We start from the raw sequence: 144,179 nt of genomic DNA on the forward strand, positions 1-144,179 counted from the left end.
TCTGTGGAAGTCAAATTGAAAACCACTGCTACCATCCGCAACAACCAGTTTCAGTTTGAAGTTATGCACTGTATAAAGGTCATTTTTCCACAACTTCTTTCTGAGGCCTTCTATTTGTTAATAGCTAAAGGTATGAAAACCTCTGGCAACTGCATGGACTTTGCCTGCATTTTTTGATGTAAGACTAGCTCAGAGAAAGGGGAAGATTAATTATAACACTAGGTAAGAATTATAGAACCTAATGGGCATCTCTTCACTAGATTCAACAAATAAATACACTTTCATTCACTTGGACACACATGTAGAATTAGTATAGAATTAAAGGGTTTGGCTTACGGTGGGACAGATAATATCTTTTGTGTCTGCCAAAACTTCAGGTACACAGTGAGCTGTCAAAGTAACTTACCCTACTCTGTGGGAGAATTTCAAAACTGGAGTCTTAATAGAGGAAGTGTCATTATTTTTAATTAAAATATATGGTGTTCAGATGACAGATACTATGAAATAACTGTTTAAATATTCACCCCTCCAAGTAAAGGGATCTCAAGTTAGAAGTAATTGTGAGAATACCTTCTGTCAAGGTAGAGATTATTCAATGTCAGTGACAAATCACTTCCTACTATTTATATCTTTCTTTTACCCTCTAAATTCCAGTGGTGCACAATGAAAATATCTATTGATGAAGAAGTTCTAAAATGGAAATGAAAAACTATGAAAAAAAAGCAGAAGTAATTTTTCTCATCTTAACTGCAATGGTAAAATACAGTCCTTTTCTTTTAGAAGATTCGATCACTGAGGCATAAGTGGTATAAGGCTCAGGAATAAGAAGAAGATGAGTAATTCTCAAGACTATAATTGACTCCACCTGGAGCATCTGAATCTCTGTTATAAAAGTTAACAATCTTCTGTCACGATGCCAGCTCTGATCCCGGTCATGGAGACACCATTTGCTCTGATACTGAAAGAGATTGATCGCTTTTTACTCCCTGGCTGTGGGAACCCAGCAGAGAGTCTTTAAAGCCACTGATTGCTGTTTATTTGGGATCAGCATCCCCCGGGTTCAGCCGCTGCCATCCCTTGTGTCAGTGCACACCGTGTGATGGGTGGCAGCTCTACATCTGCACCACAAACTGGTCAGGGGTGAGCAGAAGGACAGGGGAGAGAGACAGGTGAGACAACAGTGTCCCCTGGTCCTCCTCTGAGACTGGGTGGAGAAGGGGGATGAACTGATCCAGTATGTTACGGCAGCAAAAGCAGAGCCCAGTGCTGCGACTTTAGAAGCTCCAATTTGAGTCAGGACAACAGAAAATCAGAGCATCTTTGAAAAAGTTGTGGTAAATAATCTTCCAGGCTTAGTGAGATCCAGCCCCTTTCCTCAGAGCGAAGATTCATAGCTGGAAACAGAAGGTAAATCTCTTTTTCAGAGAAAACCCTCTCCCTGATGCTACCAGGCAGCACTTCTCCACCACTTGATGAATGCCTCCTGCCAGCTGCGAGTGTCCTCAGCTCTTACCAGTCTGAATAGATTACTGTAGCATCAATAAATAAATATAACAGCAAAAAACCACAAGTTGTTATATTTCCAGAACTGCATAAAAGCAGTTTAACTTCCATTCACTCAACATCCCGCTGTTAGGTTGATTCTTGCATTTTTCAGCTTAAGCATTTTATCTCTACTTTTTCCACTATATTACTTTCACATCTTGCCTCCAGACTGCTTTGTTATCATCTGATTTCTCTCTGTTGTTCAAAAGACATATTCTGTGAGTGCAATATGAGTTTACTTAAAATGAGCAATAGCAGTTACCATGAAATCTTTACATCACATTGGTGGTTTTGGGATTCTTAAAGAAGTTTCCCATAAAGACTTCCCATAATCAATAAGTAAATTTCATGTTCTTAGCCTGGGTATTATATTTGTTCTAATTTTGAAGTGATGTTTGTTTTAATAAATAAAACATAAAACACACACATATAAAATGCAAACTTCCTTGAAACTTTTCCTTAATTTCTGTTTTACTATGATGAACAGCTTCTGCAAGGAGTCAAATGGCAAGGCTGGAAATGCTGCACTGCCCTTGGCAAACTGAGCAGAAATCATCTGCTTATGCAGCTTGAAGGAAGGAAATGTGCCTCAAGCTGGCTACTAGCTTTGTGATACAACCCAGCAAAATCTTTTGGCATTTGATCAACCTTAAATGCATATTTATGAACTTGAGAAATAAGCCTGAGCATTCCAAGAGAAGGGAATTCAAAAGTCATGCAATGGAAACTTGTATTCTTTCCTACCTACATCTCCCTTTGCTGTTGAAGTCACATTCATATAACTCACAGAAATTTTTCTGTTCACCTGCAAGTCTCTCTTGTGTGCTGTTCCTAAACTATAAGAATGATAAAGAGTCTTTCATACTTTAAAAATAGCGCATTCTTTATTTAGCTACTGCATTACGAATTTCTTGCGAAACTGTGTATTCCAGTCCTAATCTTTTTAACACATCTTGAAAAACAAAATTAGGATGCAACAAATGATAACAGCCTGAATTATGCTGGGTATGTTGTGAGGCTACATGCACAGTTTAGCAAACATCACGCCCCAAACTGCCAGTGAGAGAAGCTGGGTCATGAGTTACACCAGAGAAGTGACTGTGCAAATGTCGGCCCATTGGCCAGCACCACATAAACCACGGCTCTGAAACCTCATATGATGTAGACGTGATGAGAATTTCAATGCCTTGAGTTCTTCAGTGTGTGTATGTAATGCAGGATGTACACAGAGGGTGGTTACATTGTATGTACAAGGTAAAAAAGTATTATTCATGTTTATGGAACTACATGTCTCCAGACATAACATCAAGTAAGGCAGGTAGAATAAAATTGTTTACGTGAGTGAAACTGAAATGGAACTGAGGAGAGAAGAGGCTAATTCCTTGATCTCTTTGTTTGTCACTTTTATTGTCATTGACTGTCTTAGATCACCATTTATAAATTGAAAAAAAAAAGAAATGATAGCTTCATTTACATCTTTAGATTCTGTATTCTTACTGGCACATACTTGAAATATTATGAATTATCTCTTCCTGTAGGTTAAGACAAACCAGTATGAACTCATCCTTCTGCATTTCTTTTCTCTTGGTCTTTTTCTAGACCAACATTCAACAATCTCTGTACAGCACCTAGCACAATGTGATTCTGAGGAGTGACTACAGCTCTATGTACCATAGTGATAACAACAATAAATAAATTTTAAAAACTCCTTTTTTTTACAATTTTCCAGCGGCCTGCTAATTGCCACCAATTTCAGCTAGATTATACAGTCTTTCATCTTACTTTTGACAGGGAAATTTTGGTATATAGAAGACCTCCAGTTTTTCTTGAGGGTTCAGAGAAAAAGATTTTAGGTCATTCAGTTCCTCTCTTCAGTCCCTATTTTCTCTTTTCATTCTCAAAATAGCCAATACATGAACTACAATCAATATAATTACATGTCATTTTAATTCTTGAAATAAATTATTTTGACCAACCTGAAAGTAGAGGGCCCAGTTATTCACTGTTTACCTTCCTTGCATGCCATTTTTTTTTCTGTCTAGTAAAACTGGTCCTAGGGTACTATAAAAAGTTTGGCAATGTGATTTTATGTGTTGAATTCTCAACAGAATAGGGAAATGGAAAATGATAGCATTAGCTACATCTCATTTGCACTTGTAAGGAGTGATTCTGAGATTTAGAACTGCTATGCTTATAAAAATGATTTTCTAGTCCCCTAGTCCCCTGTCTTTTAGTGTGACAGTAAGTGCCAGAAGTCTTAGAACCCAATTATGCAATTATTTTGCCATGCAATTCACCCACATTATCATTACTGAAACAACAACGCACTTGCTATTTCTATGAAAGTGTCCTTTTATACTAGTAGCAATGCAACGAAAAAGACTTTTATAGAGCAGAAGACAACATCCCAGCTTTTGAAAGTCTGTTCTGGGGCCTTTGTGATTTCTGTCAGGAGCACCATTGGTGCAGAAGGGAGCATTCCCTCCAGGTCTGTCTGTCACCTCCCTGTTCCCTGCAGCCGCAGGGGCTGGTTCCCTGACCCTGAGGTCAGGTGAAAGTTGGCAGCTCATAGGTCTCCTCCTATGAGACTTTCCTGGGAGAGACATTTTGTAATCCAAGGACTAGTTTTAGATTCACATACTAGTTCATAACGTATAACTCTTAAAGTACCTAAAATAGTGAGTAGATAGTTCACTCTGACAAAACGTGCTACATAGACTTATAAGGAAGAAAAAATACATCAAGAAAGCATCATTCAGCAGTTTCTATCACAGACTTTCAGGTCCAAGTATTTAATAAATAATAAGCTCACAAACATGTATCAGCATTTTCAGTGGTACCAGACAGGCAGCATTTTGGTCCCATGTTTGAACATATTCTGTTTCCTGTGGAAGACAGAGACAAATTCCCTGAGCTTTTGGTTACAAATTACATAAATTCATTGCAAGGAGCCAAGATGTATGATCCTCTTATGTAGTAAAAACATCTTTTTTTCACCTTCTACAATATTTAACCAAACGGTTGTACAGAGGAATGGTTAAGCCTGCATAAACTCACTGATCTGTGAATCAATTTTAAACCACCAGTTATGTCATCAAATTTTAACAGTAGATGTGTCCTGAAACAAAACTCCAGGCAACTGTCAGAGGAAGATTTAAGTTTATCCCATTATTTCATATCAAAGAAAAGGGATTCTCAACTTTTGAATCTGTAGTCTTGATTTAGTAGGTATCTCATATGTAACTGAAGATCTGCAGCGACTTGAAGAAAACAAGGACCTATTCCTTAGATCCAAATACAGTGACAGAAGAAAAAACACAGCCTTTTGGTACACTTTGTTCATGGTTTTATGGATTGATGATACACAAGCAGTTGAAATAATATTCCAGTTGCTTGGTGATATTATGTAACACAATAGGGAAGCATCAATTTCAGACTGTTGAAGCAAATTTAATACTAGAAAACACAGAAACAAAGCTCCTTAGTAGTATGTTTGTCATTGAACTTCATGGCTCTGAATTTACCCCAGGGAATTCAGTCTTTATTCACAAAGCACAGTAAGAGGTGTCATAGAAAACAATTTTCTGTAATTTTTGGTTGAAAGAGCAAAGCATATAAGAATGAGGTACTGAAGTTTTATCTTATGAAGAACACAAAAAAACTTTCACAGTAATAAAGTGACATATTTTTGCAAGTCAGGTAAACTTTCTTGCAGTGTGTTGAATGAAGGCAGCCAAAAAATTCTCATGTTCCAGGAGGAAAAAAAAAACAAAAGCCCAAAAAAACGAGTCTTCATCGAGCAGATGTAAAAAATGCTATGAAAACAGCATAGCAACCATTTCTCTAAGAATGAAAAAAAAAAACCTAAAAGAGGAACAAAGGTAACGATTTATTCTCACAGCTGTTCTGTTTCCTATGGCTGCAACAACTAGTTCTTCAAATACATTTATTACATTGTCTTTAAGGAGACTGTACAAGTCACAGCCTCAACAAATTACAATGACTGTTAATCAACTGTAAATAATTAAAACAGGCAGTCAATGTAGTGAAATCAAATTTAACTGCTTTAGGCTGCTCATCTGTCCATGTTATTCAAGACAGTTTGGTATAATAGGATGGAGACCTTAAGAAAGGAGCAGTTCAGGCCAGAAGGGAGTATTTTTAAATGTGGACATGCCTGTGGACAGCACTGTGCATCTCTGTTTCTACTTAGGCTAAGTGCATCACCAGCCTGTAAGAGAATTGGTCTGTGCTGTACAAATTTAGCTCTGTTGTGTCAAAACATTTTCCAGCAGCCATAGATTGAAAGTTGTAACTCACTGGTATCATGTGAGGTTCATTTTTCCTCCCAGGGCAAAATATGGCTTGTGCCACATGGCAGAGTTTTTCAAATACACATGGTGAAGGATCTTCTTAAGCGATGCAAAAATTAAGAATGTAGGTAGAAGCTTGTAGCTTTTATGGTGACTTTAAGCTGCAGACTCATATCGAGTGCCTGGGATTGAGCACCATCCCTGGCTTTACCCTCTTCTTCTGTCTTCATTTTTCTTCATGCTAAAAACTCTGTGAAATAAGTTTTGACATGAAATTTTTTATAGTGCTTGGCACAAGTGAAATCAGTGCCAACTGGATACTCCAAGGTTTACTCTACACCTGTAGCCAGGAGTAGGAAGTAAATTTAGCCACCTCATCTCCTGGGTGTTTGTATCTGTAGGACAAAAACTACTGTGTTAGTTCATGTTCCTTCTCTGTTCTTATGCTACGATTTCAGCCTGACCATTGAAATTTGCAAAAAAAAGCCAACAAACCATTAAATCTGAGGTGACAATGGCATCCCTGAGTGCCCATGACAGGACAAAGGCCAAATGTGAGACTTGCTCCTCGTGAGCCAGAACAGAAACAAAAGGAGGGAGGAAATAAAGAGGACCCCCACCTTGTCCTGGAGCTCCCTCCCCAAGAACAGCCTTGCAGGTGGTCCAACCAAGATTCCTGACAAAGAGAGAACACCAGGTTAAATGCATTCTTACAAGGATTATGTTTTCTTCTTAGGACAACCAGCAAATACCTTACAGGGATGTCAGTTCATACTGTTGTGTGTCCCAGCTGACAAGAGAAAAATGCATCCTAGTTTGGAAATGGTTTGCTGTTCAGCAAGAAGCAGTAAAAGATATCGGATGAACTAAATGCCAGCTGCTTTTCAACAAAAGGCACCTTAGTAACCAGGTTTCTTGATTTTAAAGGGATGCCTGGTGACAAAAGTCCTCTGAAGAAATAAACCTTTTAAATGCATGCAGAAAACAGGAAGGATTCATTCCCAGAAAATATTATAACTAATAGAACACAAGGTCTGTATAGAAGTTAGATGAAACTTTATATATTCTCTTTTGTTATAGTTTTTTCTTGTGTTTGTGTGTGTGTTTGCACTTTTATTTGCTTGTTTGTTTGTTTTATTTTTATTGTTTTAAGTACCTGTTTTCAGTAAAGGAACACTTCCTTCCTGCCTGCTTCTGGCGACCCGTGCCAGGTTTTGGGCTCCTCAGGACAAGAAAGTCCCGTAGAGGCCACCAAGGGATCACGTGATTGGAGGACATGGTCTTCTGGAGGAGATGGGGACAACTGCTTTATTCAGTATGGGGAAATGGAAGGTAAAGTGGACATCTTTTTGGTGTCGACAGCTACTTACAGGAAGAACACATGGTGGGAATTGCACTGTTGGACAACAGAAGACAAAGGACATGAATAACAACTGGAGAAGCTCTGATCAGAGACCAGGAAAAGAGATTTTCACAATGAGAGTGACCAACTACTTTGATCAGGGGCGATAGACACTGTGACACCTCCATCCTTGATTTTCAAAACATGGATGATCTGACCCTGAGCAGCTAGATCTGACTTTCAAGTGTAATCTAACTGGAAAGATGATCCTGCAGCAGTTGGAGCACATAGCTTGTAGATCTCCCTTCTGACTCTGATTCTGTTTGCAGGGGACGAATGAACTTCAGATATTTACATCTGTGGTTGTCAGTTGCTGTCTCCGAAAACAGCCAATGGCACATGCCCCAGGAAGAGTACAGAACAAGGTAGGATGTAGTTCTATCTGTCCTAAATTATCTTCCACCTGACAATAATTGATTCAAGGACACAGAGCCAAAGGTGGTATCTTTGCAGCTAATAATCCTTCCTGGATTTTCCATGCATTGATCTGTCAGGCCATGTTAATTTTTAGCTTTCTAACAATCCTGAGGCAAGCTCAAGTGTTTCATACTTGAAAGATTAAGGTACCAGACTGGACACGAACTGCATTTCCATATCTTTCATTGAGTTGCATTGGAAAGTCATTCAGTTGCTGTTTTACTTTTGTTCTTGACCTTCTCGTTGAATTCAACTGCAAGCTACTAAGAAAAAGGGTTGCTTCTTTTTCAATGTTTTTGCATGTCTCTTAGTGTGATTAAAGAAGCACAAACAAGTAAATGGTGACACTGGGTAAGACTATGTCCAAGGCCACTGCATTGGTAAACAAGGTGAAGCAAACCACTGTAATTTCTTGTGACAGTGATTTGTACATTGTTTCTTTGGACCTTTTACTGAGTTTCATTTATTCTCTATCACTGTATTCCACAATAGTTAAAAAAACAAACCAAACCAAACCAAACCAAAAAACCAAACCAAACCAAACCAAATAAAAAAAATTAAAAAAAAAAATCCAAAGCAACAAACAAAACAATAAAAAACCCCACAAACTAAACCAACCAACGAACCAACCTCCCACATATGCACAAGCCACAAACAAACAACCAAACAAACTGCAAATGATCAGACAGAATGGCCTAATGTATCTCATAAAACCCTTTATCATTTCTGATGGAGAGAACACTTTGATTGAACTCATAGGTTTGGACCCAGTATACTGTACAAAAACAAACATCCCTGGCATTTTAATTAACTCATAATTCTAGAGCTAATGCAAAAAAAAAATATCCACAGTGTTGAAAAATATATCATATTCTAGTTATTGTAAGGGACAAGTGATTTTTAATTAACTGACCAGAATCTATGCATCTTTCTTCTTAACTGTGTCTTTCTTTTTGGTAATTCAGTCATTTATGTAAATGTAAGATATTTTTACACTTGAAAAACAAGATAAACTGACCCATAGAATGTGGTCTAAACAACTAGTTTGCAGAACTGTGGCTCTTCTAGTTTTATTGCAGTAAACTTTCATCTTTGGGTCTTTTTGGTTTGCAAAATTATAAAATACATAAACCGATAACTCTCTGAATCCATGACCTACTGCACTTTAGCGTTAAACTTTCAGACCTTTTGACTTCTTTATCAGAATTTTTTGGCAAACAGAAAGGATAAACAAATCAGAACAGCTCATCTGTGTCAATCACTGGATCTTCACTGTCTCCTTGTGTAATACACTGGTGTGAACCACCATGATTGGGTCAGTTGTCTCTTTGGAGAGAGAAAAGAGAGAAAAAAAATGCAAATGATAAGTTTGGTTTTATATCACAGTTTGTAAAGCTGTAGAAAAGGAATAAGTTATGTTCAAGACTCATAGTCTAAAAAATTCCTATGAATTTCTCTGTAAATATGACAAACTGAAATACTTCAAGAAAGGTGAGCTGACCAAGGCTCCTTAATTACTGAAGTCCAAAAGAGGAAAACCCTTAAGCACAGGCATATTATGTATTATTTAACAATGGCATTGAGTGAGGCATCTAAGTCGATTCTTACAAGACAGAGCTCTTAGCAAGTCTTCTGAGCAGACAACAGGATCTTTCAAACAGTAAAACTCCTAAAAAAATTCAAATTAGCATTATTAAAGTTGATTGATTTTTAGTTTTCATTTTCATAAGGAAAAAAGAAGAATAAATGGAGAAAGAAGAACTTACAACCTTTTATTTATATGTTTGCATCCTGTCTTCTCACTCATTTATATGTGGAAAGGCTGCCACAATTGGAAAATTCAGTTTGAAAAAGGCAATTCCTGAAGTCCTCCCAGGATACTGTCAGATGATGACTTACCCACCACCTGCCTGTTCTCCTTTTCATTAATCAAACTGCAGATGAAATCACAGCCAGAGACATGACACTGCAAATAAGTTTGCTGTCATTAGAAGAAACTTACTTAAAAAAAAATATTTCAATGAATAAAATAAATATCAGCAGTTTACGTTTAGATAATCCAGTCAGAATCATTCCACAAGAACTGTATATCTTAGCTGAATGAAATCAACTTTTAAAAACACACTTGGTTTAAATTCAGAATTTCTATCTTGCTTTAATATATAATTACTGTAGTGGAAGTAGTGAGATTACAATGGAAACCAGTTTTATTGCTCTGGAACTGCTTCTGACTTCATATTTACTTGTGTCTTGTTCACCCTACTCAGGTTCACATGGAAATGTAACCACATACACGCTTCTGTCAGGGTTTCTGAAGAGTATTTTTGAACCACATCTTTCTTTATGAGCTTATTTTCACTGTCACACCATATGTGCTCAAGTATGCTCCATCTGAACTTTTGTGTGATACACCAAGGAACAGTCACAGAACTGCATCTGTTTCCTACCCCTCACACTTTGCAGATGATGTGTTTTCTAACTCTGCAAAACATTTAGTCACCCACAGCAAAGTCACATATGATTGAGTTTAGCCAACCCCCGACAATGTTATAGGACAAAAAAATGTTAGCAAAAGTGCTACATTATGATCACCTGATTAATATTTTAGAGATATTTCTGTCCATGTTTTAAACAGGTCAGGTAGAACATAATTTATGTTATGAGAAGGGAGATATCATAAATCACAACTCTATAGCAGAAGTACATCGATGCTTCTCATGTGGACCTCTAAAACTGAATTGATCCTCCAGAATGGTGTGAGAGCCAGTTCGATAGATAGAGCAATATTTGCCTGAATATCACCATCAAGACCTTAGAGAACTGAAGCCGAGACCGAAAGAACAGATTGACAATGACTTGGAGAGAGGCCTGAGGAGAAGCATTGTGTTGTACTGTTTCTCCGATATGGGGGGGCTCCTGCTAACAATGGCTGTTGTGTGGACTTTGCCTGCTTCTCCAACCAAACCAGCCCCTGCCTCCTGAAAGCTATTGTTATTAGGGTCTCTTTGACCCAGAAACAATAGCCGCCGTCCAGAAGAATGAGTTCTTACTTGCAGCCTCAGTTACACTTGTCCCTCACCTGCTCCCTCAAACAATGGCCAACGGAAAGGAGCATGCCCAGAAGCTCGCCAAGGGTCCTGAGGTCACTCAATGGACCAGAGAAAGACCCCTGAATGCTGGACATGTAAGCGTTGGCAAAAGAAAGCGTGAATCTTTTGAGCCTGCGCAGTATGAGCCTGGGTTGCGAAGTCTAGGTGGAGACTGGCCTAAAACAATGGGAGCAATGCGGGGTGAAAAAGCATAGAAGGTGACTCCAGAATGAACACTGTGGAGGGTCTGCCTCCCAGAGGATCCCGAACCATGACAGAGGACCAGCAGGACTCCATGGGACCAGAGACCAAAGGGATGCCTTTGGAACTTGACAGGTGATAAACGCAACTTCATTTCTCATCTTTATCTTTACTTTTCCCTGTTTCTTTTCTCTTTTCTTTTTCTTACTCTCTCTCTCTATTGCATGCCACTTTATGAGCAAATTAATAAAGTAACACTGCTTGATTGAATTATAACCCCTTGGCATTTTGGTCACCTTAATTTTGCACTCTGAGATCAAGGTAAAAGAACCATCATGAGTCCATCGCCACACAGACAGTGACAGATGGGGACACAGTTTATGCAGAAAAAGACAGAAAGTGAAAGAACCGGGGTGGACATACATAGTCTGTTGCTCTGAGCAGTTGCGTTGGAATCCATCACTGATCAAACCTACTGATTCCCTCTTTTACAACTCTATATTTAAATTAACACTAGGGTTTCGTTTGGTTTGGTTTGGTTTGGTTTACAGTATGCCTGGGAAAACCCTTACATATTTTACACCTGGTTTCGATCATTGTTTTTACAGATGTCATCTCACTTATTCCAGAAGAGAGAGCTTCTCTCAGGGGAGATAAGATTAGAATTATATAGATATGACATGAGCCAAAATTAACTTGATATTCAGAAAAAGTTGTTGTCAAACCTGTCAAGAGGTACAATAAGCATAGTCTCATTTTAGCAATAGACTTGTGCAAAATGTGTTATATTTTGATAACAGGAAGGTAGGATAATCCATCATGTCTTAGAGTCCTGAACTAGGTAGATGACTTTTCCCTCCACCCCACTGCTTGTTCTCATTTGCTCAAGTCTCAAGTGACTCCCAAAAGTGCCACTTTTGTGGAGCTACCCCTGGATCACGAGAAAAACAATTTGTAGAAGAGATTCCATTGCACTTCATTGGAGAGATAATGCACTCGCAGGTAGTAACAAATTAAAGGATGAACAAGCATTTCAGACACATGTGTTGGGTGATGTTTTCACTATTGATATGGATTCTGAAAAGGTGTTTTATTTATTCACAGACAGTGTGTGTGGAACAAGTGAAATGCTGTTTGCACTACCACAGTTACTGCAAAGGCTACACTGCACCTTCTCTTTCTCTCTCTTCCCACAAATCCATGTACAGATCGCTGCCTTTCCTTTCCCAGTTTAGGAGACAAACAAAGCCAGGTTCCATAAATCAGATTAAGCAAAATAGATAAATGAACAGTGGTCTACCGAGCCACTGTGGACTGAAAGACTCTGGGTAAAATCCAGAGGAGACACAAAATATAAGAATTTTGTGACAAACATAAGTGTGGGAAAAGCACAGGGGCAAATAGCTTAGTTTTCCTATCACTTCTTCACATTTTTCCTTCATTCATTCCTTCCTGCTCATGGTACTGGAACAAAACCAGCAGAATGTCAGTGTCATGTTAATGACATTTTCACCACCATTTTGAAAGGAAATTATTCAGAATATTTAAGAATGTATATTTGAATTTCAGCTACAGCTGAAAAATATTTCTCTTTCTAAAGCACTGCAGAAGACTGTAATGGTGTTAATAGAAATTAATTTAGTGTTTTCTCAAAAAGTTAAGGTTATGGACACTTGGGAAAACCCTAATAATTTTTATTCTTATCTTTTTCTTCTAGGGTTATTTTTTTTTGTGTGCAAACTTCTGCCCCTTTTATGTTATTTTCTGCAAATATCCTATTTTTTCCAACCGAACGCTTGCAGAACTTTGCAATAGATTCAGATTTATTTACATTATTCCAGACACTTAATGCACCAAGTAAAGGCTTCGGGTTTTCTGCTTCTCAGTGTAAGACCCATAACATCTGTGGCATTTAATCTAAAATAATAATAATAATAATAATAATAATAATAATAATAATAATAAGGTCGTTCTGAGGTTAAAAAGGCAAAGGTGATATCAGACAACTCGCAGCCCTGTTATTTCTAGGGTACCATAAGGAAGAACTTGCTTGAGCTCGTTTTAAAACTAGCTGTAGCTACCCCTGAGTGTTTATCTTTGCTATGTAAGGTAGCTAAGCTACCTAAATAGAAAAAATCAGGAGGGGGTAGGTTGAAAATTTGAAGGATAGACTATATTTTCTCAAAATTATTCCATTCAAACATGAGGAGTTGTAACTTTTGCTATAAACTAAACAGAGACATTGTGTCATTATCTCCAAGAAACCGTAATTTATGTTCTTTTTGCTATTAACTGTGAAGTTACCATGACGTTTGTATATTCTTTGAGAACCCTGCCAGTGTTTACAGAGTCAGCTAATTTTCACTGGGGCTCTTTAACAGATTGAAGAGAAATCAGTACAGGGTAGTTCATAATAGTCTTGAAGGCAATATCTAGCTTGTGTATCTCTTGCCTATGGACATTCACAGAGTCAGCAGTAGGGGAGAGCCCTGGGTCTTTATATTTTTACTTTCTAATAGAAAGAGAGGATACATAGAAAGCTACTTCAAATAATATTGTGGATATACACTTGTATATGTGTGCATATACATATTCACCTTATAGGTCAATATCAGTATATATCTGTGCATTTTTACATGCATACATACAAATTTGATTAATTGAAATATAATTTCAGAATGCTAAGCTCTTTAAAACCTATTGGCATTTTTCCTCTAATATTTCTGAGCATTACAGAAGATCTGGCATGTTTGTAAGACCAGAGCAGCATACAGAAATTACTACATAGTGAAGTTTAGGTTAAGAAAAACAGAGTCTATCAGAGGTTTCAGGTTGAAGAGTTCATTCAGAAGTTACAGGAACTGTGAAATTATCCACACTTGCTTCAGTGAACTTCAGATAAGGTCTGAACACTTCAGTCTACAATGAAGACTGATGGATCTGCAACGCGGGTTAGAGGAGGTGAGGACAGGAGGCTACACAGCTGTTAACTTCTCGGAGAGCCCTTTGAATGTGCACAATATGTTAACACCCTTGTACATCCTTGTGAAATACTACGGTAAATTTAAGATGAAAAAAACACAACACCTTTCTGCAGATTTCCCAAACCACCCAACAGAAAATTTCACCATGATCCTCTTACAGAATTCTGAAAAGCTGCTAAAAGGAAATCAGATAGAAAAGGTGCTAAATATTTCAGGATTATAGAGTAACATTTATAAAACTCAAGTACATTCATCAAGTAGACGAGTTGTCCCACAACTTCTAAATGCCATACACTTTTTTTCATTAGAGAATTCAAACATTTAGTAGAAAAACATGAGACTACAACACAGAAAATGCAAAATTATGGCTATGTATTATTAAATTAAGATTATTTATCTGAAGAACGTTTGCAGTTGAGGTAAACTGCAGAACTGGTGCACTCCAAAGTCAGCCCTTTCGTTCTGATCATCTTCTCTGTAACAGAAGATTTCCTAGTGTCCCCTGATAATAGATTTCCCTGTGTAAAACCCAGAAATTGGCGTATGTGAGGCAGATAGCTGGTACTCAGAGCAACATGCAGCCCACTGTATATGCAGACACAAGGTCTACAAGGTGAACTAAACCCTTCTCCCATGGCATAGACACAGTAAGTAATGCTCGTATCTTCTATAAGTCTTTCCAAAGATGACAAAATCCAGGATCTAAAGAAATTCAATGTCATTTTCTTGAGAGACTAGGTCAATAATTGTTTATGCAAAGTGTGTCCTAAAACAATTGAAGTGATTGCTATCATAAATGGGAAATAATATGAAACATACCTTTTTCAATAATCTCAAGTTAGTCTAAAGTAGAAACTCAGCCCTTCAAGTCTGGGAAAGGAGGGAGACACTGTCACCTTTCTTATTAAACTTTTCCATTGATATTACACTGAAAAGTTTCAGTTAAACCTGAATAAATGTAATTAGTATTGTATTTTTCATGTTTTCAGTGAAAAAAAAAAGAGATATATTTCTGCATATCATTTATGATTTTAAGTCAGAAAATTTATCATAAAGTACATCTAAGGCTCTTATTGTGATGAACATATTTTTAAAAACTAGTTATATTAGTACATTAATTGTCTGGGGCAGAAAAATAACTGGCTATACCAGTAATTTTTTTAGGTCATTCACTGGCACAGCTTTGACTTCTGCTAACCATCAGGTTCCTCCATAATTCCTGGGCATGATATGACAGCAAGGAATCTCCAAGGTTCATTAATAATTGACAGCTTGCATTCATCCGCATTGTTTTGGATACAAAAGGAGCTCATAATGATCAGCCGTGGTCTGTTGTGTGTGAATTCATGTCAAAGTGGAAAGAAGTTTCCAAGTGTATTGAATTTTCTAATTTGGACACTGCCTTTCATTTCTAGCTTCATGTTCAAGACTGCATGTTAGGAGTAACATCTGTATATCTTTATGTCTATTTTACCCAAAATCCTTACTGTTTTCTCTTTTAAACACCAGCATTTTCCAAAAAGTACTTTAGCAGCATGAGCTGGAAGACTCAGTTACACCACTAAGGACGTTACTTTTTGTTTTCTGTATAAAATGTGTTATGTTAGTCGCATTTTATATATTAAAACATGACTAGAACTGAGGTGTTAGCAGAAGTGATCTGAAACACTTCTTGGTTGACAGGCAGACAGGTGAAGCTGTCTGTGGCATTGCTGACAAAGATCTAGATATACTGGATGAGTTTGTCCTTGAGAGGAAACCGTGGTTTGGGTCACCAAAACAGAGATGTCTAATGTTGTTTGAGTTAGTGTAACTTGCTTGGCCTCTACTTGCACTCACCAAGAAGGCTGTAGCAAGCCAGATGAGCTCCTACGAAAACATGCAGCCATTCAGGTCTAAGGCTGTAGGGAGTGCCAGAGCCTTTCACTGGCTCGGGGTGGCAGTAAAGGTAATAGCTGTGTGAAGTGTGATCAGGTGAATGATCTGTTCAGCCTGGTGGTAGAGTTCAGGGATTCTGAAAAGGGGATCGACTGGTGGGATCACACTCTGGCCTCCCTGAAATGGAAACAGGGAAGGCCATCAGAAAAAAGCCCAAGATCAAGGAGGTCCTGTATCTTCTTCCTGCCAGACTGAAGAGAGGGAAAGGAGTGAATGAAGGCATGTTCACACTTGAGGTGCCCCTTCTTGCCCACCTCACCTTTCCAGGTTCTCTGTACAACAGGTATGAGGTTCTGGATGTGAAAGGTCAGTCAATATATGAAGAGGATGAAGGTAGATCTGCACCAGAGATGTTGACGGGGTCAGAAAGGCATATCCTCCATGTTACAATCACCTCCACAAGGAAGAAAAGATGAGTTATAGTTGTTCTGAGAGGAACAGAGGATCCAATATGCTGCAAAGACCGCCCTCTTAGGAAAGTCTGCTGCCTCCCTGGGGCCTGGGTTAAGAACATCACTAGGAAACCTAGCCTGTTTTGATCCTTGGAGTACTACCCATTACTAGTCTTCCATGCAGGTGGTCATGAAGCTGCAACATGTAGTCCAAGGACAACCAAAAGAGACTTCAGGACCTTGGGATGGTTGATAGGAGAATTGGGAGCACAGGTCATTTTCTCCTCTCTCAGTTGTGGCCAGCAACACTAGAAGAAACAAATGGTCCAGTTCATCTGTGCCTGGTGCCACTGTCACAATGACATGCAGAAGGACCTGGACAAGCTCAAGAAGTGGGCCCATGTAAACCTCATGAGGTTCAACAAGGCCAAATGCAATGTACTGTGCCTGGTCAGGTTACCCAGAGAGGTGGTGGATGTCTCATACCTGGGCATTCAAGGTCAGGCTAGAGGGACCTCTGAGCAACCTGATCTAGTTGAAGATGTCCCTGCTCTTTTTTGCAGGGACGTTGGGCTAGATGAGATTTGAAAATCCCTTCTAACCCAAACTATTCTGTGATTCTGGTTCTCCAGAGATATGTGGGTCACCCATATGTACTCGTATGTGTCAAGTCTTGTGGATGTCACAAGGCTTTAGATGTCTGCTTTGGGACATCCAGGAAGAAAGTACTTCTTGGGCACAGAAACCTTGCTAGAGTGGTGGACCTTTGTTTTTCAGAGGCTGTCTATGGGTATGATACAAGAAGGGTATATTAAAGTTCCTCTTAAGGCCAAGTGTTTAAGGATGGGTTACACAGAAGTGACAAACTCAAAGACTCAGTGTTCTCTGTCATAAAGCATGTGAGCAGAATGAGGATGTGTAAGTGCTGCAGTGGGATGAAATCCTGCACTGATTATTCCTACTGTTATTTGCTAATATATGACAGGCATAAATGCAGTGGGAGAGAAGGGAGAATGCTTCACATATCCTTGGAAAAGTGCAACTGAATTAAAATGTAGGTTTCACTTCACATATGTATAATGTACTTTCCTCTTAAAACTGAAGCACAATACTCCTCTGTGTGTACTCTGAAGGTTCATATCATGTCCAGGGAAAAACATATTGTTCAGATGGCTGCTGAAATTAAAGGATAAAAAAATCCTAGCAGAACAATATTCCACCAGAAAATAAAATCTACTGAGAGACTGATACACACACTAATTGCAGTGCAAAACACCTTTATTAGCCAATAAATATTGCAAGAATTAAAAAGTGTAAGAAAAACATCTCAGGTAGCCACATGAGCAGGTAAATCATAAACCTGGATTTCAGGAAAAAGAAAGATTGCACTCACAAAAGTTTCCAAAAGCATGCACAAGAGCAGTGCTTTGTTAACACCTCTCATCTCTGGTATGATAGACTGTGCAAATATAATTCTAATCCTTATGGGGCTTATGTAGCAGACCTCATATATTACTGTTCTACTGCTCTATGAGTGCCATAGCTAGAAAAATTGTAGAGTGAACTGTTCTAATAAATGACATGAGAGAAGAAAAAAAGATCTTAAAGGAAATATTAAAGACTTCTGAAATTTTAACAATATCATTATAGAAATTATATGGAGACCTTACTGCAGTCTGTACTTACAGTGTTCTTACCAAAAAAAAAAAAAAAGAGACTTTTTACCAGTTCTGTAGTGACAGGACAAGGGTATGGTTTTAAACTAAAAGGAATTAGGTCTAGATTAGACATAAGGAAGAAGTTGTTTATGCTGAGCGTGATGAAACATCGGAACAGTCTGCTCAGAGAAGTTGTGGATGCCCCATCACTGGCAGTGCTCAAGGTCAGGTTGGATGAGGCTCTGAGCAACCTGATCTACTGAAAGATGTTCCTGCCCATGGCAGAGGAGTTGGAAAATTTTGCTTCAACCCAAATCTTTCTATGATTCTATGGCATTATTTCTATAGTTTTGGAAAGTTAAAAATTGTAAACTGCTATTCTCGAGCTGTTAAACATCTGTTTAGGGTCATAGTGAAATAGGGTGATTTTCAGAAGTGCCAGGTTTCCAAACAGGGTGAACATTTCTGAAAAAATCAGGGCACATTTAGAGTTCCATCTGATGGTTAAGGTTGCTAATTATGCTTAAAGCAATAGTGCTTAGCAACCTTCACTGTAACCTGCGTATATAGGCTTTACAAACATAAACAAGATGTTGGTTTTCACTCTCATATGTTGTTTCCTTCACTGTGAACTTACACACATTTTTTGTGATATTATGCAAAAATAATGACAGATTAAATCTGAAATGAAAGGCTTCTCCAATCTTCATAAGCTTGCAATACGCTAAAAAAAAAAAAACAAACCAAAACCAAACTCTAGAACCAAAACCAAACAAAAAAAAAAACAACAAACAAACAACAACAAAAAAAGAACGATTTCTGCACCCAGAAATTAAAAAATAGTTGAGAGTGGCCAGATTTTAGATCTGCCTTTTGGTTTATCTATGAAAATATTACCTAAAAGCCTCTGAAAAAGCTATGTATGTATGTGACAGAGTATTACCATTATTGTGTCCTGTAAAAGGGTTCAATGCATCAGATGTTTTAGGGAAAAAAAAGGACATAAGTGTTAATGTTTGGATAAGAACTGACTGAGGAGCTCATGGGTGGCAAACATACCTACAAATTGACAGAGCAACAAACTGATGTGGCTTGTTAAAATGTGGTCTTACAATTAAACAAACAAACAAACAAACAAAAGTTTTGAAAATATTTATATGTTTCTGGCATGACAAATAAAGAGTTTTAGGAAGGCATTGAATAAAATAATGACATGGATTTTTTTCTGTCAGGTAGGCATCAAGAAATGTTCGGGCTTCTCAGGAGGCAAAGGAGGCTACAGCCATAGCCTGACAGAGTAACCGTGTCTGCTCATAGTACCGGGCAATGGACCAGGTGGAGATGTGGCATGACAGGTCTCTGAAAGCTCCAACATTTGGATGTTTCAGGAAATAACAAAGATAGAAGCAGTGGAGAAAGAGAGAGGAAAGGGGAGAAATGGACAAAGTAATGGGTAAGGAAATCTTTACAGAGACAACCTTATTACATGTGAATAGTCTGTTTCTGCATTTCTTGTGAAAGAAATCTGAAAGACTTAAGCATCACAAGCAACACTTCAGAAAACAAACCTTAAAATACTCTGGGATATTACTTCTCATGTTATTTCTAAAGGAAAACTTGCATGGCAGCCTGGAAAACATGCTTCTTTTTCTTTTTGGTTTTAACGAAATTGCTATTTTTGTAAGATTCTCTCAAAATGAAAAGCAAGCAAGGGATTGATTCCCTGTGATCAAACTGAGCTTTGAAATAACAGCTTTCAAATAAAGATTAAAGGCTCTTTGAGGTAATTACTTGCAGTAAATTTCATAAAGTAGGGATTAATGTTTAGTTAAAAGACATAATGGGCAATAAAATATATTGAGGCAACAGACTAAGACTAACACTGTCTCCGTATTGACAAAGGCACACGCACAATGAAAGTAGTGGGAAAATAAATCAGGATTAGAACTGGTAAAGAACCAAAATATCAGAAAAGATATACCAATTTTCCACTCCTTTTGTCATTTTGTTCAACAGGTGATGTAATTAACTTGATTTAAAAAGTGCTGAGTACTAGAAGGAGAACTGTACTCACAGTAAAATGATGCTGTTTAATTTACAGTTGAAGTCAGGCCTTTCCAGACACTGAGGTTGTCTATACTTTTGGTTCCTCTGCCAGCTTGTCCTGCTCTTGTATCCTTCTCCCTTATCTTCAACTCTCACAGAGAAGTGTGATCATCTCTGACACATGCTGATACCTGCAGTTTGGTTTCAAATACCAGTTTCTTGTCCTAAGGAGATGCAGTAGAGGGGTTTGGTGTCACCAGAATATATTCTTTGGCCCACCAACACCAAAGGTTATTTGAAGCACACCTGCAGTCCAAGCACAGCACCAATACTTCAATAACAGTAAAATAAGTAAATGTAGCACTGTGGTGGGTTTAGGAATGGATTGCTACCTCTGTAAAGGGAAACCTAAAATATCAGTGACTTATGAATCAGAGTGAGCTCTTCATCCAATCAATTTCTATATCAAAATTTGCCTTCCACCTGCTGCTAGGAAAGGCATTCAATATGAGAAGTGACAGCGATGAAATCCACAGTGTTATTGATGTCAGATAGGAATATGGCAAAACCAAACTGTGGCCTCCTTATTTGTACCTCCAAGATCTTTCCTGAGAAGGAAGGCTCCTGGGCTTCTTATAGGTAAGATTTCATAGATATGTGATATCCTTGAATTTGTTTTCTGCAGAGAAACTCAAATAAACTTTGTGTGTCTCCCTGAGACATCTGGCTATCAGGCTGTACTTCACTGATTTGCTCTCCCTGTTTCACTTAGCAGCATAACCAGACCTTCTAATAAATTGCAATTAATGTTGGTAGTGACAGAATAAATCTCAAAAAAATCAGAATTTATATTGTTCTGGGTAGACTTGATGTTAATACAAAAGATGGAGGTTTTTCTTTGTGAGAGACCACACCTTTCAGTAGTTGTGTAAGTCATAAAAGAGCAAATTTCCTGGTACTGATGATATTCTGTAACATGGCATTCAAGAGTTGAGAGTAAACCTTAGGGAAAAATGTCTTTCATGTTACCCTCTGACACTTAGCTTAATAAATTTCAGTGTTCCATTCAGCTGCACTGTCTTTAAGAGAAAATGAAAAGCCTGAGGAGCAATACGGCTCTTGGGATTCATAAAGGAATTACAAGTTTCCTTTGCTATTCAGTCACTAACTCCTACCAACCCTAAAAAGAATAATCTGCGCATAATAACTAACTCCACAAAATTCTTCTGCCTCTCCCAGGGAATGATCTATAACAAATATATGTTTTACATATGTCTGTGTCCTGAATGGCAGCATTCACTGAGTAACTACTGCACTTCATTCTTATTGCACAGCCAGGAAGGTATCTATGAATACCCAACACCTTCAGCTGTGTTGACCAACCTTGATTGGACATACAGTTCTCACTCTTGTTCTATACCACAGATCCGTTTCAGCATAAGATTTAATGTGGTTTATATCTACTTTTCCAGACATATTTTTAAAAAGTGCTTCTAACCCTTTCTTCCTAGAAAAACCAGCAGATGCTTTTCCTCTGTCACTGCCGTGCAAAAGCTTTACAGAGGTATGAATACAAGGAGATAAAATTCATTGTTATTTCACTCCTAGCGGCAGTTTTGTTAAGGGCTTCACTAATTTTGACCCCAGGATGGCAGTGAGAATTATGACCCAGTGCCTTTTTGTTAATGCATACAATAAAGCAGTGGTACCATTGATGCTGCTGAGAAAGAAGCTCACAGCTCACACCAGCTGCCACCATCAACACTAAACCACTCCAGCTACCCAGCACAGACCCCAACACAGCCTCCTTTTTCTTGTTTTTTTTTTCTAGTTTTTATTATCCTCTCACTGCCTCCAAGTTCTTTGTCTTTTTGTTGTTATACCATTATTCTCTATTAACTGGTTTTCATGCTCAGTGGTCAAGAAACTGCCATTCTTTAAAGCTCATCCTAGTGTGTTTTCCCTCTTATTTATTTCACATTAATAATTACTGAGAAGTACCTATTTCTGTCTTGATAATCTATTTTTCAGATAAACATAGAAAATAAATTCTGCAGAGAAGGTTTGTGCTGCTTTGGAACAGATTTTTCTTGAGGTTATGAAGTGTTTTTGGGAGTAGAACAACCAGACTACGATTTTCTTTCTCATACATGCATGTGGCCACTTTGCCTCTTAGACTGAGCATTCAGAGAATAAAGAGGTCTCCTCTACCACCCATTTCTTCAACTAAGTATTTGGGTAGCAAACAGCATTTTCTCCAGTCCTCTGTACAGTCCCGCTGGTTTGACAAACTCTGAGGTGTTCCTGGTGATAACTGCTACCAGTCCTTGTCATGGAAATCCATCCCAAAGAGCTTTTGGACAGCACAGCCGGAGAGAGTACTTCTTCTCCATTGAGAATGTGTGACCAGGTCACACGTATCTCCATGCAAATGCACATGTGCACTTTGGCTGTTATAAATCAGTGTAGAAGAGATGATGTAAAAGAATGGGAAGCAAATATGAGCAAGAAACTTGGAAGACAGTGATGTGGTTACAGGAGAGGTTGAACTCTTCCACATATTCATGTTAAACCTCTAGATACCCTAAGTTTGCTTAACTGCTGTCGACAGAGATTTCCATGTTTTCAGATACCATTCTCTTTATTTCACTCCTCCAATATTCCTGCAATTCATTTTCTCTCTGACTTGCTTTGCTAATAATCCTTAGTGACTCTTTTGCCTCAGCAGAGGTTTTGTAAAAAGTCTTCAGCATAAATTTCACCCCTGAACAATGATAATAAGACTATGTTTTTCTAAGTTGCTTTTCTTTCTCATGTCTTTCACCAGAATGGCACTTCAGTTTCTCTGCTCAGCCACCATCAAACTTCATCTTATGCTGTATTGCCCACGAGACCTATGATAGTGGAGAGAAAAGTGATTCAAGTTATTAGAAGAAGAAAAAATACAACATTTCAATAAAAAGGAGTGATATAAAGGAGTGTAACTAGATCATCTCAGTTTCTTTTCTCCCTCAGTCTCCCACTATAACATATGTATGCAATTACTGCATCTGTTATCATGATGGCCTGGAATGTTGTACCAATGTCACTTATGTGATTTTGCAAACTTAATGGCTTTTAATAATACAGACTCAAAGGACACTATTAAAATTGAGCGTAAATGAGAACTCTTCTAAAAATTGCTAAATAATAGGCAAGGGATAACACAGAGAATTTATGTTAGTTCTGTTAGAAGTTAAGCAGACTGTTATGGTTTGAACACAAAAAAGTCCTGAGCTTTTTTCATCCTCAGGAGTTTCTAAACCAGAACTTTAAAAGATTGTAAATTAAAGAACTTCAACCAAGAAGTAATTTCTTCTTTCAAGTCCATCCACTTGATTGAGCCCACAAGAATAAACCATTTTTTCCACTGTATTAAAGATATGCAAATTTGTTTTCCTGAGTCAGAGACTTAATTTAGTTTATAATTTGAGGCAGAGCCTGCAAAGTTATGCATTTCAAAATTAACCACTAGAAAGGATAAGTAGGATAAATATTTTCCTTGCAGTGAATTTCGTACAAATACAACCTGTTACAATAAAACTTCAACAATAAATTTTGGGTTACACAGATAACTAGTTTTTATTACTTCCCAAGTTATTCTATTGTAACTTTTGCAGCACCATCCTCATTAGAACAGCATGACTTTATATGCTTCTTGGTATTTTGCAGCTGTGTTATATCAAATCTACCATCCTAGGGAAATACAAAAACATTTTTACTAAATGTCAAAAGAATAGGAGGGAATGGAACAGGAGATACATTTGTATGGACAAATTTTCATGTCTTTCAAGTAGAATGATTGATAAAAAGAATTTCACTAAAGCTTTGTGATAACACCTTGCATGAAGACATACATATCTTGCAGCCTTGGCACAATAAACCTGAAAAGACTTCTGGACCAAACTTTTGTTTCAACGATCCAATAGTTTTTTCCTGAATTAAGAACCTTTTTCTCAAGGATAAAGGAAACAAAGAGAAGGTTGTTGAGGCAGATGATAGCTGAGCTCAATACACTTACTTAATCTTTGTTGGCACTCATGTTATGGCAGAGAAATAAGGAGTAAGTAAATATTAACTGCGTTGTCTCAGATAGATTAGGGTGTCTGGGGTAGGTGTCAAGGCATTTACATTTTAAACTGGTCTGCTAAACAGACTGTCTGTTCTATTTTTCACCAATATAACATTTCTGAACTGCTTTTTCAATTTTGTTTTTCTTTTTAGTCTTTTCTGCATATGTACTTGCTATATTTATGTCTCTTAATTCCTATGAAAAACCATGTTTTCATAATGTGTGAAAGAGTTGCAAAATCTGTAGAACTGGCACGTGAGTACATGAATGCAGTGACACAATCAGAATATGCCTTGTATAAGAACTCTTATTGTCCTTAAGGATCTCCAGGACAGGGAGCATGCAAGGTTCCCATCGTTCCATATACTGGTATGGACTTATGTCACAGGGGAGTAATTTAGGGTTCTGCTTACTGCAGAACAATGTTTAGATTTCTTAAAGAGAAATGCAACTTACAAGAGTTTGGTGACAGGTTCACTCTTTTATTTACTTAATGGGGGAAATAAACCAAGCCGAATGCTGCTAATCTTCTCTCCAGGTGCATGTATCCATTCACAAAGCGAACTTTCAGGCATCTTCCCCACCTGATAACCATTCGCTCCAGAGTCTGTGTCCTGAAGATCCGAAGACCAACTTTCAGGTGAGGCCTGTATCTGTCGTGGTGCAAATTGTCAGGATTCCTCTTTCCCGGATGACTGTTTGCACCAGAGTCTTTATTTTAGAACTCCAGCAGCAAATTTCAGTTGAGATCTGATAACCATATGCAGAGCAGACTTTCAAGAGACAAAATTCTCAGAAAAAAAAAGTAATTAATGGAGTAGAATAGCAGAAGGACTAGCTCAAGCTGGGTACCTACACAGTGGTCTGCCAAGCAGAAGGAACTACTAACTTTTATATCTTTACAGACCATTCACACCATGGTTCAGTCCAATAGCAAAATTTCATCACCAGGTCCTTTTGCTCTGCATTGGACCACTTTTCTCTGATTTCACATGAGCCTTTGTTTTGTTCAGTTGTAGACATTGTTTTTCATTCATATCCTTGCAGATGCTGTTTTGTCTGGATAAATCCTTTTTTCTCAGTGAAGTGCAAAATAGGCCCCATTTTGCAGATGTCTGTAATGTCTCTGCATTACCCTTGGGTTGTTGTTTTCCCAGTCAGTTCCATCCTTCCCAGCAAAATGCAAGCTAGACTTTATCTTGCAAGTGTTTAGTGTAGTCTGTATTTGCCCTTGGTAAGTACAAGCAGGACATTACAGCTTAAAATTTTAGCAAATCTAGTCTACTCAGTAACATGAATCAAAGAGTATATTAAAAATCATACAACCTTATATCTCTAAATAATCCTCCACGTTTAGCGTGCATCTACTTAAGCTAAATGATTAATATTGAACTTGAATGGGGCTCATCCACTGACCTCTGAGTAGTAAAACCATTGCCATACAGCTCACTTGTTTAATAGGGAGAGCTCAAAGTGGGCTCACCGAGGCTGTTGTATTTATAAAATGAAGTGGCTGACTCATAGTCAAATTGCATAGAGTAGGAAAAGTCTGCATGAGACTGTCACGGTCCATTTGGTGATGAACTCGTGATGGCTCGTTTGGCTCGTTTACCTTGATCTCAAACCGCAAAATTAAGGCAACCAAAATGCCAAGGGGTTATAATTCAATCAAACAGTGTTACTTTATTATTCTGCCCATAAAGCGGCACATGATAGAGAAAGAGTATAGAAGAGGTGAAAGAAAAAAAAGAAAAAGAGAAAGAAAATAAGAAAGATGGAAATGAGGATTTGGTTACCATCAGACGAGTTCCAAAGGTGTCCCTCTGGTCTCTGGTCCTGTAGAGTCCTGCAGGTCTTGCGTCGTGATCCAGGATCCTCTGGCAGGAAGACCTTATCGATGTCCATTCAGAACTCATCTTTTACGCTTCTTCACCCCTCCTCGCTTCTATTGTTCCAGGCCAATCTCTGCCTTTGTTTCACAATCCCAAGTGGTGGACAGCAGGATGGCCATGAGCCAGCACTGTGCCCTTGTGGCCAGGAAGGCCAATGGTACCTGGGGTGGATTAGAAGGGGGGTGGTCAGTAGGTCAGAGAAGTTCTTGTGCGCCTCTACTCTGCCCTGGTGAGACCACACCTGGAGTATTGTGTCTAGTTCTGGCCCCTCAGTTCCAGAAGGACAGGGAACTGCTGGAGAGAGTCCAGTGCAGAGCAACAAAGATGCTGAAGGGCATGAAGCATCTCCCGTGTGAGGAAAGGCTGAGGGAGCTGGGGCTCTTGAGCTTGGAGGAGACTGAGGGGTGACCTTATTAATGTTTAAAAATATATAAAGGGTGAGTGTCACGAGGATGGAGCCAGGCTCTTCTCGGTGACAACCAAAGGTAGGACAAGGGGTAATGGGCTCAAACTGGAACACAAGAGGTTCCACTTAAATTTGAGAAGAAACTCTCAGTAAGGGTGACAGAACACTGGAACAGGCTGCCCAGGAAGGTTGTGGAGTCTCCTACTCTGGAGAAATTCAAAACCCGCCTGGACACATTCCTATGTAACCTCATCTGGGTGTTCCTTCTCCAGCAGGGGGATTGGAGTAGATGATCTTTTGACGTCCCTTCCAATCCCTAAGTTTCTGTGATTCTGTGTGATTCTGTGAAATCAGGGACTCATCTGACCCAGGTGGAGTACCTTGCACTTGGCCTTGTTGAGCTTGAGGAGGTTCATAGGGGGCTGTCAAGGTCCCTCTGGATAGTGTCCCTCCTCACTGTTTTATCAATGGCACCAGTCAGCTTGCTGTCATCTACAAACTTGTTGAGGGTACACCCAATCACACTGTCTATTAATGAAGATATTTAAGTGTTACCTCCAATATAATTTGATAATAACTGGTATCAATTGATAATAACAAAAAATCTCTGCAAGCAAAATGGTCTTCAAAAATCTCAGTGTGAAGTATCTAGACATACAATCAATCCATCTAAGTTTTATGACCTTCCATTGGGTCATTGTTGCTTCACCACACACCACAAAGAGCTGACATGATTCATTACAGATGTATATCCAGCAACAATTCCACTATCAGCCTTAACTACTACTAAGTCATAATTCCAGTTTTAAATTCCTAACCAGGGCAGTCAAACATTTGCTGAAATGACCCGAGATAATCTCTTCCTATTTTCTTTCCACAATGTGGGTTTTGAGACACTTCCATGGTATTGCATTTTTAAATTATTAACCTCATATAAAATTACAGTATTTATGAACCTTGTTCATGCACTAATATCCCGTATATACAATGTGATATAAATAAAAGAGAAAACATAATCTTTTTCATCTCACATACAGTACCAGACAGGGAATTTACAGGTGCAAAGACACAACGGATATAGAAAATGAAGATGGAGTATTCATGCTGTTTGAATTTGCGGATTTTGGGAGGCTAATGTACTAATGTTCTCTAATAACCTTGAAGAAAAGGAAAGTCTCCAAAAGGCAATGAAAACCAACACACAATAGTATGATGTCATGCTGGAACTTCCCCCTTGACATTGACTTCATGGGAAACATTCACACCATATTTAAAAATCTGCGACTATCCCTTTGGAAAACAGAACACTCCATAGTGTTTAACAGCAGACACACTGGACAAGATCAAGCTGTTTTTGTTTTTGTTCTTGTTGTTTTTGTTGTTCTTGTTGTTTTTTTGTAAGCATGACTAAAAAAAAGAAAAAGAAAAAATCAGTAGAGAAAACAAAATGAAAAACACTGATGGACATGATGGAGATACATGGATTCAGGAGGGTGTTAGAATGTCTCTGAGAAAACTATCTGGGTAGAGAAAGATGCTCAGACCTAGAGAGGAATGTGGTTCTCCAGACATTTTGTGTCTACAACATCCATCAAAACTCCTATTTTTTGCATGAACAAGGCCTTTGTTATAGCATGCTCAAGTGCTTGGGATGATGCAAGGAGATGCTAAAAGCACACAGTGAGTTTGCCATCTAGATGCTATGAGTCCTGTCACTGACAAAACTCCAGACCCAGGTTAGACTCACAAGGAGAGGATGTGACTTACTGTCTGTACTCTTCCAGAAGAGAGAGTGATGGGAAGACCTTGCAGGAGAGCTCCTTTGATTTCTGCACATCTATGAGTTTTCCTATAAGGAGGATATAGTCTCACAAAAATCGTTGCACGGTTAACATTACTGGATACCGAGCCATCTTCACCTTCAGTCAGAGTCTGAGCTCCCTGACATCAGTAACATATGTCCTCCAGTCGTTTCATCTGGACATAGGCCATTACTGATAGGAAGATATATAGGAGTGAGAAAAGATTTATTATTTTGAGAGGGATTCAGTGTTTTTACTGAGTAACTTCCATACTGTGAACAACTGCACTTAGTATAAAAATTCCACATAGCAGTATCCAGTTTTTTTCCACTGTTGTCACTCACCTGTTTTCCCTGTTTCCACACTTATCTCTCTCTGAGAGGTGGTGCTGACACCGTGTATTTTATTAGCATAATGTAGGGATACAGCTATGGCAGATTTTAGAAAGATCCATTCTAATGGCTCAAAAAGAATATTTATTTTCCATCCATAAAACTTGACTGAGAAATATTTGCCAGATTTTACTTAGGGTTTTGTTTTGTTTTGTTTTGTTTTTTAACAAAATGTCAGCATTTAAATCTGGATTCCACTTAGCTGCAATGCTTTCAGCTTCTTGCAAGGAAGTTTGGACACCACTCCTTCCCCAGGGAGTTAGCATATAGCAAGTGTTGAAACACATCCTTTTCAATGACTTGCACTTTAACATTTGAATATATTAATGAGAAACCACAGGTGGTGAGGATCTATTAAATTTACCATGCTATGTGGCTCACTTCACCAACTGATGCTCCTTTACCCATCAATACAGAACACTAAGAAAATATGTCTGATATTTGGTGAAAATTACCCTCCTAAGCTCGCATTTCTTCCTTCATCCCACTCTTTCTGAGCCATAAGCTTTGTTTAGAAAGCCTCGGACATATGCAGTTAAAAAAAAAGCAAAACAGAATGCAATGCTTAAGATGTCCCTTTCAGAGAGGACAGAGGTTCATCAATAAACATGAATTAATTTATAAAGGAACATTTGTTCCATATGGAGGAAGTCTGATATAATTTTGTCTCCCATTGAAAGATTTCTGTAAGGTTATTTGCAGTAGAAGTTAAAAAGAGTATCATCAGCAATGACAGAGTCAGATGTGCATTCTGTGCCACAGGAAATAAAGTAAATGTTTCTGAATCATCCAGTCAGGAGTAATATGTTTAAGAAGTTTGTGCATTGAGGCACAGATCACTCCTGGGGAAGCAGAAAATTCATCATCAATTTCAAGGGTTTAGGGGGCAGGTTGTTAAGGCTAAACTACAGAATGTACTGAATGAATACATATAACTATTTAAATTATGGGCAGGGCTTATGGTGCCAAAAAAGACATGTAAAGACACACTTTAAATGAAAATTTAAATATCAGACCCAGGTTTCACAAATCAAAAGAGTTTGTTTTTATAATTGCTGTTATATTAGACTTGACGAAACAGGTCCTGGAATGCTGGGAAGCTTCACTGAAACCAACAGATTTAAACTGAACAATAGGTTTCATGTTTTCATCATGTAAAAAGATGTGTATTTCCAGTGGTGGGCTGCATACATGCTGCTTTAAGAAATGTGTTACAAGCATTTCTCTAAGTAATGTAAGTGTGGAGCCTTCTAATGACCACTTGTCCAACTTCAGTAACAAAAGAAGATGAAAGCACTCCTTGACTTATTCAATAAACAGCAGCATCATTCTGTTTGGACTCTTCTCTGTGGTTTGCTAAATCGATTACTACTCTTGTTTGTGATAATTTTTAATAACATTTAGAGGTACTTATTTTTATATTTTGTGATAATGACTTAAATTACATCAACTTTAAGCAGAAAGCTTTTAAAGAAGGTAAATAAATACAAAATTGTTTGATCATGAAGTCATTACACAAATGAACCTAATGCCTTCAGCAAACTTCCAGGCAATATATGAACTAAATAATTTCACAAAATATTCTTAATCTGACAAAATTCTTAAAAAAAATTCTTCTATATTTTTGGTTAAACAACAAAAATATGTGGAGGAAAATACTACTGAAATAATGCCTAGCATGAAAGAGTATTCTGTTACACTTTATATACTTGGTACTTTTTTAGTTTTGCATTATTTACAAAACTAAAATTAGCTTTAACAGTTAGAATACTGATGAAGTAGTACTATGGGTTGGTCTATCTTCACTGTCAGTAAAAGAGCTGAAACCAGTAAACTTTTACAGTGAAGAAGAACAGTGGTTAGACGGCACACAGTGTGCCTTTGAATCTCAGGGTCTCTCCTCTAGGTCTGCCATTGCTCCCACTGAAATGTATTTTGAAATTATTTTGGCTGATTTGTAGAGATATGGAAAAAAACAGCAACAAATTCCTTAATTGTTAAGATGAGAATATAGTTACAAAGGGAATCAACATTTTTTACGCCTTAGCAGCAGTTGTGATCCTGTAAAGCCTGAATTCTGTTAACGTTATTGGCATTTACAAACTCATTGCTAAGCTTTCAAGGCTGCCCTGCTTTGAAGTGAAAAATATCAGGGCAAACACAAGCTGGAATTATTCACAACTACGATGTTTAGCTGCTGGTAATTTACTGCAAGGATGCAGGACATCTGTGTATTTGCATTTCAAAAGACTTTTTTTATTTTTTTAAATGAAAAAAGTCAGAGGTTGCCAGAAATACATGTGACAATGAGGTAAGGATGAGCTTCCAGCTCTTAAGGGAACCACATCATCTCAGAGTTTCTCTGAATTTTGTTTTTTGTCAGTACGAGTGAAGTAATGGTTACAATCAGCAACTTAATAGAAAAAAAATGTACTCCCAAACTTATAATTAAATAAAGTCTGTATTGCCCTTTTCATGGCGATTGTAGTGTGGTTTGTCAGGGTCTTAATAGCATAGGTAAGCAAGACTTGCTTATAAGAGTCTCACAGTCATTAATAAGTGAGATAACTGGGAGTGAGGTAGCTTTGCATGTTCTCCTAGAGAAATTAATGCCATGTTTCTTAGATATAGAGAAGTATATTTAAAATAAAACAACAGATATCAACAACAGGAAAGAAGTAATTCTGTTTTTCCTATTTCAGCCTCAGCGGATCATTACAAATGGTCTCAGTTGGAAGACTCATCCTTCTCCATTAAAATCCTATTTAGTGACCACATTTGCAAACACAGACATCTGAATTTAAAGCCTCTCTAAGGTGCGACATGGACCACAGTGTCTCAGCCTTCCAGGCAGTGACTGGGGAAGATTTCATGCCAACCATGGCTCAGTATATATTGAGACTGTCAAGACATGCAGTAGCAGACGCTCACTAAGCAACTGCTGACCACCAGTATTGACTTCTTATAGTCCCCAAGAGCAGAAAAGAGGTTCACTCAACTCTTCAGGTGCTGTCGAAAGGGCCACAGCAGCATCATATGAGGCTTTGCCTTCTGTCTGCTTGCTAGCTTGCTTCAGAATGAAAAGCTGTTATGAAAGTTAAACAAGGGAAAACTGAAGTTTTCCAGAGCTTGACTTTGAGTGCCTGTGAGATGACACACAGTACTGCATGAAGGTGCCACTGTGAGAGCCAAGTACATAGCAAATCGCCGTCTGCAGAGATGAGGAAAGAGGCTACGGTAGAGTGATGTTTACCGTGGAATTCAGCACACCATTTATAATATTCATGGCGACAGCTTTTTTTTCCTTGCACTTCTGCTGAGATCTTGGAAGAGGCTAATTTGCAGTTCCATGAATCTGAGTGTCATGCTTTCTTTCCTCCCCACAAGTGTATCTCCTGGTCAGCATATCACAAGTTAGAATAGAGGCCACACAGTCAGTGAGGTATTTGTCATAGACAAACCTTTCAATCTGCTCTTTCGTGTTCTTGCAGACAAAGTAGGCCAAATAAAAAAAATGAATTTGTAGTTAGGAATCATAATGCAAATTTACAGGCTCAAAAACACTGAAATACATTTACCGGCCTGTGGCTCCACAACAAAGAACTCATCCGACTACACGTATATATATATACAGTAGGCTTCTTATGTTAACAGTAAAAACATTATCTATATTTAAGGTTTTTTTAATTTTTAACAAGCTCCCAGATATATAATTTGATGTGTCTGAAACAGACTTGATTTTCAGGAGCTGCAGGTTGACCTGTTCTTCTGTGTTTTTCTACTTTTTTAAGGAATATTCAGCACAAGATACTTTTACAATTATCATTAAAAATTCTGATTTTTACTTGAAGAACCAACTTCATGGATATTCCATGAAGTAAATTAATATTCATGTGCTGTGACTTGAGGCAAACCTCCGGAGTTGAAGCCGGCTCAAGATCTAATTCTACTGTGTGCATTATTGTCATATATTAAAGGGATTTGATATAAATTATTTAATTTAAAAACTACAACAAAATGTATTAGACTTTCCTAGTTAAATTAAAGCTTTTCAAGACAACTTGATTAATCCTATACTACAATAATTAGTTTTAAATCAATCTGTCATCTTTGCATTTTTAGAACAAATTAAGTATGCTTAGTTTTTTACAGTTAGGGAAGAACAGAAGAGCAGAACATTTGCAGGAAACCTGCAAACCTTCTCTGTGTAAGTGGACTGCAGATACTTCACAGAAGTCTTTATATATCTTGTTCTTCCCTCTGGAGTTCTTGTTCAGTCTTTTCACCATAGTGAGGTGATGAGTCTTGTACAACTGCTGCATTCAGCTCCAGATTGTCCAGAGCTCAGTGGCCACGTGTGCCAAGGGAGACCTGTGGATGCCCACGTGCCCAAGAAGAGCTTGCAGGATCAGCGCTGGCGTTCATGGAGCGTTCAGGGTGAAAGCAGCTGAGCAAATGGGGGCACTGGCTTTGAGGATTGGAAAGTGGGTTGGGCTTCCTGCTCTGTTACAGGCTCCTGTAGGAGATAAGAATATGACTGAGGCATTCTGTGTCCCAGCTCCTCCTCTATATCATGAAGAAAAGATTATAGTTTAGTTTTACTCTGCCATGCAACTGAAGTTCTTTGTATCTCTATCAATGCAGGCAACACAAGGCACTTAGATGAACATAAAGTTCCAAAGTGTGAGGAGTCATTGGCTCTATGCTATTGAAATGAAAACATGAAAATAAGTTTAATAGAAATCCCAAACATGCCTGGTAGAGGTGATTTCTAGTTACTTTCTGTTTTATTTGAATATATTTTTAAATTTTGGAGGGGAAGGGTTCCCTGTGGGCTGTGAAGGTCCAGCCTGTGCTCCTGGTGATGTCTCACAAGGGTTATGAGAAGCCCCGCTTCTCACAGTGGCAAGACATTGCTGATTAGCGAGTTACTTGTCTCTCTTACAGGAGGAAGGTCCTGAACTAAAAGATTAAGGCAATAAGCACTAGAAAGTGATGCTGGTCAGTTAACTTCTAGTGATATATGTCATCTTCTGCCTTTCTTCTGCTGGATCATGCATTTAGACTGCATTTCATGGTGAACCTTTCTTCAGAAAGCCCTTATCCTTTGTAAAGGAACTGATGGAATCTCACCAGGAACTAGGACTCTTCCAAGGAAGACAAAGACCAACCAGTTCACCTGAAGCCCGCATTTGAGACAGCCATAATCTGGCCAACACAGGCAAGGACGTTGCAGGAACAGTTCATCTCATCCCAAAGAAGCCACCTTCACTTGCTCTTATGATTTGTCTTACACAGCCCATTAACTGTGCTGACCAGATTTCAACCAACTATATGAAACTAAAATGAACAGCTCACATTCAGACACCTACACTGCAGATACTTATGATTGACTGAGCTGAAAAGCACTCTTGTGGTGAGCCAGTTTGTCTGTGCTTTGCAGAGGTTTTGGTAAAAAAATAAGTTGTTTTACCTTGTGGGTTTTCAGTATTGTTTATATTTCTTATACCAGAGGGAGATAGAATTTTTTCTTAACAGTGGTAAAGATTAGAGCAGAGACTTGAACACGAGTGGTCAGCGGTTGAAAGGAGTCCCCTGACCACAGGAATCAGCCTGAGTTATTCTGAATTCATTATCTCTGAAAATTTTCTCGTGGAATGTTGGAAAAAAAAAAAAAAATCAGAAAGACTGTTATTTTTATTTTGATTTACACCCTTTTGTGAAAACTACATTTAGCTGAAAATGTCCTGACTGGCTTTGCTTTTTTTTATTAAATGATCCTCCATTTGCCACAAACACCACAATACTTGGGCAATTTATTTCTGTGTTTATTGCTGTAAAGTCCCTCATGAGTTAAATTCCTTTTTTCATTCCTATTCTACACACAGAGAATGAGGACTTTACACAAGCACCCTAGTTGTTGGACTGTCCTTCTGCTATAATTTCCTAAAGCAAACCAAATAGTTGCTGGCAGTGGAGATTTCTGCAAAGTGTGAAATAAAAAAAGAATTATTATTTTCTGTTTGTGTCATGACCTAATTTTGTTTTCAAATTATTTTTGAATGTTTTTATTATTATTTTATGTCATTTTCAAATAATTTTGTTCTATACAGTGCATTTGGTAGATAATATTCTGATAGAAATGAAAGATACACTAAAAATTTGTAATTAATCTAGTCCAATGAAGTTTCTCTCTTCTCCATTTCCTGGATTAGAAAAAAAGACTCATTTTATTATACTTCCATAACTGTTTGTAATTGAAGCACGGTAGTTTTGAATAAATAAAATGGTAGGGAGTAAGGTGGAGAGGGAGACAGAGCCGAGAGTCAGACAACACTGAATAGTGTAACCAATGGATTTAGCTTGTTTAAGCTGTAGGCCGTAAATTGAGATATCAGTGGAGAGTGATTTTTAAAACATTCTTGATGATTTAAACCCAATTTCAACAGCCCTCAGACTTCCCATTTGTAGTTTTTGTGCTGTTCCTGATGTAAGGGTTAATTTTCCCAAGGTTCCTATCATTTTCATTTGTCAAAAATGAGGAGTCAAGAGCATCCCAACAGTTAAGTTACTAAAGTCTTGTGTTCTGGGAAAGTGCTTGACTGCTGTCCTGAGACAGCACATATTTTACTGGATCAGAACCATGAACAATCTTTAAGATGACAACCTACTGAGTAGCTTTCAAGTAGAATCTGTAAGCTGGGCATAGTGCTTCCTTCAAATTCCATTTGGTTGATCTCCATAAAACTCAAGTTATAGTTCTAGCTCAGCTGTAGATTCCTAGACATGAGTTAGTCTGTATAATCTGGAAAGCAGATACATCATAGAAGTGCTTATATACGTTAGCTATGAACATCACGAGTAGATGAGAGTGGATAATAAAGTGCACTGCCTCCATACCTCACAAAAACTGGCGTGTCAGAGAATCACCTGACAGCTCATTACTTCCTTCCTTCCAGAAAGCATTGAGAAAACCTGCTTTTATTCAAGTGCCTAAGAGTTTGTCTTTAAGGAAGAGAAGAACTGACTTTATCTAAAAGTTGGAACTGATGGTATATTTTAATAGTTAATAGTGTGCAAAGCTGTGTACTCAACTAGAGCCCTTCCTCAGTCACCAGGAGCATTTGTGTTTATCCACGCCATAGTGCTGTGGATTTACTCAAAATTTTGGTATTACTATCACTGAATGAAATTTTGCCAGAGTTTATGGCTAGGCTGATTGCTATCCTTTTTTTTTTTTCTTTTCCATGATTCATCAGATAGAAACAACAACAACAAAAATAAAATAAAAGAGGTAGCATTTCTTGTAAATGCAGAAATTCCACAGTATGTGAGAATGTCAAGGGTTTTGATTGTGGGGTAACAATAAAACTGTGGCAGATGTATTGTTAACCCCCCTCTTCCCCTTGCTTCCCCCTTCAGCCCCTTCCTCTTCCCCCTTCCCACTCAGGACAGGCGATCAGGAGAGAAAGAAGGACAGAGAGAAGAAAGTTGGAAAAATTAAAGATGTTTTACTAATGCTACTAATAAGAATAGAGAAAATAATACAAAATATACAAAACCAATCTTGAAAGTCTCAGCAACTGCAGAGCCGGCACCCAAAATCCTGGGCTGGACTCTGCAGCCAACCGGAGCTGGATTCAGTCTGTCACTAGGCCTCAGTTTGCAGGGACGACTAGCAAGGTCCTCTCCTAATGTCTACCATAAGCAAAAGGGAAAGGGACGAGATCCTTGTGATCTCCCACTTTTATATGAAGTATAATATGAAGTATTCACGTGAATGGGATGTTATACTCTGTTGGTCAGTTTCTTGGTCACATGTTTCTCGTTGCCCCTCTTGCGAGATGCGAATCTGTCCTTATCAATAACCTTGCATTCCACTGCTATGTTTACCAAAACACATATCTGGTTCTCCAGGAAAATGCAGCTTTAGCTGACAGGCAAAATTCATTAAAAGAGAAACCTGGTTTTTAACAAAACCAGGACAGAGAAATAATAAAAAAAAATAAATAAATTATACCCCCATAAATAATATTGTCAAACCAGAAGCTGAATCACTTTTATCCAAGGACTTGCTGCCTAACTAGCCAGCACAACTTCTGTCAACAGACATGAATACAAAACATGTTTGACACAACAAATATATACAGGTTCACCACGTTCTCGAAGTGATTTTAGCTTCATTTGAGGGGTTAAACAAATTCATGCCTCAGCACCTGATGCATGGATTATGTGCAATGGGCGGCTGAGCTGGCAGATCAAGCCAGAGATAAGGCAGTCACTCTATACAGCATCTGGTTTGCCTTTCCTGCATTTTCTTCCCATATTAGAGGAGATAAGCTTCAGCCTTACAGCTTCAAAAATATTTGAGTTTTAACCATCTCAGCATTTCACTCAATTCCCTCTTATACAACCTGTCTTCATGAAACAGATGGTTTTTTGTTTATTTACTATGAGACACAGCAACATCTGTATCATAGCAATATTTGCCACAGTATTTGATTTCTATTCAGACAAAATCAGATAGGAAAAAAATCCCATCCTGGCAAAGTTCCAGCTGAGTTAAAGAAAGGTGCTACACTCTTCACTTAAAATTAGTTAATTTGCAGAACTAAAACATGAAGTCAAGAGTGTGAGTAAAGGTGTGAAATTCTTATAAAAATGAGTAACAAATTCTGTAAGTTCAGGATGGAACGTTATAGATATATGATCAAAAGAGGAATTTCTAGGTTAATCATTGCCGTATCTTCAAAAGGTGTTTACACTCTTGGTTTCTGTGTTTTGTTTAATTTTAATAATATTCTAAGCATCCAGGAGTCAGTTCCCAAAAATGCAGACCATGAAAGTCTGAATAGATGTCTTCCATGTCCAGTCCATCAAGAAGATACCTTTGTAACTGTGTTTGCTCCCTAGGTTGCACTTTTTATTCTTGCCTCCACTGTACACAGTAGAGTCCTGTAAGCTCTCCAGCTTTTGTAAATACAGGGTATATCTCGGTTTATGTACGTCTGTGGGATTATGACGATAATAAACTTTTTTTTCCCCTATGGTAATAAAGTTTCAAAAAGCAAGCAAAGACATTAAAATTCCCTGTAAACTTATGACAGATCTTCCTGCTAGTAATGCAATTGTTTAATGACAATATACACCTCTCAAATTTTGTTTTGACCTGTAAGTCTGACAATATTTTTTTTTTTTCATAGAGGAGCTTTCACCAATTGATGCATCCAGTCATTTCCAGCTAATTAAGCACAGGACAGGAGCAGATGTTGTTTACTGCAAGGCCAGAGTCACCTTGTAACCACCCCTTACCCCACCCCTATTCTACACTGAGTCAATGCCTGGGTATTGGAAATAAAGGAGGAAAAAAGCAAAACCAAAACAAAAAATGCCCCCCCAAAACCCAAACAAACAAAAAACCACAAAAACCAACCAAACAAAACAAAAACAAAAAAACAAAACCAACTGAACAAAACGAACCAAAGAAAACAACCAACCAACAAACAAACCAAATCAACCAAGCAACCAACCACCACACCAGTGGAGTAAAATATTTGAGCAAGAATTTTTGGTAAGAGCATCATGTGTGATCCCAGATATATGCTGAATGGTTCAACATACAGGGTGCACCAGACTACTGGTAAAAATTCCCCTTTATGAAATGAAGAAAGGATCTGCACTCCACTAAAGGCTGTGATGGGATCTTTTTAACTGGGCTTTGATGCTTTTTTATTCTTTACTTTTTTTCTTTAGCAGCATTTAACATTATGCTTGAGGGAAAAATATTTTCTTGGTTTCTTATTTTAAATCTGTGTTAGGCATATCCTCAAACTCCAAAATTTCAGTTTTCTCTGCCTTTTAAACTAGTCCTGTAACTCAGAAATACTGAAATAACTCAGCTTTTAAATTACACTGTTTTACTCTGAAACAGGTAATTTTAGATTATGACTGCAAAAACATTAGCTATTAAAGTTTGTTAGTTTAGGGAGGGTTTAATAAATTTCTAACCTAGCCTTTATAGTATCTTGGTGTTAATTCCGACACTTCCTCCCATGTACCCCCTGCAGATTATAATTCACACATAGATAAACATATAGTAACCCAAAAATCTAATCCCAGTTAAGAAATTATGAATTTTGAGACAGGATGATATGCACACATTTGTCTTGTAAATACTATGACAACAGACATGTGCCTCTTAAGCAAAGATGAGCATCATGTTAAATGGTCTATCGTTTATTGAATGGTGACTTAAACTTGGTAAGCAGACATGGAGGATGCCTGGTAAAATAAACATGCTTAAAATTGCAGCGTCCTAAAAATATCCTATGGCTGTTAGCCTAACAGGTGGACAATTCAAGAAGGTGTGAAACTGCCAGTGATGAAAAGAGGGTTTAGGCACTACCAATAAATCAAGTAGTAGCCCCCAAGAGCTGAAACAAATGTGTATTTCAGGGAGTGTGAATTCCCTGAACAAAGTATTTCTCCCTAAAGGCAGTTTCCAAAGCTTTTTCAAGGTGGAAGAACTGGGTGTCCCTGGACCCTGAGGTCCAACATCTGTCCAGCTCTGCAGAAGAGCTTAACTGCTTGCCTGGAGTTGGTGAAAAACTACAAAAACAGCAGCATCAAGCAGCTCTTTTGGAACCAGAGGAACACCTGCAGAGGATTTGTAGCTGCTCAGTGAACTGAATCACGAGCCAGGTGCAATTTGATTGGTGATTTGGCAGCAAAACTGGCTCTGCACTGTGAAGGGGATATTCTTTTCTGCCAAACTCTGGAAAGAGTTTAGACTTAGGAAATAAGCCTAAATAATGAAAAAAAGTTGGTGGTGTGGGTTTTAGCTTCTTTGTTTGTTTTTGGTTTTGTGAGGTTTTTTTGTTGTTTGTTTTGTTTTGGGGTTTTGATTGTTTTTTCTTTTTCTTTTTCTTTTTCCTTTTTTTTTTTTTTTTTTTTTTTTCCTTTTGCAGTGGGGTTTTGTTTTTTGCATTGTTTTCTTTCTGCTCCCACTGTTGACACTGAGATGCTGTGGCTGAGGCTGAGACATCTATCCTATCCGATAAGAAGCACACCCAGAACTGCCTATAAACTATAGGTAAGGCAACTAGGAGTAGTAATGCTTTAAATCCTGCAGTTCAGGAGTTCTTCTATCAGAGCTCTGTCCGTCCACTTTGCCCATCAGTGCCTCCTTTTCTGTGCACAAAAAAATGATTTCTTTTTTTTTTTGCTAGGAGCTCTGGAGAAGGAGGGATTCCTCTGAGTGTAGCTGTGGAGTCTGAGGTGATCTAGATGTACTGGGTCCAACCTCTTCTGCTTTTTCTTCTGTTGCTTTCATCTGTTGTCTGACTGAAGGAATACATGAGAGGAGAGCTCTATTTTTTACATTCATTTAAGAAAAGCAGTCGCAAGCTACATGTTTTTGAGGCAATAAATAAAGATTCTAAAAGTTTTGAAACTGTTTTTAAAAATGATAGGCATGGAGAAACATCCTTATCTTTTGACTTTTAAACCAAATTAAGTGGTATCTTCCCTGTTCTTCTGTAAGACCTACCCCAGTCCCACACAACAGAAGTGCTGAAGAAATGCCGTTATTGAAACCATGATTAGCAGACAGTTTGGGGAAATACAAAGCAAAGCTAGGGCAGCTGATCAGCAGGGAGCTGGTCACTCCCTGTAAATTTCTTGTTTATAATATAGGAGTAAAATGTTCCAGGATTGCCAGATAAAAAGAGGTTCGCATACTAAAAAGAAATGTGTAGAAAGTAATGTTGTTATGGTTTCATTATTGCTGATTTCTACGGTCTGAACAGAAGAAGTGAAGCTCAAGGAGAGCTTCAAACCATACAGTCATAGAATGTCCTGGCTTGGAAGGGACACACAAGGATCATCAACTCCAACTCCTGCCTTTGCATACGACAGCCTCACAGTTCACACCATGTGTCTGAGGATGTTGTCCAGTCCCTTCTTGAACACTGCCAGGTTTAGGGCAGTGACAACTCCCTGGGGAGCCTGTTCCAGTCTCTAGCACCCCCTGGGTGAAGAATCTTATCCTAATGTCCATCCTGAACCTCTTCTGGCACATCTTGCTGCCATTCCCTCACGTTCTGTATTTGGTCACCAGAGAGAAGAGTTCAGCATCTGCCCTTCCTGCTCCCCTTGTGAGGTAGCTGTAGCCACCATGAGGTCTCCTCTTAGTTTCCTCTTCTCCAGGTTGAACAAACCAAGTGATTTTAGTCGCTCCTCATACGACTTCTGCTCTGGACCCTTCATCAGCTTTGTAGCCCTCTTCTGGACACTCTCCTGTAGCTTAGTATATATTTTATCCTGTGGCACCCAGCCCTGCACACAGTGATTGCTCCAGGTGAGGCCGCACCAGTGCAGAGCAGAGCGGGACCATCCCCTCCCTGCCCGGCTGGCGATGCTGCGCTGGATGCATCAGGACATGGGTCCCTCTTGGCTGCCAGGGACACAGTTGGCTCACGTTCAACTTGCTGTCGACCAGAACCCCCAGATCCTTCTCTGTGGGGCTGCTTTCCAGCATCTCGTCCACCAGTCTGTCTGTACATCCAGGATTGCTGTGTCCCAGGTGCCAAATCTGGCACTTGTTCTTGTTGAACTACATGCGGTTGGTGAATACCCAGTTCTCCAATTTGTCCAGATCCCTCTGCACGGCCTCTGCCCTTGAGAGTGTTGACAGCTCCCCCCAGTTTTTTGTCATCAGCAAGCTTGCTAAGCAATCCCTCAAGTCCTGAGTCTAAGTTATTAACAAGGAGTTAATTGATACCAGGGAGGAATCTGTTTCTGGAAGTGTTGCCTGAAATGATCAAGAGTACAAACTGTGGAAGGAAGGTAGCAGTTCCATTAAGTGCTGTTTTAGAGTCAAAACAGAAAATCTTGGTATCTTGAAGAGAAAAAAAATCAGCATAGGTATTTTTAACAGGTTACATTTCAATATTTACAGATAATAAATTATTTATACACATGAACAGATTATTTATCCATTTATAATTTTATCTATTTTTAATCAGAATGTTTTGACTAAACAGTAGGTAATTTAGCATTTTGTCCAAACAATACATGTTGCTAAAATCAGTATCGTGGTGGTATAAAGTCTTATGGATTAGTAGACATGTAGATTCAACAGACTTTCCCTCACATTACTGCTTATACTGTTGATGCAATTATCATAAACCATCATGCTTCTACATAATCTTACAAATTACATTTGATGCTGCCACAGAGTCTGAGTTTACTGTGTTCAGCTGGAGCTATCTGCTGTAAAGTACCAAGAGAATACTGATAATTTGTTGATTTTCATGGTATCACTGAACTGAATTTTCTGAGATAAAAAGAAACATAAGAACTGAGCAAAGTCTGTTTTTCTTGAGCCAACAGGAAGAAAAGAGTGGAATATCCCCCCAAAAATTTAATTCAAGCCAATTTTGAATTAGTGATCGAAGCAGAAGAACATGAAAAAAAACTTTTTCTTTTCAACCACATAATAAGGTGAAAAAGCTTTATTAAGCTTTAAAGTGGTGATTGTCTGCAGTGAAAATGTTGGGCTGAGGATAATTCTCATATTTGGACTAAAAGAAGGAAAGGTATGACATTTATGTGAAAGATGGATCTGTTCCAAATTGCTAAGCATTATCTGGTTTTAAATCTTCTTGATAGTGTGTGATTGAAGGTCTTTCTTGCTGCTTTATTATAACACATACAGTATTTATTTTTCTGGCTCTGGACCTCAAATGATAGAAGAGTCCAAAGTTTCTTATTGTTTGCTTAAGTAAATTTGTAATATTCATCCATGCAGTAAAATGTTTTAAGTTATTATCCTTAAGACTTCATATTTTTGCTAGCAAACTCAATCTGTTTATTAAATGACATTAATTTTCAATGAGTAACATCTTGATTTCTGGTTGCTAAAATTGCATTCCTCAAATTCTTTGGAGATGGCTTTCCTTTTCTTCTTTCTTTTCCTATTTAGGTTATCATTGGTCTAGGAGGTAGGAAGCCCAAATTAATTGCTGAGTACTAAATTTAAAGAATAACTGTTCAGGGATGTAAGTCCTGCTGATTTGTGAGGAGCTTGGAGTTCCGCATTTACATTTTTACTGATTAAAGAAGTTGCCATTCTGTTACCTCATGGTTACTGGTAAGTGATAGTGAGTTTGTAAACAACCCCTCTGGTTCCTTCATACTTGGCTGGACATAATAAGACAAGGTACCAATTGTATGATTTCACCCAGGGATTTCTGAAAGAGTTAAAAAGCTCAATGTACTACAAAATATAGTAAGAACTTTTAAAAGCAAAACAGCCTGAACAGTCTGTTTTTTACCATCAGACTTATGGCTTCACTATTTATAGGGAAGAAAATAAAAAAGATAATGAAATACCAAACAGAAAACAGTTCTGTGCTTTTGCTGAAGCTTAGTAAGTGCAGGCTTGCCATCTTGTAAACTTATATCTGGTATTTTGTGTCTTGCTTAAAAAATGATGGAGCTAGTCAATATAGACATTTTGGAGCAAACAGAGACCTTAAAACATATTAACATTAGAGCTAGGGAATATAACTGAATAATTTAACTTCTGAGCACAGCACTAGGACCTTTGTAACCTGCCTTTCTCCAAGCTCAGTGACTTCTGAGTCTCCAGTTAAATATTAATAAATTATGTACTGAACAACAGTTTGCTGGTCCATGTTTTGATATTGAGCTCTCCAAGTTTAGCTAAAGTGGTGAGAACTACATTGTTGTGTTTGGCTTAAATATATAGTGTCCAAATCACTCCAGTGTGAAGCCTTTTCTAACAAGCAGAAGCTTACACTGCAGGTAGTCTAAAAGATACAGAAAAAATGTATTCTTTTTGTCTAGAAGCAGAATTAGCTGCAGTTGTACTTTCTCCTTATTGGAAGAAGCTATTTAGAGAGAACACCTTGACTCCGAAATTGTCAGGAGACTGAGGAATCACATTTGAAACAATTGAATTACAAAGGTTGTTGCTGTGGGGTTTCCTCTCTGAGTGTTGCGGATGAGGAGAATGCACCTCACTCCAAAGAGAGAAGCAGCAATATGTTTTATTGAGGTAAAATAATACTTTGACAGAGTTCAATACATTTGATAGAATTTAACAAAGTTAACTGTGGTTTGACAAGGGTCAGTATGTTCAATGTCAAGGTTCACCTTATTAATTACTGCATGGAGGAAATATACAGGAGAAAATTGAATTAGCCTTGAGTTAGAATGTCTCACAGAGACCAGAGATGCAAAGGGTTAGGAAGACAAAGGTTACAATAATTAATTATGAGTGACTATATGCATTAATAACATTTCATTAGGATCAATTCAGCATGCAATCAAAGTTACCAAGGCAAAATAAAAAATACCACACTACAAGGCTACTCATGATATCAGTCTGACACTGGTAAAAAGTCTGTTTGTCTCAAGGATCAACCTTGAGAGGTCTCCCAGGCCAAGGGAGATCACCACCATGCAGGGAGAGCTCAAAGGCGGCTCACTCAGACTGTTACATTTATGGAATAACGGAGTTGGGTCTCAGTCAAATCATGTGGCTGGAAAGGTGTGCATGAAACTCCTTGTACCCACAACTTCCCTTGTTCCTGAAAAATGACTCTTGGAAAAGCCACCCAGTATTCATTCATCTATCACCCAACTGCTGTTCCGAGCTCACACACGTTGGTTCTCACTGTGTCACTCTGGTGTGGGTTAGTTGGAGGAGTTCTTGGCCCAGCTGCAGCTCAGGCCTTTGCCTCATTTGGAGCCTGTGCCAAACCAGCACCAGTCTGGCCAAAGGGGCTGAGCAGCTGTCACTCCAATTTAGATAATAAACCGCTTTTAATTACAGGGTACAAATTACGGGGCCTCAGTGATATGCAGAGAACCTTTGTTGATATTCAGCAGATCACTGAAAACACTTATTTTGAATATTCCTCCAGTAACTGTACAAATGTATTGCCTCTGAACACTCTGATTTACCCAAATGCTTTTAAACTCTCTAAATTAATAGCACATTGAACTAGAATATTTTCTTATAGGGTAGCAAGCGTGACATACACTGGTGGAAGCGATGATTTTCCACATGTCCCTGTGAGTTCACTTCAACCAATCTCTGTGACACTATTAACATTCGGACTAGGGGATTTTGTTGTGTCCAAATGACTTCAAACCAGACAAGAATCAAAATGACTAGTTTACTTCAAGGACTTACACTGCCATTTTCCCTTATCTCACAGCCTCCATGAACACTCTTTAAAAAACTAATCACCCTCCTCTGATTAATTACCATATATCAATCCTGCCATATCTATTAAGTAGAATATTGCGCTGTTTGCTGTACAGCCTGGCTGAAGTCCAGGGCAAATGCATCAGTGCATAAGGGTGAACCAATCTCTAATCAGTAACCATCTTAATCTGTTGTGCAATTAAGCTAATCAGGGAACTTCACTGCACATATAAATGCTCTCATTCATTCTTGCACATTTCCCTGTCTTATCCATAAGTAATGAGCACTTTTAACAAACTTTCTCTGACAGAATGTCTCAACAATTATTTGCTTTTAGACAAACAAAATAAAACAAAGCAAAACAACCTTGTCCACATCAGAGCTCATTGATTTCCTAACAATATTTGTGTAACAAATGATCTGTTCCTTTAAATGTCAGCAGCTACTCAACTACATATTATCAGAATATAAGGTACCAATTGATTATATAGATGTTCTTTTTAAATAAAATAATTTGGTCCAAACATTGTTTCCTTTTGTAGAAAGAATATCACAGAATGTAAGCATAGGAAAATAATTCCAAGCACACTGTAGCTTTAAAAATTTGTAAGAAACAATAAGATCCTAAAAAGTTATTTGTTCAGAGATGGTTTGGAGAATTTTTAATTTAAAAGTTTTATAATCAGTTTGTTGGAACATGTTTTTCAATGGGTTATTTCAAGCAGATTTCAGTGCACCTCTGACACAGATCAGAAATTTCCTAAGCTACATATGTTCTGAGGAAAAAGAAAATATTTGTCATAAAAGAAGTTGAAATCATTCACAGAGGAAAAGGAAGCAAATTCAGGATTATATTTTTTTTCCTGCATAGTAAAAATGCTCAGTAGTTTGAAATTGTTGTCAGTAGATGAAAACAGGTTTCCAGCTGGCTCTACTAAATCAGTAACAATTAAACTAAGGTGATGCGAAAATCCAGGTCGTTCTGGAATCACTGACCCAGCACTGGGCTCCTAGAAACACGTTCCCCAGGATCACCACCACGGGCACAGGAAGGTCAGAGCTGAAAGGACGTTCCCCCTGTGCTGCTCTCAGGAGACACCACCTGCCGTTCTGCAACCAGTTCTGGGTCCCCAGGTGCAGGAAGGATTTTGGACCTGTTAGAGAGGGCCAGGAGAATCACCAAAGGTCTGGAACACCTCTCCTCTGAAAAAGGCTGAGAGTGGTGCTGCTGTTCAGCCTCGAGAAGACAAGGCCACAGGGAGACCCTGCTGTAGCCTTCCAATACATAAAGAGGGTTACAAGAAATATGCAGAGAGACAGGTCTTGTAGTGATAAGAGAAGAAGCAATGTCTTTAAATTGAAAGAGGTAGATTTACATCAGATATAAGGGAGAAATTGTTTATGATGAGTGTGGTGCCCAAAGAAGTGGGTGCCCCATTCCTGGCAGTGTTCAGGTCCAGGCGGGATGGGGCTTTGAGAAACCTGAGCTAGTGGAAGATGTCCCTGGCATGGTCATTGGACTGAAGGATCTTCTAGCTCAAGCTATTCTATGTTTCTATGATAACCTGAGAGCACCATGTTTTTGAGTTACCTTGGTGATTTATGAAAAATTGAAAAATGAAGGAATGATGATTTCTCGCTATAGTAGACAATATAATTCAAAGAAACAGTTACACTGTCCTGGAAACTTCCCACTTTTTTACCCTTAAATGTTACGCCTGTAGCTAAGGCAGGTTCATACTCTTCAGAAAACCAATTTAATATCTCTTTATTGACAAATCTATGCTGAGACAGGTGATATTTTCACCTCAGATTAATTTCACCATATGCATCCTGAGTGAAACCCCATAGGGCTTCCATATAGTTAAATATTTAACAAGTCACTTTGAAATAATGTCTCTGTGTATGTCCCCTTCATAGCTAAGCTCCAACTGTTTCATGACAGGTAAATGAATGTAAGCAAATAAAGTGAAACTTCAGCATTTTGGAATGTATATGTATATATATAACATATCTCCGAATTTTATACTTTCTTTTACATTACTCATTGTCTCAGATAATGGAAGAATTTGCCCTTTTTGGCAGCAAATTGGGGATCCTTCACCTACTTGACCACAAAACTGGACACTATTGACACTAGAAAAAGGTTTTCTGATGGCAGTTTGCATAACATATGCACAGCATTCTTGCAGTCCATTGACATCCTGACCTGGAATTTACATGAAATAATTACCATGAACAGTCATACTGAATCATTCCCTCAGAAACTTGTCTATTTGCCTTTTGAACCTCTGCCAGGTCTTGACATCAGCAATTCACTGTAGCAGTCCATTTCAGAGCTGAATTACACAGTATGTGCAAGTGTGTTTTTGTTTGGTTGGTTGGTTTTTTTTTTTTATTTGTTTGTTTGTTGTGTTTATTTTTTTCCTGCTGCCTAATAGCACTTTGATGTTATTTTATTTCTCTTTAGAAGAAAAAGCATAGTTTATACAGTTTTTTATTTTTATCGGTTTAATGGGTTTCTAACATTTATTGCTTCAGTCATTTCTCTCTCAGGTTGAAGCAACGTAATAAACTTAACTATTTTTTATTTGTTTTGGTTTATTTTTTTCATAATGTTTTCATACCTCTAAAAATTCTTGTAATCCTTTTGTTTTCACTTTGTATTACTACTATAGTAGTAGTAATATCTTCCAGAGATGTTGGTACAAGAACTGCATACGACATCCAAAGTAGCATTACAGATTTATGGACCTGTCTAACAATGTCTTCTATTGTGTTATTTATTCCTTTCTAAGAATGCCTAATAATGTAGTTAACTATTTTTAACTGCTGCCAAGGCAACTACCAGGCAGAGAACTGTTGCACTGACTCCTGACACTTCTGTTGACTGTTAACACTCCACTGAGGAATTGTTTATACAACACATACATTAATTTTCTTTTGCTGAAAATGGAATTTGTCATCTATTTAACCTTCATCAGATTGGCTTCCTGATTTTTTAAACTACTAACTAATATTAATTTATTGACTAATATTAATTTAATAACTAATGGACTTTTTACTGTCTTGCATATCTTGGCATCAGTAGTGAACCTCATATTTGTTTCCATTTTGGTTTGTAAAAAATAAGTTTGAAGTGGGATAATTCTTGCAAAATTGTTCCTGTAGTGCTAAATGTTTGTGCTTACTATTCTGACTCACGGAGTATAATAGGTTACAAACTATGAAATTGCTTCATGACATTCCTGAAGGTCGAGGACATAGCTTTTAAAGACTGAGCAACCTGCAGCAGCAGGGTGTCTTTCCAGCGTGCAATGAAGAGTCTGAAATGCTGAGCAGTTGTCTGGGCAGAAAGAATGGCTGAAGTGCTTGTCCTTGAACCATTCCAACATCCGAGTTGCACTGCAGGTGTGGGAGCTGCCGGATAAAAGACTGGTGGCATCATTTTGTCCCCCAGCTATGCAACTGTATGGAGAGAAACTGCATGTAATGAGGAAGAAGTATTCTTCCTTAGACGCCAATGGGTTTTATTTTCTAGAAAGAAAAGACTAGATAAGCTTCATGAAGCAATGTGAAAGGGCAAGAGAATGAGTATCCACTGAAATTACTGCAACAAAATAATTTCTAATTAATTAAGAAATTGAAATAATTCTGTTTTCATTCCTCTTTCCTCCTCTCCTGATGATGGGGGTGGAGTTTTCCACCTCAGAAACCCATGATTTTTCTTTTTTTCTGAAAAGTGTTACACTAGGTGATTCTTGATCTGGGTAATCAATTATGTGTTAATAGTGGCTTACTCACAGCTAATAAAATGCAAACAGTTACAAAATGCAAAACCTCACATTAAATTGAAAGGATCTTTAAAAAGTTTATTTCTATGCAGAGAAAAGAGGTTGCACGTTGCAGTGCCTTGTTCCCATGGAAGAAGAGGATGAAGAGCTCCAAGCTTCCACCTGCACCTGCTTTAGACTGCAGTCTGTGGTCACCCAATGATGTTATGATGTTTATTTTATTTTTTTTTCATGAGTTTTATTGATATATGTGTATTTGATATATACGATTTCACAGAGAGTATTACACTTTTGGAGAAACAGAAGAAAATTAAATATCTCACTCTGAAATGAAGTCAGAAGGAGATTAACCAAAACAATCAGATCTCTTCAGTTCCCTACACACACAACCCTACTGGGACTAACTGAAGCGGTGACAAATTTGTGTGATGTTGCACCTGCCTAAGGGAAGGCTAAAAATAATTCAACATTAGCAACAAAAAAGTTTCTCCACGTCTCTTGCTTGCCTTCTTTCTTTTTTTCATGTCACAGAGCTGTTTTGGCTGTAACCTGATGCAATATGACAAGAAATTATAAAATGTGATCCAACACCAAACAGAAGGAAATGCAACCAATTTGCTACAGAGTCTAGCAGAAGAGATTTAAGCATAAGAAAGATAGGTTTGTGGTGATTTGCTCTTTGCTTTTCATTTCTTGAGTCTGTGCTATCTATGTTCTCCACTGAAACTGCAAAATAAAAATAGAAAGAAGTCTGAGAATCCTCAAATATGTGAGCAACATGAAAACTTTTCAGATGTTCTAATGATACGCCATACGTTGTTTTGTTGGAGTGAACCAAAACTTGCCCTTTTTCACAAAGATGGCAAAGAACAACTAACTCACAGTCGATGGGTTCAGTGACCTGGTCAAAGTGGCTCTGCTGGATGCTCTGCGCTCCTGCTGTTGCTCTGCTGGTCCAGGGACAGACATGGTCCAGGTCCATTTTCCTTTGCACATTTTTAAGAGGAACTTTAGAGAGCCATACTTTTTTGACTGTTTTTCCTTATTTTGACATTATCTTCTTGTAACTGATTGATGGTAAAATGTTACTTCTGTTCTTCTTTTCTTCTTTCCTTCCTTTTAAAAGATACCAAGGCATTCATATGGTGAATAACAAAGGAATGAAAACTGATTTGTGTTGATATTTGAACTGTCATAAATGTGGAAGTATGTTGTTACAGCCCAACATGATATAGAAATAATTCTTACTTTGGGATATTTAGACCAAAACAAAACCACCTGAATTTATCCATCTAAATTTTATTGACAAGCTAAAAAACTTTTTCTTCAGTCTTATGTTAGAGTTTGCTTTTACCAAAGAAAATGAACTGTATGCCAGTATGATTTATTTAAATTTAACAGGAGATTTTATGGCATGAGAATACATGATAATTCTGTCAGGTACCTTAGAATGTTATTAATAGTAATGATTTTAATGTCATCATTTTTATTATTTATTCTCACATTAACAGATAATCCTTATTTTTCTTTTTATATTGCTTCCCAATTTGTGTGAGAGCACTAGATTATAAAGTACTCAATTTTCTGTTCTTTTAGATTGATTTAAAGCTTTAACATTTGTGATTTTTAAATTGATATCCACTGTCCTATACCTACACAATGGGAAAAGAAAATGCATTTCTATTTGGACCTATAGGGGCTGAGTTTCCTTATTTACTGTCTTAATAATTAAGCTTTTACACAGTGATTATGAGTCAATTGCAAAAACATCAGCAATATAACCCCCTGCCTTCCTGATATTAGTATGTTGTTTATATTGCCCTCAACAAGAATCCTGTTTAGGCAACTATTGAAAGATAATTTCATATATATATAGGCAGCTCTCTGATATGTGAACCTACTCCTAGCTTTAGCTGCCAGTTCTTGGATTTTATCATTTGAATTTATTGCATTGAAAAATTTTATCTGTCACTGAATGTCAGCGAATGTTGGCAAAGGAGACTTTTATAAAGGCACTAGTAAAGTTACACATCTATTTTAAAAGTAGAGCTATTGAAGTAAATCAAGCACTCTCTAGCCATCCTTCAGTTTTATGAGATGACCTTTACTTTGCAAGAGCCCTTTAGGTCTCAGTGATGCCTCTTCCTGAAGCCTTCACTTTGCAAAGTAATTCAGTCAGTAGTTGAAGAGATAATTGTTGATTTGAACCAAATTCTAAATGACACAGAACTGCTGTAAATAAAGGCAGTATATCTGGGGACCCACTCCTTTCAAAGCTGAATACCAACAGCAACTACTAATAATTGTGTGCTAGTTGCTGAGAAACCCTCACTAAACGCTCTACTTCTCTCAGATTAGGAGGACAATGAGCAAGAGAAATTGCACAATGGTTTTCCTGTGGAGGTTGGGAGGAAGGAGAGCAAGGTCTGGCTCCTGTAAAGCAGAGAACTGTGTGCAGAGTTTGGCTGGTGTGACCAGTCCATCGACGGTGACTGGTTGCCCGGGGTGGGTGGATGGGAACTTGCTGGGGCTGCTGAAGCTGCTGTGGGAGTTGAGCGGCTGTCACGTACAGCAGAGGGGTTGGGATGGGCAAGGTGAATGTGCTGTCCTGAGTACGGAATGGAAACTGACCAGCAACATCAAGACAAATCGTGGTAGCTCGCAGATGAGGGATTTTGTACCAGGTATGGTTAGGAGAATATCAGCCACTTCCACCACATCTTCAGGTATTTCTCATCTGTTGCTGATTTTCTTAGTGATAGAGCAGAGAAGGAGGAGACTAAACCACTCATCCAAAGGAGAAAGTTAAAAGCAAGACCCACCAAACCGCTCAATATTATTTAAGCTCAAAATGCTGCTTGAGGTGCCCCAGAAGAGTAGGGCATCACCCAGGCTGTTGCATAAAGTCCAAAGTGTAATGTGCTCAGGCAGTAGGACTAATTCTGACCCCTGGGGAATTCCCGTAACTACAGCCTCCCAGCCAGAGTCTGCAGCATTGATCACAACCCTCTGAGCTCTGCCAACCAGCCAGTTCTTGATCACACTGTGGATTCGTCTATCCAGCACTTTCTGAGCTTGCCTATGAGGATGTTGTGAGAGATGGTGTCAAAAGCTTTGCTGAAGTCAAGGTAGAAAACATCCACTGCTCTCCCCTCGTCTACCCAGCCAGTCATGCTATCATGCTATCATGTTGTTCAAACACGATTTCCCCTTGATGAATCCGTGCTGACTACTCCTTGTAGTCCCCAAGCACTGTTGATCTAAGAGCAGACACATGAAGTCAGACCATCAGGGTCTGCACATACGTTACAGCAGATGCAGAGGGGAGAACCTGGGGGTGGGGAAATGACAGTCATGAACTTTCAGAGCTGGAGTTGGTGCCTTTGTATTTAGCAGCCTGCAGTGGATTTCTCTGCTTTGGGTTGGTCCAGTGGTTTCCAAATCCACTGTGGAGCATCCACTTCCAGAGGTGCCTCCAGACGCTGTTGCAGCGTGAGCAGCAGGACAGACAGAACTATGGCAGTGATGGGTGAGCAATGAGCAGTGGAGAGCAGGCACCTGATACTCTGCTCTGACAGAACTGGGTGCTTTACCCTCACTAAATTCTTTCACTGCTGTGCTGAAATGGCTCAGACTGTTGAACGTGCATTTCTGTGCCATTTGATCATTTCATCTTAACTATAAACAAGTGTGGGCATAAAGGAATTTATAAACTGCAAAGCCATTCCATAAACATTACAAGCCTTTTGAGAGTCAGCTACTATGTGCATCACATTTGGGTGCAATATTTCAAACAAATGTTTTTATAAATGGCAGAAAGGGAAAGCCAGTCATTTTAGTAATATACATGAAAACAACACACATTAAAAAATCAAATCTTCTTGCATAATAAAACTATATCCAGGATCTTCAGTCATAGCAGTGCTAATTAAAACTTTGCAATTTTGCCACATTGCAGTCTATGAAGCTCACTGATTTTATGCATATTAATATCCTAGGGCTATAAACGTTTTTAAAATTTGAACTTATGCATATTATTTTTCCATTGGTAGACCTCTCTCAATTTCTCTTTATTGTAACAGAAACATAGATCTTCCTGTTAATTTTCTGTCTGATAGCTGTATTAAAACACAGTATTATAATCAGATCAATTTATTGCAAATATATTGCATTTTATTTTCTTTTTATTGTATGGATAAATGACTTTGAAGATTATTTTCTCTTAATTTAACATCAGTGTTCAAATCTACCTTTTTTATTTAACTTAAACTATTGCTACCAAGTACAATTAAGAGCTTAACATGTGAATTTGTGTCTTGAGAAGAAGAAAGTTATGATATTTTGGAAGTCATCATAAAACCAGAGATAGAAGATATAAGTATGTGAAAAGGAACTGCAGTATCTCAAGTGTGGTCTGAATTTTCTGAGCAAATAAGCAAAATGTAAAGAGATTTGTTTTCCCTTTCACTACGTACAATTATGTATTCAATGGAAAGAAATGAAGCCTAAAAAAAAAAAAAAAAAGATAAATTCCTATCATTAAGTACATGCATGAAGTATATTCTAGAGAGAAATGTAAGTGTTATGTGCTTAAGAATAATCAATATAAACTAGCTGTACATTTAGCCTGATAATCAGAGAAGCATTCCTCAGTGGTATAAGTTAACAGAACAGCCTTATCCCTGGAACAGTAGGAAAAACAAACAAACAGACAAACAAAAAGCAACAACAGCAATAAAAATGGTAACAAATAAACACATGAGCAAGAAAATTAACAAACTCTTCGGAACACGGAGCACAATACATAAAGATGTTTGACTGCTGTCTGTGGTCACTGCTGATCAAGTTTGAGGTACAAAGCCCTTGATGAAGTATCTGGGAAACTAACAAAGTACAGGAAAGTATGAGAGGTTTGTCTGCTGTTTTGCTGAGTGCAGGTGCCTCTGGAGAAACAAGGTGTTGGCTGGAGCACACACGTCTTCCAGCTCAGGCTTCTGTCCCCTGTGAGACTCAGTCCCAGGGGCAGGAACCTACGTGATGCTGATGGTGGGAGCAGACTGACCTGCAGACCCACGTGAGGAAGGGATGGGCCTCAGTGAGCAAATGGCCATCAGCAATCTCATCCCACTGCACAGGATTAGCCTCAAACATCTCAGCCTCGCTCTTGAACTGCAGGGACTGGATGGACACATTCCCTTCCCTCCATCCCACCACAGAAAGACACACGAACACATGAAGAAATAAAAGTCTTGATGTGCAGGGAATTCCATTTCCAAGTTAAAGGCAAGTTTCAATTCCGAGCTCACAGAACTCCCCACTTCTGGACAAGATGGAGTAAGTCGGCAGCAGCCACCTCTCGTAGTGAGGCTCTGAGAGGAAAACTTTTGATCACCAGTAGACCCGATGCAGCTTGGTCTCAGTGTGGGCTCCTCCTGCACAGAACGTCAGTCTCCTTCTACTGCTGGAGCTCCAGAGTTTGAAAGAAAGCACTTGTCTCTACTGTGGAAGTGTTTCAACACCAAGCATTTTTAACAGTGTGCTGTCTGGCTGCTCTAGTGACAATGTGGGACAGACTTGATAGTCCTTCTCATGTTTACCTCCAGGAGAAACATCAAGAGCAGCGCTCTAAGTGTGAGCTGTTAGTGGAAACATTTGACTCTTCAGTAGAAGCACTTGTTACTTCCTCCACACCCAAAAAGTGAGTTTACAACTCTGAAACAATTGGAGTTTTGAATTCCTGAAGTTAAACATCCTAAATTAAACAACAAATCTTGTTATTTTCTTAGGGAAAATTTCATTGCGTTCATTAATTAATGAGTACTTTAAGATGCAAACAGGGAGGGAAATTAGTATTATCTAATCTTGACAATAGGAAGAGAAACAAAGAATTGAAGGTGAATATTGGTGAAAACACCTCAGAGGATGCTTGCACTGAGTCATTTAGATGCTTCTCTTCATGGAAGTCTTAATTTCTCCCTTCACTTATGTTACTGTTCACTTTCTCAAGCAATAATGAAAGCTGAACATACCTTTTTTATTTCATTATGATCATTTGAAAGTGTCAAACAAGCCTCCAGGACGTTTTCAGCTTTTTGGATAATCGATCAAGCGAAAGCATTGTCACATCAGTTACCTTAAATAACGTGAAAGGTGGCTTCCTTCCGCAGTGACATTGGTGTGAACAATTCCAGCAGCCTCAGGTGGTGGTTTATCTGCCGTCGCTGTTCAAAATGCCTTTCAGAATATGGCAGGAGTTATTGACTCTTTTCTCTTCAGCTGCTGCAACCGGCGAAGGAAAGTATGAGACACATCTAAAGAGATACTGTTAGGAAGTTGTAAGTACTGATAAGGTTGATTCCTCTAATGAGTGGAAAGGAGGAGACCAATGGAAGATAACTTTTTGTAGATGATAGATGAAAGGTCAAAAATAACGGTTCATGTTTGGAGAATATGCTTGGTGAAGTTGCAATGTTTGATCTCAGTTATGTTACACACTAAAACGTTCAGGTCAAGGCAATTCCTACAAGCTAGAGGATGCCAGAGCATCAAGGACAAGTTACACTGAGTTTGCTATGAGTTAGTGTTTTTAGAGGCACTTCAGTGAGGATTTTGCACCTTCTGAGCTTCTTTCCTTGATACACTCTTCTACTATGTGTGGAGATTTGAAGACTTTAATAAATAATTTATGTAGCAGATACTGTATCCTACAAAAAATGTGTTGTTTTTTATTGATCATTTACACAAAAAAAAGGGGCATGAGTCCAATTAACCTGTTTTATCAAAAGCTGAAGTCAAAAATCCCACTATCATGGGCAAGCTCAGTGTGGGGAGTTTCATCGCTAGAAACACACTGCAGGAATGGTTAGTGACATGTCATACTAGATATTTTTAAACTGCATCACCTCTCTTCAAAAAGAAAAACTCCTTTGAGCTTCATCTTGTTGTGTATGCTAGGCAACTGTAAGACCCTTACACACATACTTCACATACAGTGAAATCTTGAAACTTATAGGAAAACATGGACTGCTCATCTGCTTTCTGTATTTAAAGTTAATTGTGAAAATACTGTTATTGTTTAATTATTAAGGAATTAATGTTTGTAAAGATGTCCTCCAAGCACCTTCAGTGTCAGTTTCAATGATGCTGGAATAAAAAAAAAAAATAACCTACAAACATGGCAAAATCATAGATGCTTGAGCTGTTTAATATATGACAGTAAGTTTCTCTGTTGTGCATGTGTATAAAATTTGGAAATTAATGACTCAGGAACATTTAAGCAACTGCTATCTAATGCAGAAAAAGCTAGTCTCTTCCAAGACAGTTTGAAGATTATGTCTTTTAAAAGGTGCATTTATGCACTCTCTCAGAACAAAGTTCAAAATGATTGTTTTGAGAAAAATGAACATTCAAGTGGTAGCACAGATTTGATTTATGTGAAGCAGCATGGCAGCAGCTATTAAGCCCTGATGAAAGTGAAGACCATCAGGAACGAGCCAATCAAGAAAAAACAAAACAAAACAACAACCAAAACAAAACAACAAGAACAAAAACAAACAACAACCAAACACACAAAACCAAAAACAAACAAACAAACAAACCCAAAATCAAACAAGTAAAGAATACCCAAACAATCCAAAGACACTGAGATATGTAGAGCATATGTATATATATATCTGAGCAGCCTGCACACTCGTGAACAGCAGAATTTAATTGAAGTATTACAATTAATAAGCAAGGACAAGCAGCTAATTTTTTTCAGTTTGACAGGGACAAAATGAAGTCTAGATTTCTCCTCCACTAAAATGAAGAATTCAAACTACTCTGGATTGAACAATTAGAAGTATACTGCTCATGACTTTCAGTCTCATTGAAGCTTAATAAAGTACTACTCTTCTTAACTTGGTTTTTGAATGAGGCAAGTCTCAAACCAGAAATTTTCGCTACTTTTCACATTTACACTATCTTCTACGGTAAAGGACAGCAGTGTTTCCTATAAAGTTTGTTTCTTAGCTGGCTGCCTGCAACTAAAACATCTAGAAACTGTAGACCCCTGATTCAACATTACTTTGTTAGCAGCAGGGAAACATGAAGCATATTTGAATAATACTCAAAATTATTCACAAAATATTTTACTGTATGGGATCTTGTTTGTTTGTTTGTCTGTTTGTTTGCTTTCTTATTTTGTGTAACTAGGAAGGGAAAATCTGCATTTTGAGATTTTGTGATTTTAAATTAAGACATGGATAGTTTTTTTCTAAATTCTACAGGAGTTAAACTACATGTTTGTGGAAATATAAGGAAAGCCAATACTGGCAAAGAGAAAAGGATTAAAACTTAACAGAAGATCAAGTTTTGAGACATTTGCAGGTATGGTATGTTTAAACAATAAAATTAATGTATTTGAGTTTGTATACTTTAATCTTTATCCACTTAAAACCCCTTAAATTAGCCGGCATTGTGCTGTGTTTATCTTTCTGATACAATAATGTTTATGTTTCAGTGACTTTCTCAAAACAAATGCATAATTAAATATATAACTGCCCACTCGTGGAATCAAGATTCCTTGAATGTGGCACTAGCTTGCAAAACTATCTACATGCCCCTAGCAACATCCTACTTCATGTATCTTCATCGCTTATCCTCCACCAGGAAGAATGTTTTTTTCCCTGAGTGACATGTGAGAGAAACTTCTAAAGTTCAGTGAGTAAGATTCTCATATATAAAAAATGAATAATCTGTAATTAAAATGCTAAGAGAATGGTGGAAGACAGTAAAAATCAGATTCATCAGCCTTAACAGAATTTGAAAACATCAATATTGAAATTCATTGCATGTAATTTTAATCCAGGTGGCTGCACAGTGTTTGGTCTTAACCTAGAGAAATGTTCAGGTTTTAAATTAACTGGGTAACAGCTCCTCTTTTGTTGCCAAGCTTCATTAAAATCATATTGTGTATGGAGACAAAAATGAGATTAATATTGAAGTTCTTAAAGTTCAGATAAGAAGTATATTTTAGTCCATAAAGACTGCCACCATGCCAAATTTAGGAGAAAAATTAGACATAACTTGGTATTTTATTGAATCTCAAGAGAAAACAGTTACACCACCCTGGTGAGTGATATTTGTATCAAAGATGATTGTTAACAAGATGTATAATGAATGAACCATCTTTTTGATGATTACCTTATATTCATAAGGAGGTATATGTTATTTCTGTGGATTTCATCAGGGTTGTGATTTCAGACCATCCGAGAGCATTAATCTCTCCAGGACTGTGAAAGCTTCAGGACTCTGAAAATGTTCCATGCCTCTCCACCTCCAATTCTGGAACTGTAATCACAGGTGTATTTTAACTTCTCCTATGAACAGGATTCTTGGATGTGCTGTATATTTTGCTTTCAGTATCTCTGTTGGATAAGTGACCAGTTTTTCATAAGTATTTAAAAGCCAGTGTAGAGTACTTCTGAAAATTGCATCATGAGGGGTTAGAAAGCGTAACCAAATATTTTGGCTGATTGAATCAATGGTAACAGGATCTCAGCCTGTAAAAGTGGAAAATATACAGGCTATTTTCTAGTCGCTCAGTAGGGTAGGTTTCTAAGCAGTGCACTACACAAAACCAAACTGTATTCATAAAACACACACCTTTATTCCCTCAGTGGGTCCTAATTATTATCAAAGAATAGCTAACAAGTAAAAACCAAGAAAAATCCGAAATACATAGAGTCAAAGAATGTTAGATAGCTCAAGGCTAATTTTCAGTGGGTCCATTTGGTGTTCAGTTAGAGAAGTGACACTAAGTGAAGTCAATAAGAGGTATTTTTGCTGAAGAAAGTGCGAGTGACCATTTTATGTAGCTTTTACAATAGTTGCAATAAAAGCAGTTTTCATTAGCTGGATATAAGCTCCAAACCTCAGTTGCTGCGTACTGTATAATCAAGTTTGGAAATGCAGTCGCTGTGCCATTAGCTTGATCTGAAATTTCCAAAGCTGTGAACACTTGGATTTTAATTGCTGGTCATCATCTGGGCTGTGAGGACTCAGCTCTTCCACTGTGTATGGACTCGGCAGCTACAGCTAAGACAATGTCACAAGCCTGAAGCATACAGATAATGTGCTTGAAGTCCCAGCTACAGAGATCAAGTTCTTTAATAAATGGAGACCTATCAGTGAAACACACTATTTCAACAACTATTGTTATTATTATTGTAAAGCTCTAAAAAATGTAATTATGGAATATTTGTTACTGCATACCTTTCACCACAATTCAAGAGCTGCACACAACAGCCAAGGACTCTGTGAATACTTACTTTATCTGGAGCAGAATATAAAATTTCCCCAAACTGGTATTTTTAAGTCACCACTAGCTTTGGTAGAATCCAAAGGCTACTACCTCTGTTTGCAAGAAGAGACAGCTGAAAAAGCAGTTTCTACAGTAGCTTTGAGGTTTTCTGACTGTTGAGCTCCTGGCAGTCGCACTGTTGAACATGAACATCCCTGCTTGGTCTGAGTCCTGCAGCAGAAGCTGGTCAGAGGCCAAGGGCTCCCCATGGAGGGCTCAGCACCCCTGGCCCACAGCATCAGCTGCTCAGACCTCTTGAATCAGCCCCAACACAAGATCTCAGCAAACATGTAAGTAGCAACTCAGGGGTTACACCCAGGGGCACGAGCAAACACTCGGTAAAAATACAGTCAGGTTACAAGACCACAGAGGGTACACAAGATTTCCATGACAGAGAATTCATTGCACATGTTGTATTGCAGACATTCCAAGAAAGGACCCATAGGCATTAGAAGACAATTGAAGGGGCAGCTCTGACACTGAGTGTGCAGAACTGTGTGGATCAGACACGGAGACCTGTGCTCCGGCCTTTGCCAAAATGTCTCTGAAGAGCAGGTGAGGCCATCGGCATCGGCCTCAGATCACAACCCTCTGCTGTGTGTCTGGCATGGACATCCCACCATGAGAACTCAAGAGCTACTGTTGGTCCAGCCAAAAGCTGTCACCCATGTGTGCTCGGGGTTTACACCTGCAGTAACATCCCTTCAGGCCCATATTGCAGTCTAGAGGTGCATTAGATTCAGCAGTCTGCACACTTATGGTTCTTATGGGTTGGTGATGTATTGCATTGCTGCACTGTGCACATCACTGCAATACGTAATCCTGTGTTCTTCAGCTATAGTATTGATTTTTGTCATTGAGAATTAATATTTCTGGGGAAGACAAAACTGGAAAACGAATGACTTCTGTGCACAGCACACACAAATTCCTGCAGTGACATATGGAACAGATGAAATTTCTGGCTCACTCACGGGTATTTGCGGATTTGAGTGTGGTGAGGTTCCGCTGTGCTTGTAACATTTCTACAAAGGTGGTGGTGGGAGGCAGGAAATGATTTCCAGCTGTCCTGTGACAAACTGTTCTGATTATTGAAGATGTCATTGTTATTGAAGGTTTTAAGCAGAACAAGGCCTGCACAAGCTGAAATAAATGTGTTGTTTTTTGGTTTTTGTTTTTTTTTTCCTAAGAATGAATTTTTCTTCCTGAGATAAACTATCTAGTGGTGACAAAGGTGTTTCTCCTAAAGAGAAAAATAGCGTGAGGAAGTACCTTCTATCTCTCTTTTTCCCTTGAGAAAAATAAGACGGCAAGTTACAACAGCACTCTCAATCACTTCTTTTATTTGAAAGTACCATTGTGTAGTGAATCTGAAGCTGTACCTTTATTTATAATACATCTCAAAGCTGTTTTCAGCCTGTATTCAGGTGTCATACAAAAAATCACTTCTTACTTCTAATATGCCATTTTGTAGTCAACTATGTTTGCTTTATTCCCAGAGCAAAATCGTCTCATTGTGATGGTTTAGCTGAAAATTAGTTAATTTTCTTCATGCAGTTAGAAATCTTTCTTTTTTCATATCTAGCATGGTCATTATTTGGGCTTAGTTTGAGAACAAGAAGATAACACCCTGGGACAGAATTAATGTTTTTAATTACCCTGGGAGCCAGGAACACTCTGAGCTCTGCTCACAGGTGTGAGGCATCAAAGAAGGGGGGCATGGATCAGGCAGAGCTTGACTGACATCCAGGTTGATCAATAAGAATATCCCAAGCCATTAGTGTCACACTTCATATTTAAGGAGATTTGGACTCTTCCAGCTAAGCTCCTTTTCTTCAGAGCTGTGATGGGGACCTGCTGGGGGAACTACAGTTTGGGAATTTCTTTAGTTCGGCCTTTCGCCATCTTGTCATTCTGCAGAGGCCTCTGGGCCTTCCTGCCTTTTTTCCTTTTTTTCTCTCTCAGGAACTGACTGTTCAGGACCACATGCTACTTCCTGGGACTGGGTGCTCAGTGTGGATGGAGTTCATGAGGAATTGCATTGAGTATCTTTTAATTTATATTCTATTTCCATTTTTTGTATAGTAGTAGTAGTATATTAGTGTTATTTTGTTATTTTATTAAACTGTGTTTATCCAAATTCACAAGCTTTTGCCTTCCGTTTTGATTCTCTCCCATATTTGGGGTGGGGGCAGGACATGACTGAGTGGCTATCCTGGTTAAATTGCTAGCTTAGTTTGAGCCATGACACTCATTCATCTCTAGAATAAAGGTTTCCATTGTGATTCTGCACTCACAGAGGACATTAAGATTTTAAACACATTTAGTTCATAGATTAATGCCATACTGAAGTGATAAAGAATCCTACACCTCAGAGCACATTTTGTGGAATATCTTGCTGCAGTTTCCCAGAGTCATACCTCATTCTGGCAGCCACAGTTTTCCCATCAACCATGGACAGAAGGTGCATAGAAACCACTCAGTTCAGTTAGTTGCTTCCTTGGGTGAAAAAATTATTCCAGACTTAACTGCAATTATTTTTGGATGTAGTTAGCCCCAATGCTTGGCAACCAACTAAGCATCTGAGACAGCAATATGTTTTCTAATAGCTACAGAACAAACCTTACTCTAAATACATTCAACTTACCTTAAACTTCCGTTAGATTTACAGAGGTGATTTCGGCACCAAAGAATGATCATCACTTTAACCAGGATAAGATGATATCCTGCCAAAGAAAGGAATTTAAAAGAACCCTAATTAAATTTATACAAGTAGTAAGTAGAGGAGATACGAATAAAATGTACCTGCTACATTAGGGGGTGAGTGGACCAATAATGAGAATCACAAATTTTCAAAATTACCCAAAATAGGGTACAAACACTAAAAAATAGAAACAAACACTTCGAGGTAAATCAGCAATGATAAGTGTAACAAGGAATTTTCAGTTCTGGCAAACTAAGGCTATTAAGTGAAAGATATAGTTATCTTAAATTGCACATGGCCGGCATTTTAAAAAATCTTTTATGCATTTTACACTTTCTCTTAAGGCTTGCAATTTTCATTCCTGAAATATAACTTGGACCTCAGATATCAGTAAAGATTTGGGTTAATATTTAACTTGTAGTGAAGGTGCAGATACACCTGTGAAAACTAATTGCTTAAGTGAAGAGCCTGGATGTTTCATACTTAGTCACACAGAGAGTTGCTTGTTGAGCAGATGAATGAACATACAATACTAAATTTAACAGTTTGTTTTCCTGATCCATAACCTGTTCTGTGACATCTCCCATCAGTAAGGATTGTTTGTTAAGTTAATTGTTTCTTTTGGAGCTCTAGATCTTAGTTTCAGGTCTGATGAAAATAAATGAACCATCTCGCATTTGGAGAAGCTTTCAGCACCCTTCTTTTTTAGCTAAATTCTTTGGTATAGCAAAAACTTAACTGTCAAATGTCATTGTTTCTCCTGTGAGCTCCTCTCAACCAGATACTTTATATCATTTTAGAGATTTTGGAGCCCCAAAGAAAATGATGTAAAAGCAGCATCCCTCCATTACTTGATTCAATCACCTACAAAACACGACCTGCTGCTCTTGTAACTGTGATGGGGTTGAGGGTTCTGGCAGAAAGCTTTGTCAGAGACAGCAGCTGCATTGTTCTGTTCCCCATGTTCCTGGACTGGATCTGTCTCCAAGACACATCTCTTCCAAAGATTTCGTTATGATGAAAATTTCCCTGTTTTGCATCCAGTGCAAGATAATGTGAGTGTGCAGAGCTCTCTTCTGGCTCCTTTAATTATATCTCTTTCTTTTAGATGTCTACAAATTGACCCTTTTCACCCTCCACCTTCTGCTCATTCTGATTTACATCGTGTTCTCACCAAATTCAATGTGTGGTTTACAGATGGGAAGTCTCCTGGCTGCTGTCTCTCAGGTAACTGACTTCCAGATACAGAAGTCTCACCTTTTGGTTTGCATGAGCAAATGCATTGACCATCTGGGTTTTAATGTCTCATTCTTGTGCAAGGCTTTATTTCAGGTAAATTGAGTAGCTTTTCTCAAAGCAGTGACCTGTGGTATTTATTGCAGGTTTCACTCTCCAGCCTAGCAGCTCTTCAAGAGACATAAGAAACTAAGTTACTTTTTCAAAATCCCACAAAATATTAAGGAGCTCCATGTTTCTAATTATTTATTTCTCTAGAACAGTAAAATGGTAGCTTTTTAAATGACAAGATAATAAATTATCAGGGTCATTTATATGACATGAAATGGATTTAGGGACTCTGTATTCCACTGCCAATGCTGCAGGCAATCCTATCCCTCTCACAATGCTTTCAGAAGATTTCCTGATGCAAAGTTCAGTTCTTTTTAAACTGAAGAAGTATCTGAATCTAAAATTATGTTCTACTTGAAACTCACATATGTCATCACTTTTAATTAGAAGCTTAAATTTCTGCAGTGTCTTTTTAGCTGAATTTTGTATGAGTTTAATTTCTTCTGTCATGTACAAAACCCAGTTGTTATGAGTCATGTTTCTTGTGTCTGCCATGAATGTCAAATAAATGCCATCTTTGTTCTGACACAGTTCTATTCATGATGTAGTACAGCACTACTAGTACCCTGCAGGAAAAAAAATCAAGTCCACTATTAGTATACTTTTGTTTTTCTGCCTAGGCACGACTTTTTTTATTTTTTTTTTTTTTTTTTAACTTCTCAAAATTGAGCATAAAAGCTGAAATGAATCAGTCTCTGTAAAAGATAAATAGACAGCTCTGCCTAATGATGACATTTGTGGTTTTCATTCAATTTATCATCTGTGGTGATTCAGGTACCTGCACAAAACATGGTATGAATGTCATGGAGAGAAAGCATTTACTTTGTTACGTAATAATTTTGCTCTGTCTAGACAAAATAAAGCTGCTAACATTCTCATTGATGTTTCTTACCTAAAGAAACACCATCCCAGCTCCCTCTGCTGATGCCCATGGTCTCCTAGTGAAAGTGCAGGGTATGAGGACACAGCAGGAGTGGGGCCAGGCTGGCAGGCAGATGATCTCTCTTGATAGCGTCAGACGAAAAGAGTTTCTAGGTACACCCCTGAAACAGTAAATTCACCTCTGACTTCTCAGCTCAGACAGACCACCTTCTGAAATGCTTGAGCAGTCAGGATAACACTCATGTTGGCAGTTTTCAGCGTGTCCTCTTTCCCACTGATTTCAAACCATATCAAGAAATAACAGTAGAAATATCAACCTTAATCAAACTCATCATTAAGTACATGTAAAAGGTACTTATGCTTCATGCTGAAAGGTTTTATTCTAAATAAAGAAAATGAGAAAAAGCCCTGTGATGTTTCTGAGCATCTCACTGAAATACACACATAACTGCCAGAACTCAGGTATATACACTAAACCCCACAATCTCTTAAATGCTCCAACAGATATTGGGATAGGTTTTTGGGTAAAGAGACTTGAATCTGAGATAACATGTTTTTTCTAGAACTTTCATCACTGTTTTGGAAAGAATTGAAACAACTTTACATCTGAATTGTTCCTTCTAGTCTATCCCTTGGATGATTCAGGATAATCCTCCTAATGAATAATTTCCACACCTGCAGGTCACAACCACAGTTTTCTACAGTGTATGTAGTAAATGAATTTGACTGGAAATAGGTCCATTAAGCTAAAGCAGCTTCAATTCCGTCCCAAACCTCTAAACCAAAAGTTGCTGCAGTTTTTGAAAACCTTTCAATTAGTTTCAAGATATTGAGGTTCTGTGTAACAACCTTCTTTAACATTAATTTTGACCTGCTGCTTTTTCCATTATGAGGTAATAATGATTTCAAAAAAGACCAATTCCTGTTCTTCAGAAATACAACATTACAGTGCTGTCATTGAAATTTAAGAAGACAATTGCCTAGTATTTAGAGACATTAAGGTCCAGTGTCATTGCATTATTATTTCTTTTAGACTTCAATGATCTGAAAATTTGCACAGCAAAACAGGCGTAAACAGTCTAACTTCTCATGTCAGTGTTTTCATTTCCAGTTGCTCTAATTCTACAGTCACAGCTCTAAGTCATAAATGACACTCTTAGCACAACCCTGTCTGCAACTCAGTCCCTTTTACATGGACATACTCAAGAAGGGTGTGACAGAGATCCTGAAGAAAGAAGAGACCGATATTTGTGGTAGAATTTGCTGTAATCATGGCTTGGTAAGTGGGGCAGATTCAGGAGGAGTTCAAGTGTCTGGGCAGTTTGGGAAAGTGAGACTGGGAACTAATTTAGTTTGAGGTCACAAATCTGTTCTGCATGGGTGGTGGGGGAGATGGAGAGAGCCGGGGATGGGCTCTTTATGGACCTCAGTAAGGAGGGACGGACCACAAATGTCTTCGTGAGACAAGTGCTTCAATGAAACAGACTGAGGAGAGGAACAGAGATGTGTCAGACTCACGTCCTCCAGATGCCGGGCACCCCCGTTCTCTCTTCAGCCACCCTGTGACAGAGGACACACACCTCAAGGCTGCCTGCACATTCAGGATCCACTCTTTCCACCTGATCAACACAGGCCAGATTTGTATGTGTGCATATTCAATACGAATTTACACACTAAAATGTGCAGGAGGCTTTTGCATTAATTAGAACATTTCTGTTTTCATCTGTTGGAGAGCAAGTAAATGAATTATGGTGTCAGGTATTGCAGATGAACTGTATTGATAAAACAATAAGTATTTCTGCCTTTATGCCAAATACATATTGAAATAAGCAACATTAACTTAAAGCATTTCACTGGTGGGTGTTTGTATTTATGAGCAAAAATTTACTCATCAGCTTTGAAAGAAAAACATGGTAGTTTCAAACACAGATTTTCATTTAGCATATCCACAATCATCTCCAACAATAAAAGAAATATCTAAGAGCTTTAGGACTTCTGTAGAGGGTCAGAACACAGCTCCATCCAGATCCGTACGCTGTTGTCTACAAAAAAAAATAGTGAATGTTCAGAAATCTATGTACTATATGTCAAATTCCCATTTCCCAAGGGAAGTCTTGTCAAATGGCAATATTTTCATAAGATATTGCTGGAAGACAAGGAATAAAGACTCGGTTATTTTCTAGCATTTACATTAAAGTTAATTATGGACTTCAGTAATATCTCTAAACATAACTACCATGTAGAGTAGACGTGTTGTCTTAAGATAAATCTGAAGAGATGTTTTCAGAATGTGGATGGGACATCCTCATCACTTTAACTACACAAAGTTCGATATGGGTACTTCACCCTGTGAAGATCTCCTTGATTTTTGAGAGGGAGGAAGTGATGGAAAGTGTTGAGGAGAACTTTATTGTCTGGATAAAATGCTGTGTCAGTGCAAGAAGAACTCAAAGTCTAACAATTCAATTTTCTAGAGTTTCAACTGAAAAGAAATAAAATCAAAAATAAAAACAATATTTTAAAATCCCCTTAATATTTTCTAATTAAAACACTGGCATTTCATTAATAATATTATTTTCATTTAGAAATCTTTGAATCCTATTCAAAAAAGAGTTAGAAATACCAAACAAATACCCAAAATATTTGGTCTGGCATGCTATTTAAACTTTCTTGTTGCTTGCAAGTTCAATCACATATAAGAATCTTCTAATTTTTTGACCACACACATTTTATACACTTATATTAAACTACTAAAAATAAAACAGCAAATATTCAAAAGTGGCTGTGAAAACTAACTTGACCTGGGATGTCTAAAACTTTTTTTTCCTCTTAAGTTAATAGGGGTTTTTTATGTGTAACTCTTTTTTTTTTGTTTGTTTTTGTTTTTGTTTTGTTTTGTTTTGTTTTGGGTTTTTTGTTTGTTTGTTTGTTTTATTTTGTTTTGTTCTTCGGTTGGTTGGATTTTGTTTGGTTGGTTGGTTTGTTTAGTTTTGTTCATTTTTGTGTGTGTGTTTTGGGTTTTTTTTCATTTTTTTAAGAAAATTATTTGAAAAAAATACAGATCTTTTTTCAGGGGCTTTGGCAACAATTTGGTTCCATAGTAAATATCTGTAGACAAAATACTATTTTTACATTTTAGAAGTCTCATAAATGTGTTGTCTGGATTATTTTTGGAGTTTCGCAAATAAGACACAAACTGACAGTGGATTTGAGAGGTTAGAGAGGTAGAAAAAAACGAATTGGCAGACAAAAGATTTAATCCTACATTTGAGAAATGCTTATTGCCAAGCTCTTCTAAGTTCTCCTGCATTCACTGACTTTCTCGCTGAATACAATAAATATTCATCATAAAGAGACAACAAGAAGGTTTCTCCAAGTAGAAGGAAATGCTAAAAGCACCTATACTTCGATAATAACGACTGAAAAAATCTTCTGTTTACAATGACAAAAATTGTTACAAATGACAGGAATTCACAAATAAACAAGATTTTGCATTTGAAGAGAAATGGTAGACGAGCACCTGCATTAAGAACATTAAGAACATTGAGAAGTTCTTGATATTTTGTTGTGTATGTTTGATTTTAGCATATAACACTACTCTTCAAAATTATGTGGTTCATCGGTATGTGAAAAATCTCAGATTGGATCCCTATTACTTTGTTAGGTGACCAATTCAATAAGCTTTTCCTTAGGATGCATTTTTACAGGCAGCCATGATTTCCATTTTACTTTGAGTCAGCTTTGCCAGTGATCAGCAGTTTGTGTACAGAATATCGCTGGAAATGGACAAGAAAAGAATTACAGAGCAAAATATAAAAGAAATACTAGACATTATAAGTCTTCAGACCCTCATTTACACACTTAAAGTGTTGATTATACTTCATAATATTAAGTTGGGCTCATCCTCTCCTCTCCTCTCCTCTCCTCTCCTCTCCTCTCCTCTCCTCTCCTCTCCTCTCCTCTCCTCTCCTCTCCTCTCCTCTCCTCTCCTCTCCTCTCCTCTCCTCTCCTCTCCTCTCCTCTCCTCTCCATTTACAGGGACTGTCATTTCATTTTCTGTTCTACCTACCTTGAGTCAAACCAAGATTTAAACCAATTTTAATCTTGATCAGAGAACTGACAGCTTCCTAGAACAAAAATCTTCTCAAAAGACCTTTCTTTTTGTTGTTAAACATATTTCTTAATTTGTTGCTAGATCAGCCATACACAACCTCACCAAAATAATGCAATGTCAAGCTACAGGTTTCACTCTGAATGTCTTATTGGAGGTACATGATAGAATAAACTATCAAATCCACAGTAAACCAGTAACTTGTTTGCAGAAGGCACTGAGCCCTCAAAACCTCATGTCTGGTCACATGCAACAAGTCTGGTCACATGCAACCTTTTTTCTTCTTTTTTTAATCAATTTTAAATAAATTTGGGTTAGTTGGATAAGTTCTGTGTGAGATTTAAAATTGCAAAGCATATCTGATTCATCTGATCCATTATCTAGCAAAACACTCTTCCAAAACTCTGGAGCGTAGTGATTTCAAATGGCCTGAGGGATAAACTCAATGATAATTGGAATTAGCTGAGTCTTTTTAACTGCAAATGCTTGAACAGCTGAGAAGACTATAGGCATGCAATTTGTAAGACCCGTGTGCTCATGGCTCAATTTCCACAGTTCACTAAAGCATCTATTATAATTTTAGATTTCATAGCTGGACCAAAACGGCACTTTTGGAAAGTAAGCCATTTGACTGGACACTTACAGCTTTATGTTGGCCTGAGTAACAATTACAAATGTATATTTTGGTCTGCATGTATTGATTTCCATTTTCATGTGCAAAGTAATGCTTAAGCTTCATTGATCACTGTGTTGTCTCAGATTAACATCTTACAGTTTCTTGAAGAGAGTTCAGCCTGTATTTCTTCCTTGCTCATATTTCCTCTAGAGATACTTACGTTAAGCAAGCCTTAGGAAAACAACATGTCCCTTTGCCCTTTGTTCCTCAGAGGAATTAAAACATTAAGAGAACACTTTTCAGCTTAAACTGACAGTCTGTCTGAGACATATGAATAAAAGATGAGAGTATAAAATTGAATGTACTACATCTCATTACTCACCATAGCATGCTTGAAAAAAAATATTTCACCATTTCTGGGACATTCTGGGAAATGCCTGCACTTAGACAGAGTCCATCCTCATTCATAGGGACTCTGTGTGGTTTCTGGACTTCGCTTTAGATGTCACATCCCAAGCCATGGTCTGTCACTATGAGAGAACATCTGATGTTCCACTATTTTCAGAATAAGACCACACTTTTGGATCTAAACTGAACAGACCAATCTAATTTCCAGCAATAACAGAAATAATGGCATTGGAAAAACAGGAATATTGACTAAGGTATCTAGAAATTGCCAAAAATCTTTTCCCCCTTGTAACGTTTAAGGTATTGGTGGATGAAATTTGGTACAGAAACACAGGAACTTTTGGAAGCTTTGAGTACTTTCATCCCTGTGTTTCCCAGTTTGCAGACAGGTTTTCAATTAAAGGTCAGCAAGTGGCCAGCTGAGTATTTTGGCCTTGAAAATCTGACCCTCAGCCTTTCAAAGTATTTAAGCTACCTACCTAACTTTCAGAAGTGCAGCTCACATTAAAGAAGGCAGCACTTCTATTTAGTTATCCAGGACTAGTAAGTTACTTCTGATCTGCCAGATAAGAAAACCATGGAAACAATGATCTTGATGGAATAAATTATTACAATGTTCAGTCCTCGTGGATAAAAATACTTTTATTTATCTCAAAGAATGAGGGTTTGAAATACTTGCTTTGAAATACATCTGTTGAAAAGTAGTTTTAGTCAGACATTACAGTCAGATATTTATTTATCAAGGAAATTTTTTCCCAGGAATTCCTCAATGAAGAAGAAATCTTCTCAAAGGGTCCTACATCAGTACAATTTGCTCCAAGCATCAGGGAGCATAGGCTGAAGGGAAGATTCCTGATTCACATCTTCTGGAAGACAGAAAATCTTCATTCTGGGAGCATTTGGATATCTGATTCTGAAAATAAGTTGAATATCTATTGAAATAAGTCAGTCCCTACTGTACCACCTTGATTTTCATTGTGAGAGCTAAGAAACATTTCATGATTCTTGTATGGGAATTGCGAGAGATTGGGCGAGGAGGAGAAATGTAAACATGCTCAAGTGACCCAGAGCTGGCGTATAAAGGAAGCACATACATCACACCAATAGTTTTACTGACCTTGTGTGCTTGACAAGTAGAACCTCTGTGTGAAATAACATAGGCCTGAGAGAAAACCTACGGTACCTTATCATGTCTGAGATTCCTGCTTTGTTTTGAGAAAGAGCAGAGCACAGCAAGAGGCTGCATCTGCTCTAAGCCTTGAAATACAGGTGAGCGCAACCGGCCTAATGATCTTCCAGCAGGGCTAAACTTTTCAGCACCTGCATCCCCACTTATGTCGCCTCTGCCTGGGAGCTCAAGTGCGGCTTTGGAGATCCCCCAGCAGAGAGGTAACTGAAATAAAACTTGTTCTTTGCAATTGTAGTCGTGGCCTCTGGCTCTTCTTGTGACGTGCCTGTGCTTGTACACACAATTCATGGAAAAAAAGGCATAACAGCAGTGCATCTTTTTCTCCTTCTTGTTCTCATAAAAAGGAATAGTCCTCCAAATTGTTATTGGTTTCTTTCTGTTCTGGAAATGACCGTAGCTAAAAGAAAAATACACACATGCAGCGAAACAGAATAAAAAACTAATTAAACTAGCTATTGCATCTTAGCTGAGAAATCTTTATTCCAAAGAAAATCCTGAGAAAAATCCTGAGATTTCTTTACTCCTGAAGTTGGAAGTTTGGAAAATATTTGATGAAGATGTTACCTTTCTTGGACTTGAGTGATTCTTTTAAACTTTGCCTTCAAATTAAACAAAAGAATAACAAAATACAGTACCTTCTAAAATATCAGTATCTTATTTTATGTTTTTTCTTCATCAGCATTTTGTATTTCTGAGAAAAACATTGATAAAAAGTTTCAAAGTGTAACTAAAAGATGAGAGAAACCAAAAGTTTAAATGACCACAAGGACTAAAAGCCCAAATGTGATCAGCTCTTAGAAAATACTCCACCAACAGAAAAAAAAGATATAAAAAATGAAATTATATTTTTTTGAAAAACACTGACATTGACAGTCATTGTCAATTAGAAAATTGAAGTCTAATTTTCAACAATAGTCAAAGAATATTTTTTCTTACTTTGAAATAATTCACAATGAAGAGACATAATCTCTAAATGTTCTATTTTTAAGTAAGTTTTTCTTCCCACAAACTTGAGGGGTTTTTATTACAATATGTAAATGATTTCAGAATGTTTTGGGTATTTTTTTCTCATTCAAAGAATTCTTAATTTCTGAAATTCTGCTTTGTGGCGACCAGTGAAATGTGGCTTCAAAAGCCTGATGCTTCAAATTTTTTTAATTGATTTAACATGTATAGTGCTGTTTTTAAACAGGAAATTAGAACTGAAGTCCTGGGGTGGTGGTGGTGATGTTTGGTTGGTTGGTTGTTTGCTTGGTTTTGTTTTTTTTTCCCATCTTTTCATGCCAAAAAAAAAGAAACAAAACCTGAAAAAGATTTGGAAATGCATATGTGTGTGTGAAGAATGAGTTAAAAGGCAGTCTGAAGTCTTGGCTTCCTAGAGGGCAGCAAAGCTCTTTGGATTAAGAAACCAAATTTGCTGCTAAACTGAGGGCTAAGACAAAATATTTGTATTCATCCATTCAGACATTGAAAAATAAAACAGCAAAGAAATATGGGTTCAATCTTACAGTTATATTTAGTTGGAACCACAACAAAAAACTTATTTGAAAGAATAGGTACACATATGAGAAAAGCATTTATTTAAAAAAAAAAAAGTTTTTAAGAAAATGTAGAAAAATACAAGCATGTCTAATGACAGAAAGACAAAATGTTAGTGCCTGGGTGTGACAGATCATGGGGAAAAAAGCAAAGCCCAGCTGTAACAGAGACACAAACAGGAAGAATTATGAACACGGGCAGGAGTAAGAGGAACTCCAGCCCATGCAGCAGGATTTGGAAAAAAGATGATGAAAAGAAGGTGGAGAGAAATGTGGTGGTGGCTTGAGAGAATGACCATGGGGCTGCTCCAGCACCAACAGCATGGAGAACTTCCATGCATGGGACCTTGGAGGCCTGTAGAGATTGTCTCGAGATGGACTGACAGGGGTGACAATATTTGGGAGGCTATGAATGACATGCGTAAGTCTGCAGCCCTCTTGTTTTCTTGTATTACTTGCTGTGCAATCTACAGAGAAGTAAAATTAAAAAACAGATGAGATCAAGGAGATACAGCAAGTCAGCAGAAATAACCTCTCCTTAGTAAAATAATTAAAAAAATATTATATATATGTATTGAAAAACATGGATGATCCACAATGATTTGTTAACAAGTGTAAGGGGTACTTTTCTGATTTCTTGTAAAAGTCTGAATATGTAGTTTAAACAAAGTTTCACTGTGGGTTTTTGTTTGTTTGTTTTCTTGTGTTTTGTTTTGGTTTTGCTTTTGTTGTTGTTGTTTTGAGAAGCTTATACTGTCAAGAACTGTCTGTCCTGACACTTTAGTCGAAACATCAGATAGTTGGTAAATATTTAAGAACAGTCCTACAACATTTAACACATAAAGACAGGGCTTGGGAAATCAGAGCCCAGTTCAAGCTCTTCCTTCTCTAGTGCAGCCTTGCAGAGTCTGTTGGTCCTTTCTGAAACATTACTCATCTGAACAGCTGATGGGTGAAATTTTTGCTGCATCACTTTAGTATCATATGGGTAAACATGAAGAGAACCATAAAAACTAAGCAAAGGATTGAGAAGTGCTCAGACACCATAATAATAGAAACTGGCACATAACTTAATCCAGGTCATTGTCAGTAGAACAAGAGTCTTCAAGTAAGTGCAAAAATACAGGGTCTCGATAGTCCTTGGGGAAGCCATAGAAATGATGCAGTCATCACATATAGTGCAGAGGTAAAGAATCTGGATTTCGGAAACTGAAACAACAGTTATGTAGTTGGAACAGTGGAAGAAACATTGTTTAAGTGGATACATTTCTAATGGGGGTAACATGGAAGCATATTTATTAAACAGCACATATGGATGACAGTAGAGACTTAAATTTTTGCCTCCTGTATATATGAAAAAATACTATAACCACTTACTATGGTGATAGAACTAGTGTCCTCTAGGCACAATTCATATTTAATCGTGCATTCACTGTGGACTAGTTCAATTCAAAACAGAAGAGAAAAAACAATGAAATACATAAAATGATTTACTGTATAAGAAACTCATTTCTCAATAAATTCATTTTATTAAACAACTGAGTTCTACCAAGTTCATTTTAAATGGTGAGCATCTTTTAACAACAGAATAAAACCCCCCTACCTCTCCTTACTATTTGTATTTCTTGATATGTAACATTAAATGCACTTGAATAAAAAACAGCATCTATATCATAGGTGGAGGGAAAGCCAAAACCAACATATTCTGTTGCTGTTTAGTCTGAAAATAAAGGGCTGTTGAACACAGGGGGAATTTTTTTTGAGAGAAAACACCACTTTCCTTTTGAAGCTGAATTATAACTGACTAGGACTCAGTAATACTTTGTGTTTCTGTGTCTGAGCAGTAACTGGTACCGGAGCCCAGAATGATGGGCTGAAGAAACCCGGTGGTTCCGCATGTGTAAAGACCAGTGGTGTGATGGACAGTGGTGGCACGAACAGAAGATCAGCAGCAGCTCAGCTACGGGCCAGCTGAAGGGACGGCTGATGCACGGTGGGTGCTGCTGGGTTCTTGTCCCACAGGCAAATGCGCATCCATCCTCATTCCTGCCCCAGCTCATGTCATTGTCCTTATTTGCATCCTCTAGCAGGTGCCTCAGGCTGCTACTGAAAGTGTTGGGAGTGTTCCCCTCGGAACAGGAGCACACCTAAATATGAAATTCAAGTGTGCCAGCCAGGATGTGATACACCAGAGGAAAGGGAGCTTTCCTGGAAGAGGAAATGTGACTGAACTCTGTGCTATTTCTATATTTGAGCTCTTCCAGGGCAGTGCATTCAATGGACTTAGGCTCTGAAAGATCTTTTCCTGATTCCTGGACTTTATGTTCCTCAGATCTCCAGTCATTGCTCGTAACAATAGCCTGAATGAGATGAACTTTGTGAGATGCCTGGATGTATTTCAATATCCCTAGTGAAGAGCGATAAGAAAAATCCTTACAACAAAAAATTATAATTCTGAGCACTCAACTCACTGGACTTTTCAGCAACAAGTTGTTTGTTTGTTTGTTTGTTTGTTTGTTTTTCCTGAAATAACATATTTTTTGGGTTTATAAGATCTGCATTAGATGGGGGAAAAAAAATCTACCTTTCCTGCACATCAGCATCTGGGGAGTCAGTGCACACCAAGGGGAAATCCTTCTAACATAACTCAAGTTTAAGGTAGTTATAAGAGAAGAGATAATGAAAACATTTCCTCAGGCAAAGAGCTGGAGCAGAACTGTGGAAAACTCTGTCTCTGTCCCCCAGCTGTGACCCAGGGCCCAGCTGAGAGCGGCTCTGGAGGTGGAAACACTTCTGCTGGGGGACAAAGATGATCTCACTCCCTCATCCTTCCTGGGTGTTCAAAAACTCCTGTTTCCATGTAGGAATGAGCTCCTTTTACTAAACAAGATCAATGCAGGAAACATGGAGCCTCTCACATATTGTATTATGTCACAGGCAAGAGATTAAAGCTTCAAGGTCAAATTACAGGAAAAGCAGGACAACTGCAGGGCCAAACTGAAACTGCATGTCACAGAGAAAGCGCAGTGGGGCAGGAGACTCTTTAGTCAATCAGTTTTGGTTGTAAGTTGGAAAAAAAAAGAGTGAGAAATAAGTCAGAGACATGGGCAAAGGGAATATATAACTACAGCATCAATAAGCAGAAGCTGGTATCTCATAAAATGTTGTTTATCTCCAACTAGATGCTGAGTATGAACTGTTTTTAACCATGGTGAACCTACCAGACCCTTTAAAAGGCCTGGGTTTGTGTGGGTAGGTGCTCTAAATGATAAAACTTGAGTTGCTTTGTTTGGAGCAAGTATTATATTTTCCTCTGATTTTATATCCTTGATATTCTCAATGTATTATTCTTACATCATACGGAAGAGTAAATCAGGCTACTGAGGTGAACACAAATTCATTTGTGACTATTTGTGCACAATAGCATTAGGAACAGGACACAACAGGAGGGTAACAACTCTGAAATTTTTTACTGTTTTGTCTCCAGGTAATTTTGCTCAGTCTAGGCTGCTATGGGACTGATCACCATTGTCTTATTTTCATCTGCAGCAAGGAGTCGTTTGGTGATTGCTCTTTGTTGAGCACAGCAGGCTCAATAACGGGTTGAATGGGTGCTTGTGGGCACATTTTGCAGAAGAGGTGACATGGTTTTAAAGCTGTAGCAACATCTTAGAAAGTCTCCGTGAGGCTGTTGGACATTTAATTGTACTTTGAAATACCTGGCGAGGTAAATTTCTAGCAAATTTATATGAGTCCACCATCAATGTAATTCTGTTATATAAATCCTAGCTCAGACCCACTAGGTGATGTAAATCAGCATAGTTTAATTTCCGTATATCTACCATGATTTATACTAGCTCAGGGCCTATTCTTCTATTTCCTCAGTCTGACTAGACTATTATTTTTTAAAATTGAATTCATTGTTTACAATAGCCTAGAGGTGCAAAAGAGCTAGGTCTCAAACTTAATTTCACTGAACTTGAACTGAATTCATAGGGAACCAATAAATTTGGAACATATTTTTCAGCAGTATTATTACAGAGAATTTTAGATTAGTTGTCTATTCCAAAAGTCTGAAACATGCTGCAACTGACATTTTATACAAGAAAGCTATGAGAAAACATATGGAATGACTTTTCTTTACTTAAACATTAAAATAGCTTGTGAATCTCAATTGCTATAGCTGTTCTGCACAGTTTTACAAACAGAGATGCTTCATCTGCAAGAGATGAGTCTTGTTTACATGAGTGTACAATGCTCTTTCCTGGGGTAGAACTCTTCCCTTGGAGGTATTCAGGAGTGATTAATATGGGCCAGTGTTATGAAAGAAATATATCTTCTCTCTAGGCCTCTATGAAATAGTCTTAGACTGAATGGAAGTGCTATAATACTACCACATTGTAGCTGGGCTGAAGTGCCACAGACAGCAGAAACACCAACACTCAGCTCAAGAACAAGTGCGAACCCCAGCCCACCTCACCATGCACTCCACAGACTGGAGTTCCCTGAAAACACAGCTCAGAAGGCATTGCACTGTGCAGATCCTGAAATAGGGAAACAGAGCAAAGAAAATTGATGGAAGTTTCCCTTGGATGGCAGTCAACCTCAGACAGGACAAGCTCTGCAGGCTTATGGGATACACCGGGGTTTTATTGCTCTGGTGGGACATTGCAGTACGAGATTGAAAAAGCTCATACCGTGAGATCATCTGTCAGTCTTCATTCTCTTAACTATAGACAAATCTACAGACATGTTGGGGAAAATAAGGGAATCAGCTTCCATATTTCTCGTATATGAATCTCATTCTCCATAGCAAAAGGAGATAGAAAACATGACATGGAAATTGTTTTACATGTGGGCAAATATTTCACCTGCACCAGTCTTGGCATGCTTAAGTGTGTCTCTTGACAGATATTAGCATTTTATCTTTTCTCTAAATTTTATTCTTCTGTTGATTTATTTGTTCTCCTCTTTTCTTTGTAGTGATGCTATAAAATCAAGCAGGTACATCCTTAAATGCAGATTTTTTGTCCATCAACCAGGGACCTGCAAAAGTGTTCTAAAATACACCACCTGTGATATGGGGTTTTTAGAGCTTCTTCTCTTATTCAAACAGTAAATCCAAGGAGAACAGCACCTGGAAAAGCTGTGCTGAAGTGATGTTGATATACAAGCCTTTGATGTGTTTCTTTCCCAATAGTATGCATGACAAACCTACTCCACAGATGATGTGTGACTGTTATACCCTCAGCAAGCATCCTTGTTTTCTTAGCTGAAACTGCAGAAACTTTGTTTTTTATGTATTTCTTCACTTTAAATGACAAGTGTGTCTTGGTTCAGCCCACAGTGTGTCAGCCAAGCCAGCAGCTGTCACAAGGACACAACTGGAGACACTTCTTGGATGCTCCTCTCAGCAGCACGTCCTACTTTCCCGGGACTCCCCTGTCACCACCAGCTGCACATCTATAAACAGGGAGGGGGGATCATGTCACACAAGGAGCTGCACCCCTGCATGGCTCATCCCAGCCACGTGTCCTTCCTCTTAGTGCCCCAGTCTCTGCAGAGCTCCTGTCCTAACCATTACCCATTACATTCTTTGAGCTCATGATTGATTAGTTTTTTGTCTGTCAATAGCCACACAAGACTTACTGCTCATTTTAGTTCATCACGCTTTCCCTTTCATCTTCAAACAAAAAGAATGGATCACAAATGAAAGCTGTCGCTCTGTGACTATCAGTAGCAGTGGATGTTCAATGTCTGACAGCACTGGGCAGAGGGCTTGCGACGTGAGAAGCTTGTTCCCAGTAAAGAAGTTTTCCTGCCTTTTACTGATTCTCAATAATTAATACTATTTGCTCTTTCTCTTTTTTTATCTTTTTTTTTTTTTTTTTCTCTAGGGTGCCTCAAAGAACAAGAATATCTCTACATTAGATAATAGAAGCAGTGTTCAATTTTTCATGCACGTATTATATGTCAGTTTCAGTGACACCAATATATATTCCTGCTTTATCTTTCTTTATCCACAATGATGTTCTTTTGTCCTGAGGTTTAGGGTGCCTCCATTTTCAGGGGAACATATAGGTATTTTCGTTGCATGAGCCAACTTATCTGAAAACTTGATAAATCAATATGCCCCTTGTCTCTTCTGACAATAGAGCACTGAGCATGTATCAGGCGTTGCACTTTCTGATGGTTACACTGGTACAATACACAGGTATTCCTGGGAAGAAGAAAGATCATATTGCAAAGGAGATTGAAAAGAAATGTCTTCCTTCATCATCTCCACCAATATTATTCATCAGAAACAAATGTCCTGTGTTGCCTGCAGTCCAGTTTTAACGCTGGAGACAATATCATATATTCCAGCTTATTACTTAGGACATCACTGCTGCTCTGGTGACTCCTAGTTGTACTGGTAGGCTGTGAAGAGTCCACACATTTTTTGACAAATATCTGTATTAACATGGGAAAAGGCAAAGGAGGGTAAAAAGTTCTGCCTGTATTTGTTTGTTTGTTTAAAGGCATTAATAACTATTTGAAGGTGCCTGTTCCTTCAAATATTAAGACACGTACCAAGACAGTGAGAATATTAGGAAAGGGGGCGTGCACAACTGAGGGCATGATAACAAAGGTGTTTCCCTCCCTCCTGCACACCAGAGAGATTTGAGAAGCTGCTGCTGTGACGGAGTCACCAGACGGCTCCTGGTGTGGCACGTTGCCCACGCCTGCAGGGACCGGCCCTGGACACGTCTGTGGGTGTGAGCAGCACGAGCTCCTGTCCAAGAGCAGAGACGAGCGAGTGTCAGAAACACCAGGGGTGCGGCTGCTGAGCCGCCCGGCCCCACTGCTGAGCCAATTAGCGGTCTGTTAATTAGCAGCATTGGCAGTGATCTGGTAACAGGCACCAGAAAAAGCACCAAAAGGGTCAGTTCTTCCTGTGCCCTCTTTGTCACTCCAGCTCAGGTCTCGTGTCACCAGGTGTTCCCCAAAGTCACAGACATGTTTATTGTGTTGATCGATGTGGGGTCAGCACCGCAGCACCATGACTGCCCGGCTGCTGCTCCTGCAGTGTCAATTGTTCATGGATGGTGCCCCAGGCATAAAATATTCAGCAGAATCAGGACACTTTATCTGGCGGATTTGTTACCTGCTGTGTGGCAGCAAATAACTTATCAGTGTGACATTCCTCTAAAACACAAACCCAAAACCCAGACGAAAACCCCACAAGCCCTTGTCTTCACCTCTGAAATGTTAAAGCATTTTCCAGTTGTTATTTTTGTCATATTTTGATGATTGGTGAGTTCTACCTTTAGAGCTAGTTATTAGTTTGATTCTAATTTTAAGTGATTTTTTCCACTTATATTCTTACTATGATTTAAAAAGTCAATGTTTAAGTCCTTTCTTGAGGGTTTGTCTTAGTTACCTTAGTCACCAAGAATCCTTTTTTTCTGAAATTTTGTCCCAACTTCACAAAAAAGAGCCCTGAAGAGACTTTTTAAACTAGTAATCTAATTAGTGATAAAAAGTATTTCTATGCTAAAGCCTACTCCCTTTAGTACTTCACCTTTTCTTTCATTACTTTCAGAGATCCAGAGTCCTTTCCTGCCTTCATATGTCCATGTAATTTCCAGGAAAGTTACTTGGAAGTGTAAAGCATAAACCAGTTCCATTGAGTATACTGCAAATATTAAAACTATCCCCATAGGTATTTTTAAAGCAAAAAATCTATGACAAGCAGTAGGGACACAAAACCAAACTTTATTCTAGAGACCTTTTCTCAAATGTTCTTAATTAGATTGAAGAGAAAGATTTAAATATGTTTGACATTAGAGTTTTGCACATGCCTGTAATTGTGTATTTGTAGGATGACATAAGCGCTAGAAGGGCTCTGTCAAGGAGTGGATTTTAGTGACATTGCTCAACAACTAAATTGGTGGATAACCTCCTGTTGTACCTTTACCCAGACCTAAGCACTAACCAGAATTAGTGATTGCAGACCACACTGCGGCTCACAGAGGCAAGGTGCAAACTCCCACCACAGAACAAAACAAGTAAGGATGTTGCACTAAGAACACACACAGTACTAGAGAAGCCTATTTTTTTTATTTCTTTTTTCTTCTGGTTGGAAGCTTGAAAGATAAGTGTGTTGTGTAGTGAGTTGTTAGGAGAGAGGAATTCCTCCTGGTTTTTGTTTCTGTTTTTGTTTTTTAATTGACTTTTTTTTGAGGCTGTTAAGACAATCATTTTGCAGAATTTATATGCAGAAGCTAATTGGTAAGATTTGGAGAGTAAAGAAGGATAATTGTAATGCAGATCTTTTGGTCTTCCTATTAAATGTAATGAAAGCTGTAAGTCACCCATATTTTTCAGATGTGAAACACTGATTTTCTTCCTTGGATGCTTCAAGCATTTGGTATGTCATTAGTCTTTAAGAAGGACATTGGAGAAAAAGGAACATTTCTGGGCACTGTCCACTGTAAGAGAGAGCTCTGATGAGGTCACTCACGACTCAGTGGTGACTGGCACTCCCAGTGACCAGAGCAGGAGGCATCAAGGAACACGGGGCTGGGAAGGGAAATGAGCTGACATGGACAGTACTGAACTTATCTTGGAAATCACAATTGTTAGCATGTTCCTGAGCACAGTGATCCAGCCACACTGTGACAATGGCAGAAGGAGAGATGGTCTCATCCTCACAGGGCCAGAGTCCCACAGCTGTGACAAGTGACTTACTGAGATGACAAAGACGCTCCTTTCACAAAGAGCGGGCTGTCCCCGTTTCTCAATTGTGTTTGTGAGCATGGGCAGCCAAGACATCTCTGTCAGAATAATGTCTTTCGAGAGAAATATGTCCCACGTTAGATCAACAAACGAATGAGAGGGAAAAGTCCCTTCAGTATGTGATGGTACCTTACAAAGGAAAAACAAAAAAGAAATGCCAAAATTGCTCATGGCTTTTAGATATTGCTACTACTTTTATTACGTCTTTGACTTGAAGAGAAGACGACATTTTCCCACAAGTAGGTTTGTTCAGTATGAATTCTTTTGGCTCATTTGACACTAACACTTAAGAACATTTTTGCCCTTTAACTGCAGGCAGATGGATGCTGATGCAGCGGGATGCTGCTGTATCTCTGGCTCTGCCTGCATTCCCAGGGTAAACATTTGTCTCCGAGGTTATTAATTGCTGAGAAGGACTCCTGGCCTTCCCTGCTCTTCTCTGGTAGGAGCTCAAAGGTGGACAAGAGCATCCACTGACTGGCAAACAAATGGTGGGAAAGAACAAAAGAAGACGTTTCGTGTGCTGTCTGGAGAGCAGAGCACGGACTGTATTCCACATCCTGGCAGAACTGCAGCTCCATAAATAAGGAAAACCTTCTCCTCTTCACCCACCCAAAAGCTGGCTTAGGCCCGAGCAGAAACAGCTGAATTTTATGTGAAAATTGTTAATTGCATTAAACCACTTGTGTTGTCCTTATGGCAGAGAGAAAAGAGGAGACAGAGATCTTGCAGGAAATTATTTATTAACTCAGCATATGAAGGCTCTTCAGTTGTTCTTCAGGTACTCTCAGTGCTAGACTGACATTTGAAACAAAGCAAGGTTTAATCTCAGCATGAACAGAGATTATTTCTAGATCAATATGAATACAGCATCTTCCCCTTAGTTGATGCAATCTTCGGGTCAGTTCACCAAAACAACAAAACTGAAATGTTGTATTATACATGAGATATAAATTGTCAGTTAGATTAAACACTAACTTGTGGTATCGCACTGATTTCTTAACTGTTGGGCCCACAGGAATTCAAGTAACTGTGAAGCATAATGTTTTATACATATACCTTTTGTACATGCCCATAAAACAGCTGATATTCAACACAGTCAGAGGAAATTCACCTTCTTGGTCCTCCTTTGACTTCATAAAAGGAAAGCTAAGAAAATTAGAATTTGGTCATCACAGAGAAGATCTTGTTGCCTGTAACTGAAATGACAGTCCAACACACAGCGTCTGCTATACCTTGAGAAACAAGTGTAAACTGTTCAGTAGTCCAATTAAATTAGCTAAATAAACAGGCTTAACTCTAGAGAGTCTGCATTTTCTTCCAGAAAATGAAAATAACAGTTGAACCATTTTGTTCATATTTTGTTTCTAAATAACACAAAAAAAGCTTAGACCTTGAGATTGTTTCATTTAGTTAATTTTCCTTTCTTAAGTCAAATGAAAACATCACAAAGTATTTTAAAAAATCTCAGTGTGTTTCTGTTTTGAAACTTTTTGTTGTTGTTGCCACATATTTTGCGACAGTTCCAAGGGGATGTAATGTACGCTTTAAAGAACAACAACAACAAAAATATATTGTTTTAGCAAATTTGAAAGTTTGTTTCCTTCCTCTATGTCCTGATGTACAGATGGAGATGGGAAACCAATTTAATAACCACCTCAGATCTTATTGTAAGTGGGGAAAAAAAGGACAAGATGTTTTTAAATTATCCAAGCATACATGAGACAACCAAGAAACTGGCCAGGTACCTTGAAAGCTGTGTTTCTCAGCTTTATTTTGCTTTAAAATAAAGGACCTGAGGAGAAATTGGGATGACTGATTAGCCTTCAGTCAGAACTGTGTCACAATCTAAATGAAGAATATTAGGAACAGAAAAGCAATCATGACCATTTATTAAAAGAAAGAAAAAATAGGAGGTGAAAAGAGAAGACTGTTGCAGAAGTGGTCTGGCAAAAAATGACATGAGGTCAGATCCAAACAGGCCTGCATGGGGCCAGCTGTATCTCCCGGAGCTGGATGAAGCAGAGACGTGGTTTGCAAGTTGGCTATTTGGGTGCTCCAGAACAGCAGGGCTGAGATACATGCTAACTAAGGCAGAGCTAATGGGGGATATTTTAAATTCCTTCAAATATAAGATTCTATTTCTTCATTCTCTATGCCGTTTCCAAGAATGTAAACCATTGAGTAATCATAAAACTTAAAGAAGGTAATAAAGAGTAAGAATGCATATACCAGGACCTCTAAACCCCCAAAAATGACACTTAGACCCCTCTACATTGTGTGTGAACATGTTGAAATAGAAAAAAACCAAAAAACTAAAAACACATCAGTGTAGACTGAAAACATGCATGAGTACAAATCAATGGTGGCAAGTATAGACATACAGGAGGGAATAGCAAGACTGGATCTTTAAACATTTCATTATGTCAAATGAAATTAAATTTCAGAAATAAGAAAATAAAACTCACTTTTTATATAGCAGAAACCTCAAGCTGTAACATTTATGCGTCTGGAAGGCTGGCTTTCTGGTGTGGAAAAAGTGTAGCAAATGCACATCAGAGTGGCAGACTGAAAAACCAATACAGCTTTTTTATACCAATAGTGCATAACCCTTTCCTTGCCAAAGCCACTTTCATATATTTTGGTAATGTGACAGCAAAGAAAAACATTAAGGAAGCACATTTTTAATGTATTGGTACATAATAACCTCTTAGCAAAAGAAAAGAGAAGTTTCTCCTTTCATTAAGTTGATTCGGATCAAATTAGTTTACTACAGTCAAGTACATCCTCCATTTTATTCAGAAGTGTAGATAAAGTGATATTTAGCAGGTAAACAGTAAAAAGTTCAGGCCAACAACATGCTTAGCACTGTCTAGTTCAGATGTCCTGAATCAGCCTCTGGAGGACCTTAAATTCACTCATTTGCTCTAGAGGGCAGCCTTTTCCTTCAGCCAGGTAAATGAGAAGACACCAAACACATGACAAATAGATCCCAACTGTGAACTTCTCGGTTGTAATCCTAGAGAACTAATCTGAACTAGCAGGGTCTGAGTAAATTATTTCTCTTTTTTTCCTATGGAAAACTCTGTATCTGTCAGGGAGTGATGGACCATGACATCAGGGATGGCTGGACTGTGACATCACCAGCGATGGACTGTGACCTCACCTCCCTCGCTGCTTATCTTGGGGCGTCAGTAGAGCCTGGCCCAGCCTGGCTCGTGCCTGGACTCCTACCGAGCAGCTTGCGAGGTCTGGAGGTCTGAGCAAGGCTTCTCGTGGTGCTAGGTGGTGCTTTGGGGGCTGCTGTCAGCAGCTCTCAGTCCCATTCCGGAGCCATCCCTGGTGTTTCCCCGGCCCTGCCTGGTTCAGGCAGCCGGGCACTGCAGACACGCTTGCAGCAGCAGAGGTGAGCTGTGTGGGGAAACGTCCCCCGGGGTGGCCAGGGGTGGCCGATGGGGCCCTGGGAGCCAGGAGTACATTTCTTTCTTCCCTACCCTCCCTGGGACAGCAAGTGACTGTGGCCTCTCTCCATTTCACAGCGTGCAAAACCCTTTGGCAGCACTGGTACCAGTGAGGGGAAGCAGCTCCTCCCAACCCCACGTGCAGCACAAACATGGCCACGGAGGAAAAGCAGAGCTGCCCCATCTGCCATGAAGATCAGAAGGACATCGCTCTTGTGCAGCCATGCCAGCACCAATTCTGCCTGGGCTGTATCCTGCGGTGGGCAAACACAACTTCAGATTGCCCACTCTGCAGACAACAGATGGAGAAGATCAAGTTTTCTGTGCGGGCAGAAGATGACTACCTGGAGCACGTCATCACGCCCCCCGCACAGCCGTCAGTCGCCAGCAGCCAGGCAGACAGAGCTCCCAGCCCCCCAGCCAACAGCAGCCCCCATGGCCCCACGGTGTCCCCTCCATCCTCTCCACAGGGGATGCCGTTCATGGGAGAGCAGGGGGCTGTGGGGATAGACACCACAGCTACTGTGGGTGGCCTCCCACTCTTGGTCTGGGCTGTGCTATTCCGGCAATATAGGCATCTCCTCTATCCTGTGCTGCCCTGGCTGCGCCGGCAGCTGGAGGCCATCTATGAGGAGCAGTGGTGGCTGTCAAGGGCAGCAGAAAAGATGATCCTGTATGCCCTGTGCTGCTACGGGCTGGACGAGAGGGCTGTGGTCCAGTGGATGCAGCCCGGCCTTGAGGAACATGCAGCACCACTGGTCCATGGCCTCATAGACATCATTGAACAGCGGTGCAGTGAGGAGGCCTGGAGGCTGCTGTGGTCCTATGCTGCCGAGGAGGAGGAGAACAGCCCAGCAGCCAGCCCCAGCCCCACCAGCTCCTGCGGATCGACTCCCAACTCCAGCCTGGACTCCTCTAGCTGCTCTGCAGGCTCCAACATGGAGGAGCAGCCCAGCACATCGGAGGCTGCTCTGCACGGGGTTCCCGGCCGCCCTCCATCTGTGCCCGTCCCTGCAGAACAGGAGCAGCCCCAGGAGGAGCCGGGGCAGGCGGTGGCAGCAGGTCCCTCTGCCCAGGGCTGCAGCCACAGCCCCTCCACTCCTGGCCAGGGCAGGGACCACTCGCCCGGGGGGCCCCGGCGCCCCCCAAAGAGGAAGAACTCTGGGCCCGAGGACTCTCCCCAGCCCTGCAAGAGGCCTCGCCGCAGGCGGCACTAGCAGGACTTAATCAAAACTTCATTCAAGATAGCAGAAATAAATTGCTATTTCCCTGACACAGTGTCTGGGTGCTGCTTTTTCCTCCTTCTCCTGGTGCCTTTCCCTGCCCTGGCCCCACCATGGTGAAGGTAGCCCCTGTGAATGCTGTATGGGCAACCTCACCAAATACCACATACATGTCCCTGGAGACATGCAGGTGAAGGAGGAGTTTGATCTCAATCTCTATCTTTGAGTAAAACTCTACAGGATCTATAGCAGCTCACTGTGACCTCGAGACCAACTGGACTTGATGGACTGGGGTACAACTTCAGGAGAGTGGTCGTACCTCAGAGACTGGGACCCCAAACCTCTGCAGCCTGAGTGGAAGGATCATGTCAAGTGCTCCTGACAACTTTCACAGCGCTGAAACCGGATGGTGTAAAATATCTGGTTCATTGTTTGAGAGGAAATAACACAGAGGCCCTTACCTCTCTTAAAGCTGTTGACAATGGGGGGTTTTCCACCAAAATGGAAGAAAGGTATTATCTTATTATTAGCATTGTTTCTCTAGAGAGCTGGGGTCTTTGGATAGGTCCCTGGTGTAAGAACAGACATTTGTTGATCCAAAATATCTCCCAAACACTAGATGTGTTTGCTGGATCTGCATGCATATGCATGTATGCTAGTAAAGAGATAAGGATAGATATAACTGGAATCCCCTTCTCAAATGTAAGTGAACCAGGAGATTGGATTAAAAAAAACATAACTTCCTTGAGAAATAATCCAGAGAAAGATGACATACCAATCAATGTCCAAGTACTTGTGGAATTACACTATAACTATTCCTGTGTACAGAGGTGTATGAGCAGTGATACCACAGGCCTAAACTTCTCAGCAGAAGTTAGCAATACAACAAATTATGCAAAATATTTTACTGTTGGATTCTTGACCCATTATTTTAGATGGCCAGTCCCTAATAACACAATAGGGTGGTCAAACTGCCTGCAAAGTACAGCCTTGAGTATGGAAAGGTTCTTGTACCCAAGGAGCTTTAGAATGAAATATCACACTATTTGGCAAAAATTGAAGCCCAGCGGGTTCATGGTTAAGAAGCTATGTGATACGAGTCATAAATGCCATAGCTGCAACTGACCGGATTTTACAGTTTTGTAAGAGAGGTTTTACCTTGTCTTGGAGTAGGTGAGTTAGAGAAAACTTTGGTCAATATCTCAGCCATCATAGAAAGCAGTCAAAATACAGCTACTCTTTTACCCATACAAGAAGTTACTGGCTTAACACAAGTAGTTGTGCAAAACAGGGTGGCCCTAGATCTACTTTCAGCCTCATAAGGAGTAGTATGCACAGTCATTAATATTAGCTGTTGTGCATGCCTAGACCAGAGTGGAAAAGTTTCTACTGATGTACACCAAATATGGCAGCAAACACAAATTTTGCACAAAGTTAACATATATGACACCACCTGGGTATCTGAGGAAATTTAGAAGACAATAACTTCATGACTACCAAACTTAAATTGTCCAAAAGGCCTATTTGCAATCATGATACACATTATTGTAGTTTGCATTCTAGCCTGCCTTACAATTCACTGTGGTACAGTGATATTTCTTTCTAACTCCAATACAGAAATTATAGAAACTAATGATTACAAGACATATTCTATAAGAACAAGTCTCAAGAAAAGGGGGGATTTGATAAGAGGAACAAAAATCTTTCAGAACCCCCTAGGTCTAATGTAGCAAGTCCAGACATAATGTAACAGAAACCTAACTGAGAAACAATAGCTCTGTAGAGACTGGACATGAGGCAAAGTGGGATGTCCTTGGCTTGCAAGATGGGAAAGCAGAATGTTCCACTAAAAGAAGAAAGAGCTACATGAGTTTTACTGAGTAGCAGCACAAAATGACAAAATGAATGCTCAAGAAATTAGGACATGAAGCCGACACGGGAGGTCACCAGTTTGTGAAGACACTGGGGACCGCTAGAGACAATTCATGAAGATTCTTGAATACCAAAGATGGACTTCTGGCAAAGAGCGGGGTTTTATAAATAATTTATGTTTAATGCATTAACAAAGCGGTAGAAACAAATGAATATGCAATAGGTATATGTAATAAATACCAAGAAGTGCAAATCACACACACAATTGATTAGAGGAACAATTCTCTGAGTGTCCAGCACACCATAATAAAAATGCCTGCTTTTTAACACTTTCGAAACAGTGTTAAAGACTCTTTTTGCATGGCACGGCCATGGGTCTCCGCAGCCCCAGGGCCATGTCGGTGGCATCTCCTCCCCAAGAAATCCATCTGCAGCCACAGCCGCAGCGCAGCAGGTGCCGAGGGCAGCATGGGCAGGAGGGGAAGCTGCTCTGGCCACAGGTCTGGTGCCCTCAGCAAGTCCCATCCCTCTCCCTTCCTGGCCACCAACACTCCTGCTCTGGAGAAACAGCGAAGTCAGCAAGGTTGATCAGAGAATTCTCTAACTGCTAAAACCACAGTAAGGTATTGAAAAAAGGAAAGGCGCTGACCTTAGACAAAATTGGAGACATTAAGATTTTTAAGAGATGGCATTAGCCACGTTTTTGTAGAATTATGGCATTAGAGCCCTGCTCCCAGATAACCTACATGGCCAAGTGCTGAGACAATGTGTGAGTCTGGGTGCCTTCACACACTGGGAAATTCTGAACCTTGGTCTCCTACCCACTACTGAGGACTGTAATACCCAGTCCAGGATTATCCTTGGCCTTTTGAGTGTCAAGTATGTATTGTACTATCATTTTATTTTGCAAAAGAAAGATAAAAGAGTATTGTTTGTCGAGCAGTGTTTAAAAAAAAAAAAAAAAAAAAAAAAAAAGGAAAAATTGGAAAAATTAGGAAGGAAAAAAAGAAAACAAAACAAAACAAAACAAAACCCAGTTACTCAGGGCCATGTCTAGCTCTTGAAGGAACTCCAACAACAGTCACCCCCAACCTCCTGCACAAGCTGTTGCAATATTTGAATGTTCTCATGGTGAAAAACACGTTTTTAATCTCCAGGTTCCTGTTTCACTTATGTCTGCTGCTTCTTGTCCCAAAAATGTAAACACTGTTTTTTCTTCAGGTCTTAGAAATAAAAATCTGCAAACTCATAAACTAGCAGTGTTGTCCCAATAATTCATATCAGGACAGTACTCTCACTCGTAGAGATGAATACAGTAATTAAGGCCATAGCACATTGATCCAAATTGTCTTTGATCTACCCCTTTCCGAAGCACTCGTGATTAAACTCCAGGAGGATCAAAACCACCGTGTTCACAAATGGGCAACCTGGACTGCGTTGTGAGAGTTTCTGATATAATAAGTGGCAAAAGTATTTTGTAATGCATACACCCTGAAGTGTTCAGCTTCAGAGGACTTGTCTTGAGAAAAATAACTTGAGGGATGGCAGAATATATGGGGTTGTTTGCTTTTCCTCTTGTAAATACCTGTACTTTCATACAGCTGCCTTCCTTCCCATTTTGCCCTGAGGTACTGAAGAGCAAGTCCTGGAGGGTGCTTGATCTCTCTTCACTTTGTCATTACCAGTCTGTGGTGTAGAGTATAGTATTTTCAAGGTAATTGTAGTCAGCATTTCTTCAGCAGATGACAAGGAAGTAGGAACTGGTGTTTAATTGATTTGTAAAAATAAGAATGGCTTTATATTGAAAAAAAAAAAAAAAAGAGAAGTGAAGTTAAACCTGCTGTCTCTTCTAATGCAAATAAATTATTAGCTATTGAAAAAAACCTAGTAATTTTTTATTTGTTTTCTTTTTTTTAGTCTTTTTGGGTGAGTGAGAAGGAACACACTGTTCTGATACCCGACTGTTGACATTGCATGAGAATCAGGAGAGGCTTTAAGTAGGAGAAGAGCCTTGTGTTTGATATTGCCTGCAGCCAAGACAGAATTTTAAGATGTCAGCAAGCGACTTTTACACATCATAACAAAAAAGAAAAGTAGAGACCACACATGGCTTTACATATACTGAGAGGAACAAGGAAGGGAGGGAGGAACTTTGTTGTATTTCTCTGAGGGACATTTAGAACTGTTTTCACATTTAGCTATTTGTTTTTCAGGCAGGTTTCTCTCTGTGCAATCCCTGACCCATGGAGCTTAGCTCAACATGAGGCAATAAAAAGACTTTGATCCACAATATCATTTAAATCTCTTTTAGAGGGGTCAGTAGCTGGATCTATTTTTTTTTTTTTCTCTTGTTTTTGAATGAAAAAGGAGTATTCAGTATCTAGCCAATTTATTTTAATTTGATCTGGATTTGCTTTCCATTACACATGTATCTCTCTCTGTGCCTCACGTTCCCCTACTTCTGCTGATCACAACTTATTTTTCATCTATTTGCAAGAACAATTTTGATCACTTAGTGAAAATAATTTAAAAAAAAACAATGATCTTTTCTTCATTTCTTAGCAGTTAAAATGGATTTCTGTTTTTGTATTTCTGGCATAAACCCCACTATGAAAATCAGAATCATGATCATTTAACTGTATATCTTTATTCTGCCATATCCAAGGCACATTAAAAAGTTCTTATCAGCAGAAACGTCTGATCACTAGTCGTTGTGACTAAAATACCATCAATCAGCATGTCCAGCATGTTTTCCATTTGGAAGACAGTGATGGAGAGCAAAGTGATCCAGCCAGATGAAGTGCTAACAGAGAATAAGCCCTAAGTAGACATGATAAAAATGTTTTGGACAATGTGGGGTTTCACTGAAGATTTCTGTCACACTAGAAATAAAATAAGATATTTCTAGTCTACTGACTTTTGGACAAAGACTTGGCCTCTGGGACAGGAGAAACCAGGTTCTGATTTCAGTTAATCACTGCTGAGCTAGTGAGCTCAGACTAGACAAAAACAAAACAATGAACTGGTACTTTCCCATCCTGTACTTCATCAGATTTCACTCACATACTGTTTTGAACATATTTAATGTATTAAAATTTTATGCCCATCCAAGTTCCATTCAGTGTCTTATTTATTTTATTTTATTTTATTTTATTTTATTTTATTTTATTTTATTTTATTTTATTTTATTCAAAGGAATTTTAAAGGCTTTGATTTTATTCATATTTGGAATAGAAAAAACAAAACAAAGCAATCTTCAAGCTGTGCCATGAACTGGAATGATTCTGTCTCTTTATAATGGCCTTTTATTCACTTAGTAAAACAGTCCCTTAAATTATATGACAAAGTCAATGTTATGAACTATTTAGAACAGGAGTGCCAAGGTTAAATTTCATTTTATTTCTCCCTCCGAGAAGACTATGCTGTGCTGACCTCTAGTAATAATTTATGTCTTTACTCCATCCGTCAAAAGCACCCAGGGGAATTAGGTACCTGAAATCCAGGAAACAGCACTGGAGCTTGACTAACTTGGTTAATTTACTGAGACTCCTGTGAAAATTCAGGCCAGACACTGACAGCCTGGGTAACCAGGGCACCAACCTTCTTCTTGAGGGAGCTTCATTATCCGACCCTTTCCATCAGTTGTGCATCACACCGCTGTTGGAACAATACTTTCTAAACAAACCTCTAATTATTGTAACACAGGGGCACATTTATGGTTGTACAGACATTAACTAAACTATTCAGCAGCTTTTCCCTTTATTGATACAAGTCAGTGTTCACCTTTTTAGCAAAGCTCATGTACCTTTGCAGGTTTGAAAAATTGATCATGTACAAGAGACCCCATTGGTGCTTTACATACAGGGTGTCATGGAAGCCTTCTGTGTGAACTTTTCTGAAAAAATTAACCAAGTTCTTTTCCAGGAAGGTCTAAAAATATTCTGTTCTTACTTTCCTTACTTTCCTTTTCCTTCTTTTTTTTTTTTTTTTTTTTTTTTTCCTCTTTCTTTCAAATTTCTTTGTTTACACTGGGTCTGATTTTATACAGAGACACTTCTGAACATTCATCAAAGTAGCAGAAAAAGTCTTTCTTAGGTGAATTTTTATTTATTGGAGTTTTATTGATGAGTAGTGGGAAATAGCAGTGAAATGAGTTGCAGCTTTGCCCACACCACAAATCTCATGCATCGTATATCTAAGAGGAATGTTTATGGTAGAGGAGGCTGAGAGGCAAAAAGCACCTTCTGCAAGTGATTAACATCCAAAGTGATGCTTAGAATGGAGCAATAGGAGAAGCCATTTATTTCAAGAGTACTCCAGTCCCACCAACATTATTATTCTTGGTTGACATGACAAAAGAATAATGAAGAAAAGCAGGTAGGGATGGAGAAAAGGAAAGACAAAGGGAAAACCTACGACTGTTCTGAGGGATATTGGAAGACTAGAGAAAGAATTATTCTCATAACTGTCTGAAGAAGGAGATTGATAAAGTTAAGAAATCTTCATGGAAAACAAACCATCAGACTGAAAAATACACATACATGAGTATTTGTGTTTCGGGCTAGAGTAATCTGGTTGACTGACTTCAATCCGCAGTCTGCTTTCGGACCAAAGGGACCATGGGCACAGCAGCCCCCGGAGTTGCACCATAATTGAAAGTGCACACGTTTACCCTGCTCGCACTGGTGCATCTCACAAGCTGGAGGTCAGGTTTGTCCAGAACCAGTATCAGTTGTGGTGCTGTCTCTTCCTTCAGGGCACACGGGGAGACCTGGCCATTCCCTCCGGTTGTGTACAGCCTGCACACCTGCCCCTTGCGCAGCCCTGACACAGGGGCTGTGATTTGCAGCAAGTCTTCTGTGAGCAGAAGAAGGTTTGTCAATGCTCGCCTCCAAAAGGGACATTTTATTTTCCTTTCTCTGTAACGTAATGTAGGAGCTGCATCACCTTATGAAACAACACAGGTTCTGAACTGAACTACAATCTAGTGTTCACCAGGAAAGAACAAGGTTTATGTTCATTTTAACACACATTTGGTACAGGGGATTTTTTCTTCACTTGGTTTGTGTTTTGGATCAGATGCATGATGACATGACCTTCCTTCCTGTGTGTACCTTTGTTGGAACATTAAATGGTAACCACAGTTCTGAACCTCAAAGAGATAACACACACTCACAACACTTTTTATTGTTGCTGAATGTAAGTGAAGTTTAAACAGATGATGTTTAAACATCTGAAGCTGGGTAACACAGTCACCTAACAGAAAGCAGAAATAGTTTTGTCTGAAGATGACGGAAATGGGTGACATGGCTTGTCTTTTGCATTAGGTGATGCAGTTAAACAAAATAGTGAATATGGAATTATGAATGCCTTTAAAAGGTTTTTGCAACTCAACAGAGACATATAATTAGTTTTAGAAAGTATCCCATTAATGAGTGTGAATAATACAGTGAATGTACCCGAATTATGCAATGTAAATTGCCTGTTGCTTACACTTTTATCAATAAACTTCAGAAACAGCTATATAATAAAAGTGAAGATTAAAACATCATCGAATGTTCTCAGACTTTTTGAAAGTATCAAATGAGAATAATCATTACTTTCAAAAAGCCCCTTGCACAGCCCTGACACAGGGGCTGTGATTTGCAGCAAGTCTTCTGTGAGCAGAAGGAGGTTTGTCAGTGCAGTGGAGGACCTGGAGAAAACATCTGGGAGCGTGAGCTCTTGGAAGGGCTGGGCCACAGAGGACTAGTAGAGAGAGTGCAGAGGAGGTGACGAAACTGGTGAGGGGCCTGTAGCACAAGTGTGATGAGGAGCAGCTGAGGAAACTGGGGTTGCTCAGCCTGGAGAAAAGGAGGCTGAGGAGAGACCTTATCACTGTCTGCAGCTACCTGGGAGGAGGCTGGAGCATGCAGGGGGTTAATCTCTTCTCCGTAGTGACAAGTGACAGGACAAGAGGAAATGGCCTTAAGTCATGCTAGGGGACGTTTAGATTGGATATTAGGAAAGAATTCTTCATGGAATGGGTCGTCAGGCATTGGAACAAGGTGCCCAGGGCAGTGGTGGAGTCGTGACCCCTGGAGGGGTTTAAAAGGTGGTTAAACGAGGTTCTTAGGGACATGGTTTAGCGCTAGATTTAGGTCAGGTTATGGTTGGATTCAGTGATCCTGAGGGTCTCTTCCAACGAAAATGACTCTGTGGTTCTGTGTTTCTAAGGATGATGCAGACACCCCTCAGCTGATGCCAGTCTGAGCCGCTGCAGTACCGTCCCTGAGAGATTTCAAATTAAACCTGAAAAAGCATGCCCGTGGTGGGGCAGTGCGCTGTGAGGCAGTTTCCCACTGGACTGGGATGTTCTGCGCGGATGCCGCTCTGTGGTGCCGCAGTTCGGCCGCAGCCCCTGCGCTCCAGGAGCTGTCGGGTGTTGGGCAGGACCAACTCACCCCCAGCCCGGCACGAGCTGGTGCTGCTGCAGCCGGGGCTGCTGCACCCGCGCAACTGCCCGGCTGCGGGAACACGGGAAACTGGGTGCTTTGGTAACACAGACGGTGCTCTCAGCATGAGTCGAGAACTGGTTTAGTCTCAGGGGTAGTAAACTGGATTTCCAAATATCTTCTTTTCCTTGTGCCCTGTTTTGTTGGTAGTGCTGGTGGTTTTGGGTTTTTTTTTCAGCTACAGCTAAAATACCCCCTTCTGCCTATCTGCCAGTTCATTTTTTCTCTTTATATGCTGAATATCCTTGGTGAAGATTCAGTTTTTATAAGAAAACATTATCCACTTAGCACAAAGCTTGTAGAAAGAAGGCTATGGATTAATTTCACACAGTTTGAATGTAAATTTCCATTAATAACAGTTTAAAAAGAGTGAATCTGCTGAGCACATTGAAAGTAGTCAATATTCTGAAAACCTGCAACCCTCCCCATATTGTGGTGGAGGTAACCAATTTTTCCTTTTGCATTCAATACAACAGATTGTCTCCCAAGTGTCCTTTTAAATTTATTAACAACCAATAAGCTGCTGTCAACACATTGCAGAAATTTATTCCCTTAATAAAATATATAAATATCTCTCAGGATGAATTCGGTAATTTCTTTGTCTATGTTCAAAAATCCCATATTTAGCTGAGTAGAAAGCATTTCCTTCTGTGTCCCTTAAGAAAAACTTCTTCACAGAACTGCTAAATGTTGATTTTTTCAGCTTTCTGATCAATGTTAAGGACTCCGTTGCAGGGACAAGAAGAGGCATATGTTTTCAAAGAGGCTGAGAAACACATATTTACTTTCAAATCATTCCTAATAATCCCGAAATGGGTTTTATCTGACTTTGAGAATAAATTGAAAATAAATATATCTGTGAATTAAAGATCTGAAACACACTCTTGTCTACCGAACTTCAATGGTTTAATGGCTAGAATATGGGGTCCATTTTCTGTTTCCCTTTCTAAATAAGTGAATAACATTTACACAAATTATTAAATGATATTAATTGACGCAGCGCTTCCACTCTGTAGAACCAATTCTTTAAGAAATTTTTGTACTGAATTTAGTGTAAAGGGTCAGTTATAATCTCATCTAACCCACAGCTTCTCCTTCCAAGTTCCTACTCCATGTCTTACATTAAATTTAGCAAGGTGTGATAGTTCTGTTCATTACACTCATAAAACATTATCTGTGTAATAATAATAACAATAATAATAACAATAATAATAACAATAATACAAGAGCAATTGTCTTCTGTTTTTGCTAACGAAATAGACTGAACAAAGCAACCAGAAAACTGCAGCAAGATTAAGTGAAATGCGAAGCTATGCCTTCTTTATACAGCCTTGCCTTGCTTTTAGGGACCTGCAGGATCAGTTTATCTGCTCGGTACCTGCGCAAGAGCTGCGCCCTGTGCCGGTGCTTCCCCAGGTCCCCATCACACCTGCTGCTCGGAGCCAGGGCAGGAGCATCGTCTGCTGCAGAGGTGACTTCCCTCTGTCCCCTTGTTCTCACAGACATGTCACAGAGCGTGTTTAGCGGTGTGCTGTTAACAAAAGAAAGACCTTTGGCAGTGTGTGCCTGTGTATCCTGTCATATCTTGTGGCAGTGAGAGCAATAGATTCCTTTAGAATGATGGCACGTTTGTTTTCAGGTATTTCCCTCAGCCTGATCCAAGGTGAGGGGCTTGTCCCAATTCTGTCATGTTGGAAAAAATACACACACTGGTAAAACTGTCTAGTCATGGGTGAGGCTTTCTCAGTCTTTCCTTTTGTTTTCCTTTCTAGATATTTTCAAAACACGTATTCTAAATCAGCTCAGGGATTCAAACTCATTGTTTCTTCCCAACACAAATGCTTTCAACCACGTGACATCTAACCCAGCTTGTTGTTTTCAGTCTGTTTGGGTAGGTGATTATTATTTTCATTATTTCTCTCTATTGTTCACAATTCCATGTGCCACACTGCTTCCCAAGTTTTAAACAAGGCAGCTATTTACTGAAAACTGCTTTTATGTATGTTGTGATGCCGGTTCCCATTGCAGCTGTGTGAACACAACTGATGTGCTGGTGCCTCATGTGAAACTTTCCTTCCCCCCCGTTCTCCTGCATAAATGTTCTCCTTCTGGCACTTCAATAGACATAAACTGCAAAGCCCTTTGAAAATAAGGCTGAACATACACCAGAGTGGTTTGAAATGTCTTGCTTTCATTGAGCCTTTCTCCTAAAAGACTGATATTCTTCAGCCGGACTCATCCATCATGGAAGTCAAAGTGTCAGGGAGCCTGGGAAGGCAGCAGGGAAAGGGCTGGGTAGGAGTCCGGGGATTTGTCAGCTGATTGTGCATTAAGCAGAGGAAATACTGTGAATTCAGAGATTCCTTGACACAATGAAAATGTTTTTGGATATCCCTTTGCCACAGGCGCTGCTAGCCCTGCAGTCAGCCGGTGCACCAGCTTGGCACAGAAACCGTCCCTTCTGTTGAACAATGAACTCCAGAATGCATTGCCAGCAGTATGAGCCAGCACAGAGCTGGAAGCAAGAGTGAGACAGGAAAGATTGTTATGAAAATCTAAAACCTCTCAGAATTTTCTCCAAGTATCCTCTTTGGCTGTTTTCACAAAGTCTGGATGTTGCTTTCCAGCAAATGACTGAAGGAAAAAAAAGTTTGTCATGAAAGTATTTTAAAATAGTCATGCCTGATAAACAAATGAACAAATAAAAATCCACCAGCTTTTGTATTAAAAGAAAGGACAGCTAGTCCAAAAAGCGCTCTTAAGGATAACTTTTCAAATGTCAAGACAGAAGTCTTCTGCCTAAAATCAAAAACTTTTTATTTTCTTCTGTCATATTCACTGAACTGTTTTCCTGAATTTCCTCTCCACTGTTTTCTCTGACTTTCTACTTCACACTGGTGTAGACTGTTATGGCCCTGGCAGTGACATACATGATATAGTTCTTCTTTAGACCAAGCCTGCAACACTTTGAGAGGCCCAAGGGAACATGGCAACATAGAACTGGCCGTGCCAGCTCGAGTCTAAGGGCCAGTAAATCCAGGATCATACACCATAAGCTTTTTTAAGAGATATGAACAATTCAACCTATGACTTGTTTTCATAGTGATGCCTAAGGTTAACACTTTCTCTGCAAGCAGATAAACGTTTTGACACATGTGACATGTTACCGTCCATCGAACACTGCAGAGAAGATGTGTTGTCTGTCACACCCGCCTTGCGGCACCGATACAAATTTCAAAGGCTTTTAACATTGCTGAGCATGTTCTCAGTGTTACTAGATTTTACCAGCATGGTGGAAAATGAAGTCATAAAAGGAGACAGGGAGGCTTATCAGGAAAATTAATGAGGTAAATTATTTATAAGTTAAATTAATTTTAGACAGCATACAGAGCTTGTACTGTGAGTCTGACATAAAACAGTAAGCATGCTAAATATTAATCCCATAATTAATATGAATAGCACTGTTACAGGTCTTCTAATTAAATATCCAGAAGAATGACTTTGATATAAAAACATGTCAAATTATAAAATCTAAGAGGAAAATTTAATATTTAGAGTGGACATGTCATCAAACATATACAGAAAGTCAAATACTCTTCTTCCAATGAGGCTGAGCACAGAAATGACATTTCACAAGACAAAAGTTGTGAGAAATGACACGGTGTTATTTTAGATATGAAAGCTTATTAGAATAATTAGTGCACTATAGGTGATTCTTTCTGCTCATTAAAACTCCACTAAGCTGCACATGCAAACTACCATGTCTGCACAGGAGCCTTGTCTTGTTGGTTTTAATGCTCACCTCCAAAAGGGACATTTTATTTTCCTTTCTCTGTAATGTAATGTAGGAGCTGTAGGACCTTATGAAACAACACAGGTTCTGAACTGAGCTACAATCTAGTGTTCACCAGGAAAGAACAAGGTTTATGTTCATTTTAACACACATTTGGTACAGGGGATTTTTTCTTCACTTGGTTTGTGTTTTGGATCAGATGCATGATGACATGACCTTCCTTCCTGTGTGTACCTTTGTTGGAACGTTAAATGGTAACCACAGTTCTGAACCTCAAAGAGATAACACACACTCACAACACTTTTTATTGTTGCTGAATGTAAGTGAAGTTTAAACAGATGATGTTTAAACATCTGAAGCTGGGTAACACAGTCACCTAACAGAAAGCAGAAATAGTTTTGTCTGAAGATGACGGAAATGGGTGACATGGCTTGTCTTTTGCATTAGGTGATGCAGTTAAACAAAATAGTGAATATGGAATTATGAATGCCTTTAAAAGGTTTTTGCAACTCAACAGAGACATATAATTAGTTTTAGAAAGTATCCCACTAATGAGTGTGAATAATACAGTGAATGTACCCGAATTATGCAATGTAAATTGCCTGTTGCTAAATATTTGCCATTACAGTTTAATCAATAAACTTCAGAAACAGCTATATAATAAAAGTGAAGATTAAAACATCATCGAATGTTCTCATATTTTTTGTAAGTATCAAATGAAAATAATCATTACGTTCAAACAGATTGGTAAGTACACACAAATTGTACCTCCATTTCCTGAAATAGCTGATATGCTTTTAATTTCACAGTGTTCTAAGACAAGAATATCTCTGAGAGAAGAAGCAGATTTTTCTCTAATGGGTCAAAAGCAATCAGTTATTAAAAAAAACAGGGTTGACAAAAATTTCAGCAGTTCTTTACTTCTTTCAAAACATACCCTGCCTACAGTTCTGATAGAAATAAGAAAATCTTGGAGAAGAAACACCACTTTAGTATTTCTATCACAACTTTCCTGTTTCACTTTCTAATCTAGCCATAATACAGTGCCAGTTGTGCTATTAAATCAGCCAGATTATTCTTCAGGGAAATATATCGAAAACCCAAGGATTCCTTTGATACCTGGAAAAAAACATTCTGTTTTTTTCCATTATAAAACTGAATCAGCAACGTGCTTGTGGAAGCAGAAAGGAAAGAGAAGATAAATACAGAAGAAACTATCTCAGAGGACTAAGTTGAAATACTGAAGCTGAGAAAGGCAAGGAAAATGGAAGCTGATTTTTTTAGACAAAAAGACTCCTTCGGGGTAGAAGAAATGTGGCACCAGAAGCAGAAAGAATTACAGGGACTAAAACACCCTGATACTATACCACATAAAGCACGATAAAGCTATACCTTCTATTAGTTAGTAGTGATGATCTCACAGTAATATTTTTAATTATGCCTGTAATATAACGTGCATAAATCAAAATAAACATTTCATTTCCATGTATTTAAAATGTCTTTCATGACAAGTCGTTACAAGCTAAAAACTTACAGTCATCGTGAATATTTTGAGAAAAGCCCAAGTCGTGAATGAGGAGATCTGCAATGCAGCTGTTGCAGAGGTAGGTGTTCAGAGGAAAATTATGACAAAGAGGTCTTACTGTGAAAAAGGAGAGAGAGAGCAAGTTTTTAATCACAAAGAATTAGTGAGAGTATGATAAAAAAATCAATAAATTAAATACTGAATTTGGAGAGAGTTTGTCTCAGCATGATACTCAATTGAATACTACAGTGCAAACTTCAAGGCTCACAAAAGAAAATACTGGTTTTGTATAATGTGTAACTGGACTCCAGAACTCACTGCTAGAAGAAACCATTGCAGCTGAGAATCCAGAAACATTAGCACATGAATATAATGAAAGGACAGAAGCATCGGAAACTACACCACCACCATCATATGAGCAGAAGTGAGGGAGCATATAAATCATGAATACAGACACCAGGCTGCGTACCTCTTCTCATGAAGTAACAAGCACTGGCCACGTTTTGAGAGAGCAGACATGCAGGCTGGCACTATTGCTGTTCCATCCCTCGTTATCTCCCATAGAAATGCCCCCTTTAATATCTGCTTATCTGGGAGAGATGATGCAACAGTAAAGCATGCAGCACTTTCTTGGCAATGATAGACTATTGTACAATAAAAATACTTCAGTGAGAAATCTGACACTTATCTCCAATATTTCTTGCTCATTCCATTCCAAAGTATGCCTCATGTTTACACTAAATTCAGTGACACAAACTTAGAAAACAGCATATTTGCAACGAGAGCAGTAATTGCAGCAGGTGCACACCTTCCTCCTCTTGACAGCACCAGAAACATCTGGACCGGTGGACCACACATGTTGTCCATGGTCACGTACCAGTGCCTTGGTGGACAGATCGGGCCCTTAGACAATGAAACACCCCAGATGGGAGAAGTTTCTAGACCACTGATGATATGTGACCACAGATCAGATTTGACAAAGGTATAAACGGAGCCCCACCAGAGACCCTATTTTGAGTTGGTCCTCTCAGAGCAACAGGTCTGTGTTCAGGAGCTCTCCCCTTGGGTTGTAACACCACCTGAGGAGACTCCTCGAGGCTGAGAGTCCTCACAGGTGAGTGATTGCGTGTTTTGAGTCATCATTCTGAAATCTGGGGATCCCCTAAGTTAGCTGTGTAGTAATTGGATTCCCCTTGGTATCCTGAACCTGTGGTTTGCTTAATGTTTGTCGGAGCGTAAAGTGATTTTGATTAAGAACACTTTTTATTCTTGATTTATCACCAGTTAAAAATAAATTCCCCTTAGAGTTTGCCATCTGCCTGGTTTAATTTCGTGTGCTTCTGCCACATTTAAATGAATCTGAAAAATGTACAAATAATAAAAATGTGAAAAGAATAAATATGAGATAACAACACACTACTCATTCTAGCAGTATCATTTTTGGTTAAAAGTCTGTGATACAAAATTTCAGAAGCAAAGAACATATCTCATTCAAGGAACTCACAGTTTATTATGTACTGAAAGATGCAGACTATTGATCATGTAGATTAATAAATTACAAAAGGCCCCACTTTTGTTGATTACACTATGCAAGAAACAACTCAGGTTGTTTCACTCCATCAAAATTGAAGTAGCAATATTACATTGCTGTTATTTGGATAAATAGGGTGTGATTTACCATTGTATTTTTGGAGATTTATATGTAGCCTAAATACCAATGCAAATGCAGTGGCACATGATTGGTGTATTTGATTAGTGGACCAAAATAGAGCAGAATATTTCACTGTTTTACAGGAAACATAAGACAGGTGAAACGGGATCTGAAGCTGCATCTCTGACCTCCAAGATTGGCTTTTCACCAAAGAAATAGATATTTGTTGTCAAATCGTAACATATTTTGGGTTGGAAGGTACCTTAAAGATCATTTAGTCCGACCCCCTACCATGGTCAGGGGCACCTTCCACTAGACCAAGTTGCTCAGAGCCCCGTCCAGCCCCGACCTGGTCGCTGCCAGGATGGGGCATCCACAGCTGCTCTGGGCAGCCTGTGCCAGGGTCTCACCACCCACATGGGGAAGAATTTCTTCTCTATGTCTGTATTTTATTGTACCTTATCATTTCAGAGCAGGTTATATCTCATCATTTGAAAGCTTGTATCTTCTCATTTCAGAGCAGATCATTTGACTTTCCTCCTTGTTAAAATGCATTTGTTAAACAGTTGGTGTAAATAAAACCAAAACAAATCAAAACCATTATAAAAAAATCCACCATAATTTTCATTGGACAGTTATTCTTTTCAGCTATTAACCAAGGTATTTATCCAGTCTCACAATACCATTGTTATGTCTCTGCTACATAACTGTTAGATGAAAATAGTTAAAAAACCCACAAACCACACTGGACAATATACAACAAAACTGAAGAACAAATACTCCAATCAGTGTGCTAATACAAGCCATCAACAAATGAACATTTGTTATCTAGGGATTTGAATGCACAGAAATCAGGTTCTGCAGCTCTCTATAAAACCTAATAAATAAATCTGGATAAAGGATGTTATACTAATTTTCTCTAAGCTTTGTGGTTTTGGTTTTGTTTTTTCGTTTGTTAGTTTGTTTGGTTTTGTGGGGTTTTTTTGTTGTTGGTTGGTTGGTCCATTTTGTTTGTTTGTTTTTCCATTTTAAATAAACATAGAACCATGATGTGTGTAATTGTTCAAGAAGGAAATCACAAGGGAAAAGTAGATAAATTATAAATTTTTTCTGACAGACTCAGTTCAAAGTTTTTGTCTGAGAAAAACAGCAGTGGCTAGTTCATGATAAGATATTCAAAAAATCAAGATACTATATTAAAAGGTTTACATGAAAATACATTTATTATAATTGGGGTTTTTTTAATCTTAAAAATAGATTTATGTATTTATTTATGGTTTTTGTCCTAATAACATCTAAAACTAATGGAAATAGTCAGAAGCTGTTTAAAACTCTACCGTACATTTGGAGTAATCTTGTTAGTGAGAATCTTTTAATAAGTGTCATTTTAAGTGTTTCAGTCCTGTTTCTTATGAATGCCTTGTGTTCCTTAGCTTTTCCTTCATAACTGTTGTCTACTTTTGAAGCTGATCACATGTCAGAACAAGCTGTGATATAAATTTGAATAGAGTAATATGTTCACTGTGGTTTACTAATGATGTAGACAAAGTAACCCTGAACATAGTCCAGTGAACTGCCAGCTCACTGACCCTTACAGCTCTGTACTGCACTGTACTTTGAAATAGTGATTTTAACCTCCTGCTAATAACTGAATTGGAAAACAGGAGATACAGGAAAAAGTAACACATGGCGTTTTGTATATAAGAAGACTGATATCATGGGGGGCGGAATTAATATTTTTTCTTTAAGAAGTATGTGGTTCCCCCTTAAAAAATCCTAAAAATCTTTGAGGTTTTATCCCAAACATTTTCAGAAACTTATTACAAACACCTGATGATAAACTTAGTTCAGAGAGTAAGTGTTTTTTGTAGTTACAATAATACGGGTTTTTTTAATTATTTATTTGAGTAAGTTTGTCAAGCAAACACGCAGATAAAAATAACTTGTGCTTAAAATTCAAATCCTTTTTCAGCATAAACTTTTAATTTAGAACAGCAGATTTCATCACTACTGTCAATAAAAAAGGATGGGTGTTTATTCCAGAAAAATGTGGATTCTGTGATAAGGATTTTAACGTCCATGACATTGCCCATTTTTTTCAATATATTTGACTCTGTTTTATGGAAATTTAATTTTTTTGTGATTGACACTTCCCAAAAAGTTAGCTGTTTGCATCTTTTTATCATGAGAAAGTAATTATCAAATCATTTCTACCTTTCAATGTTGTTTTCACGTTGTATCTCGTAAAGATCTGTCCCAGGTTCCTAAAAGGGAATATCCACCCTGCTGTTGTCTCCCCGGCCAAGAGGTTCCTGGTTGATGCGCTGGCCCTGGGCATCCCCTTCAGCAGGACCAGGTGTCACAGCTCGTGCTCCGCTTGGGACCTGAGGGGCTCATGGGGAACACATGGACCTCACGGCCGTGATGCCCCCAACAGGGCACAAACCATGAATCTCCTCTGGAAGAAGAACCGAGTGAGGAGGAAACCTGAAAACCAAACGCTATGGCCATGCACCAGTGAAGAGTTTACGCGTTTCTGACAGTAATTGGTTTGGGTTTTCTTCAGTCTTAGGGACGACTTTTCAGGTGGTTCAGCAGCACTGGTTTGCCAGCGCAGTAGCAAACCTCATGTATTTTTAAACATTTTTAAGAGGTGTCCTGCATCAGTGTCGCTGCACCCAAAGTACAAACTGTTAGAAAAAGAGCTGCTGCTCTTTGCTGCTGTACCAGCTCCTTTATGACCAAAAGTTTTAATGCACAGGAAACCCACTACTTAGAGCTGTGGATCATCAGATACTTCAATTCTTTGTATTGATGTTCTCCCCAGTGGCAATGTTGATGTATTTCAGTCTCTAACATTAATTTTCAATGGTCCCAACACATGAGGTAGGACAGAGTTTCTCTCAACTCTGATACCTTTCATACAGGTTTTTTATGTCAGTAACAGGAACAAAGTCAGGGAAAAAGGGAAAAATGGGCTAAATTATGTCCATTACAAAACCTGTCCTTTTACTCACAAAAGGTGAATGTTCAGTGCAAAGCTAAGGGACAAGTACAGAAACAGAAATACCAGGAGTTCCCTCTAAGGAACTGTGGTCCAATAGGGGGGGTGTGGAAATTTTCATTTTAAAATAATTTTCAGTAGTTAAAGAAAAAAAAAAAAGTTAAAAATAAATGTGCAAAGCTGGTTTCTGTAAATATAATTTTATCATTGTTTTTCAGCTAAGTATCTTCCCATATGTTGGTAAATGGTACACATTTTCAGGATTTTTCTCTTTATATACCTGAAGTTTAAAACAGAAGGAAAATATTTTAATAAAATGTATATTATTCAGGTCTTGGTTTCCCTAAATTAATGGTTCAAAAATAAAAAGTATTATAACCTCAAAGCATTTAGTTCACCAAAAATAGCCAAAAGAATGCTATTTTCTTAGTAGCTTTCAATTTATGTGGTTGAAGAAATAATTTTAACTGAGACCAGACATAAAAATCAGAAAAACCTTAAGCATGTCTTCAATAGTCTTATGATGATCATAAAATGAAAATTATATCCAGATACACATATTACAACAATTTTTACTGCCAGAAACATTACAAGTGGCCATTAAATGGTGGTCTCTGTAGCTTTGCAGGATTTTTTTATATAACAGCAACAAGCCTTGAGCCCATTGCCCTAAACACACAGGTTTTATGCTGAAATTAATTGAATTCCACTACCTGAGGAAGATAAATGGGGGCTGAAATAAAGACACAAAAGACAGAAGTGACATTTCCCCAGGTGAGGAACCAGCCATCGACAGTATCACAGAATCACAGAATGTTTTGAGCTGGAAGGAACCTCTGGAGATCATCTGGTCCAACTCACCTGCTAAATCAAGTTCACCCAGGGCAGATCACAGAGGATTGAGTCCAAGGTGGGTTTTGAATGTCTCCAGAGAAGGAAACTCCACAACCTTTCTGGGCAGCCTGTTCCAGTGTTCTGGTACCCTCAAATGGAAGAAGTTTCTCCTCATTTTCAGACGCAACCTCCTGTGTTTCAATTTGTGCCCATTACTCCTCATCCTATCGTTGCACACCACTGAAAGGCGTCTGGTCCATCCTCTTGACATCCACCCTTGAGATATTTTTGTAAACATTGATGAGATCCACTCTCAGCTTCTCTTCTTCAGGCTGAACAGGCCCAGCTCTCTGTCTCTCCTAATACGAAAGATGCTCCAGGCCCCTCATCATCTTCATAGCCGTCTCCTGGACTCCCTCCAGTAGTTCCTTGTCCTTCTTAAACTCAGGAGCTCAGAACTGGACTCAGAACTCCAGATGCAGCCTCATCAGGGCAGAGTAGAGGAAGAGGACAACCTCCCTCAATCTGCTGGTCACACTTTTCTTAATGCACCCCAGGATACCATTGGCCTTCTTGGCCACAAGGGCACATTGTTGACTCAAGGACAATCTGTTGTCAGCCAGAACTCCCAAGTCTTTCTCTGCAGTGTTTCTTTCCAGCAGGTTCACCCCTAACCTCTGCTGGTGCCTGGGGTTATTCCCCGCAAGTGCAGGACCCTACACTTGCTCCTGTTTAACTTCATCAGTTTCTTCTCTTTTGAGTCCTGCAGCCTGTCCAGGTCTCGCCAAATGACAGCACAGCTCTCTGGTGTGTCAATCCTTCCTCCCAGTTTGGTATCATCAGCAAACTTGCTGAGGGTGCACTCAGTCTGTTCATCCAGGTCATTGATGGAGATATTGAACAGGACTGGACCTAACACTGACCCCTGGAGGACCCCACTAAAATACAGGCCTCCAAACAGACTCTGCATCATTGGTCACAGCCCTCTGAGCTCTGCCAAGAAGAATGGAGGCCAATGTGTCTTCAATTGCCAGCCAGGCCTGTCTTTAGACACCATCCCAATTCTCCTTATAAATGTAGCTAATTTAAAAGGCAAGATATTAGATGAAACACATCACTGATCTGCAAATAAAAAACGTACAGAGCAGCTTGGAGCATGACAGAACAGTAAGACAAGTTTTTGTTTCTTCCATTTTATAAAATTCTGCTAGAGATTTAATGACCAATATAATTATGATACAGTGCTTATGAAAATTCTACATCATTAACCTTCTCTGCCATGTGTAAAATGGAAAAACTCCATTGTCACTATTAAAAGAACAATATACAGAAATAATTAATACTACTTAGACTAGTCACTCTGAAAATACATGACCATAAGAAGATGGTGAGGCTGGAGTGCCCTGTTTCTGGCTCTCCAAAGGGAATACAAGACAGCTGTACAAAACCCTACCACCATCTTGGGAGGGTGGGACAACCCACTCATCCTGCAGTGGTGTGTAGTGTAGGTGTGTAGGTGGACATGGATCTCCTCTAGGTCCTCTCTTGTATCTGTCAGTCCTACATGGAACCCACATTTACAAAGCCTGGTACCACTGTGAGTGGCTCTAGGATTTCCTCCAGTTGCCTTGTCATTTTGCAAACAGAAGGCCAAAATCTGCCGGATCTTACATAAACATGAAGAAACCCCTTCTCTTCTCCAAACTCTATTGAGAGAGTTATTTTACTCAACAAAAAGGTAGTGGTTGTCATTCTGCTGTTGATATCATAGGGGAACTAGGTGGCTGAATTCCTTCATACTTGACCTATGAGATCTTCCCTGGGATTCAGAAAGCTCTAGGACACTCCAGCATTACTTCTCAACCACTGACAACTGGAAATGCAAAGCTTTAGTGAAGAAGCCAAGAAGGTACCAGCACAAATTCTTGATTCACACTGTTTCTCAGAGATTCTGCACAAGTAAACAGGAAAAACAAAAACAACAACAACAAAAAAGACACCTATTATTTGTAGATAGTAATCTCAGATGTTTACTGCCAGTAGATCACAATTAAGCTTCCTAATGACCACAGCCATTTCATATAACTAGTCTAAACTCAGTGGCTTAAAGGTAGATGTGCCCAGTTGATAAGGTGTTTGCTTAGAAGAAGGGGCTCCAGCTGGATTGTCTGAGATTAATTTATTGTCTTGGACTTTTTAACTCCAAATTAAATCATAGACACCAATTAACGCTATCACCAGTCATTAGGGGGACAGAACATCTAGTTGAGTCTGTTGTGTTCTAGGAATCCAGGGCAAGGTCTAGTGCCTGTTGACTTTATAGCCTTGTGCTGCGATTAAAGTATCTGCCACAGTACAAGAGCTCAGTGAAGTGGCCAAACATGTTGACAGCAGACTCAAGCAGGCCTGGCTGCCTTGGTCACCTGGAAATCTTAGTTGAAACAACTGTATTATGTTCTGCTTCCTACGGCATCTTTGCCCAAATAGTTATTTAATTGCTTTCAAACACCCTTTTCCTCAACGAGACACACAACAAAAATGTAACAAGACACATAAACACAATCAGTGTTTATAGTCCTCTTGAAAGTAACACCTCCTGATGTTAGATTGCAGAAAGCCAGGACCTGTGTAATGACCAAATAAAAAGACATGCCCCACCTCAGAAAAAAAAACAACTGCTTACCGTAGGTCCTCAACAATTCTTAAAATTACTTGAAATATATTACAGCTTACACTTTGTAAGCCTTAATTCAAATTTTAATGAAAGCCATCACATCAGTATTAGTTGTGACTTCATGAAAGACCACTGTAATTTCTGGAAATTGCCTATTTGCAAGTTGACAATGCAAATGTATCACCTCTTCAGCTGGGATCAAGCTTTTGGAGTGAACTTCCAGTCATAACTGTGTGCTATGTATTTATTCATTTCATGAAGCACTTTCAACCATGATAATGAGTTTTCTTTTGAAAAAGACAGATCCAAAACCTTCTGTCTGGAGACTTTCCTAATATTCTTCATGTGGTAAAATCTTTCAGTCCACAAGACCAGTCTTGGGTTAGTCTAAAGTAAGCCACCCTGTATTTGTGTACTGTGAATGTCAGCCCTAAATGTTTTGCTGTACAGATTTATTCCTTTTGCTCTGCAATACCTGTTAATGGAGATATATGCTTGTGTTACTTCTGGTCAGTATAAACTTGACTTGACTTGAGCCACATCCATAGTTTTCTGAAACACAGATAGTAAGATAGTACTATAGATACCACCTATGGAGAGTAAATATAGAAAACTGCCTCATTATATTGGATGTCAAGACTAGCAGTTGGAATTGTGGTGTTACTATCAGACCAAAATGCTGTTGTCTAATACTACAGAAGGCAGATTCCAATGTTTTTTGGCAAGAATATCAACATCAAGTGTAGCTGAAAAATGTTTCTGTACTCACTCCAGTGTTCCTCTGTTGGCCTTTTTTCCAACCTTTTTAATGAAACAGGGTATGTTTTGTTTGCTTGTTTGTTTTGTTTCTTGCTGTTGTTGTTGTTTTCATGAAAAGATTTTGGATAACTCTCTCATAGTCTAAAAAAACCTTTTGGGGACTGTGTTGAGTTGACCTCAGCCGGCAACTGAGAAGCACACAGTTGCTTGCTTAGCTCTTGCCAGAAGAATGGAGAAGACAACCAGAAGGGCAAAAGCAAGAAAACCACATGAGTTGACATAAAGGTCATCTATTAAATTGAGGGGAAATTAAATAAATAAATAAATAGATAGATAAACAAACAAACAAACAAACAAATAAATCGATAGATAAATAAATAAATAAATAAATAAATAAATAAATAAAAAAAACAACAATGCAAAGGCCTTACCACCTCCCATCAGCAGTAATGGCTACTTTGAGAAAGGCTTCTCTCCACCTCCTGCAGTTTTATTGCTGAGCATGATATCATATAATATGCAATGTCTCTTTGGTCAGTTTGAATCAATTGTCCCAGCTCTGACAAATCCCAACATCTGTCCCAACCTCTACCTACTTACTGAGGGAGCAGAGAGAAGCAGAGATGTTGATGCTGTGCAAGCACCATTCAGCAACAGCTAAAACATTGGTGTGTTATCACTGCTGTTTTGGTCACAGATCTGACACACAGCCCTGTGTGGACTCTTAGAAAGAAAACTCCATCTCAGTCTAACCCAGTACAGGAACATTAATTTTTATTTTGTTTTGTACTCTTTGATAGCACAGAAGTTTTTAACCAGGTGTTTTTAAAATTTGCCCACAATTATAATGCCTCATTGAGCTTGTCATTTGCATCTCTGACTCATCTTCACTGCTTTGGGCTCAGTCATACACAGACAAACCACTTCTGCCCATACAGATAGTCACTGCATTACTTTATTTACCCCAGGAATTCTCAGGCACAGGCTATTTTAAATAAAGAAAACAGCAGCATCCTCTTTGAAGCATTTTGCTATGGTCATAATAGGTCAAAGCCCAACACTGTGCTGAACATGGTCAACTGTCAGTAGGAGTAAAGGAAGACATCAGATGTAAAAGGATGCATGATAAATGATGCATGAGATATCAGTCGTGTTGATGTTAAAATTAGAGTTGGTCTTTAACATTTCATAGAGGACAAAGAAATGTATGCATTTGTACCTGAATTCTGTTTTAAATCCATGGCCACTGCAGGATGGGCATCGACTGCTTCTGACAGGCATAATGCTTGTAAGGAAACATAACAAGTACTTAATTGTTTTCAGAAGTGTTCTTGTCACTTGAGGTGACAGAAAGTATTCAGTCCTTTTGCCCTCTTCTTTCCTCATTTTCATGAGCTGCATAGAGAACTGCCGAATTTCTCCACTCCACCAGAGATCTTAAATGCCAATTTTATTTAGAGCATTTGCATTAGTGCTAGACAGTTAGTCAGAAAAGAGTCCAAGGTCAAAGGCACACACTCAACAAAATCTACTCTTCTAAATTTTGTAAAACCTCCACATATATCTTATGAAAGCTAGTTTCCTAAAACCTGACTTATTGTACATCAGGTTTGAGGTAATTGTAAATCTTAATGGTTAGATACTATAGACACCATGTAAAGTCCCTCCTTCATTAAAAAACAAACAAACAAACAAACAAACAACAACAACAACAAAACAAACAAACAAAAAATAATCTGCTTGCCTTTCTTGATTGTACATATGTACAGTTAAAACTCAAGCCTTATTCAAAGTACTTATAGTCTAACTAAGAGAAGTGAACAGTTAGAACAACTAATGCATAAAGCACCAATGAGAGAGTTGTGTGAGTCACAGACAAGTAGACAAATAGATCTTACTGCCTCCTAGGAAGAGGAAAAAAAAAGGGAAGAGAGATATATAATATCTTCCCCATCTCATTCATGGTGAACATTATGGTTCTATGCAATACAAATTTTCCAATGGGAAGCCTTGTCTAGTTGGATCTCACTGCTACTTAGAGTAAAAAAAGTGCTAGTGCTTCTAAAAATCCTGCTTTTAACACACTGAATATTAAATGGACAATGTGATTGTTTTGGTAAAAAGCAATGTGAAAGGTCAGGAGAGGTGACTCTCCTCATCAACTTTACTTTTGGGAGTACCCACCTGCAGTCCTGTATCCAGCTCTGGGGTCTCCAGCACAAGAATGACATAAACTTTTTAGACCAGCTCCAGAGAAAAGCCACAGACACAATCAGAGGGCTGGAACATCTCTCCTATGAAGAAAGAGTGAGAGAGTTGTGATTGTTCAGCCTGGAGAGGAAAAAGTTCCATGGAGATCTTATTGAGGCCTTTCAATGAAAGTGGCGTGTAAGAAGGATGGAGGGAGATTTTTTTACCAAGGCCTGTAATGACAAGAGGAAGTAGTTTTAAACTGAAAGAGAGTAGATTTGCATTTCATGCAAACATTTTTTTTGCAATGAGGTTGCTGAGGCACTGGAACAGGCTGCCCAGAGAAGTTGTGGAGGCTCCATCTCTGGGAGTGCTCCAGGTCAGATTGAGTGGGGCTTTGAACAACCTGATCTAGTGAAAGATATCCCTGCCCACATCAGGGGTTTAGACTAGATGATCTTTAAAGGTGCCTTCCAGCCTTTCCATCTAGCACATGAGGTCTTTCATATAGCATATAAAAATTTACTCTACCTGGCTGCTCTTAGGTTTTTCCCGTGGTATAGAAAGCCTGAGCACATTGTGCAGTGTTTGTTGTCATCACAAAGAGAAGCTACAGATTGATCAAAATAAATAGTTTACTAGAATTAGTTAGCTATGCAATTTCTGCTTCTTAATCTTAAATTATGTGTATATGGAAACTTCTGGCAACAAGTAAACCTAAAATTATATTCTAATTTACTGTTGATCAACTTTTCAAACAATGAAGTAGTTGTCATCTTGGCAGATCATTGTCAGGATGGTGCACAGGTGTGTCCCTCTAACACAAATGTAATGGAGTCACAAATAAATGCCTGGTAAACATGTGAAATTCATATCCAAAAATATTTTACTCTTTCAACAGGCCATCTTTGTTTCATAACTTGTTTGCGTGTGTTAGTCATTTGTTTCTTATTAGTAGATCAAGGACAGAGATGGTAAGTTTTCAAGTGAAGCCACATCTAGTGTGGAACTGAACTACTGGTATATCATGATGTTCAGAAAAATTCAAATCCTCTGAAAATGAAGACTGTCTGTTCCAGGTAACATAAAACTGAGCTGTGACTGTGTTCTAAGGAGTTACAGCAAGCTAGTTGAATCATTAATTTAATGTGTGCTAAGATTTTTATAACAAAGCTGTAAATAAGAATCTTTGTATATCTCAGTGTATTTCCTTCTCTTTTCAAAAGCTCATTGCAGACTGATTTAAATGAACTAATAATAAACACAAATAAAGCCCAAATGTCAAGCAGAGAGATGTTCCTGAATATATCTTTCTGTCTCTCCTAATTAGTTAGCTTAAGGAATGTAATGCACAAGGGTTTAATAGCAAACAGAAATCACTTAAGAGTAGAGTGCAGATACAGATACTTTCATTACAAACCTACACTTGATAAATATTGTAACAAACTTTGTGTAACACTAAACATTACTGACCCCCTGTTGCTGCAGAGGAGCAAGTGGGAGGTGTGTTGCATCACTATACCTGGTGCTGATGTAACACAGTCTAATAGAAAACCTGTTAGTATCCCCAAGAGATTTTCTGAAGAAGTCAAAAGGATATAAACAACATTCAGTGATCAGATGGATAATCTGACTCAGTTGAGTGAGACATGGATGACAAAAACATCTGCATCATGCAGGTGTCTGTAGAGGTGACTTTCAGTGCATTTGGAGAACAGCATGTCAGCTCTAGTTGGCTCAGAGTCTCTTTGCTATGGTCTGAGGTCCCTGATTTAAAAAAATGCCATGTTTGCTTTCTCCACTCGATTGGGGCTGACCTTGCATGTCACAGATAATAGTTTAAACAATGTTTTGCCAGCTGCATGATAGAGATCATTACCAAGACAGAAAACAAAATACAGTAACTGCCACATCAGTTCAGACGAGTGTTTCATGAAGTCCAGTGTCATGTCCCTGTCAATATCCCATTCCAGCTGGTTCAGAGGGAGGTGGAAGAAATCACACTGTTGGAAAGCTGAGGAGTGACTCTTCCACAAGGAAAATGTGGCTGGTGTTTCAACTACCTCTCTCAGTCAGAAAAATAAGGAACATACCTGGGTGTTCAAGGTAACAGCTACTGAAGCAGAAGACAGCGAGGTTTAATTCCTTGTGAATATTAGCATTATGATCAGCACAATAAGGAAGAGGCAGAGAAGGGAGAGTCTTTCACACTACATTACCTAGCTAGCACAGGTGCTTAAATTTAGGCATTTTGAATGTCCTTCCTTGCTCATAGACTCATAGAAGAGTTTGGGTTGGAAGGGACCTTCAAAGCTCATCCAGTTCAACCCACATGCAATCAGCAGGAACATCTTCAACTAGATGACGTTGCTCAGAGCCTCGTCCAGTCTGGCCTGGGATGTCTCCAGGGATGTTTCATCCACCACCCCTCTGGGCAACCTGGGTCAGTGTTTCACCACCCTCAGTTTAAAAAATTTCTTCCTCATGTCTGGCCTGAGTCTACTTCCTTTAGTTTAAAACTATGACTGCTTTTCCTGATGCAACAGGCCCTGCTAAAGTGTCTGTCCCCGTCTTCCTTATAGGCCCCTTTTAAGTGCTGAAAGGCTGCAATAAGGTCTCCCTGGAGCCTTCTCTTCTCAAGGCTGAACAGCCCCAACTCTCTCAGCCTGGCCTCCCAGCAGAGCTGGTCCAGCCCTAGAATCGTGTTGGTGGCTCCTCTCCAACAGGTCCATGTCTACTGAGGACTCCAGAGCCAGATGCAGTACTGCAGGTGAATCCTCACCAGAGCAGAGTAGAGGGTGGAATCTCACCGTACTTGCTGCTTGTTGCGTCCCATAAATAATATTTACCTTCCTCAGAAGAATGAGATAAGGGTAAAAAAGTTGTTAAAGTTTGCAAGAGTTTCTGTCCTTAGGAAAAATAAAGGATAGAAATACCAGTAACAGTTATATAGTGCTTGAATGTAGTTCACCAGTAGATCTCATAACAACTTATGTGAGATAAAAGTGAGTATTTTTTTCATTTTGTTAGAGAAAGTCAATTTTCCTTTCTGGATAAGTGTTAAAATTCTTGTAACTGTAAATGTTCCCTCTTCCCTATAAACATTCAGCTCATTTTGAAATTCAAGCACTTATTTAGTCCTGAAGATAAATGGTATCAAAAGTGTTTGACTTAGATGTCCATTGTGTAGTATTTTGGTGTGTGTTTCTGAGCTGTAACTCTTGCTGATTCTAGTTGTATGAACTCTGACAACAACAATCTTCTCACAAGACCAAATGCAGTGATAAATATCTACAGTACAATATTCTAAGGACAAGATTTTAAAGTAAGTAGCAATTTAGATCACAGAATCACAGAATGATTTGAGTTGGAAGAGACCTCTGGAGATCACCCAGTCCAACCCACCTGCTAAAGCAGGTTCACCAGAGCAGATTGCACAGGAATGTGTCCAGGTGGGTTTGAATGTCTCCAGAGAAGGAGACTCCACAGGACAGCCTATTCCAGTGCTCTGACACTCTCAAAGTAAAGAAGTTTCTCCTCATGTTTAGGTGGAACCACCTATGTCTGTGCCTTTGCCCCTCATACTGCAGCTGGGCATGGCTGAAAAGAATCTGGTCCCACCCTCTTGACACTCACCTTTGAGATAAACGTTGATGAGATCCCCTCTCAGCCTTCTCTTCTCTGGGCTGAACCAACACAGCTATTTCAGTCTTTCCTCAGAAAGGTGCTTCAGACCCCTCATCATCTTCATAGGCCACCGCTAGACTCTCTCCAGTAATTACTTGTCTGTCTTGGAATGGGGAGCCCAGTACTGGCCACAGTACTCCAGATGTAGCCTCACTAGGGAAGAGTTCATTGATTCCAGGTGTTTAAACAGTCAGTTTCCCAAAAAGACAGAATTTCTTCTATTTGATTGAGCCTCATTTGGGGGCTGCAAGCTGGATACCCAGCAAGGAATCCATACAGAGTTATGAGTGGCCTGGTTTTCCAGGTCTTTTCTGGGCACTTTTGGACAGAAGGCTAGTGAAGCTGTTCCACATAGCAGGTAGAATCAACTGACTTTCAGAAGGAAATAGTATGTTAAATCAAGCTACATGCTATACATAAATCTTTTATCTGAGGTGAAAGTTTGGTCCAATCTACAGCGGAAGCAAATTTATGATTGATTCAACTGGAAATTAGCATGATCTTTCCAGTATTCATGTGCCCAGACATGAAGATACTAAGGAAAGCAACCTTTAAATTCAACAGCTAGCAGTATTTCTAGCAAGCACAAGTTCAGTTCTATAGTCAGGTGAATATTTCTTGGTCATATAATAGTTCAATTCATCCTGGTATTAGCAGTAAAAAATAAAAGTCATGTGTTACACTGTCTTTACATCAGGGAGTAAAAAGCAAACAAGTAAACAAAGAAACAAGAGAATAAAAACCAGCCCCAAACCATAAGCCCACCAAACCTCTCCAGAACACACTGTTTTTAACAGCAAGATATTTCCAACACTGTTTTTTATCACACTTGTTAGCAGTTATTTAAAGCATTGAAATAAGGATACTCTCAGCATTATTTTTTACTTGAGATTCTGCTGCTTCTTCCTGCAAGATATTTGCAAAGTTATCAACAATCAAGCTTTAACTTATCTTAGTAAAATCATATAGAAGTTTGTTGCTTATATCCAAAGAAAGCTCTACACTACAGTAACAATTGTAGCAGCAGGTAGCTGTTGATAGTTATGTGTTTTTCTATTGGCAATGTCTATAAGCAATGGATCCTTTATAGTCTGTCTGGACAGAAAAGTACAGATGCTTTACCACCACTTGCAGCTGTGTTTAGCTGAACCCCAAGGCTGGGACAGCCTGTATGTTGCCTTATGTCAGGACACAGACCTAGACTTCTGTGTCCTGTCATAATTCCTTCTGGAATAAGGGGGCTTATGCTGCAGTCCTTCCGCACCTTCCCGGTTATTTGCAGTACTCAGGCACACACACACACAAAGCAAGCCTCTTCTGCTGTGCAGTTAATTATTGTTTCATGGCAGCACATGCAGAAAAAGCAAAACCTGCCAGCTCTGCTTGAAGGAGGGGTAGGACACACTTCCACCATTCCAGCTCTCAGAAGGTTTACCATGGGCTTAAGTCTCCAAGAACAGCTCCATGAGCTGAGCAGCTGTGAGCATCAAGAGTAGGTGGCTCTTCAGGTCTGATGCTCCTTTATTCATTCTTCTGGTTTCAATCAGGGTCATTGAACAGTTTCTGGGGAAAAACATGCAAGAAGGAAGGGAGAAGCAGATGATAGTAAAAGACACCACCATCAGCAAGAATACAACAATAATGGAGAAATTATTTGTGTGATTAGTTTGTGAAGCACAAAATATGGATCTTTAATCATGACACTGTCTTAATGTTATTGAGACTACAAATACAAGACAAGAATTAATTCACAGTATAGCTCTGTGAAACTTCAAAAAAACCCACCACAATTAAACAAAGGCGGGCAGAAGCAATACAAATAACAGTATCTTTTAAGGGGCAAACCAGATCCTACAAAATACCTTCACAAAATCAACTTTTTCCTAGAAACAATTCATTTTGGTAATCTCAGATGACAAGAAGTTTAATCTTGAAAAATAGGTACAAGCTTCAAGGACTACCAGGCATCCAGCCTTCCTTTCACTTAGCACATGGTAAAAGTTTCAGTGTGCACAGCACTAAGCCTGAGATTTCTTTATTTACTGCAACATAGCAGCTGATGAATACTTATTAATTTATTTCCAGCCTTTGTTTTCCTCCATCTGAGTTGCTTCTGGGATTTTGTTAACTTTTGTAAACCACTGCTATAGCCATGAGACCAAAAGAAAACATGAAGAACACATCTAATATTTTCTGGAAAAGCTTTTGTGGTGTGGACCTGAAGCATTTTTGTGCTGTACCATTATTCATTGTTCTTTAGTCCCAAAGCTAGAGACTACAATATCATCTAGGGACAAATATTTGCTTTACCTGCACCTAAAATTTCCTGAAGCACTTTTAATATTCTTGTCCTCGGTGCTACTCCAAATGTATTTAGAGAGAAATGTTCTCTGCTTCATTACTTTGTTTGATTTTCCTTCCCAGAAAATATATCACATGTTTTCTTTTATCAAGCTACACCAGTAGTAACAAATTTTAAAGGAATTTCTAGATGCAAGGTGAAGATCATGTGGTATGTGTTAGCACTGAAAAGTCTTGTGTGTGGTGCATTGTAATAGCAAAACAAATCCTCAGCTGACGAAAATGGCCAAGCCCTGGGCCATGGGATGTCACTCACTTCCTCTACAGTCCAGGACTCTTTTGTGAATGTCTTAGTAAACTAAAAATGTTGTGACAGTGCATTGTGTTTCTAGCAGTGCAGTGAGAACAAGGAGGGCATCAAAATGATTGAGTCACTGCCCACCACATAAGCTATTAACTTTAGAGACTAAAACCTCCTCGCACTCTACTGAAGATAAGAAAGATGTGTTCGAATGAGTAGCCAGTGTTATCAAATACTTGACACATTGGAAATTACATTAAGAGTCAAGATGCATGAACCTCACCTGAGAAATGTGCTTTCCTCACAATAAAAGAGAAAAAGGAACAATGAGAAATGCAGCATATAATAGCAAAGAAAAAGTCAGATGAGTGAACACAGCAGCTGCTATTGACAAACAGGATGCAGTAGAGTATAGATACCTTCCAAAGCCAAAACAAAGACATGCTGTGGGGAAAGACCTCAAAGGGAAAGGATGTTGTAACATGCAAGTTTGCTAGGGAACAATGCTCAATATGCAGCCTAGGGCAGCTGTCTTAGTGTTGTATCAGCACAGACAGATGGCTGGCAGTATAGTCTGTGCAGGCTTACTTCGTAATACCGATCTCTACCTTCGGAATCAGAATGATCTTTCCATCTAAAAGAAACACCTATATAATACTCCACTTAATAAGGCAGAGGTGATTCACATACTCACCTTCCCCAGGAACAGTACCTCACTCCATCCCAGGGAGGCCGTGCTTTCCAGGCTCCATCTACGTTTGTACAAAGAGACAAGCTTCTCTGGGCTACGATGAAAAGCAGTTAAATGAGATCTCCCTTGTGAACTATTTCATTTGTGAATCCAGGTCTTGTGGATAACTGTAGAGAGTCTTTGTTAATAAAACCAGAAAAAGTCTGGTTTTGGAGTCAGCTGTTGCTTAGTCCATCCACAAGAGGAAGCACACTTACTTACTTATGTCTTAATCTAATGCAGTCAATTAAAGTCACTTACTGGGACCAAACAATATCCCAGGTAAAAGGTCATAAAAATAACAGAAATCTAAACTTTGCAGAGTGATACAATGCCAAAAAGAAAAGAGCAGAAAAATGTAAAACCTAGCAGGCTCTCGGTTCCTACTTTTCTGACATCTCTGAATATTTGTCTTTAACTTTTTTAAGATATTATATGTCCATCTTCAGTTTTCTTCCACAGACATCTTTGAAAACAAAAATGCATCAAGGTACCATTGCACTTTACCTCTTCCCATGTCTCTAAGTAAGTACATGCATCTTCAGTTTGAATGACAGCTAAAGATCACAAATATTTGATCTGTACTGAGTGAAGCATTTCTAGCATCGTCTGTCAATGATAAATATTTATGCTAAGTGTTATGTCCTCCAACATTTCTGTCAGTTCTTCAGCTTCCCACTGGTTTGTATAGGCTTTAAAAAGTTGTAGATTTTTGCAGGCAAACCAGGCTGTCAATGCAGCACAGATTAAAATAATCTAGTATGAAAGATTAAATTGCTACAGTAAAATGGACTGATTTGAAACAGTGTTTAAGTAGCCATCAGTATATTTTACCAAGTGACCATTCAATGACACAAAATCTTGGTAGATGAGCCCAATTTCTGAGTACAGTTTAAAAATAATTACAGAGAAAGCACATTGTGCTCTGTTGTAAAATGTCGATCTCTTCAATAAAAAACACTCCACAAATTCTACATTATCCCAGCAGCAATCTGCTTCCCAATTTTGTCCTGTTGTCAGTTACTACAAAGAAGAACATAGAATAAAGTATTATGTATTGTATTATAAGTTCCCAGAGCAGATGAGTTTATTTTCCTAATGTGCCACATTCATGGGTCTTTTGTTTTATTGTTCTTGTTGATTTTTCCTAGCTGGGTGGAGCAGGATCTAAAAGATTGAAAGAAATACCAAAGAACAAAGGAAATGCAATGAAAGCTTCTCCAGTAATATCATGTTTGATACAAACAGACACTAATGAGAATATTCAAATTGACTTATTTGGAAAAAAGAACTCAGCTTGCATATTCTAAATAAAGTTCATATAAGGTCTTTGGATCATGGAAAGCCCTAATACATCACACAGATTGGCTTCAAGTTTTGGGTTTTTTTTCTGTGTTTTTTTTTCTTTTAATTATTTTATTCGCATTATGGATAATGATAAATTCATTATCCTAAACCAAGATAATTGAAGGCCAAAAGTTGTTATACTTTTGTAGAGTTAGAATTGATATTAACATTCACCCTGAATTCCAGCTGGGGAATTAAACTTCTTGCAAGTTGATTCAATAAGTAAGAAAGCAAGTATAAGTTCCTCACAGAAGGAAAGGTGATGATGAGAAGTTAACTGAAAAACATGGCTTGTTTTTGCAAGACAGAGAGCAAATATTACATAACCTGAAATATGTTTTTTTGTACTTGAGAATGAAATGAAAGTTTTGGTCCACATTGTGATCTACAAGATAGAGAGCTGAAAAAAATCCTTTGTTTTTGTTTTCTTTTTTTAATCTATTTCAAATATTAGAAGATTTACATACAACTAATTAACATGTTTTCTGAGTCTTAGAAAAACTTCAGAGAATCTAGTAGATTGTTGTTGTGCTGTAAAAGATCAGTGACAATAACTAAAAGGTTGCTAATATGTTATGCTCTTCTTTCAGATAAATGTGTTTAACTTTTTTCTTTTTTTTACTCTATTTTAATGCAGAAGAGCTCTAACAAAAATTGGAGGTTAGTCTAGCTAATGATATCCTTTGGTATCAAGCCTACTTGCTTTTAATGTGCTTTCAATGCATTCAGAAGCTTGAAAATGATACAGCACTAATATCACATCAGATAATGACCTATCGATCAGATCGTTAAAACACACAGTAGAATATAAAGTGCAAGAAATGTACATGAGAGCAAATAAGTATATCAAACCAAACATTATGTAAGAAGAATCTCAGTGAATAACATCAGAGAAGAAATAACTTCATGTCCAGGAAAAAATAATTAAAAAATATAATAATAATAAATATATATATGTATATATGTATATATATAAATTTGTTGTCTCTTTGACATTAAGAAAAAAAAAAGAGTAGGAATATGTTAGCAAGTTTAGTAATACCTACAAGAAGTAATAAGAGTGAGATCTTACATAAAATTTTAGTTCATTTACAATTGCAGGCAAGAGGAAAGGATATTAAGACAAGACAAGAAGAGCATTAAAATCACAGAACTAACACTACAGGCTAGAAATCTACTGCTGGAAGTTGTAAATCCAAGAATGTTACAATTCATGGACAAGCAGAAGGAGCCTTATCATGGCTTAACCTGAGCTAGCAACACAACCATGACAGCCTCTCACTGACCCCGTCCTCCACCCACCCCAACAGGGGAGAGAATTGAAACAGAAGGGAGAAACTTGGATTGAGATAAACACAGTTTAATAAAATAGCAAAATACTAATATACTACTGATAAATATATATATAAATATATAATAGAAATAAAAGATACTGAAGACAATTCCTCATGACCTCTGTCTACAGCTGAGCAGCCAATCCCAGCAAGCCACATCTGGTCCCACAGCAGATCCCAGAGAGAAAAAGAGAGGAAAAAGGCAGAGAAGCCCAAAGGCCTCTGCAAAATGGCAAAAGGCTGGGCTAAACATCCCAACTGAACTCCCCCAGCGCAGTGACAAAAGCAAGCAGGAGAAAACAGAAAAGCAAAACCACAAGATCCCAACTCTCCTTAAATAATTAGCATGATGTTAATTGGATGGAATACTCCTATTGATCAATCTGGATGTCAGTCAAGCACTGCTCCATCTTTGCCTTGCTGCCTCACACCTGTGGGCAGAGCATTCAGAATGTCCTTGGCTCTCAGACCAGAGCAATTAAAAACATCAGCTCTGTGCTGGGGGGTTATCTGCTTGTTTTCAGACTAAGTCCAAATAATGAGCATGCTAACTATGGAAAATAAAAAGAAGTTTCTAACTGTATGAAGAAAATTAACCCATTTTCAGTCAAACCAGCACAAGGCTTTACCACCTTGTGATCTCCCCCGGCTGCTATATATACATCAGGAAACAATCACCAGGAGAAAATGTTTCTCTCTCCAGTGTTATCTTGTATATAAAACCACCACAGGAGTTCACAGGGACTCAGAAAACAGCCTGGATTCTCTAAGAACTTAAAAACAGAGGGCGTGTTATCATCCACTATAAATTGCTTTTGCTTTTTTGAGTTTGACTCTCTGATCCTTTGTACTGATTTTACACTATAGATTTTAACTGTTCACTTAAATTGATGTGCATGAGAGGGTCCTTTGAGATATGACAGATTTAGAGATTTCAGCAGCTGGCATAGTATTTCACATAGTAGTTTCTTGAAAGAAACAAGCAGAACAAAAGAAGTAGCAAAACAGAACAAAGCATTTGCAGCCAGATGGAAGAAAACTGAATAGAGAATTCTGGTTTGTATTTACACTCTGAGAAAATGATGGCATGGCAAAGAGTTAGAGGAATCATAAATCAGTCAGGTTATCTGCCTTCCAGGCTCTATGGCTTCATCACTGACAAAAATGAGGCAGACTCTGTGCCCCAAATGCCAACATCTAACCCCATAATCGCCAGGTGATGACCCCGACCCGCAATCCCGGCTGCAAAGCCAGCGCTGCAGAGGAGCGTCACCGAGTCCCTTTGCTTGTGTCCACCAGGAGATCTCGGCTCAGCTCCTGACCAGCCCACAGTGCTTCTGTTTCACAGTTATCAGGACATGTGGGTCCAGACTCATTCTCTGTACCTTCAGGCATTTCACTGTGGTGTTTGAATTAAGGTTTTGCAGCCCATCACCGGCTCCTTCTGCAGAGCAGGGTAGACAGAGGCCTTCCCAGAGACAGTGGGACACGGGAGCTGAGTCCCCAGCAGAAACACCTCGTCAGCTCCACACTCGGCATGAAATGTTGTTGTTGTTTTCCAGCAGCTCATTTCGGCAGCTCACAGTTCACTGGAGTTTGATGGCTCAGCTGAGTGAAGTTACACGGTGTGAACGAAGGTCTTTTTCCCTGGATTATTTTCTTGTGAGGAACAGGAGAAAAAGTTATAATTGGATGAAAAATGAAATTCAGTGTTGTTGACAATAAATCTCCTCCTATCTTCCAACGTCATCTTTCTCCAGTTCACAACGGCTACCAATGAATCCATATTCACCAGAAGTAGTGTGCACAATCATCAGTGTAGGTTTAGCTTCCTTATGAGCTATCATGGTTTTACCTGTGAGTTTTGTCACTATTTTAAATTATCATTATTTGAAAATTTATTGTGTTTCAAGCACTTTCACTTGCAAAAGCAATCTCATCTGCTCCCAATAACATGTATCTTGGTTCGGGTTTTGTCACCCTCCCTTTGTATTTAGCAGGATGTCCTGCCTATTTGTGGTCCCTTGTGCTTATGTTGCTCTTTACCATGCAGCTTCTACCACTTGGGAGCATTCTCAGAATCCTCCATACATGCCTTGGTTCACACCTTGTTCACTTACTTATTCAAAATGCTCACATATTTTACTAGCTATGTCATGACAGTGTTGCAAAATACATACTGCTGATGGTTACACAATTTTAGTATGCCTGTGTTTGAGATCCAAGCCATATGGACAATGCTTTTATGGGCCCAAGGTCTACGCTGATTAATGGAGTTTTATCAAGTTACAGGCCTGTGTTTTGCTATCAGGTCCAGGATTCTTGGCTCAGGAGTCAAGTTTTCGATGACCTTGTGCATTTATCTGCCTAAAAGAGACTGTAGTGAAGCAATGGGTGGCTTCACACAGACTCTGCAGGAAAAGAGAGGTCAAACAGAAGCACAGTACTTCCAGTTTGTATCCTTGTGGTATGATGGAAGGCAAGGCAAGACACGTGTTCTTTTTTCAGGATATTCATATAAACAAAACCAATGAAGATTACTTTTGAGCAACACAGAGAATGTGTTGTTTTGCTGTTGTTGTTGTTTGTTTGTTTTGTTTTTATTTGGTGTTTTGTTTGTTTGTTTGTTTGTTTGTTTTGTTGTGGTGGTTTGGTTTGGTTTTGTTGGTTTTTGTTTGGTTTTTTTGTTGTTGTTTTGTTTTTTCCAGTGTAAAATTTAGATTCCTTTAAACTGACTTGCTGACAGAATGTGTGAACTTCAGCAAAGGTCTAGGAAAGCATTCTTGACCAATGAGAGATGAGTATCAGTTTATCTCAATCTGTAGGAAATTCTCGAGGTGTTATCAAAATTCTGAATGCTGCTCTCTAACATGAAAATAGGGATTGGTATCTGCATCTTCTAGAATACAGATCCTGACCACCAATGTTGGTTATTCAACAGTGGTACACCCTTGCTCGCTTCCATAACCTGTTTCTATTTTTTATGAGTGCAGTTCTCTCTTAGATACCACCTTCTCACATGTACTGTTACACATGCCACAGAAGAAGCTTCAGACTTAGAAGTCACCTCTACAGTTATTTGCTTTCTACAAAATAAAACTGTGTCTTTAGATAAGTCTTTGTAAATTCTCTGGCTATCAAAGTAGAAATAATCTAGAAGATTGCATGATATTGCTAACACGGCCCAGTTATTTCCCAGGTTTGTCTTAAGTTAGATCAAAACTCGAAACCAAACCAAACCAAAGAGAACTATCATCAGCTCAACTCTTAATTGTATGTCAGTTTGTATTAATATGCAAAACTCTCCCAGGAAGGTGTTGTATATCTCCATGATGAAAATAGGTTTTTCCTACCTAAAATTTCCCTAAAATGTATGTAATATCTATAAGACACATTTGTTACATTGGACTCATGCTTAAAGACAGACAGTGAAAAGCTGAAATCTGTTTGGAGTTCTGCCACTGCTGAGCTACTAGTAATGTGGAGAAAGTCAGTTCCTTGTAAGTAACTATTTCTTATCCTTCACAGGACAAAACCTCTCAAAGTTATGAGATATGCCTTCCACTCGTAATGCCTGCACTGCACAGTGCAGGTGTCATCCCACTGGTGCTGGCTTTAGTCCTTCTTTGGGTAACAACAGCCAAGCAGAGACAGTCTTGTGGTGGCCACCAGCACAGCCCACCACCACGTCCTCCTGCTTATTCTTGAAGCCAAGAAGCCACACAGGGAGCTTGGTCTGACCCAGCTCTGGGAAAGAGATGGTATAAAGGTGTAACAGAGCTGGATGGAGCAAGGCAAGGCCAGACCGTGAAAAAAGGTGAAAATGACGGTACCAACCAATATAACACTGTAATATTGGCATTGCTGGGCTTCACATTCACTTAGAATTGAGATACAATTATGATCCTGGTATGTTGCCCAGTGCTAATAGTATAAATAACTATAAAAAATGGGAACAGGGGGTTATGCCAGCTGAGCTAGAAACACGAGAGAGGAAGCTTTTACTTCAGTGAAACTGTGATGGAAGTTTCAAAGCCTGCACAAGCAGGCTTTAAACACTTGCCAAAAACACCTGCTTTCCTACTATTTGCATATGAGATATAGATCTTCCCGCTACTGTAAGTAAACTTTTGTCTTGTAACTCTTCTCCAATCCTGGCATGACAGGCAGCTGGCAAAGCAGTGATTGAGGCTGAGAATATAATCCTATTTTATTTTACAAAGTCACACACTTTCAAACAGTATTTTCAAGCTCTTTGTTTAAGTTGTTCGATAACGTGCTCAGATACCAGAACTGGGAATTATAAATCTAGCACTAGGCAATGCAGCCAATGCAGAGAAAATTAAATGATTTGCTCTCTGGATTTGATGAAGCAGAAGTAGAGCTGGCATGCACTTGTGTTATGAAAGAAGGGACTTATGTCTTTTAATTATTTAAAAAACAACAACAGCAACATAAAAGCATCCCATTCTGTTTGTGAAATGTTCAGAAGAAGATGGAAACATAGTGTAGAATATAGCAGAGGGAAGGCATAAAGAAAGGAAGAAATACAAGTCTAAATGTTCAAGAGCATTCATAAGAGACCCTGATGTGCTGCCAGTGACCTCTCAGATCTCACAGGAGTGATCAGGAGATGAGAGCCCAGGAGAACGTCTGCAGCTCATGCTGAAGATGCCAAGCCCAGGATGGTGTTACACCACCAACACCAGGCTCTGCTCTGAGCAGAGGTCCAAGGATGAGGATCCAGGTCTGATGGTGCCAGAGAGGAGAGGCTGATCACTATAGTCACGGAAAGGGTTTCAGAGCAAAAACATGGCTGGTGTATGTTTGGATGTCGGCTCTACATGAAAACACCAACACAAAAGTGAAAGATATGTATAGGCTGGTCACTTAAATCATTCTTTTAGCCCTGTATCAGCCCCTACATTAAGACAAAGTGGTGAAGCAGTGTGGATAAGCTTACACATATTTTGTAGCAAGATTTGAATCTCCTTTAGCAGGTGGACTGGACGACTTCCAGAGGTCCTTTCCAACCACAACTACTCTCTGATTCTATGGAGTAAAAACTGAGCACTTCAACTTTTCAGGCTCCAAATGCAGCAAAGAAATGAGGGGTGAGAGAAGAGAAAATATCTCTTCAAATAAGAATAAAGTACACTTTTATCTTGGCTTTCAGTGCAGCAAAGATATCCTCTGAAACAGCTCAATCAATGTTTTGATGTTCTGTAATGGAAAAAGCTCTTGCTGTATTTTGTGCAGAACAACACTTAGTGGCTCTGTTGTCAAGGTAGGCCCAGGGACACTCATTGGGGCTGATTTAAGTGGCTGACTTCTAAAGGTGCTCTGTTCTGTCTGTTGCAGCAGACAGAAGCTTAGAAATATCTCAGCTTGTATCCCTGCAGAAAGGACTAGGGGAAGAAAATATAAAATTTTTTAATTTTTCAATGTCTTCCTATGCAGGTCTAAAAATATATCAGATATCCACCTAAAATAATACAGTTTGCAGAATGATCCAGAGCGTAGTCAGGCTACACATGGCAATAAAGAACAATCTGACACTGCCTCTGAGGGAAGCACTGGTGGAGAGGTTCTCAAGAGACCATTTACAGTCCACTGGGGACAATGGCAGTTCCTGGGGGAGCACAGCTCAGTGCTCAGCACCTGTTTTTACCACAGCTGGGGGATGTTTGGCTGGTAAAGCTGTTTCTGTTCTCTGTTACAGCAGTAGTGAGGCTCAGCTCTAGTTGGGCTTTGGCTCTTCTGATTTTCTGCCTGCATAACCTCACAGAATTCTTGTATTTCTCTTGAGTAGCCTGCACCTCCTTCAAAAAGATCATGAATTTTCTTCTTATTCTTAAGTTCCACCCACAGCTCTCTCACCGCAGTCAGGGTGACCTCATTCTCCACTGGGTCATCTTCCAGCACAGACCCCCACCAGGTTGTCCACCTTGTTGCCCTTCCCCTTGACTCTCACCCATAGACACCCAACCCTATCATCACCCTCCTCAAGTTCCAGACAATCAAAACACTCCCTAACATAAGTGGCTAACCCACCTCTTCTCCTTCCTCACCTATCCATTCTGAAGAATTTATAGCCATCTAATGCATCACTCCAGTTATGAAAGTCATCCCACCATGGACTTAGAATAATGTCATACGGTATGGAATATCTCTTTGGTCAGTTTGGGCCAGCCGTCCTGGCAGTGTCCCTTTTAAGACCTTACCCACCCTTGGTCTACTGGGTAGGGTAGGGAGAGTGCTGGAGAGACAGACTCGCTGTATGAGCACTGCTCAGCAGTAGCTAAAACAGTGATGTGTAATGAACACTTTTCTAGTTACCAATACAAAGCACAGCACTATGAGAGCTGCTTTGTGGAAAACTGACTCCATCCCAGCCAGAACCAATACAATCGGTGTGCCAGCCACCCTCCAGACACTGATAGTGGTGGCTCCGCTATGTCTCCACCTGTGTCAGTGGGGGAAATGTCACTAATTAGCACACGAGGCACCGGCTGCTGCTGTGCCTGGTCTCTGTGCTGAGCATGAATCCAAATAGCAACAGGGAGATGGGAAGATTCAGCGTCAAAGTCTGATATTTAATATTTTTCAAATAGCTTACTGGAATAAGTTATTTTTAAAGGCTATGACTTCAGTTTTCCTTGTGGTCTCATGTAATTCCTGACTAGCAGAGCAGCTTCTCTTTCCTTTAGAAGCTGGGAATGTTGTTTTGTCACTAGAAACCAAAATGAATCCCTTCCAGGCTGCCTGAAGGCTAAGGAATTTGCATTTACATTATTTGCCACAGATGTACCCAGCAAAGTATTTATAGTAGGATTAAATTCTCAGCTCCACCAGAGCCAAGAAATGAATTAACACAAACTTGTTTTACATCATTGAATAAGTGGGTAGCAATTTAATGGGCCATTCAACAACAGCAGCTCCTTTGACAGGTGGCGCTTGTACTTGTGCTGTTTGGAGTGAGGTTCTCAAAGTCACTTTGGAGGCTTTCACTAATCCATTTAGTGGTAATGACACTCTTTGTCCTGTGAGAAGCTGTGAAATCACTATGTCATTCATCCCATGGAGAATTTAGTTCCTGGTGCTTGATTGCAGAAGGCAAAATTTTGTAGAATGGCCATTTAGACCTGAAACTGAGAATATCAACACTTAAAGATGGGAATTCTCAAACATCAGAGTGGGCGAAAAAAACATCTGAACCTTCAGTTTTTACATCTTGAGACACAGGATTCACATTTCTAACTGTGTTTATAGACTCAGTCATAAGTGTTCTCAAACTAAAAACATCATGAACATTAATTATACCCATATTATTCTTCTTTCTGTTGCTAAAATGAACAGATTCTTCTATTTAGAGTAGGTATCTACCTTCTCCAGGAAGAGAAGGACTGGGAGGACCTTCCACAGTAACACCATGACATGAACATAATTGCCAGTAGAAATATGTAATGGCAAATGAATATACAGCAGGTGTGAAATGTGTATGCTATCAGTAGAAATAAAGCTAACATCAGGAAACGATAATTGATTTTTTGTAATTTCTGTCCTATACATAGATGACCACCCAGACAGTAGTGGTCAATGGCTCAATATCTGGATGGACATCAGTTACAAGTGGTGTCCTTCAGGGGTCCGTAATGGGACCAGTACTGTTTAATGTCTTCATCAATGACATAGTGGGATCAAATGCACCTTCAGCAAGTTTGCAGATGACAGCAAGCTGAGTGGTGCAGTTGACACACCTGAGGGACGGGATGCCATTCAGAGAAACCTGAACAAGCTTGGGAAGTGGGCCCTTGTGAAACTCCTGAGGTTCAACAAGGCCAAATGCAAGGTCCTGCACCTGGGTCAGGGCAACCCCTGATATCAATCCAGGCTGGAGATGAAGGGATTGAGAGCAGCCCTGCAGAGAAGGACTTGGGGGTGCTGGAGGATGAGAGATTCCACATGAGCTGGTAATGTGTGCTTCCAGTCCAGAAGGCAAATAATATCTTAGACTCCATCAAAAGGAGTGTGGCCAGTAGGTGGAGGCAGATGATTCTGCCCCTCTGCTCTGCTCTGGTGAGACCCCACTTGGAGTCCTGTGTCCAGCTCTGGGTCCTCAGCACAGGACACACATGGACCTGTTGGAGAGGGGCCAGAGAAGCCACAGAAGTGATCAGAGGCTGGAACAGCTCTGCTGGGAGGACAAGCTGAGAGAGTTGAGGTGTTCAGCCTGGAGAAGAGAAGGCTTCAGGGAGACCTTATTGTGGCCTTTCAGTACTTAAAAGAGGCTTATGAGAAAGATGGGGACAGACACTTTAGCAGGGCCTGTTGCAATAGGACAAGGGGTGATGGCTTTAAACTAAAGGAGGGGAGATTCAGGACAGACATGAGGAAGGAATTTTTTACACTGAGGGTGGTGAAACACTGTCCCAGGTTTCCCAGAGAGGTGGTGGATGAACCATCCCTGGAAACATCCCAGGCCAGGCTGGACAGGACTCTGAGAACCCTGATCTGGGTGAAGATGTCCCTGCTTGTTGCAGAGGGTTTGGACTAGGTGACCTTTGAAGCTCTCTTCTGACCCAAACTGTTCTATGATTCCATGATTATCATAGGATGAAAACCTTTCATACTTTTGACTATATTCTTTAACCCTGAAAGGAACTCAGTGAGTGACATGGTGACAACAGACTCCACTGGCCTCAAGAGTCATTTGTCCAAGGCAGGTGTACAGATTTGAGGGATGCTCAGGAATACCAATTATTCATTCCATCCTTGCCTTTGTAGTGAGGTGTTTTGTTGTAAACAAGAACTGAGGTAGAAACATGTCCATTCTACTAGGTGTGAAAATCTGTAATTTGTAACACATGCTCAGACTAACTGTTTTTACCATAAGTGGAGCACATTTACACCATTTTTAGGGTAAATGTACACTTATGGCTAGACTGCATTCTTAGCTGAGTTACACCCCTGCCATGAGTCTGTCGCAGGCACATGGCTGAACAAGCAAACAAAACCGAAATGCCTCCAGAAGTGCATGCTACTTGTCAGCTCTTAAGAGTGGTCTGATTTTTTCCTTAAAAATGAAAGAGTAGATTACACCTGAAAACCTCAGACTTCTGTACTTCTAATCTCTCTTGTGTTCAAAAGAAAAATAAACCTAGAATATTTATATGCATGTAGTCCCCTAAAAATATGAGCTTAAACTCATATGATCTAATTGAGATGTTCTTCTTACTTCAGATACCAACATCTACAAAAGGTGAGACGCTTGTAGCACTGAACACCTTGCAGATCAGATCAACTTCTCTTTACAGTGCCCTGCACATTTCTGGGGAGGCACAACTGGGTCTTTTCCGTGCTTCTCCTTTTCTGCGATGATAGCAGTTATGAATCACCAAGAGAAAATATTTCTAAATTTATTTTCCTACTAATCAGTTTTGAACCAAATTCAGAATAATTTCAGCAGTCCTGGATCCATAGCAAGTCATATAAGACCTGACCCAGTCACAATCCCAAAACCTGAAAATTGGGAGCATTTGTATAGGAACTTGCAACAATTTCGTCTGTCTCTTTCTCTGCACCCCTAGTATAACTGAATAAATGTGTACTGAACCTTTTTATATTTATTTGTTTACTATTATTTTTTTGAGTGCTGAACTATGCTTAATTCTTCTGGCTGGGAGTGAAAATGAAGAGATGAGATGGTTATGTTTCTGTGCCAGTCTACACATTTTGTTGCTTCTTCCAGATAAACAAAATGAGGATCTGTCTGTTTGCCTGATAAAGAATTCATATACATATTACGACCGAACAAAAACACAAGAGCTGTAAAGCACATGCCAGTATAATTGATACCGAATACAATTAAAACAATTAGCTGATAGCAAAAAGATATTACAGCTCTACAGGATGCTCACACCATACAGCTATTCTCGCTGAAGAATACAGACAGTTTAACGGTACTTTTTTGGCAGTGCAACTCTGTTCAGAATTTGAAGTCAGTTTAGTTTAAAAACCATACATATTATTATCTCATATTAACCAGTATATATTTCCAGAAACTTTTAAGAAACAAAATTTGCCCTATCATCTTTCAGTCTCTTTTCTCTGCCAAAGTAGCACTGTCATTGCTACAGCTGTGTAAGGAAATAAATGAACTTTTGGACATACAAGATTTTCTTCAAGTCTGAAAATTATTAAGACAGGTCTTCATGTGAATAAAATGAAAATTTGCAAAAAAAAAAAAAAAGGATATGATTAATTTTCTTAGAAAAGGTACAGTTAATGAAAACCGAGAGGTCAGATCTTAGAAAATGGGGAAAGGAAATGTTTGGCTTTTAATTCCAGAAATAATTATATTTATTGTAAGCCCATGTGGCAAATTGCATTCATACGTTATCATACTTAATGATATTATAAGTGCTGTGAGAGGATAAATCAATACAAAAATACAGGTGGCCTGATCACTGCACTTGCCGACAGCCCTAGTAGATACAGAAAATGAACCATTGTCCTGTAAGTCCTTGCAGAAATGCTTTAGGAGTCTGCTTAATGCTGTCATGGCCTGGTAAAAATAAATGAGTATTCATTTTGTTGCAATAAAAATTTTCCTATTCTGAAAACAGGTAGCGTGCTCCTGTCAGTGAGAAAATGAAAAGATGCCACCCAAAGAAGAGCTAGAGAATTCCTCTATGAAGCAAACATAAATTGATGAAACTAGATGTGCACAACAATGAGCAATCAACTGATACATGTTTTTTTTTCTTTACACAGAACTTTGGAAAAGTTAGTTAAGCAAGAAACGAAATTACAGTAATGGGGTATTTAAAGCTAAAGTTAAATTTCATTATTAGTCATTAGAAGATTATTTGCATGTTTCTTCAAGGAAAGGGGAATCCCATCAAATTTCAAAAGCCTAAACCTTTTTTGAAAGCTAAATTAGGCACTACTTGGAGAAACCAAGCCGAAAGCTAGATAATTATGAAAGAACCACCTGGCTTCTCTTTTCCTACCGTGCACCACCTACTACAGGTCAATGAACACCTACCTCAATTTTGCCAGAAGAGCAACGTCATTTGGTCAGTACAAAAGGATGTTTTCTCATATATTTGTGAATTTTCTGAAATGCCCAATAGCAAGGCCATCAATTGGCACCAAAAATATTGAGTGTGCTCCAATGACTACATTTGTATCATATATACTTGTCAAAATGATATCAAACTTCAATATTGAACAGATGTTGATAACTTGCTTCTATAAAATATGATGTAGCCTTAGGGAAACAATACATTAACATTTATTCATTGTAATCTTAATATGAACTTCCGAAATAAAAGTTGTTAACTCTTTTCACCAAAAATAATAATAATAATAATAATAAATAAAAGAGAGAGAGAAAGTGGAGGTAAAATCTGAATGGTAAGTGTGGGAACAGAAGGGAAAAAAAAATCAGGAACTGCCGAGGGGTGGTGAAATGGAAAGTGTGCTGGATTTGCCTCCTGGAATTTTGGAAGGGATGACCCATGTAATTGATAGAGAAGTGATTAAAATGAGAGCAACTTACACAAAACTGTCTCATATTTGCCCCGAAACACAATAGCTACCACAGCTCAGAAGAACTGTAAAGTTCATGCCTGTAGTCATGTTTGAATTGGTTGGTCTGTATCCAGTAAGTCAAGGTAAGCAAAACATGTACTTGTTTAAACTGCTGTTTTGATCCAGAAGAGGGAAATGACCATTTCTTTGACAACAGGGTCACAAAAGTCGAAGTACTGTCCTTGTAGTGCCCATACCAGTCTACTTTTCCCTCTCTCTGAAAAATCCACAATTCACTTTGTGATCGTGGCTGTTTCCAGAGACCAAAGCCTCCGACTACCACCAAACTAACACTCACAGGCGGCCCTTAGAGCTGAGTGTTGGATTTGGCTAGTAAAACCTTGAGTCTCCATAACTCCGGCATCAGACTCATCTCAAAAGACGTTAACAGCACTGATACAACGAAAAGACTTGTACAAAATCTGCCAGCTTTTCCCTTGGAGCTGGCATGTGGTCTTGTGTAGTCTTTGTGATACTGAATACATACAATGATGCTGGTTTAAACATTATTATTATTATTATTACTATTATTCTTATTGACATATAATAATATATTATAGGCATAATAAACATATAATATAGATATTATAGACATAATAAACATATAATATAGATAACATATGCAATATCTATAATATATTTAACAATAATAATTATAATAATAATAAGTTTATATATAAGATCAAGTAACTGGAACCTATAAAATATCCTTTTCATAACAGGGCTCATGAAGTCATTTTTCTTAAAAGAAAGGAGGCAGAGCAGGCTGAGCTCACTGGACTATGGGATGTTGCTGCTTTATCTTGTACACCAGGAATCAAGTTATGATACCTGTATTTTTAGACACCAAATCTCCTCGATGTCTACCTGTTACAGATCTCAACTCTTGCCACATCCACAAACTCAGTGTTCCTCTGACAATCTGGGGAATAACTAAATGGCTAAATGGCTTGTAGCACTACCTGAGTGAAGAGCTGCAAATCTGACAGAATGGCCGCTGGGCCAGGCAAGCGAGAAAACCTGCGAGGGGACGGTTTTATTCCAAGTCCTGGCAGTCAGGAGGCTAAGAAGGATGTGAGTATTTGGGGTGACATTGCAACTTTTTCCATGTACGAGATAAATAATTTGAGTGTCTAAACCAGAGTGATGGATTTCATTTGGTTGAAAAATATCTGGAATAGGTGTCTTGGTGCTGCAGTGGGTAAGCCACTTCAAACAACTTTTATGAGCAACTTCAGGGATATATTTTGGCCATGGCATTTTTTTTTTTCATTTTGATGTGTAATTCTGCTAAACTGAGTGTCAATATTTTTTTTCTTGGTCTCACCTCTTGTCATTCAAGGCCAGTATTGGACATTAGAAATTTTATCTGTTTTAATTATTTCCCCATAGTAAAACATTCTGCTACAGAAGCATTGCCTTCAGTTGCAGAAATCAAACATTGAACTCTGAACATCAGTGTAACTCAGCTTTCCCTGCTGTTGTGACCAGCCAAAGTCACCAGGTAGAGGTGGCCATGGGCAGCAGAACCAGCTCCCCATGCTCAGGGGAGGCTGCAGGACAAACTTCTCTCTGTACTGGGCCTGCTGCTCTTAGGAGAAGAAAAAAACATCACTGGCTCCAAAGAGCTTTCAGTCATTAAAATTATCCTTTTGAGGGCTGTAGGGAGACTCCAGCAACAGTAGCCACAGAAAAGATTATAAAAATCCACAGTGCTGTTCATGAACTTTATGTTCAACAAGGCAAAGGGAGGAGATTGAATTGCAGTCTGCTGCTGTCTGAAGAACTGCTCCATTTCCTGGGTCCCTCTTATTAATTACCTGGTGGTCATATTTCAGATGCTGCACCAAATATGTTTCTGAAGAGCAGGAGTAATTTCAAACACTTGTTGGGCACAACCTTTTGATCCTTTCCAACTCGAACGTGTCTTCAATTCTTGAACCTGAGTTTAAAATATTCTAAAATATTATGTTCTTAGGCACCCAAAATAATTGCTGTAAAACATCTCCAAACACAGAAATCTTTATATTGGCTTTATAAGTTCTTTTCCCTTCTACTGCCCCAGATGCTTTGAAAAATGATGCTCAAAACCACTCCATTAATTTCTGCAGCTCTATTCCTGTTAAAATTAAACAGTTTCATTAGTATACTGTAAAATGGAATATTTATGATAAAGTATAGTGTTCCATGTACTCCGAGTTGTTCTGTTTCCTTTTATGACAAAACCAGAAGTATAGTCTTCAATCTGGGCAGATTTTTTTTTATTTACTTATTTGAAGACTGCAAAAAGGATATTATTTTCTTTATCCAGGGGGGACCTGAATTGTCTGCTTGCAAAAGAAACTGAAAAGTCTGCAAAATTCAATGTACAAAGCAGTGTCCTACACATGTATTATGAAGTGAGGTGTTGAAAAACTTCAAGAAATTGAATAATATTATGTTTTCAAGATCTCTCATTCATTATCATATTAAGCAAGGTTAAGATGCTTGACCCTTAAGCATTATGGAGTCATTTGTAGACTTAACAACTGCACTAGAAAAGTAGATACTTCATAATTTTGAGGATTAAAGAGAACAAATACTTATACCATTTATTGAACACTATCTAATAAATATACTGCTCTGATGTTTTCTGCATCATACCTGTAATTATAAAATAAAAAGCTTATTCCGTATGCCTTTCTTAGAATGGCAAATATGTCTGAGTACTGAAAAAGCAATGCCTTCTCTTTCAAATCCTACAGTCTTTCCAACTTTGACATTTGATTCATACTGGAAGTGTTCTCTGTTTTTTTTTTTTTTTTTTTCATAAATATGTGTGGGAAGAGCTGTTCTCCATAACAATATTTCTACAGTGGGGATATTTGGGCAGAAACATGGCATTATTTCATTATTGACCACATGTAGTGTTTTATTTATTGTACTGTGGTTTCAAGAGAGGATAAATTTCCACTCTGAGAGCAAAACAGTGCAATCTGTCTTTCACTATTCAAGCACACATCATCAAAAATAACTAACATAAAATGTTTTCAATAATTGAATTGTTCTGAAATTAAAACAGTTGTGAGCTTGTTATTTTTATAGATTGAACCAATGTTTACAAACATTTTCCAAACAAATGTAATGGTCTGAAATATCTCCTCAGAATGAAGGATTTTGAAATTGAAAAAATATCATCCACGAGCAACACGAAAACTTAAAAATGCAATTCCAAGGGTTTTGGACAACAGAACTCAAAAAGCTCTTGTCTGTGCCAGAGAAACTCTCCACCAGTGAGTCAATTAGAGTCTGCAGACACCCCAGCCCTCACTCGACCTGCGCTCGTGGGTGAAGTGTCAGATCTCAGGCAAATCAGGAGGGACGAGGTGGTTGATCATTCACAATCTGGGCTGAAGGAATAAATCAGCCACAGGATGAATATTATACATTAAAAGGGTGTCAGGGCGAGTGACATTATCACTTACTCTCTGAGTGTGAGTAAAAGAGGGTTCTGGCTTATTGGATCAGTGAGTGAGGTTGGAGTTACCAAACAGGGGCCTAAAATCAGGAAAATCAGAGCCACTGCAGAAAAAGTAAAATGGTTAAAGGTTGTTTATATGAAGGAGAGCAACAAGAATATGAACTAAAGCACACAGTGCACTGGGGGCTGAGTGAGGATGCTGCCAAGCTGTTTTGCTCCAGCCTGGTGCAGCCGGGATGGGGACAGTCACCAGCCATGCTGCTGGTCCCCACTGCCCCTGGCTCCTGATTCAGCAACATGGGCAGGGCTGGGACCAGGATGGACCAAACCTCGCGTTCTGAGGTCAATACCTGGAGGCCAGGATGCGGGATCAAGGTAGGTGGGAAATCCCTTTTGGGAACAAGGAGAAGCGAGAGCTGAGGATGCAGCCGAGGGGAGAAAGTTGTGCTGCACGTCTCTGATTTCCATGGGAAGCACAACAGGAAGTGCTTCTTGATTCCTGACAAAATTGTTGCAAAGTAAAGATAATTCTGAAATTGGATTTTGTGTTAAACTCAACGGGGAAACTCACATTTTGTCTTCCAGGGGTAGCGGATTATTCTATGGCACGTAAATACCCATTTTTACTCATATGTTGTGGGGGAGAAAAAAAAAAAAAGCTATAACAAAATATAGATACTGTCAGAAAATACAGGCAGGTAAATTGCTTTTAACTTAAAATGTGATAGATATCTCACATAAACCTTGAAGCTGAACATGAACTTTACTTTCTCACTGAATGGCATCACATTTTGCTTTTTTTTAAAGTTTGATGAGACTATATTCAGTCTAGTTTACAAAATGTAAATCATGTGTTCAATGTTCACAAACCTGCAGAGTTTAAACAGATGGATTAGTGGTAGAGCAGCTTTCCCAAACTGTATTCTCTCAGCTTTCCTCGTCCTGGCAGGTTCAGCCCTCTTCCTGTTGGATGGGCTTTCAAACCCCATCAGGCGGCACAGCAGCAGCTGCTGCCCCGCTGAAGCCAGGGCTGCAATCACTCGTCTTGTACAGGAAAATTCAGTCTCCTGCTTCTTCGCTGATACAGGATTTCTGTGCTTTCCACAGCACTGAACCAAATTTTTGCTGTAGTCTCTGAAAATTTTAGGACTCCTCTCAAACTTACTGATAATCAAAGCTATTTCAAGGAAATGAGCAGAATGGAACCAGGAGCTGCCTTAGCGATGCTGCAGGTTGCCGTATGTCATTTTGTTTTCCCCAGCATGTGCCAGTTACCAAAGAAAAATAATTAGTGTTCATCTCAAAACTTGGTAATTGTCTAAACAACATATGAAGAATTTCTTCTTCATTAATTATAGTTTCACTCAAAGAGCAGAGTTATTTTTTATCCAGTGAGGTGAAAGGAAGAGTGTTTATCTAGATTAAAAAAAAACAAAGTCAGCATCTCTGGACACATAAGAATATTTTTCTCTTAATTCACTGCTTTTTTAGAATTTCCTCAAAGACATAATAATATGACAACCTCATACACACAGATCAAGTAGATGTTTACAGGTAGTCCAACATCTGAAAAGCATGCCATATACTCTTAATGGTTATATCTTGTCTCTTTACTGGTGATACTGTCTATTGAAAATCCTCCATCTCCCTTGTTTTCTGCACCTACAGCTATGAAAACATAAAATGTACAAACACTAACCACTCACAAAGATACCATTTTAAGTACAAAGCACAGTGCAGCCCCAACAGAGAGATATAAAAGTCAGTACCAGGATATTATCGATGGAAAATAAAAATTAAATTATTCTGTGTAATTTCCAGAATGAGAGAAGTCCTCTACCTTTTATGACAGAAATTACATTAAGGCAATTTTCTCACATCAGAAAAGTCATTAAATACAAGTAACTAGGTAATTTTGTAACAGTTATGATGTGTTTAAGAGTATGAACTAAAGCCCAGAAGATGTACATTTACTATTACTTACACGATGCCAACGAACAGATCAAGGTTGGCTTCTGAACATCTCATTTTCATTGCTTGCTTTGCCCTGGGTAGCAATAGTCACTACTTTAACTTTCTCTTGATGTCTCACACAATCTCATTCCTTGATCAGAGCTGATGTAGCAGAAGTTTCCTCCTCGCCCAGGTACTAGTGGGTGTAAGGTAAGTGTGACCTATCTGGTTGTGCCAAAAGGGACAAAGAAAGATGGGAAACACTAAAGTGGGCAAGATGTTATGCTAAAAGTAGCATGTTTTCTCAAAAATTATATTCAATTTTTTTTTTTCTTAGCTCATATACAAACCACCTTAATTTTTGTGAGAAGGACATTAAAATCCATGTAGTCCTGGCTGCTATTTGACTATATAGACATACTGGGAATTCAAAACCCAAACACTATGTGCAGTTATAGCAACTGCAAAAATAAAATTTGTACATTTATAGGACCAAAATAACCATATCAACATTTCTGCTGCCTTTTAAAAATGTATTTTAAGGTCAGTAGGCTAAAGAAATACTTCAGAATATGGTTAGTTGAGAAATCTATGTTAATACTGCGTGATCATTCATAACTGAAACCTATAGAAGTCTGAAAAATTACTGTAATGATTTCCTTAGCAGATATAATTCTTTTTTTTGTGCACATACAGGATGGGGAAGTGCCAATTTGCTTGACATTTGCTTTGTATATTGGTTAACCATAATATATCTACATACCATCATATGGCACAACTTTGTCCCTGAGGATTTAGAAGCTCAGGCTGACAGTGAGACTGAACACACATCCGTGAAAATAGACAATGTGTAAAATAGACACACAAGATCAAAAAACATAAATAAATAGTGAGCTGATACACAGGTCATTGAATTAAGACAAATGTTGCAACAACATTAAAAAAAAAAAAGAAAGGGAAGAACAAACAAAGAAACAAAACACTAAAAAAAATATTTATCTTCTCTGGATTTGTACAACAGTACAACATCTGCCAGAAATAGGGACTTCTTTACAATATAATTGGAACATCTTCTAAGGCAAAGACCACATTCCTAGTCCTAGAGGTATATATTGACTACAGGAAAAAAAAAAAAAAAAAGAAAAAGAAACAAAGTAGATAGCCAGGACGTTGAAGCTGTTTCAGATGCTCTCTTGGTTTGCATCTCACCCACAGGCACAGAAGTTTAAGAGTTTTGCAAGTGAAGGTCTTCTAGAGCCCAAGGTGAGCAGCCTGGGGTGGACTCAGGGCTGACCTTCAGTTTGCATTGGAACCTCAGTGATTTACACCCAGGCATCCTCCCAAATAACCCAAGAAAGGAGTTTGAAACAGAAAACATGATCTTCATTTGCCAAATGCAAAGAAATACACAGGAAAGGCAGTTTTATAACAAATATTTTTGCTGTGTCTCAGAGGTTTTTTGCTGTATCATGAATGCTGTCTTGCACAGGGGAGAGAACAGGGACATGGCAGCCTGTGGTGTGAGGAAAGAAATGGATTTATTTGAGTTCAGTATGAAACCCAGCTGCTTATTTGTAGTGTAAAGTTACATATAGCCAGAATATTGCCAAGGTTTCTAATGGAATCAAGTGTCAACAAAAAGTACTTGCTGATCATACAATATGAGTGATCAATATGAGGGAAAAGGAGGAAAGTGGCTTTATAATGGAGAGAGGAGCATGGGTACAGTTACAAGAGGAGATCAGAAGTCAGGATTACATGTGAATGTGAATAAGCCCTTTATGCCACTGGAAGCTGTAGGAGAAGCTGTTCCAGTGCAGAAGGGCACCCATCCAGCAGCTCACACATGAAGCTTGGAGGTCCACCTCAGATACAAGGGACATCAAGGAAACCTCTGGGGCTGGACACGTCAAGCTACAAATGTTTGTGCCAAATGCTTTGATGCAATTTCTCAGCAGCGTGGAGGCCAAGTAGTTCCTCTTCTCCTTCCAGACCCACATAAGGTGGGTTAAGAGCACAGACTTTGCTCCTTGCACAGCAAAGATGTGCCAGACTGGTCTCCACCAACTCGTCTGTACAGGGGTCAGTGTTTGAGCGACAGGGACATGGTCCATGTGCACCTAGACACGGGCACCCAAGTGGCATTGCACAGTTCCATGTAAGAACTGCTGCAACATATATTTAGCTGTGTAAATGCAGGACCTGGAAAGCAACAATTCAATGGTTGCTACTTGTGGCGGATGCACTTGCACCCTCTCCCCCACCCAGCCAAACCAGCAGCAGTTTGTCCCAGGCTCCAAAGGAGGTAAAGGCCTTGGGAAACCCCCAAGGAAGCGGAGCAGCAACATTGAAAAGTTGCGGGTTCAGGGAGTCTTGTGCAGACCTTTCCCACTGTATATGACTTGATTACGAGCAATATGACAGCCTGGGTGAGCTGCTGTGAGCTGTCTCTGCTAAACAAACTGGCTATATGGCAATGATTTTCACTACTCACAGATCACTGGATGAGCCAAAATATAAGTTTCATATTGACCATTTAGCTTACGTAAATGCATGCCAAATGCAATTAATCATCTGGAAGTAAAAAGTTGTATGATTTTTAATATACTCTCTGCTTCATGTTACTTACTAAGCTGGATTTGCCGAAATCTCAAGCCATAAAGTTCTGCTCATATTTACCAAAAGCAATTACAAACCACACTGAACACTTGCAAGATAAGGTCTAGTTTGCACTTCGCTGGGAAGAACAGAACTGACTGGGGAAAAAATAACCATTTCAAGGCTAACGTGCAGACGTTACAGACACCTGCAAAATAGGGCCTGTTTTGCACTTCACTGAGAAGAAAAGGACTTATTCGGACAAAACAGCACTTGCAAGGCTATGGACTATAGACAATATCTACAGCTAAACAAAACAAAGGTACATATGAGATCAGTGAAAAAGATCCAATGAGAAGCAAGAAGACTCCAAACTGAAATATTCCTCTTGGACTGAATCATGGTATGAATGGTCTGGAAAGATACCAAAGTCTATAGTTTTCCATACTCAGGTGGGACCTCTGCAGGGGTATGCAGCTTGAGCCAGCCCTCCTGCTATTCTATCTCATTAATTTATTTTTTTTTTAAATTCCTGATAATTTTGTTTCCTCAAAGTTTGCTCTGTGAACGGTTATCAGGACTCCCATGAAAGTTTTCCTCCGGAGTTCTAAAATGCAGACTCAGGAGCAAATGTTTATCAGGGAAGGAAATGTCTGAAGGTTTGCTCCATGAACAGGCATCAGGCCCCTGGAGAGATGCTGAGTGGTGTTCTGCTTGGCATATTTCCTCCATGCAGTAAATAATAGAATGAACCTGCCACCAAACTCTTTTAAGTCACGCTTTTCTTTGAGAAACTAAACACTATTCTGCAGTAAGCAGAATCCTAAATCACTCCTCTGTGGCACTACTTTTACATTTTACTGCTTTTTCTGATTAGACACCAGAAATTACTGTGGCTTCAGTCCATGACACACTGAAACGTGCAGTCTCAGTAGTTTGTGCCAACTTGTCTCAAGCACTTACTTCCCCCCTTACACTAATTATTTCAGACTTTTAGCAGGAAAAAGAGTTAAACAGATACCCAAAGGTCAGTTTCTGTCATGTTTGAAGGCCCAGACCAGAAATAAAAGAAACTTGTTTCTTTGCCCCTTTCCTCGAGCCCTCAGCATCTTGGATTCTTTATTGACTTTGGATATTATAAAGCAAAACTGAGGCACCAAGTAACTGTATCCTTTACGTTCTTTATTCAAATGCAGTGTCATGTAGGTAGTTGGTGCTCTGGTTGCTACCTGGACCACAGCTAGAAAGCTCAGGAAAGGGTGACCAACACAGCGTCATCAGGTCATCCTGCCTCAAACATCCTGCTGTGCCAGCCGGATGGTACCCGAAATTGTTGATCTATACTAGCTGGCATGGGTTTAAGCAACACCTCAGGCTCCACATGTTTATAAAACACAAGTAGCTGCTATATGTGAATTAGCTAGCCTCCTAGTTGTGTGGGGAATATTCCTTTCTCAGTGTAATTTCTTCTTCTCTGGCTGAAAATTCCCGTGAAAAACACACATATTTTCACAAGAGATGTCACAAAAATGGCAAAGAGTGTTGATGTGTCTGATTTAACCAAAGAACTGGTACCAGCCATCAGTTTTCAGAGCAGCCTGTGTCTTTCTGTGGTCCCTCATGGTGGTGGGACAGGGCTCAGGGGCAGCTGCTGGCCCTCAGGCTGCCTGTGCAAACCCAACAGCGTCTGTGCCACGGAAAGGTCTAATTCCTGCCAAGCCCAGTCTGGAACCACCACAGTGGCACCCAGCTGCTGATATCAATTAGGCTATTATTTCATTAATCCCTCACTGAGGGAACCGCAGTCATTTCTCACCCTGCTTTCCCAGGGGCGCAGGTATCTTATTCGTACCAGGTGGCTTTCCCGGGCAGCAGCCCAAGCGCAGCAGAAGTCTGTGCTTCCTAATGGGCATCAGCTGGAGTGAGAAACGTTTTTTAATTCTCCCTGTTTCAAGAGATTGTATTCTTAATGTGTTGGGACTAATCTTGTCCATGAATGTCATTAATACTCATTTATCCAACACATACACCGTCACTGTGTCAAAAAGAAGTCCTGGGGTAGTCAGTTGCTATTGAACCTACAGGAAATTGTAAATCTGAGGTGCTCTTCTGCCCTTGGAAATCTCTTCCAGCCACTCTCATCCACTTTCTTCCTTGTTGCCTGTTTCCGTTACTTTTCATTTCCGTCTTACAGTTTTGTAATCTCTTGCTGATTTTCTCATGATTTGCCTAATATCTGGCATCTGTCTGACAGCTGGAGATCTTGCCTGTCTGGTGTGAAAAAACGCTGCCTGATTTCATTGTATTTTAGAGCAGTCCCTTTTGCAGAGAAACAAAGAGAGAAAACACATCAGAAATTTCATAAAATGGAAATTAACACTTTGAAATATGCAAGGAGGGAAAAAGCCCAAACACTGTCAGAATTGCCATCCTCTGGGTCTAAGGAGACAAAGCTTTTGTGATCAGTGGCACAGTCTGTCTATTCTCCTCTCTTTCATATAAATTTCCTAAACTGCTTGACCCCTAACATTCAAACATAACACTTTAACACTTTATCTGCAGGACTTCTGAAAGCAAGCTGCAGAAAAAGATGTCCAAATAGTCCTTCACTCTTAGAAGAAAAGCTCCTCTGTGTAGTTTTAGCCACTGGGGAAAATTCACTGCTCTTCGTAGTGTTTCTTACGAAATAGCTCACACTTTACTGCACCTTGCAGTGCTCTTTTGCATGTATACACTTTGTCCAGTGAACATTTAATAGCTACACACAAATCCCAGAACTGATTCACTTGTGTTTCCTCACAATTCCAGGTTTTTAAAGCTTTTTTTGAAGTTGTCTTTAAAGTTTTACCATGGGATTTTCATGAGCAGCTGTGTTTGTTGAGGACAAGGTCTATATATATAGATATAGATACATACATATGTATGCAAGCAGGTGTACACAAAAACGTAAGGAAGCAAATAAATACATGTTACAGGCTTCTCCAAATAGTCACAGAAGGGGTGAAGGCAATTCTAATAGCTAAAAATGTGCAAGACAGAGAAGAGGAGCAGAAAAAATAGTAAGTTTTTAAGCTTTCTGTCTTCAAAAGATCTCCAGTCCTGGGAAATAGATTTTGTTTTTAGATGGAAAGAAAAAATTGAACAAGACAAGTGAAACACAAAGTAAAAAATTTTTCAGATTATGATACCTACCTAGAGTGTTCTAAAGCTGACCTTATTTCACCAAGCTACCTATATGCATTGGTAATATTTAACATCTTTGAGATATTCAGAATATAATGCATGAAAAAGTATATTCTGCAATTGAGGTAACACTGTGCAACGTGACAAAAAAACTTCACAGGATGGAAAAATAAACCAAAAATGATAGCAAGGCAATTTTATTGAAATTACTCACAGTGAAGACTATGACTTTAACTTAGCTATTCCAGATAATGTTGCACAGAGAGGAAAACAAATGCTTTGGTCAAAACATACCTATACTTACAGGTGAGATCGCAGACTCTAGTGTTTCTTAACAACTCTTAAGTCCTGACTACTGCTGCGGAGAAAGATGTGAAAATCAGCTTTGGAAGAAGACTCCTTCTAGGAGCCTGTTTGGAAAGAATGAGAATGGGAAAAGGAATGGGAATGTTTTTGATAAATCTGTCATGATTGCATCATCCTGCTCATGAGAAAGAACAAGTTCACTGCTTAGAATGTGTGAAGAGGTAGAACGGTGAAACCCTCCTTGGAAATAAATATTTATATGGAGTCTGGAGACCTGAGGAAGAAAAATCCTTTCACACTGTCCTGCCTCCTGACCTGGAGGACCAACATTAGAACAAGATTCAGGGTGACTCCAACAGGAACGATTAGAGGTACAGCTGCACCTTCCGAATTGCCTGAAACACGATGTGGACCACCACGGGAGTCTTTAGTCCTATATATCTCAATTAAAATAAAATATTTCTGTCTTGTAGCAACACTGTCCTTCAAAAACACCTTGTGTTTACAGATTCTGAATGCTTTGTCCTCCATGGGTTGAAAAAAGGAGAGATAAAGTGGCCTCAGAATTGTATATAATTGGCTTAAATCGCAGTAGGAAGCCTTTCATCACTGAAATCTGAAGCTCAGAAAACTGGCTCAAATGAAGCTGATTGTGAACAGAACCACAGATGTGTGATGGATGGCACAGAGCTGCGAGCAGGGCAGCCTCCTCATCTCTGCCAACACCATGAGACAAAACCTTACAGCAGGCTGAGGCCAATTATCTTTATTCACATGTGCAATCACACTGATCTCTAGAGACACCTGAGGGAAAAAAGCAGGATTTGATTATATCTGAAACCAATGAATTATTTTAAGAGACACTACTATAAACAGGCAGTCACTGTTTCCATGACTGAATGCTTGCACATTATTATCATGTGTCAAATTTGTGCTAAAACTGCCACCGCAGGTAAATGAGAACAACAGACAAAATATTCTATGCCGAATAAAAGTGCAATGCTCTTCTGTGATTATATTTTCAATCTTCTCACTCAGAAACTGAATTAATCTAAAAACCTGGGAACTGGATTTTATTTTAAGTTCTTACTTTAAACTTAGACTCACAAACTAGATTTAAATATTAGATGTTTCCTTATGTGACTGGGAGTTCAACCTATTCTAGGTTATCAAAGTGCTGTGGGTGTTTACTACAGGCCACCTGATCAGGAGGAGGAAATTCATGAGGCTTTTTACAGACAGCTGGAAGTAGCCTGAAGATCACGTGCCCTGGTTCTCATGGTAGACTTTGATCACCCTGACATCTGCTGGATGGGCAGCACAGCTAAACATGCACACTCCAGGAGGCCCCTACAGATAACTGA

The sequence above is a fragment of the Nesoenas mayeri genome (genome assembly GCF_963082525.1).
Source record: "Nesoenas mayeri genome assembly, chromosome: Z".
Lineage (NCBI taxonomy): Eukaryota > Metazoa > Chordata > Aves > Columbiformes > Columbidae > Nesoenas > Nesoenas mayeri.